Source organism: Lathyrus oleraceus, chromosome 2 (assembly GCF_024323335.1).
Source record: "Lathyrus oleraceus cultivar Zhongwan6 chromosome 2, CAAS_Psat_ZW6_1.0, whole genome shotgun sequence".
NCBI classification, from domain to species: domain Eukaryota; kingdom Viridiplantae; phylum Streptophyta; class Magnoliopsida; order Fabales; family Fabaceae; genus Lathyrus; species Lathyrus oleraceus.
The window spans coordinates 220,967,361-221,111,539 of NC_066580.1; the positions used below are offsets into that span (position 1 = coordinate 220,967,361).

General features: G+C 37.4%; 2 protein-coding genes, 1 long non-coding RNA gene and 2 other non-coding genes across 7 annotated transcripts; 3 read left to right on the forward strand and 2 right to left on the reverse strand.

Moving 5' to 3' along the window:
• Nucleotides 1–25,909: 25,909 nt before the first annotated feature.
• On the forward strand, nt 25,910–99,110 carry LOC127122661 (uncharacterized). The gene is made up of 2 exons (XM_051052961.1): nt 25,910–26,147; nt 98,929–99,110. Exons 1-2 carry the CDS (start codon nt 25,910–25,912, stop codon nt 99,108–99,110), a joined length of 420 nt encoding a protein of 139 aa, XP_050908918.1.
• On the reverse strand, nt 31,175–31,281 carry LOC127124171 (small nucleolar RNA R71). The gene has a single exon (XR_007803798.1). It is a non-coding gene; the product is annotated as a small nucleolar RNA R71 (small nucleolar RNA).
• LOC127125114 (small nucleolar RNA R71) lies at nt 40,156–40,262 on the forward strand. The gene has a single exon (XR_007804574.1). It is a non-coding gene; the product is annotated as a small nucleolar RNA R71 (small nucleolar RNA).
• An 18,745-nt stretch (nt 99,111–117,855) lies between the features above and the next one.
• LOC127118950 (uncharacterized) lies at nt 117,856–119,490 on the reverse strand (the record flags this gene model as incomplete). The annotated part of the gene is made up of 1 exon (XM_051049179.1): nt 117,856–119,490. A coding segment is annotated over exon 1 (1,635 nt), but the record flags the coding sequence as incomplete, so codon positions are not given.
• Nucleotides 119,491–138,222: 18,732 nt separating this feature from the next.
• Nucleotides 138,223–140,554, forward strand: LOC127118951 (uncharacterized). Of its 3 annotated transcripts, none has more exons than XR_007802461.1 (4): nt 138,223–138,694; nt 139,150–139,463; nt 139,740–139,855; nt 140,124–140,554. It is a non-coding gene; the product is annotated as an uncharacterized LOC127118951 (long non-coding RNA). The 3 variants fall into 3 exon arrangements; XR_007802462.1 differs by having other exon boundaries at nt 139,744–139,855; XR_007802463.1 differs by lacking the exon at nt 139,740–139,855 and having other exon boundaries at nt 138,224–138,694.
• The last annotated feature ends 3,625 nt before the right edge of the window (nt 140,555–144,179 follow it).

A 144,179-nucleotide genomic window follows, 5' to 3' on the forward strand; every position in this document is an offset into this window, starting at 1 on the left:
TCTTCCTCTCAAAGTTCTGTTGTTGTTGTTGATGATTATTATTGGTTTTGGTGTTGTTGGTGTTGTTTGTTCTTTGTTGCGGATGTTGTTGACGTGGTTGTTGAACTAGCATAGATTGATTGTTGGAAAATACTGGAATAACAGACGATACTTGATGATGGTGTTGACGGGGTTGCAGACTTCTTCAAACGTGAGGCCTCCTCTGCCTCCAACTGATACTGCATTGGCTTCAGCTTCCTTCTTCTTAGGGAAACTGTTACCACACTCTTGCTTTAAGATACCTCTTCTTTAGACAACCTTCCCTCACAGAAACCTTCTTCTAACCTCATCCCCATGTTTACCATTTCGGTAAAGTCACTGGGGGCACTAGCAATCATTCGCTCATAGTAAAATGAGCTCAGGGTTTTGAGAAAGATCTTGGTCATCTCCTTTTCTTCCAAAGGAGGGGTAATCTGAGCAGCTAGCTCTCTCTATCTATGGGCATACTTTTTGAACGTCTTCTTGTCCTTCTGAGACATTGTCCGAAGTTGGTTCCTATCAGGCGCCATATCCATATTATACTTGTATTGTTTCACAAATGCTTCACCCAAATCGTTGAACGTGCGGATACTCGCACTATCTAAACCCATGTACCACCTTAGAGAGGCACCAGTCACACTGTCCTAGAAATAATGAATCAATAACTGATCATTACTAGTTTGCGTCGACATCTTTCTAGCATACATGACGAGATGGCTGAGCGAGTAAGTATTCCCCTTATACTTTTCAAAGTCAGGGACTTTGAACTTCATCGGGATTTTAACGTTAGTAACCAAGCACAATTCCGCAGCACTTTTACCGAATAAATATTTTCCCCTCAAGGTCTTCAACTTCTTTCGCAACTTAAGGAATTGGTCTTTCATCTCGTCCATCTTCTCATAAACATTCAGACCCTCAGACGGCTCGGAATGGTAGATGGTGTCCTCAACACGAGGCAGAGTGTGAACAACTGTAGGTGGAACAGACATGATCGGGCTAGATGCCGACATGGAAGAAAAAGTGGGTGCAAACCCTTCTGGCACAAAGTAGGGTGGCATTCCCCATAGGAATCCGGAAGGCATGACAGACGCAAACTAAGTGGCAGGCACGGTTGAAGTAGCAACCTCTGATATGACAGTCCTCTAAGGAAGAGGAGTTGCAGGCGTTGGAGAAGATTGACTCTGAGCGGCTAGAACTGACTCCATCATGGCATTCAGGCAAGCAATCCCGTCCTTCAATTCTCGGTTCTCTTGTTTCAAGTGTTCTATGATTCTCAAATGATTGGTGCGGGTATCGTATCGATGAGCCAGCTTGGCCGAAGCACAGAAGAATAACCAATAAGGCATCTGGTGGAAGAAAAACCTGTTATGCAAATGATGCCTGAAATGCAATGCTTTGATTATTTTTATTTTCAAGGAACATACTATTTTGTTTCCAAATATATAATAATAACAATTGTAACAAATTGATTAACCATAAAAAATATCTTTTATTTATATAATTTGGAAGGATTACACTGAGTACAATTTCAGAAACCAAAATACAAATACAAGATAAACTAAAACTAGTCATCCTAAGGATCCCCTAACAACATTATCAGATGATTTGGTTGCAGGCGCGTACTTCCTTCGGATGCACCGAATCTCGGACACAAAAGATGTCTTCATCTGAGCCTTCTCGAGGAAAAGTTGATCTAAAATCTTCTTCCAAGCACCAGAAGGCTGAGGTATACTAGAGGAAGATGAAACCTCTGGCTCTCTCTGCCTCCTAATTACTCGACCTTCCAGAAGTTCGATAATTGCATCTTTGTCCTTAGGCTCAAGCTGCAACTCCTCATGCTTTCTACTCAAAGCATGGAACCGCTCTTCCCACATATCCTTCTCTTGCTTCATCTTGGCGAGTGCATCTTCCAACTCCTCTACATCTTGGTTAGGGAGAGTTAACGGCTCAACCACAACCATAGACATAGGTCTCTCACAAGCATAAGGAATCTTCAACTCCAAAGCTCTCTTCTTCACCCAAATAGTGTCGGCTTCCAAAGCTACACAGTTGCGTGGACCAAGCTCGGATCTACCTTTCCTATGCACGTTATGTCAAGCATGCACCAACTTCTGCTTCAAATGTTGGGGATCTTTACCCTTTTGATAGAAAAGACCTTCTAATTGAGTGTTATTAGGTTTGTCTCTCAAGGGGAACCCAAGTTATTGACGAGCCAAAGCAGGATTGTAGTTGATTCCTCCTTGTGTACCAATGAGAGACACATTAGAGAATTCACCACAACAATCAATAATCTCCAAGATACTCAATGAAGAATCATACCAAACTATATCATCATTAGTGAGAGACATAAGTCTCTGAGACCACCTTAGACATTGTTCTCTACAAAAGTAGGCGTCTGAGGCAAGTGTGAAATAAACCACTTGTACAGAAGAGGAACGCAGCATACAATAGTTCCACCACCTTTAGAATTCCTTAGATTCCAAGAGAAATACATAGCACCCAACAAAGTAGGCACATGATTTCCAATCAAGAAGATTATAATGGCGTTAACATCAATGAAACCATCAATGTTAGGGAACAAAGCCAACCCATAGGTGAGCAACATAAATATAGCTTCAAAAGCATCCACACTATCGGCTTGATCAAAGGCAGTAGCTTCCTTGATGAGGAACTCAGAAGTCAATCCAAACATTCGTCCTTTCTTCACCCAATGAGCCTCAATCTCAGACTTCTTCAAGTGAAGAGCTTCAGGTATGACATGAGATTTGGGAATCTCCTCCATTCCATTAAAGGGCACTTTGTCAGAAATAGGTATTCCCAAGAGATGGGCATACTCCTCCAACGTAGGCATAACCTGATAATCGGGAAAAGTGAAGCAACGATAGAGAGGGTCGTAGAACTGAACCAACACGCTCAAGAGTCCTTCAACCACATCAGAAGATAACACAGATAGAAGCTTCCCATGATGTTGTTTGAAATCCAAGGGATCTAATACAAAAGATGATATTTTCCTTAGCTATTTCAAATTGGGACATCTGAAACTGTACTTCTTAGTATTCCTTCGTCCACAATCCATGGTCTGAAAATATTTGCAAATAAAACCTCAGTTCCTTGAAGTTATTTTTTCATGTGATGAATGTTATGATGCGCATGAATGCAAGAATACAACAATCACAAGTAGGGGATCACACACAAGGCAAACAAAGGTAAAGGGATGAATCAAGTCATTATCAACATCAATCATCCATTTCGGTGGATTATGGTTTTCACCTTATCAACACCCAAGTTCCATTGATATTGACAAAACTTGATTGGATCAACCAAGAATCAAGGGTTTATTGTGAGTCACGAGCATGGAGTCAGGTTAAGAACCATCCCAAAGGAGTGTACTAAGGATAAAACTTGTAGATCATGTTCTAAAAAAGTTCCCAGAGTCTTAAATCCATCTATCAGATATTACAGGTTAGGATGACTGACTCATCAACCCATAATATTCTCAAGAGAAACTCGTCTGAGTATAGTATCGCGTAACAACTGTTATCAAGTCTACACTTGAACAGTCTCCGCACTACGTCCTAAATAGGCCAAGATGGGTTAAATGTTCTACGGTCTTCAGCTTCTCGGACCCCAAATCAGAGAAAGTAATGCCTAACCACAAATAACTTGTGTGACATCAAGATCTCCAAAAGGGTCTCCACTGAGTATTGATCCAAAAAATAATTTTAATTCAGAAAATGAAAGAGAAAAATATTTGAGAATTTTTGGTGAAAGTCCCATATTTTTTGGATCAATATTGAAATTAATATGAATTAATGAAAATAAGTCAAATAAAATGAAAATAAAAAAATGCAAAAATACATGGACCACTTGATCTCCCTCATTAGTTGAGGTGGCAGATCAAGTGGATCAGAGCGCGCGTTCCATGATGTTCCTTAGTCAATGTGCCACACGCGTGGTAATCAATTTGGACGCTCAAGATTAAAACAAAATGGAAGGATCATGTGGTCTAGAGACATGCCAACGCATCGCCGAAGCCAGAGCTCCGGTCTTCTTCTCCGGTGGACCTCACCGGGCTGTCCACCCTTAACCATCACCAAAATGAAAAAGTAGGACATGAATTTAAAGTAAAAATGCTCAGGAGCTCGAATCTGGCCACAATTTGGCCTAACTCCAAGTATATTGAAAGATACAGGGAGTTGAATTTTGAGGATCGTGATTTAAGTTACTTCGATTTGACCTCAAAGCAACTCAATCTTGTTGCCTACATTTGTAGGACTTCAGACAACCAAAAATTATCAAGAATAGTGGAGAATTGAGTGGGAATCAAAGAGATGAAAAATTCAGAAATTCACCTTCGCTGTAGGTTCAGATGGACACTATCTTGCTCTTAATTATGCTTGGCCTTGCTCTGGATGCTTGATAGAGTGAAACTCGATCAAGAAAGAAGTAGGACTCTTGGAGATTTGAATATCAAAACAGTGGGAGATTCAAACTCGGTTTTCAATGAAAGTCCTGAAGGTTATCCTTTGAATATGGAGGTTTAGGGTTGTAGCTTCAAAGATGGCGCGCAAGGGTCCTTAATTCTGAGCATAGACACTTCTATTTATAGCCAAAGCCTTTCATATTTGCACACTTCTTTCAAACTTTCAAAAATAAAAAAATTCCTTGCATGGATGCATGGGCGTGTGATAGGCCCATGTAATGATGTATTCAGGTCCAAAATCATGTGCAAGCAATTCTGAAGTCATGTTAACAAGCCATGCATTCGTGTGTGGAAAGTGGAAGTTCAAATATGCTAAATGGTCATTCAACTTTAAGCCATGCACAAGTCACTCATACTTTGTCCAAATGGGATGAATTTGGCCTTTTTGGAAAGGCTAGATCAAGGGGAACAACCTTCATGTTGGACACTTTTCCATTTGAAGCTTGGATCATGATGAATTTTTAGGTGGAATTTTGGAAAATCAAACATATCAAAAACAATTCTAAGTACCAAGCCATAGGTTCACTTCTTCCACCTTGAGTAAATTTTTTTATGGGCTTCAAATGAGAAACGTTCCTTCATAAAAATTGTAGCTCTCTAAAAGTCCTTCGATTTGGTCATAAATTTGACCTTATTTGGATTTAGCATGAAGGAGTTATGCATTTCAGAAGTTGAGGAAAATCACTTGTTCAATGGCATTGGTCCAAATGACCTATAATGTCTCCTCATATCACATGCATTTAAAAGTTGAATCTGCTCTTCCTCCAAACACCAAAGTTGAAGTGTATATATTGAATTTCTTCATTCAACTTGAATAGATTTCATCTCTTAAAAATTGAGAAAGTTATGGTCTTGGGAAGTTAACCTCCAAATTAGGGTTTAGACAAAATGACCTATAATCTTTCACCATAAAAAATGACTTTCCAAGCAAAACTAGATCTAGACTTAAACATGAAAGTTGTTTGTAATTTTATTTTGAGTAACTTTTCTTTTGGAATAATTTTCATATGACAAATATTGTAGGAGATAGAGTGTAGGGTACCCCAGTTTTGAATAGTTGAATTCCTCTGGTCAACCACCATGAACCAACTTACTAGCTTACTAATTTCTTGACTTTTGGGACTCATGGAGGATCATATATGCATAATATGATGAAATTTGAAGTATCCAATAAAATGTTTGATCAATTGGTGAAGAAGCTTGTTGAAGAAGTTACGCAAGATACCCAGATGAATTAGGGTTTCCAAGGCAAACCAACTCCAAACTCTTGATGATTTCTTTATCAAAATAAGATGTGAAGGTCATGGGGATTCATATATGATACTTAGAGACATAGTAAACCACTTCTTGATTGAGATTCTTGCAATGAGGGTCTTAAACCCTATATGTGAGTGTAGCACCTCAAATTTGCACCTCCCATTTTGTACATTCATTTTTATTTTAGGTCATAACATTAACATTGTCCACTGCATAGCATTGCATTGTCCTTTGCCCAAGTGCAAGTCATTAGGTCAAGACTGGTCAGGAGATCCAGTTAATCAAGCAAGCAAGTGCATTTCCTATTGAGGCAAAGCCCTAGGATTGGCTCATTGAGTTCATATAACTTAGGGATCATTTTGAAGTGGTTTGGCCAAAGATTGGATGTTCAGAAGTCATCAGTCAAGCTGAGATGCATCTGAAACCCTAGAAAGTCAATTGTGGTCAACTATGCATGAAATCATGGATTTGAAGGTGGGAGATGGTTAGAGAGGTCTCATTCATGTCCAAACAAGTCTCATTTGACATGTCAAAGATCAACATTGAAGGATTTGAGGTCATATGAAAAGTTTCCAAAAATAGTAAGTGACCTGTAATTTCAAACTGCCAAAAATGGAAAGGTCTTCTCCTCAAGTTTACATGTCCAAGAAGGCTTCAAATGAAATTTTGTCCAACATGAAAGTTGAAGATCTTGCTCTCACCTTTCCAAAAAGTCCAAGAACATGAATTTCTCATGTATGGTTGAGAAATTATGGATCAATCATTGTCAATGGACTTTGAACTTTAAACTTGGATAACTTCCACACCACAAAGCCAAATGAAGTGGGGTTTTTTGCTACATTCTCCTTTTAACATGAGCTATCATAATCATGCATCACATTTCACCAATTCTCATCACAAAAATATTGGATTTTTCACTTGATTGGAATTTGAAATTTGGAGGGAAAAGTTCATTTTGAGAATTAAGCATTTTCCACACTTCCATTCACTTGCATTTGGTCTTAAACAACATTTTGAGGTGAATTCAGCATGCACTCGTGTACTGTAGCATCATTTCCATGCATATGAGGGTGGATTACCAATTTGCACATACACTTGCATCTTCATTAATCATTCACATTTGGCTAATTGGGATTAAGAAAATGATTAGTGCATCATATATATAGACTAATCCTAACAGAAAACAGATTAACACTTCATTTCAAACCAAATCTAGATCAAAATTGCAAATCTCACAAACTTTTTCTCTCCATTTTTCTGCAAATTTCTTCACAAACCTTGCTTGATCTTTGTTTGTTCCATCATCCACAAGCATTTTGGAGTTGAATTGGAGCAGGATCAAGAGAATTTCGAGCAAATTCTTGAACTGTTGAAGCAAGCTTCATCCGTGGCAGCTGGAAATTTGAGCATCATCAAGGACAATTGAGCAACATTCCTTCATCCATTCATCTACCTGAGCATTAAAGAACTTCTGTTTCAACTTTACAAAGCCTGAAAAACACGATTCCAGTTCTGAAATCCTTTGAAGGTACATTAGTTGCTATAGTTCCTTTGTGAACTTGCTTTTGCTTTGCTTGATAGCTTGAGCATTGAGGTATAATGTCTCTAACTCCATGTAGTCTGGAAGACCTGGCCTGTTATTTGGTCAGGCACCTGTCTGAAGTCCTCCTTAAGAGGCAATGCTTGTGATTGTTTATTTTTGTCCCCAAGCAGGAAAAGACCTTTGATAAGGCAATTGGTAGATACAAGAGATGTGCAATCCATCTCCTGCTATTCAGTTGAGTCATCTCTTTGCTCACACACCTTGTGTTGATGTATTATGGATATTAACCCAAGATCCTTGTACAGTTGTGTCAGTCATATGTGTAGAAGGGTTCTCACTTTCTGAACCCACACATTCATTTGTCTAAAGCTCTCCCAGGCCTGGGATAAGAGCTGTGAGGCACACCCCTCACTTCCCATTTCATCTGCTTCACCTTAACTCTCAATGTTAAGGTTAAGAGCTAGCATCACCCCGATTCCAGTTGGCTTGTGTTTCATAGCCTAACCCTTGTGTGAGCCCACTTCGTTTGTATATAGTGTGTGCTATTTGTGATGGTTTGCCTTGCTTTGCCTGTGCTGATTAGGATAGCTTGCTCCCGGTGCAAGTTAGATAGCAACCTTAACTTAGGGATGATATGCATGATAACATCTAGGCTCGAGTCGTAGTCTCCCTAGTTGTGTCTCTCTTTATGTCTGGTTAGGCTAGTCCTTTGTCCCTGCGTAGGGGAACTACGTCGCCCTGATCCTCATACCAGATGAGGTACGTAGGCAGGAGATGAGCTGATCTCTCCGGGCGCCCTTTTTGTTTTGTCTCTCGTGTGTGTCAGGAGATGGATGTAAGCCCAGCGATTGGCATTCCGTATGCTCTTGTTGTGTGCTTGGAGTCCGATGTAAGTCCAGCGATTGGCGTTTGGTTTCCAGTGTGGGTGTGTTTGGTTCAGAGTCTGATGTAAGTCCAGCGATTGGCATTCGGTTTCCGGTGTTTGCTTGTTTGTGTGGAGTTTGACATAAGTCCAGCGATTGGCAGTCGATTTCCTGTGTGGTTTTGCTTTGCGTGCGTTAGCCGAGCTACGAGTGCTCTGATTCTTCTTAGTCCAAGAAGATACGTATGCATAGGATGCGACATCCTAGCGAGCACATTTTCCCCCGTCCGAACTACGTCGACTCTGATGTCTATGCCTGATAGACTACGTAGGCCCAGGATGCGATATCCTGCCGAGTTAGTTTCTTTGTTTTCTGTGTCTCTTTCAGCCAGTGTTTGATGTTTATTTGAGCAGTGTTTTAGCAACCATATTCCTTTCTTTTGTGTGTGGATCCCGTCGAGTACGACGGATGCGTAGGGGTGCTAATACCTTCCCTTCGCATAACCGACTCCCGATCCCATTCTCTTTGGTCGCGAGACCATGCCTTTTCCAGGTTTACTTCGAGCGTTTCCTTTCCCTCTTTTGGGATAAATAACGCACGGTGGCGGCTCTGTTGTTTTCGTTTTCCCGCCGGTTTTTCGCGTAATGCGACAGCTGGCGACTCTGCTGGGGATTAATAGAGAAGTTGACCTCTTGCTGGTCCATCTTCCCTAAGCGAGTCTTTCCTAGCGCTCTCTAGGTTAGGGTTTTGGTTGCTGTTTGCTGTTATTTATTGCATTCATTTATTTATTGTTTGCATTTATGTTTGCATTTATATTTGCATTCATTCATATTTATCTGTGCTGGCTGTGTTGTGTTCCTCTGTTTGGGGTGGGAGTTACTCGAGGTAAAAGGCCCAATACCCAGGCTATGAGTGAAATCTAGGAAACCTAGGAATAAAGTGATTCATGGGAAGCGGGTGGTATGCGCCACTTAGCGGAACATTGATATCACGAGCAGTTCAGACCCTGGTGGGATATTATCGTTACATACTTCGGGTGTGTATATGATGATATTCTGCGAAAGGTTATTTATGCTGCGTTTCTCTCGACCTTACCCTGGCCTAGATGACACCCATGAGTGGGGAGGGAATGATCATTATTACAGGTACAGTTGGTGACTTGTCGGTGACTTGTTGGTGACTTGTGATCCCGTTGGTGACTTGGTTCCTCAGATTGGGTTCAGATGACAGTTTATCAGATGACTTTGGGTTTCAGATCAGTTGACTTCGGGTTTCAGATGAATTGTGGTTCTGAGTTCGAGCCGAAGCTTCGATCCTGTGTTCCGAGATGCACAGCCTTCCAGTCTTGTCTGCATCATTTGCATCATAGCATGTTTATTTTCAAAAAAAAAATTGAAAAAAGAAGAAAAAAAAAACTAATCCCTGCATGCATATCATTTCTCAGGTACATTCCAGAGTCTATTCACTGATAGAGATGGCAACAGTCCCAGAGCTGAAGCGGAAGACTTGCTCCTATAGCTTTCACCGTGAGCCTTTGACAGCATTGATAGAGTTGAGCAACCTTGTGACCAGTGCTAATCAGAAGGGGTTCATTGATCAGTATGGGGATATTCTGACACTGTTGAAGATGGTAGTCGATCCGGTACCTTTGCAGACTCTTCTTCAGTTCTACGACCCGGAGCTTCGTTGCTTCACTTTTCAGGACTATCAGTTGGCGCCTACTCTTGAGGAGTACTCCATTCTGATGAATGTTCCTATCCAGCATCAGGTTCCTTTCTTAGACGTGCCTAAGGAGGTTGATTTCAGAGTCGTTGCCAGAGCTCTCCATTTGGGTATCAAGGAAGTCAGTGACAGTTGGAAGACCAGTGGGGATGTTGTGGGTTTACCTTTGAAGTTTCTGCTGAGGGTTGCTAGAGGAGAAGCAGAGAAGGGGAATTGGGAAGCTTTTCATGCCCAGATAGCTATTATGATCTATGGAATTGTTTTGTTTCCGAGTATGCCCAACTTTGTTGACTATGCTGCAGTCATCATTTTTCTCGGAGGAAACCCGGTTCCTACTCTGTTAGCTGACACTTATTATGCTATCCACAGTAGGCATGGTAAGGGTGGAGCTATCAGGTGTTGCCTTCCACTATTGCTCAGATGGTTCATGTCTCTCCTGCCAGTCAGTGGACCTTTTGTGGATGCTCAGAGCACTCATAGGTGGACTCAGAGGGTCATGTCTCTTACATCGTATGATATCAGGTGGCAGTCATACCGGATGGATGTGCGTGATGTTATTATGAGTTGCGGAGAGTTTTGGAACGTGCCACTTGTGGGGACTAAAGGTTACATCAATTACAATCCGGTTCTTTCTCTCCGTCAGTTGGGGTTTGTCATGAGTGGAAGACCACTTGAGGCTGAGATAGCTGAGAGTGTGTACTTTGAGAAGCGAAGTGACCCTGTTAGGTTGGAGCAGATTGGAAGAGCTTGGAAGTCTATTGGTGTCAAGGATGGATCTATTCTAGGGAAGAAGTTTGCCATTGCTATGCCTGACTACACTGAGTGGGTCATGAAGAGAGTGGAAACTTTGTTGTTGCCCTATGATAGGATGAATCCGTTGCAAGTGCAGCCACCTTTGATCCTTGCTGAGAGTGTACCTGCTGAGCAGTACAAGCAAGCCCTGATGGAGAATCGCCGTCTGAAGGAGAAAGAGCAAGATGCCCAGATGGAGTTGTATCAAGCCAAGGCTGATAGGTTGAACCTGACTCATCAGCTTAGAGATATGCAGAGTGTAGATGATGTGGGAGCAAGGAGCAAGAAGAGATCTTATGCAGAGATGGAGAACTTGCTGGATGCAGAACCCTGTGAGTGTTTGAGATTGCAGAGAGTTGAGGCTAGTTATCTGAAGAAGATCAGAGACTTGGAGAAGCAACTCAGAGACAAAGATATCCAGTTGAAGAAGGAAGTCGACCAGAGACTTGCATCAGAGAACCAACTTGGGGGAGAAGTTGTAGAGCTTAGAAGACAGTTGGAGGAGAAGATCACTCCTTTGCCAGAATGTTCGGAGTGTGAACTATTGGTAGACCAGTGTCACTACTTGAAGACGCTCATTCCTGGAAGTCGTTTGTCTTAGCTTGTATTTCTGATGTTATGTTGAGAATCACCCCCAGGCTTGTTGGGTGGGATTCATTGATGTACTTTGATTTTATGGATCTTTGTTGACTTTGTTGTATGATCCAGTGGCTCAATTATAGATGAGGTTGTTGGTTTCACTCTGTACTCTTCGCTCTTGTGTATGTTGTTCCTGTGCTGCTGTGTTGTTTTGCTGCAGGTTGCCATCTTTTGAAGATGAATCAGGATCTTTGAATGCCTGAGAAATGAGCATATCATGTGCATCATATGCATTAGTATCATACTCATACTCATATCATATTGCATAACAGGTGTTCTTGCGCACGACTTCTCACTCTGGTTCCTGTGTCAGGCAGGATAGCTGATCAGAGACCGCACCGGTATTCAACCAGACTCAATCAATAGAGAAGTATGGATCAGGTTCAGACTGAGTTGGCTGAGATGAGGGCGAACATGGCCCAGTTCATGACGATGATGCAAGGGGTTGCGCAAGGTCAGGAGGAGCTTCGAGCCCTGGTTCAGAGACAAGAGACCGTGATTCAAGCGTCCAACCGTGCTTCACCTGCTCATGAGAACATTAATGTCGCTACTCCCGCTAACGACTATGCCGTGGGGGATGAACTCAGAGGAATAAGGATTAATGGACAGCCTCTTGCTGCAGAGTCTTTGTCAAAAATCAGGTGAAAGCTTCAAGGAATACGCCCAGAGGTGGCGTGAATTGGCTGCGAGAGTTCAACCCCCTATGCTGGAAAGGGAATTAACTGATATGTTCATTGGTACTCTGCAGGGTGTTTTTATGGACCGGATGGGAAGCTGCCCATTCGGTAGTTTTTCGGATGTGGTTATCTGTGGGGAGAGGACATAGAGCTTGATCAAGGCTGGTAAGATTCAAGATGCTGGTTCCTCGTCTTCCAAGAAGTCTTTTGCTGGGGCACCTCGCCGGAGAGAGGGTGACACTAATGTTGTTCAGCACCGCAGAAATCAGAACAGAAGTCAGTATCGTCAGGTTGCTGCAGTGACCATTCCTGCACCTCAACAGCGTCAACCTCCGCAACAACAGAGGGTTCAACAACCACCTCAACAACAACAACAACAACGTCCGTATCAGCCAAGGCAGAGGATGCCTGATCGACGTTTCGACCCGCTGCCCATGACCTATGCCGAGTTACTGCCTGAGTTACTCAGACTAGGGTTTGTGGAACTCAGGACGATGGCGCCATTGACAAAAATACCACCTGGGTATGATGCCAATGTGCGTTGTGACTTTCACTCTGGTGCGCCGGGACACCACATAGAGAATTGCAAGGCTTTTCATCATAAAGTCCAGGACTTGATTGATGCTAAGACTATCAATTTCGCGCCTGTACCTAATGTTGTGAATAACCCTATGTCGCCGCATGGTGCTCACCGGGTGAACTGTGTTGAAGGGGTTGAAGCTGAGGATCTGATTGTTAGAGTTGATGATGTTCAAACTTCTCTGCTTGTTGTCAAAGACCGTTTGCTGGATGGGGGTGTCTACCCGGGCTGTTGTGAGAATTGTGTGGGTTGTGCGGAATCAGATAATGAGTGTGATCAGTTGTGGGTCGGTATTCAGAGTTTAATGGATGAAGGCAGTGTACAGTTTGTCCGGGCTGATAATAGAGATCGTGGGGCAGTGTCAACTGTCACTATATATTTTAAACCGTCTGAAGGACGTGGGCAAAGAGTTGGTAGTGCACCTACAACCAGTGGTAATCCTGTTACCATATCTGCACCAGTTACTGCCAGTACGCCAGCAACAATCGTCGCTCCGGTCAGAAGGTCTGTGGACAGTAAGGCTGTGCCGTGGAAATATGATAATGCCTACCGAAGCAACAGAAGGACTGAGAATCGGGTCAAGCCAACGAATCAAGCGCCTGTGACAATCGGTGTGCCAATTAGTAGAACTCCTGTGGTTGTGAGTCCCGTTGTGGACAATGTTGGTGGTCCAGGAGGATTTACTCGTAGTGGACGACTGTTTGCTCCTCGACCGTTGAGAGATGCTAATGCTGAGGCTTCTGCTAAGTCGAAGGGCCAACAAGCCTTGGTTGATGAAGAACCGGCTCAGAAGGATGTGCCTGAGGGTTCATTTGAAAAGGATGTGGAGGAATTTATGAGAATAATTAAGAAGAGTGACTACAAGATCGTAGATCAGCTCAACCAAACTCCGTCCAAGATTTCAATTCTCTCTTTGCTGCTGTGCTCTGAGGCTCATCGTAACGCCTTGTTGAAGATGCTGAATATGGCTTACGTGCCTCAAGAGATTTCCGTCAACCAACTGGAGGGTGTAATTGCCAACGTGAGCACCAGACATGGTTTGGGGTTCACGGACCTTGATCTGACGCCTGAAGGGCGAAATCATAATACGGCCTTGCATATCACCATGGAATGCAAGGGTGCTGTATTGTCTCATGTGTTGGTAGACACAGGCTCGTCGCTGAATGTCTTGCCCAAGCAAATTCTGAAGAAGATATCTGTTGAAGGGGTTATGCTTACTCCTAGTGACCTGATAGTTCGTGCATTCGACGGATCCAAACGTTCTGTGTTTGGTGAAGTTACCTTGCCGGTGAAGATAGGTCCATAGGTGTTTGATATCATCTTCTATGTTATGGACATCCAGCCCGCCTACAGTTGTTTGTTGGGGCGTCCATGGATCCATGCAGCAGGGGCAGTCTCGTCGACTCTCCATCAGAAGCTCAAGTATGTCTGGAACGGTCAGATTGTGACTGTGTGCGGTGAAGAAGATATCCTGGTAAGTCACCTATCCTCGTTCAAATATGTAGAGGTGGATGGCGAGATCCATGAAACCTTATGCCAGGCATTTGAGACTGTTGCTCTCGAGGGGGTGGCGTGTGCTGATCAGAGGAAGCCGGGTGCTTTGATTGCTTCGTACAAGCAGGCTAAGGAGGTTGTTGACTCTGGCAAGGCTGAAGGCTGGGGCAAGATGGTGGATTTGCCGGTCAAAGAGGATAAATTTAGTATTGGCTATCAACCTTTGCAATCGGAGCAGGGTGTCCAAGCAGGTCCGAGTACCTTTACCAGCGCTGGGCTAAAGAATCACGGTGACGTCTTTGCAGCCGATGTTGAAGATTGTGACAGTGATTGTGATCTCGACAACTGGGTTCGCCCGTGTGCGCCAGGGGAAGTGATCAACAATTGGACAGCAGAGGATGTAGTCCAAGTTACTCTTCAAACAGAGTAATTTTCTTTTGTTTTTTCATTCTGCATAAAACCCTACGTTCTGCCCAAGGCGTAGTGGTTCATTGTAGGGCCACATCATGTTTTCCAATGATTATCATTAATAAAGGGCGTTTTGCAAAAAAAATTGTGATCCCTGTCTTTCTATTTTTTGTTTTCACTTTTTTCAAAAAAAATAAAAATGGCAATGTTTTTGTTTTTGTGACTTCATTTAATTCTTTTTCTAAAATAAAGCATTAAACATGCAGAAGTGATCTTGCGGTACCCACTATGAACAATTCTGTTATGGCTCAGTATGATTTCAATAATCCCATCTACCAAGCTGAAGAGGAGAGTGAGGAAGACTGTGAACTCCCTAAAGAATTGGTTAGATTGCTGAAGCAAGAGGAAAGGGTCATCCAACCTCATCAGGAGGAGTTGGAGATTGTTAATCTTGGTACTGAGGACGCCAGAAGAGATATCAAGATCGGGGCTGCTTTGAAGACAGAGGTCAAGAGCAGGTTGATTGAGATGCTGAGAGAGTATGTTGAGATATTCGCCTGGTCCTATCAAGATATGCCTGGGCTGGATACTGATATTGTGGTGCATAGACTACCTCTCAGAGATGATTGTCCTTCGGTCAAGCAGAAGCTTCGTAGAACAAGCCCTGATATGGCTGTTAAGATCAAGGAAGAGGTTCAGAAGCAGTTTGATGCTGGTTTCTTGTCAGTAACGACGTACCCCCCGTGGGTGGCCAACATCGTTCCCGTGCCGAAGAAGGATGGCAAAGTTAGAATGTGTGTCGATTACCGGGATCTGAATAGAGCGAGTCCGAAAGATGATTTCCCATTACCTCACATTGATGTATTGGTGGATAACACGGCTCAATCCTCGGTATTCTCTTTCATGGATGGTTTCTCGGGCTATAATCAGATTAAGATGGTGCCAGAGGACATGGAAAAGACGACATTCATTACACCTTGGGGCACGTTCTGCTATAAGGTGATGCCATTTGGGCTGAAGAATGCCGGTGCTACCTATCAGAGGGCTATGACGACTCTCTTTCATGACATGATGCACAAAGAGATTGAAGTGTACGTAGATGATATGATTGCGATGTCGCAGACAGAAGAGGAGCACCTGGTTAACTTGCAGAAGTTGTTTGACAGATTGGTAAAGTTCAAACTGAGGCTGAATCCGAACAAGTGTACGTTTGGCGTGAGATCTGGGAAGCTGTTAGGCTTCATTGTCAGTGAGAAAGGGATTGAGGTTGATCCAGCAAAGGTCAAAGCTATTCAAGAAATGCCTGAACCGAAAACAGAAAAGCAGGTTCGTGGGTTTTTAGGGAGATTGAACTACATTGCAAGGTTTATATCTCACCTAACTGCCACGTGTGAACCGATATTCAAATTGCTAAGAAAGAATCAAGCAATCAGGTGGAATGATGATTGTCAGAAAGCTTTTGACAAGATAAAAGAGTATTTACAAAAACCTCCAATCCTGATTCCTCCAGTTCCTGGGAGACCGCTGATAATGTACCTGTCAGTGACTGAGAATTTGATGGGGTGTGTATTGGGACAGCATGACGAGTCTGGTCGAAAAGAGCATGCCATATACTACCTTAGCAAAAAGTTTACCGACTGTGAAATCAAATATTCACAGCTTGAGAAAACTTGTTATGCTTTGGCCTGGGCTGCTCGCCGACTGAGGCAATATATGTTGAACCATACTACCTTATTGATTTCTAAGATGGACCCAGTGAAGTACATCTTTGAGAAACTGGCTCTCACCGGACGTGTTGCCCGTTGGCAGATGATCTTAACAGAGTATGATATTCAGTACACGTCACAGAAGGCCATCAAAGGTAGTATTTTGTCGGACTACCTCGCCGAGCAACCAATTGAAGATTATCAGCCTATGATGTTTGAATTCCCGGATGAAGACATCATGTATCTAAAGATGAAAGATTGTGAAGAGCCTCTTGTCGAGGAAGGACCGGATCCTGATGACAAGTGGACGATGATGTTTGATGGGGTTGTGAATGTGAATGGTAATGGTGTTCGTGCAGTGCTTGTCAATCCAAAAGGTGCTCATATACCCTTTTCTGCTAGATTGACTTTTGACGTCACCAACAATGAAGCTGAGTGTGAGGCTTGTATCATGGGGATAGAAGAAGCCATCGATTTGAGAATCAAAACTCTTGACATCTATGGAGATTCCGCTCTAGTGATCAATCAAGTCAATGGAGATTTGAATACGAACCAGCCGCATTTGATTCCTTATAGAGATTACACCAGAAGAATACTGACATTCTTCAAGAAGGTGAAGTTGTATCATGTTCCCCGGGACGAGAATCAGATGGCTGATGCTTTGGCTACTTTGTCTTCTATGATCAAAGTTCATTGGTGGAATCATGTGCCACATGTTGTGGTAAATCGCCTCGAGAGGCCTGCGTATGTGTTTGCAGCCGAGTCTGTGGTTGATGAGAAGCCGTGGTACTATGATAACAAGAACTTCCTCAAGAGCCAGGAGTATCCTGAAGGTGTGTCGAAGAATGACAAGAAAACCCTGAGAAGGCTAGCTGGAAGCTTTTATTTGAATCAGGATGATGTGTTGTATAAGAGGAACTTTGACATGGTTCTGCTCAGATGCGTGGATAGACACGAAGCAGACATGTTGATACAAGAAGTGCACGAGGGTTTGTTTGGTACCCATGCTGGTGGTCATGCAATGTCTAAGAAATTTTTGAGAGCCGGTTATTACTGGATGACTATGGAATCCGATTGTTTCAAGTATGCTCGGAAGTGCCATAAGTGTCAAATCTATGCTGATAAGGTGCATGTACCGCCAAGCCCTCTGAATGTCATAAACTCGCCTTGGCCGTTTGCCATGTGGGGCATTGATATGATTGGGAAGATTGAGCCTACTGCTTCGAGTGGACATCGCTTCATCTTGGTTGCGATTGACTACTTCACCAAGTGGGTGGAAGCAGCTTCCTATGCTAATGTTACCAAGCAAGTGGTTGCTCGGTTCATCAAGAAAGACATCATCTGCCGTTATGGAGTTCCTGAGAGAATCATCACTGATAATGGTTCGAATCTCAATAACAAGATGATGAAAGAGCTGTGTAAAGATTTCAAGATTGAACATCACAATTCTTCTCCTTACAGACCGAAGATGAATGGTGTTGTAGAGGCGGCAAACAAGAATATCAAGAAGATTGTGCAGAAAATGGTCGTGACGTACAAGGATTGGCATGAGATGCTGCCTTTCGCTTTGCATGGGTACCGTACCTCAGTACGTACGTCGACCGGGGCAACCCCGTACTCCCTTGTGTATGGTATGGAAGCAGTCCTATCTGTTGAAGTGGAGATCCCTTCTCTGAGAGTTTTATTGGATGTCAAGCTTGACGAAGCCGAGTGGATTCGGACAAGGTTTAACGAGTTGAGCCTTATCGAAGAGAGACGGCTAGCAGCTGTGTGCCATGGGCAGTTGTATCAGAGAAGGATGAAGAGAGCCTTTGATCAGAAAGTGCATCCTCGGAGCTATCAAACTGGTGACCTAGTTTTGAAGAGGATCCTTCATCACGGTACAGATAACAGGGGCAAGTGGACTCCTAATTATGAAGGTCCATATGTTGTGAAGAAGGTCTTCTCCGGTGGAGCCTTGATGCTTACAACTATGGATGGTGAAGATTTCCCGTCCCCTGTTAACTCAGATGTAGTCAAAAAATACTTCGCATAAATTGACCCGATGGACAAAAAGAATAAGAGAGTCCAGGCAAAAAAAGGGCATCCCGGCGAACCAAAAAACAGAAAGAAAAGGTTCGGGCAAAAATTAGGGATAAAATGAAAAAAAATTGTGCACCCGGTAAGTCGAAAACCCGCAAGGGCGGCTTAGGCAAAAATGGGTATCCCGGTGGATTGAAAACCCGAAAGGGCGATCCAGCCAAAAGAGGGATTAAAGCGAAAACTACAGTCTGAGTTATCTGTACTTCATCTCGCTTCATTGTCTGCCATCTCCAAAGATGTGATCGGTCCAGTCATTCTTCTCAGAAAGCAAGTAAGTTGGGAGGAAAACTGATGATCTGTGAGTTATAACAGAATTGGGAAATAATGGATGTCGTGTTCACATTGCCATTAGGATAGATTTTTCCTTTTGTGCGCAATTACCTCTTTCTAGGAATTGCTTCCCAATGTATTCGCCTTTTCAGGCCCATTTTCAATCAATAAAAGTCGTTATTCAGATAAATAGCTCTCCCGTTTTTATTTTACCGTTTTGTTTGCAAAAAACGTCCGAATTTTTGATAAACATTGCATATAAAAACATGAAGGCTAAACAATAACTTGCAGAAAGATAAAACATTTGAAAATCATTTTGAATGTTGAGGACACTTGAGTGTATCTTGTCCATGTATCCCCTGGGGCATTTTGTTGTGCTGTTTTGCAAGTTGTCATCTGTAGGGATGTTTCCACAGCAGATATTTCCCAAGCAAGTACGGAAGCTGTCAAAGCTATGTTCCCCTGCAGAGACGTCTTTGGATATTGTCTTCTATCCCCAGCAGATCTAAGGATTGCCTATCCCCAGCAGGCCTGGAAGTGGGTGTATTCCCCAACAAATATTTCCCCAGTTGAGATCCCCACTGAGTATGAAGGATGTGGTATCCCCAGCGGAGGTGTCAGTGGAGTGTTGTTCCCCAGCAGTCGGGTTTGAAGTACTGTTATCCCCAGCGTGGTCATGAGCGCTCATCCCTAGCAGGGTTGTGTATGTCTCTCCCCAGCACAGAGTCTGGTATATTACTTTCCCCACCAGCGTTTTGCTCTTCCTCAGCAAAGTTGGTGTGTTCTCCCCGACAGAGTTGTTTTCCCTAGCAGATCTCCCGAGAAGAGGTTGGTGTTGATGATTTTCCTCAGCGAGTCCCCGAGTGGAGCGGGTTCAAAGAAATTTATCTCCAGCAGAGTTCATCCTACCTGTGGATTGGATGAGTTTTCCGTAGCGGAATGATATCTGCATCCCAAGTTGAGTCTATCCTACCTGTGGATTGGGTGGGTCGTCCCCAGCGGAGTAGCATTTATTTCCCAAAGCAGAGTTTATCCTACTTGTGGATTGACAGGTCTCCCCCAGTGAAGTCGCCTTATTACTCCCCAGTGGGTTGCCTTGTTTGTCCCCCAGTGGAGTTGTGTTGGTGGTTCCTCAGCGCAGTTGCTTTATTATTCCCTAGCAAGTCGCCTTGGGTGTTCCTCAGCAAAGTCGCTTTGATTGTTTCCCCAAGCGGAGTCCCCTAGTGGATTGGGTCTTTTGAAGGATGTCCCCAACGGTATCCTTTCCCCAGCAACAGTGTTATTTCTCCAGCATGAGTGAGAAGTCAGTGCTCTCCCCGCAGAGTATTCGTCAAGCAGAGTCTCCCCACAGAGTTGGAGTACTTGATTTTTTGGCTCCCCAGTCAGTTGCATCTGGCATATAGTAATCATTGCATCCTCAAATGCGTAGCATTTCCATTCAATATGGAGCATTACGCCATAGAAAAATTCAAACATATGCATTCATGTGTTAACCATCAGACCATATCCCCGGCAGAGGTGGATTTCGTTTACCATCTGTACAGCACGTTTGCTACAGTTGCTCCTAACAGCATTCAGGATTGATATTTCCCAGAGAGGTTTGTTTCCTCACCCATGTGTGAAAGAAAGCCTGTTCCTCCTCAGTGAGATCCCAGCAAGTGTTTAGCCTTGCCCCGACATGTGTAGATGTCATCATCTTGTGATACTGGTTAGTGTCATGTCAGCGCCCGCGTGTGTTCTTTCTTTGGTGTCGGTCAACACCATCTTTCGGTGTAAACGTCGAGTCTTTCCCAGTCGTTCATTAATGTCTGGTCTTCTTTTGATGTCGGTAAACATCATCTTCCGATGTTCGTAACGTCGAGTTTTTCCTATGCGTCCGTTGACGTATATTTGCTTGTTCCCCACAGATCATTTGGTAATGCCTGATGATTCCCCGCAGGGTCACCTCTCTGTTGGTGTCGGTAAACGTTGAGTTTTTCCCAATCGTCCGTTGACGTTTGGTTGTGTTCACTTCTCCCCTCAGAGTTCACCTCTCCGTTGGTTTTGGTAAACGTTGAGTTTTTCTCATTCGTCTGTAGACGTCTGATTGTATATCCTATCCCCCAGTCATTCGTTAATGTCTGGTTGATTCCCAGCCAGAATCCCCAGTAGAGTCGTCGGTGGACGTTCTATTCGGTTTCCGGTTGTTGTATCCCTTCCTTAGTGAAGTCTTCTCCTTCTCCGTTGGTGTCGATAAACGTCGAGCTTCTCCCGTTTGTCCGTTGACGTCTCGAGTTTTCTCCTTCTCCGTTGGTATCGATAAACGTTGAGCTTTCACCTTTCTCCGTTGGTGTCGATAAACGTCGAGCTACTCCCGTTCTTCCGTTGACGTCTGGTCGAGTTTTCTCCTTCTCCGTTGGTGTCGATAAACGTCGAGCTTCTCCCGATCGTCCGTTGACGTCTGGTCGAGTCTTTCCCATTCATCCGTTGATGTCTGGTCACCTTTCTCCGTTGGTGTCGATAAATGTCGAGCTTCTCCCGTTCGTCCGTTGACGTCTGGTCGAGTCTTTCCCATTCATCCGTTGATGTCTGGTCACCTTTCTCCGTTGGTGTCGATAAACGTCGAGCTTCTCCCGTTCGTCCGTTGACGTCTGGTCGAGTCTTTCCCATTCATCCGTTGATGTCTGGTCACTTTTCTCCGTTGGTGTCGATAAACGTCGAGTTTTTCCTGGTCATCCCTAGTAGAGTTACCTCTCCGTTGGTTTCGATAAACGTGGAGTTTTTCCCATTCGTCCGCTGACGTATGGTTGTACCTTTCTGTTGATGAAAATCAAAATTCCCAGGAGTCGTCGGTAAACGTCTTGTTTGGTTATGTGGTTTTTCTTTGTATCATCCCCCTGCGGAGTGCAAACATTTTAAGTCATTCCCCACAGTGTGCAAATTTCTACGGTTCTTCGGTATTTAATCCCTGTTTACCCCGAAAGTCTGACAGCCGTTGCTCTCATCCATTCGGGTTCCCAGTTGATTGAATAGGGGCAGCTGTAGCACCTCAAATTTGCACCTCCCATTTTGTACATTCATTTTTATTTTAGGTCATAACATTAACATTGTCCACTGCATAGCATTGCATTGTCCTTTGCCCAAGTGCAAGTCATTAGGTCAAGACTGGTCAGGAGATCCAGTTAATCAAGCAAGCAAGTGCATTTCCTATTGAGGCAAAGCCCTAGGATTGGCTCATTGAGTTCATATGACTTAGGGATCATTTTGAAGTGGTTTGGCCAAAGATTGGATGTTCAGAAGTCATCAGTCAAGCTGAGATGCATCTGAAACCCTAGAAAGTCAATTGTGGTCAACTATGCATGAAATCATGGATTTGAAGGTGGGAGATGGTTAGAGAGGTCTCATTCATGTCCAAAAAAGTCTCATTTGACATGTAAAAGATCAACATTGAAGGATTTGAGGTCAGATGAAAACTTTCCAAAAATAGTAAGTGACCTGTAATTTCAAACTGCCAAAAATGGAAAGGTCTTCTCCTCAAGTTTACATGTCCAAGAAGGCTTCAAATGAAATTTTGTCCAACATGAAAGTTGAAGATCGTGCTCTCACCTTTCCAAAAAGTCCAAGAACATGAATTTCTCATGTATGGTTGAGAAATTATGGATCAATCATTGTCAATGGACTTTGAACTTCAAACTTGGATAACTTCCACACCACAAAGCCAAATGAAGTGGGGTTTTTTGCTACATTCTCCTTTTAACATGAGCTATCATAATCATGCATCACATTTCACCAATTCTCATCATAAAAATATTGGATTTTTCACTTGATTGGAATTTGAAATTTGGAGGGAAAAGTTCATTTTGAGAATTAAGCATTTTCCACACTTCCATTCACTTGCATTTGGTCTTAAACAGCATTTTGAGGTGAATTCAGCATGCACTCGTGTACTGTAGCATCATTTCCATGCATATGAGGGTGGATTACCAATTTGCACATACACTTGCATCTTCATTAATCATTCACATTTGGCTAATTGGGATTAAGAAAATGATTAGTGCATCATATATATAGACTAATCCTAACAGAAAACAGATTAACACTTCATTTCAAACCAGATCTAGATCAAAATTGCAAATCTCACAAACGTTTTCTCTCCACTTTTCTGCAAATTTCTTCACAAACCTTGCTTGATCTTTGTTTGTTCCATCATCCACAAGCATTTTGGAGTTGAATTGGAGCAGGATCAAGAGAATTTCGAGCAAATTCTTGAACTGTTGAAGCAAGCTTCATCCATGGCAGCTGGAAATTTGAGCATCATCAAGGACAATTGAGCAACATTCCTTCATCCATTCATCTACCTGAGCATTAAAGAACTTCTGTTTCAACTTTACAAAGCCTGAAAAACACGATTCCAGTTCTGAAATCCTTTGAAGGTACATTAGTTGCTATAGTTCCTTTGTGAACTTGCTTTTGCTTTGCTTGATAGCTTGAGCATTGAGGTATAATGTCTCTAACTCCATGTAGTCTGGAAGACCTGGCCTGTTATTTGGTCAGGCACCTGTCTGAAGTCCTCCTTAAGAGGCAATGCTTGTGATTGTTTATTTTTGTCCCCAATCAGGAAAAGACCTTTGATAAGGCAATTGGTAGATACAAGAGATGTGCAATCCATCTCCTGCTATTCAGTTGAGTCATATCTTTGCTCACACACCTTGTGTTGATGCATTATGGATATTAACCCAAGATCCTTGTACAGTTGTGTCAGTCATATGTGTAGAAGGGTTCTCACTTTCTGAACCCACACATTCATTTGTCTAAAGCTCTCCCAGGCCAGGGATAAGAGCTGTGAGGCACACCCCTCACTTCCCATTTCATCTGCTTCACCCTAACTCTCAATGTTAAGGTTAAGAGCTAACTTCACCCCGATTCCAGTTGGCTTTTGTTTCATAGCATAACCCTTGTGTGAGCCCACTTTGTTTGTATATAGTGTGTGTTATTTGTGATGGTTTGCCTTGCTTTGCCTGTGCTGATTAGGATAGCTTGCTCCTGGTGCAAGTTAGATAGCAACCTTAACTTAGGGATGATATGCATGATAACATCTAGGCTCGAGTCGTAGTCTCCCTAGTTGTGTCTCCCTTTATATCTGGTTAGGCTAGTCCTTTGACCCTGCGTAGGGGAACTACGTCGCCCTGATCCTCATACCAGATGAGGTACGTAGGCAGGAGATGAGCTGATCTCTCCGGGCGCCCTTTTTGTTTTGTCTCTCGTGTGTGTCAGGAGATGGATGTAAGCCCAGCGATTGGCATTCCGTATCCTCTTGTTGTGTGCTTGGAGTCCGATGTAAGTCCAGCGATTGGCGTTTGGTTTCCAGTGTGGGTGTGTTTGGTTCAGAGTCTGATGTAAGTCCAGCGATTGGAATTCGGTTTCCGGTGTTTGCTTGTTTGTGTGGAGTTTGACATAAGTCCAGCGATTGGCAGTCGATTTCCTGTGTGGTTTTGCTTTGCGTGCGTTAGCCGAGCTACGAGTGCTCTGATTCTTCTTAGTCCAAGAAGATACGTATGCATAGGATGCGACATCCTAGCGAGCACATTTTCCCCCGTCCGAACTACGTCGACTCTGATGTCTATGCCTGATAGACTACGTAGGCCCAGGATGCGATATCCTGCCGAGTTAGTTTCTTTATTTTCTGTGTCTCTTTCAGCCAGTGTTTGATGTTTATTTGAGCAGTATTTTAGCAACCATATTCCTTCCTTTTGTGCGTGGATCCCGTCGAGTACGACGGATGCGTAGGGGTGCTAATACCTTCCCTTCGCATAACCGACTCCCGATCCCATTCTCTTTGGTCGCGAGACCTAGCCTTTTCCAGGTTTACTTCGAGCGTTTCCTTTCCCTCTTTTGGGATAAATAACGCACGGTGGCGGCTCTGTTGTTTTCGTTTTCCTGCCGGTTTTTCGCGTAATGCGACAGTGAGCTTGATAGAGCATAGGTGAGCATGTGCACTACCTACAAAAGAGTTAAACTATACAATGACATACTTTTGTATTTGTGTTAGTAAAATAAAGATAAATGAAGTATGATATAATAAAATATGCTTGGTGATATCTCCCAATGCAAACCCAATGAGTGAGGGGTAAGGAGGATGTCAAGGTGTGATCCCAATGCTAATGCATATGATGAGAATGGCATGAGGGATCTTAGGGTCGAAATTGGGGTCTTACACCCAGTCCATAGGAAGGACCCGAGCCTAGATCCCGATGGAGCTTCTAATGCTCACCAAAATGGCATCGGGGCAGTAATCACTTCTCCAACTAATTTCCACCTCCCTTTCACTGCAACGTTGTATTTTGAGTGTACAAACAATATGGCCTAATACGAGGCTTGTATCTTTTGTATTGAAGTTGCTATTGATCTTAGGATCAAAATCTTGGAAGTCTATGGAGATTCAATCTTGGTAATCATCCAAGTCAAAGGAGATTGGGATACTAAAGATTATAAGCTCATTCCTTACAAAGAGCATGTCTTGAAACTAGTCCCCTACTTCGATGAGATTACATTCCACCACATCCCTCGAGAAGAGATTCATCTAGTTGAATCCTTGGCAACTTTGGAGTCCATGTTTAAAGTTAAGTGGAAGACTGAAGCGCCATCCTTTCACCTCAACTACTTGGATGAGCCTGATTACTGTCTAGAAGCAGAAGACGAAGCTGACGGTCATCCTTGGTTCTACGACATCATGAAATTCTTATAGAACCAAGAGTACCATGTGGACGCATCCATCACCAACAAGAAGTATCTTCGGAAACTATCATCCAAATTCTTCTTAAGTGGGGGGGTATTATACAAGATAAATTATTATTAGGTTCTGCTTAGATGTGTGAACAAGCAAGAAGCAAACCAGATTATAATGGAAATTCACGAAGGATCCTTTGGGACACATTCCAATGGGAACACTATGGCAAATAATATCTTAAGGGTCGGATACTATTGGATAACTATAGAGGTTGATTGTCATCGCCACGTCCAAACATGCCACAAGTTCCAGATCTACGCCGACAAGATCCATGTGCCGCCAACGCCGCTCAATGTCGTAACATCACCTTGGCCTTTCGCCATGTGGGGTGTTGACGTGATCGGATTCATAAAGCCAACTACCTAGAATGGACACCGCTTCATCCTTGTAGCCATTGACTAATTCACAAAATGGGCAGAAGCAGCCTCGTACACCAACGTTACCAGACAAGTGGTGAATCAATTCCTCAAGAAAGAAATCATCTTCCATTATGGGGTCCCCAACAAGATCATTATTGATAATAGATCTAACCTCAATAATAAAATGATGAAAGAGATATGCCAAAATTTCAAGATCGACCACCATAACTCATTGCCTTATAGGCCTAAGATGAATGGAATTGTTGCGGAAGCTTGCAAAAACATTAAGAATATCGTGCAAAAGATGGTGGAAACCTACAAAGATTGGCATGAAATTCTCCCATTCGCATTACATGGTTATCATACTTCAGTACGCACTTCCAATGGGGAAACTTCTTTCTCCCTTGTGTATGGCATGGATGCAGTCTTGTCGGTCGAAGTAGAGATTCCTTCCTTAAGGATTTTGACCGATGTTAAGCTTGATGAAGGTGAGTGAGTACAAGCCTTATTTGACCAACTAAACCTTATTGATGAGAAACACTTGACAACCATCTGCCACGACCAACTTTATCAAAAACGCATCAAGAGGGTTGATGCGGTGTTTCTAAAGTATACGAACGCGTCAGAGTAATATAATAGATTGTTGAATCCACAGAGACCAAGTGGCAATCTATCGTTATCTATTGTTATGGTGTTTATCAAAGGCAATCAAAATAGGTGTTTTTGGAATGTGCAACGAAAAGTAAAATGTTGAATAAAGATTAATTAATAAAGACAGGGTCGAATGTAATTCACGTAATCAATTAATAATCCAAGTACTTGCTAATAGAATTACTTATGGGCAATGTTTCCTACTTTGAAAAGAACTAATTTAACAGGAACTGCCGCTTTCGCGTATTCAGACCTGAGTTGTACTCCCTAATCAAACCCTCTTATTGTCACTTATAAAAAGGCGTGCATTGCGTTAGAGTAGTAAACCTATTTTTAAGAAATATAGTATCTTGACTAAGTTGAAAAGTATTATAACCTGGATTTCTAACCAAAAGAGGTTCTCACGAACCAGACTCTAAACTTATAAACGCGTCCGAAAATAGTTTTAAGATCTCTTTTCTTCTTAAGTTAAAAACTCCTAATGAACTAAACAAAGCGCTTTCGCTGTTTTTGAAATAGTAAAAAACAATTAAGTTTAGATAAACGTTGGACGGCTTTCGATCTTACCCAACGGAATTGAAGTGCGGGAAAACTTAAGTTGAAAGTTAAAATAGCCTTTAAGTGTTTCTACTAACAATTGTACGGATTATCGATTCAATTACGATCCTTACATTCTAACCTTATAAATTTAGTTAGACATGGTAAAGTAAAAGTGCATTAATTTAAATAAAAGTACTGCGAGTGCGGAAAGTAAATAAAAGTAGTGCGAGTGCGAGAAATAAATAATTTAAAGCGAGTGCGGGAAATAAATAAAGTAAAGCGAGTGTGGGAAATAAATAAAGTAAAGCGAGTGCGAGGAAATAAATAAAGTAAACCGAGTGCGGGAAAATAAATAAGATAAAGACAAGTAATAAAAACCTGCTCCAATCGGAGGGTTGAGTAAATTGCAAAGCGGAAATGAAAATGGCGGTAGGATTAACTTCTTTCCAAAGTGCTCCAAACTCGATTACAGACTCTATCACAGACTCGATTACACAATTGTGGTAACACTCCAATGCGAAGCGATTACCACTTTATAATACTGAATATATGCCTAATTGAAACAAAGTTGCTCTGAGTTTGCCTCTGCTCTAAGTTTGGATGATTGTAAAAGTGATTTCGAGTTTCTATTTATAAGCAAGTAAAAAGATGGAAATGACAAGGATGCCCTTCAACTTGAAAATGGGAGGGAAAACTTTTCCTCTTGTGGCGCCCGCCACAAGGCCATGGCGCCTGCCACAAGGCCAATCTGAGGCGCCTTAGTGGAAGTAGTGGAGAACGTGGAAGTTGAGGGAAGTTGAGCTTGGACACCTCATGGCAGGGTCTATGGCGCCAGCCATGGGGTAGGCCACAAGTACAAAATGCTGAATTTTAGGGTTATTGGCTCTTTTTCGCTCCTTTTCTCGATCGCGGCTCCGATTAAAGTAAAAACCTGAAAACAAAGGAAAACATAGCAATAACACAACAAAATAACAATAAAACAACTAGAATGCATGTGAAATCGGAGTCGAAAATACGGTAAATTTCATTGTTATCAAACTCTCCCACACTTAAACCTTTGTTTGTCCTCAAGCAAAACATTAAAAAGCTCATAAAAGAAAATTTGTGTCAACGAGTGCTTCAGGTAAAAATTCTAAGTTCATGTCGGGATGCAGTGATAGGTACTAACTGAGTGAACTAAGGGTATCATGATGACACTGATCCGCAAATACGGACATAAACTTCATTCCTATATTAACCAACCCATATTATCCCACAATACCTAGGCCTGCCTCTTCAATTTCACATGCATTCTAGTTGTTTTATTGTTATTTTGTTGTGTTATTTCTAGACTCTATCGTCTTTTCTTTATTGTTTTTCTCGTTTTTCTTTGCTGTTTTTAGATAGTTTATTTATTTTTATTTCCTTTTAGTTGTTTATTTTGCTTTTTAGTATAATGCATGAGTCTGTTTTTAGATAGCAAAAAGGCAACTCCGGTATAGGTGACCCTCACAAAGTCATTTAAACCAAAGAATTGTAAAAAAATTCTACAAAAAGAAAAAGAAAAAGAAAAACTTACCCATTGTTAGTTGGTTTAGAGGTATCTGGCACTGAACTCGGTAGGGCGGATTACGATCCGATCCCCCACAACTACAGTTAGGTCCAATAAAAGGGTTTACACATATTTATGTGCCAGAAACCCCATGCTCAGATCATAATCACTAACAGTCCACTCTACTATGAAGCATGTACGGATAACGGGCTTAATGTGATTGCGCCTGAATGAAAAGGACACAAAAAGAGATGAAGAGGCAGGCCTAGGTATTGTGGGATAATATGGGTTGGTTAATATAGGAATGAAGTTTATGTCCGTATTTGCGGATCAGTGTCATCATGATACCCTTAGTTCACTCAGTTAGTACCTATCACTGCATCCCGACTTGAACTTAGAATTTTTACCTGAAGCACTCGTTGACACAAATTTTCTTTTATGAGCTTTTTAATGTTTTGCTTGAGGACAAGCAAAGGTTTAAGTGTGGGAGAGTTTGATAACACTGAAATTTACCGTATTTTCGACTCTGATTTCACATGCATTCTAGTTGTTTTATTGTTATTTTGTTGTGTTATTGCTATGCTTTCCTTTGTTTTCAGTTTTTTACTTTAATCGGAGCCCCGATCTAGAAAAGGAGCGAAAAAGAGCCAAAAACCCTAAAATTCAGCATTTTGTACTTGTGGCCTACCCCATGGCTGGCGCCATAGACCATGCCATGACGTGTCCAAGCTCAACTTCCCTCAACTTCCACGTTCCCCACTACTTCCACTAAGGCGCCTCAGATTGGCCTTGTGGCGGGCGCCATGGCCTTGTGGCGGGCGCCACAAGAGGAAAAGTTTTTCCTCCCATTTTCAAGTTGAAGGGCATCCTTGTCATTTCCATCTTTTTACTTGCTTATAAATAGAAACTCGAAATCACTTTTACAATCATCCAAACTTAGAGCAGAGGCAAACTCAGAGCAACTTTGTTTCACTTAGGCATATATTCAGTATTATAAAGTGGTAATCGCTTCGCATTGGAGTGTTACCACAATTGTGTAATCGAGTCTGTGATAGAGTCTGTAATCGATTTTGGAGCACTTTTGGAAGGAAGTTAATCCTGCCGCCATTTTCATTTCCGCTTTGCAATTTACTCAACCCTCCGATTGGAGCAGGTTTTTATTACTTGTCTTTATCTTATTTATTTTCCCGCACTTGCTTTACTTTATTTATTTCCCGCACTCGCTTTACTTTATTTATTTCCTCGCACTCGCTTTACTTTATTTATTTCCCGCACTCGCTTTACTTTATTTATTTCCCGCACTCGCTTTACTTTATTTATTTCCTCGCACTCGCTTTAAATTATTTATTTCTCGCACTCGCACTACTTTTATTTACTTTCCGCACTCGCACTACTTTTATTTAAATTAATGCACTTTTACTTTACCATGTCTAACTAAATTTATAAGGTTAGAATGTAAGGATCGTAATTGAACCGATAATCCGTACAATTGTTCGTAGAAACACTTAAAGGCTATTTTAACTTTCAACTTAAGTTTTCCCGCACTTCAATTCTGTTGGGTAAGATTGAAAGTCGTCCAACATTTATCTAAACTTAATTGTTTTTAACTATTTCAAAAATAGCGAAAGCGCTTTGTTTAGTTCATTAGGAGTTTTTAACTTAAGAAGAAAAGAGATTTTAAAACTATTTTCGGACGCGTCTATAAGTTTAGAGTCTGGTTCGTGAGAACCTCTTTTGGTTAAGAAATCCAGGTTATAATACTTTTCAACTTAGTCAAGATACTATATTTCTTAAAAATAGGTTTACTACTCTAACACAATGCGCGCCTTTTTATAAGTGACAATAAGAGGGTTTGATTAGGGAGTACAACTCGGTTCTGAATACGTGAAAGCGACAGTTCCTGTTAAATTTGTTCTTTTCAAAGTAGGAAACATTGCCCATAAGTAATTCTATTAGCAAGTACTTGGATTATTAATTGATTACGTGAATTACATTCGACCCTATCTTTATTAATTAATCTTTATTCAACACTTTACTTTTCGACCCTGTCTTTATTAATTAATCTTTATTCAACACTCCAAAAACACCTATTTTGATTGCCTTTGATAAACACCATAACAATAGATAACGATAGATTGACACTTGGTCTCTGTGGATTCGACAATCTTTTATATTACTATGACGCGTTCGTATACTTGCGAAACACCGCATCATGTTTTTGGCGCCGTTGTTGGGGACCAATTTCGTCAAATTTCATTTTCCTGTTGTTATATCATTTAGACATAGTCTATTTCCCGCCGGTCATTGCGAAGAACTCGCAGCACCGGAAGTTTAAGCTTAGTATACCCTCTGGCGGAACCTGAACGTTACGCTCGCGCATGTTTATTCTTTCATAGAATTAAGAGAGCTATGGCCGAAGATCAAAACCAAAGACCTCTTAGAGATTTCGCTCAACCATAAAATGAAGAACCTAGTTCTAGTATAGTAAACCCAACCATCCCAACTAATAATTTTGAACTTAAACCAGCCCTGTTGCAACTAGTGCAACAGAGACAATTCGCAGGTCTCGCTACTGAAAACCCAAACCAACATTTAAAAATATTTCTTCAATTAGCAGACACTTTTAAAACCAATGGAGCTTCTCCTGAGGCAATACGTTTAAGATTATTTCCTTTTTCCCTCAGAGATAAAGCTCTATCTTGGTTATATTCCCTTCCACCCAATTCCATTACGACTTGGGATAATCTTAGAAGAGTTTTTCTTGCTAGATACTTTCCCCCGAGTAAGACCGCCGTTCTTCGAAACCATATAACTAGATTTACCCAAAACCAAGGAGAATCTTTGTTCGAAGCTTGGGAGAGATATAAAGAGTTATTACGAGCATGCCCACATCATGGTTTAGAAAATTGGTTAATCATTCAAACCTTCTATAATGGGCTTCACTATAACACAAAGATGACCATCGACGCTGCCGCAGGCGGTACGCTGATGAACAAACCTTATCCTGAAGCTAGTGCCCTCATCGAAGATATGGCTCAAAACCATCAATCATGGGGAGTCGAACGAGCGACAGTTAAGAAGAAGGAAGCCCAAGGAGGAGTGCATGAACTAAGATCTATAGACATGATGCAAGCTAACATGGACGCATTAGCCCTCAAAGTCGAGCATATGTGCATAAACCCGAATACTGTAGCCGCAGTTTCGTCGGGTTGTGAGATATGTGGAACCAAAGGACACCAATCTGCAGAATGCAGTCTATTAAACGAAACCCACTCTGAGCAAGTGAACTACACCCAAGGGAACCCATATTCGAATACCTATAAACCTGGATGGAGGAATCACCCGAACTTCTCCTATAAAAACAATAACCCTATTCAAAATAATGCACCTCCGAGACCTAGTTATCAAGCCCCAAGATCAAATCAACCTATGCAACCCGTACCACTAAAGCCGAGCCTTGAGAAAATTATGGAAAATTTTATCACCGCTCAAACCCAACAAAACAAGGAGTTCATGAACTAGAACATTCATGTCAACGAATTGATTACTCAGTTAGGAACCAAGGTTGACCAAATAATTACTCATACCAGGATGCTTGAAACCCAGATCTCTCAGGTAGCTTTAAACCAAGCCCCTCAGACTACACCTGGAGGACAATTCCCTGGACAACCTCAACAAAATCCGAGAGGACAAGCCAATGCCATCACCCTACAAAGTGGGAACGCTTACGATGAGCCACCAAACCCTAGATTGAGTGAACCCGAAACTTCTAAGGAAAGTACCAAACCCACGGACGAAGTAAAGGAACCACAGGAATCTGAAAACCAGGAAGGTCGAGAAAAAGAAGAAGAACCTAAAGATAAAACTTATGTACCACCCCCGCCATATAAACCACCTATACCATATCCGTAAAGACTCAAACAAACCCAGATTAATAAACAGTATCAAAAATTTATTAAAGTTATAGAAAAACTTCATGTAGAAATCCCTTTCACATAAGCCATCACCCAAATACCTTTCTATGCAAAGTTTCTCAAAGACATCCTTACCAATAAACGTAGACTTGACGATCCGAAGCCTTTGGAATGTAATGCTATTTCCGAGGACAAATTATCAAAGAAAGATAAAGATCCTGGAAATTTCTCCATTCCTTGCCTTTTGGGTAATCATGTCATCGAAAAAGCTTTTCTAGACTTAGGAGCTAGTGTGAGCCTAATGCCTTTAGCAGTTTGTGAGAGGTTAAACTTAGGAGAATTACAGCCCACTAAGATGTCACTTCAGTTAGCCGATAGATCTGTTAAGTATCCGATAGGCATTTTAGAAGATGTTCCTGTTAGGATAGGTCAGTTATTTATCCCTATTGATTTTGTTGTCATGGACATCAAAGAGGACAATGATATACCAATCCTTCTAGGTAGACCATTCTTATCGACTGCAGGAGCCATAATAGATGTCAAGAAAGGAAAGTTGACATTTGAGGTAGGTGACGAGAAAATAGAATTTATACTTTCGAAATTTCTTATGGCACCTGTGATGGGAGACTCGTGTTATGCCTTAGATATCATTGATGAATGTGTTAGAGAATTAGAACAAAGAGAAATTATAAAAACAATTAAGTTACCATCAACTCTCATAAGGGAAGATGATGACTTTAAGAAACCCTACATCGATGATAACCTTTACGAATGTTTATCCCTTATTCCAGATCCTATGCCATGCCCTAAGAAACCAATCTTAGAACTTAAGGAACTGCCTAAGAACCTGAGATATGAGTTCCTCGATGAAGAGATGAACCGTCCAGTTATAGTTAGTGCTACCTTGAGCCAAGAGGAAATGAACCAACTTTTAGACGTTTTACAAAGAAGATATAAGCCCATCCGTATGCATGCATCGGATTTCGCTCGAAGAAGATTCAAAACCCTCCAGAGAACATCAGAGAAGAATAAACCCTATAATGAGTTATGTTATTAAAAAAGAAGTTCTTAAGTTACTTAAGGCAGGTATCATCTACCAGATCTCTGATAGTAAGTGGGTGAGCCCTGTGCATGTAGTACCTAAAAAGGAGGGCATCACAGTCGTGCAAAACGATAAAGGCGAACATGTAGCAAAACGTTTAGAAGGAGGATGGCGGATGTGTATAGATTATAGAAGATTAAATAAAGCAACTAGGAAGGATCATTTCCCTTTACCATTTATAGACCAAATATTGGAGCGTCTAGCCAGACACTCTTACTTCTGTTATCTAGATGGATACTCTAGATTCTTCCAAATACCTATCCACCCCGAAGATCAAGAAAAAACTACCTTTACATGCCCTTATGGAACTTTTGCCTACAGACGAATGCCATTCGGCCTCTGTAATGCCCCAGCTACTTTCCAACGCTGCATGATGTCAATCTTCACAGATTACCTAGATGGTATCATGGAAGTGTTTATGGATGATTTCTCGGTTTGCGGACTTGATTTCCATAATTGTCTCGCTAACCTTGAGAAAATCCTGGAGAGATGCGTGGAGGGGAACCTCGTGCTAAACTGGGAAAAATGTCATTTCATGGTAACCGAAGGAATAGTTTTAGGACTTATAGTTTCCGAAAAAGGTATATAGGTAGATAAAGCTAAAATAGAAGTTATAGAAAACCTAAAACCACCAAAAACCATCAGAGAAGTCCGAAGCTTTCTTGGACACGCTGGATTCTACCGGCGTTTTATTAAGGACTTCTCCAAAATAACCAAACCTTTAACTGGACTTTTAATGAAAGATGCTGAATTCATTTTCGATGAAAAATGTAATGACGCATTTAATCTTTTAAAGCAAGCGTTAATCTCAGCACCCATTATGAAACCACCCGATTGGTAGGAACCTTTTGAGATAATGTGCGATGCTAGTGATTATGCAGTTGAAGCCGTTCTAGGACAAAGGAAAGATAAAAAATTACATGCCATTTATTATGCCAGTAGAACCCTAGATGCTGCCCAACTTAACTACGCAACAACTGAAAAAGAATTACTCGTTGTAGTTTTCGCTATAGACAAATTTAGATCTTATCTTGTAGGAGCAAAAATTATAGTTTACACCGATCATGTTGCCATTCGTTACCTATTAAGTAAAAAAGATGCCAAGCCCAGGTTACTCCGATGGATTCTATTACTACAAGAGTTTGATTTAGATATAAGAGATAAAAAAGGCACTGAAAATGTAGTAGCTGATCACCTTTCTAGGCTAGAACATCTAAAACTTGAACTAGTACCCATAAATGATGACTTCGCCTATGATAGATTGATAGCTAGAGTAGAAACCATTGAAGATAATAACCTAGATCCTTATGAGCACCTCAAAATTCCTTAGCAATAAGTAACGTACCCTGGTATGCAGACTTCGTTAATTACCTAGCTGCTGATATAGTCCCCCCTGATCTTGACTACCACCGAAAAAAGAAATTCTTCCACGATGTGAGAAACTTCTATTGGGACGAACCGCTCCTTTTCAAAAGAGGTAAAGGTGGCATTTTTCGCTGTTGTGTTCCAGAAGAAGAGGTAAATAGTATTATCGAGCATTGTCATTCTGCACCGTATGGTGGACATGCGAGCACCTCTAAGACATACGCCAAGATTCTTCAAGCTGGCCTATTCTGGCCTACCATGTGGCGTGATGTCTATGCTTGCATTGTCAAATGTGATAGATGCCAACGCACTGGAAACATTTCAAGGCGTGATGAAATGCCTCTAAGAAACATTCAGGAAGTAGAACACTTCGACGTATGGGGTATAGATTTCATGGGACCTTTCCCACCATCCTTAGGGAACAGGTATATCTTAGTAGTTGTAGACTATGTGTCTAAGTGGATTGAAGCTATAGCTGCACCCACAAACGACACTAGGGTAGTAATCAAACTATTTAAAAACTATATATTCCCTAGATTTGGAACACCACGTTTAGTCATAAGCGATGGAGGATCACACTTCATATCGAGAATATTTGACAAACTTTTAAGAAAATATGGAGTTAGGCATAGAGTAGAAACACCATACCACCCACAGACTAGTGGCCAAGTAGAAGTATCTAATAGGGAGATAAAACAAATCCTAGAGAAAACTGTTTCTATTTCTAGGAGAGACTGGTCTCAGAAGCTTCAAGAAGCATTATGGGCCTATAAAACCGCTTTCAAAACCCTTATAGGAACTACTCCTTATCAACTAGTTTATGGAAAATCCTGTCACTTACCGTTCGAATTAGAGCATAAGGCCTATTAGGCCATTAAGACTTTGAATTTAGACTACCTAGCCGCTGGAGGAAAGCGTACCCTAGACATTCATAAATTAGAAGAACTTACGCAATCTGCCTACGAGAATGCAAAAATATATAAAGAGAGGACAAAAGCCTATCATGACAAAAGAATAGTAAAGAAAAACTTCAATATAGGCGATTTTGTTCTCCTTTTCAACTCTAGGTTACGAATCTTCCTTGGAAAGCTACGCTCAAGATGGACTGGCCCATTCGAAGTATCCAAGATTCTGAGATCCGGAGCCGTGGAAATCAAGAACGAAACCTGTAGTCCATTCATTGTAAATGGACAAAGACTGAAGCTCTACAAAGGAGGAGACATTCCAACATACTACTCAAGCCACACGCTGATTGATCCACCAATTCCTACTACTACAGGTGTATAGATTCTAATCGTCAAGCTAATGACGTTAAACAAGCGCTACGTGGGAGGCAACCCATGGTTTTTCTTTCATTTTACTTTTTCGCATTTATTTAATTTTATTTTTATTTTATTTTATCATATTTTGCATTGAGACTAAAATTTGAATGGTCTGCACTTTCAGGATCACTTTCTTAACTTTTACAGGATGCAGGATTTCGATGACATGCACGTGGCCTATAGAGATAATGCTCAGAGAGAGCGCTACATCGCTCTGTATCAGTGCCCTATGGCACCCACACGTTATCCTGATCAGCACTGTATGGAGGCACTGAGTATCGAGCCGAGTATCCGATTCCTTAGCCACCAGTTTCACTGGGACGAGTTTGCTGATGACTTGAGTAACACCTACAGGAACCTGACGCTGGAGTTCCTGAGTTCATTGGAGTTGAGTACTCTTTCATCCAGAAAGAGTTCGGCGACCTTTTGGGCTTCCAGACCACTCCTGATGCTATCCCGGAGGCACCTATGAGATATTTTCTAGGTAAGGAGGTTGAGAAGTTTTGGAGTGATATATCAGGTGGCGGAAGCCAGGATCCATCTACACAGTTGTCTCATGTTATACATAACCCTGCCTTCAGATACTTTCAGATGATATTAGCACATTCTTTCCTGGGAAGGCCGGATGCAGAGACACTACTGAGTGAAGAGGAGATCTTCCTATTATTTTGTGCATCCTAGTCTCGCCCAGTAGAATGTGGGAACTTTTTATTATACAGTCTCAGCGGTATCTCCAGATCTACCGAAGGAGTCATCCATGTTGGCGGAATCATCACACAGATTGCTGTCGCTTTAAGTCTGTCTCGCAAGTTGTTACATCTTCGGACCTACTGTGGGTACACCACCATGGACATCGACTTCTGTTTGACCAGAGGGTTGATGAGGAGAGCCTCTTTCCACCCATGTCAGTTCTGATTGCTAGTCGACAGCGAGGCTATCCACTATTTCACACTGCCAGATCCTATGATGACCAGTGTGCATGATCCAGCGAATTGGAGTTATGCTCTAGAGGGCCAGGGAGAGACCGTTGAGGAGCCGAGATCACCCCCCATTGCTGAATAAACGCCTACACCACCATCTCCCAGAATCACTGTTTTCTCTAATAATCTTTCATTGCAGACCCCCGACATCCGCACCCAGATTGCTGAGTGTCGTAGAGAGATCGCAGAGCTTAGACAGGAGGTGGTTGACCTCACTTTACAGATGGGAGTGTCTGATCTCACCCATGCTACAGAAGCCGACTGTCTATATCAGGAGATCGCAGAGCTCAGGCAGGAAGTAGCCACGCTCCGTGGATCCACTCAGGAAGATGACATCCCCACTATATGATCTCACCATTCCATCTTATTTTATCTTTCTTTTATTTTTCTCGTATTTACATAACCCATCTTATATTATCGCATTTGGAATATTATATAAACTACATCTATACATCGATATTTCTACTTTTATCTATATATGTCTTATGTTTGTTTTATTTGCATTTTTTATTTTAGTTGTTTATTTATTTATTAGTCTAATATTTAATTTTTGTTTCATTTTTATTTTATTTTTACTTCTACAAAAATTATGCAAGCCAATGATGCTAGGAAAATCACAAAACAAATGTTATCCAGACCCCCGGCCACGGCGCCAAAAACATGATCTTCGGGGTGGATAGGTATTTGGAAGAATCCAGAGTATCCATCTAGATAACAGAAGTAAGAGTGTCTGGCTAGACGCTCCAACATTTGGTCTATAAATGGTAAAGGGAAATGATCCTTCCTAGTTGCTTTATTTAATTTTCTATAATCTATACACATCCGCCATCCTCCTTCTAAACGTTTTGCTACATGTTCGTCTTTATCGTTTTGCACGACTGTGATGCCTCCCTTTTTAGGTACTACATGCACAGGGCTCACCCACTTAATATCAGAGATCTGGTAGATGATACCTGCCTCAAGTAACTTAAGAACATCCTTCTTAACGACATCACTCATTATAGGGTTTATTCTTCTCTGATGTTCTCTGGAGGGTTTTGAATCTTCTTCTAGCGAAATCCGATGCATGCATACGGATGGGCTGATACCTTTCAGGTCAGAGATATTATATCCTAAGGTTGAGGGATATCTTCGTAAAACGTATAAAAGTTGGTTCGTTTCCTCTTGGCTCAAGGTAGCACTAACTATAATTGGACGGTTCATCTCTTCATCGAGGAACTCATATCTCAGGTTCTTAGGCAATTCCTTAAGTTCTAAGGTTGGTTTCTTAGGGCATGGCATAGGATCTGGAGTAAGGGATAAACATTCGTAAAGGTTATCATCGATGTAGGGTTTCTTAAAGTTATCATCTTCCCTTATGAGAGTTGATGGTAACTTAATTGTTTTTATAATTTCTTTTTGTTCTAATTCTCTAACACATTCATCAATGATATCTAAGGCATAACACGAGTCTCCCATCACAGGTGCCATAAGAAATTTCGAAAGTATAAATTCTATTTTCTCATCACCTACCTCAAATGTCAACTTTCCTTTCTTGACATCTATTATGACTCCTGCAGTCGATAAGAATGGTCTACCTTGAAGGATTGGTATATCATTGTCCTCTTTGATGTCCATGACAACAAAATCAGTAGGGATAAATAACTGACCTATCCTAACAGGAACATCTTCTAAAATGCCTATCGGATACTTAACAGATCTATTGGCTAACTGAAGTGACATCTTAGTGGGCTGTAATTCTCCTAAGTTTAACCTCTCACAAACTGCTAAAGGCATTAGGCTCACACTAGCTCCTAATTCTAGAAAAGCTTTTTCGATGACATGATTACCCAAAAGGCAAGGAATGGAGAAATTTCCAGGATCTTTATCTTTCTTTGCTAATTTGTCCTCGGAAATAGCATTACATTCCAAAGGCTTCGGATCGTCAAGTCTACGTTTGTTGGTAAGGATGTCTTTGAGAAACTTTGCATAAGAAGGTATTTGGGTGATGGCTTCTGTGAAAGGGATTTCTACATGAAGTTTTTCTATAACTTTAATAAATTTTTGATACTGTTTTTTGATCTGGGTTTGTTTGAGTCTTTGCGGATATGGTATAGGTGGTTTATATGGTGGGGGTGGTACATAAGTTTTATCTTTAGGTTCTTCTCCTTTTTCTCGACCTTCCTGGTTTTCAGATTCCTCTGGTTCCTTTACTTCGTCCGTGGGTTTGGTATATTCCTTAGAAGTTTCGGGTTCACTCAATCTAGGGTTTGGTGGCTTATCATAAGCGTTCCCACTTCGTAGGGTGATGGCATTGGCTTGTCCTCTCGGATTTTGTTGAGGTTGTCCAGGGAATTGTCCTCCAGGTGTAGTCTGAGGTGCTTGGTTTAAAGCTACCTGAGAGATCTGGGTTTCAAGCATCTTGGTATGAGTAACTATATGGTCAACCTTGGTTCCTAACTGAGTAATCAATTCGTTAACATGAATGTTCTGGTTCATGAACTCCTTGTTGTGTTGGGTTTGAGCGGTGATAAAATTTTCCATAATTTTCTCAAGGCTCGGCTTTAGTGGTACGTGTTGCATAGGTTGATTTGATCTTGGGGCTTGATAACTAGGTCTCGGAGGTGCATTATTTTGAATAGGGTTATTGTTTTTATAGGAGAAGTTCGGGTGATTCCTCCATACAGTGTTATAGGTATTCGAATATGGGTTCCCTTGGGTGTAGTTCACTTGCTCAGAATGGGTTTCGTTTAATAGACTGCATTCTGCAGATTGGTGTCATTTGGTTCCACATATCTCTCAATCCGACGAAACTGCAGCTACAGTATTCGGGTTTATGCACATATGCTCGACTTTGAGGGCTAATGCGTCCATTTTAGCTTGCATCATGTCTGTAGAGCTTAGTTCATGCACTCCTCCTTGGGCTTCCTTCTTCTTAACTGTCGCTCGTTCGACTCCCCATGATTGATGGTTTTGAGCCATATCTTCGATGAGGGCACTAGCTTCAGGATAACGTTTGTTCATCAGCGTACCCCCTGCGACAGCGTCGATGGTCATCTTTGTGTTATAGTGAAGTCCATTATAGAAGGTTTGAATGATTAACCAATTTTCTAAACCATGATGTGGGCATGCTCGTAACAACTCTTTACATCTCTCCCAAGCTTCGAACAACGATTCTCCTTGGTTTTGGGTAAATCTAGTTATATGGTTTCGAAGAACGGCGGTCTTACTCGGGGGAAAGTATCTAGCAAGAAAAACTCTTCTAAGGTTATCCCAAGTTGTAATGGAATTGGGTGGAAGGGAATCTAACCATGATAGGGCTTTATCTCTGCGGGAAAAAGGAAATAATCTTAAACGTATTGCCTCAGGAGAAGCTCCATTGGTTTTAAAAGTGTCTGCTAATTGAAGAAATATTTTTAAATGTTGGTTTGGATTTTCAGTAGCGATACCTGCGAATTGTCTCTGTTGCACTAGTTCAACAGGGCTGGTTTAAGTTCAAAATTATTAGCTGGGATGGTTGGGTTTACTATACTAGAACTAGGTTCTTCATTTGATGGTTGAGCGAAATCTTTAAGAGGTCTTTGGTTTTGATCTTCGGCCATAGCTCTCTTAATTCTATGAAAGAATAAACGTGCGCGAGTGTAACGTTCAGGTTCCGCCAGAGGGTGTACTAAGCTTAAACTTCCGGTGCTGCGAGTTATTCGCATTGACCGGCGGGAAATAGACTAAGTCTAAACGATACAACAACAGGAAAAGGAAATTTGACGAAATTGGTCCCCGGCAACGGCGCCAAAAACTTGATGCGGTGTTTCGCAAGTATACGAACGCGTCAGAGTAATATAAAAGATTATCGAATCCACAAAGACCAAGTGTCAATCTATCGTTATCTATTGTTATGGTGTTTATCAAAGGCAATCAAAATAGGTGTTTTTGGAGTGTGCAACGAAAAGTAAAGTGTTGAATAAAGATTAATTAATAAAGACAGGGTCGAATGTAATTCACGTAATCAATTAATAATCCAAGTACTAGCTAATAGAATTACTTATGGGCAATGTTTCCTACTTTGAAAAGAACTAATTTAACAGGAACTGTCACTTTCGCGTATTCAGAACCGAGTTGTACTCCCTAATCAAACCCTCTTATTGTCACTTATAAAAAGGCGCGCATTGCGTTAGAGTAGTAAACCTATTTTTAAGAAATATAGTATCTTGACTAAGTTGAAAAGTATTATAACTTAGATTTCTTAACCAAAAGAGGTTCTCACGAACCAGACTCTAAACTTATAAACGCGTCCGAAAATAGTTTTAAAATCTCTTTTCTTCTTAAGTTAAAAACTCCAAATGAACTAAATAAAGCGCTTTCGCTGTTTTTGAAATAGTTAAAAACAATTAAGTTTAGATAAACGTTGGACGACTTTCGATCTTACCCAACGGAATTGAAGTGCGAGAAAACTTAAGTTGAAAGTTAAAATAGCCTTTAAGTGTTTCTACGAACAATTGTACGGATTATCGGTTCAATTACGATCCTTACATTCTAACCTTATAAATTTAGTTAGACATGGTAAAGTAAAAGTGCATTAATTTAAATAAAAGTAGTGTGAGTGCGGAAAGTAAATAAAAGTAGTGTGAGTGCAAAAAGTAAATAAAAGTAGTGTGAGTGCGAGAAATAAATAATTTAAAGCGAGTGCGAGGAAATAAATAAAGTAAAGCGAGTGTGGGAAATAAATAAAGTAAAGCGAGTGCGGGAAATAAATAAAGTAAAGCGAGTGCGAGGAAATAAATAAAGTAAAGCGAGTGCGGGAAATAAATAAAGTAAAGCGAGTGCGGGAAAATAAATAAGATAAAGACAAGTAATAAAAACCTGCTCCAATCGGAGGGTTGAGTAAATTGCAAAGCGGAAATGAAAATGGCAGCAGGATTAACTTCTTTCCAAAGTGCTCCAAACTCGATTACAGACTCTATCACAGACTCGATTACACAATTGTGGTAACACTCCAATGCGAAGCGATTACCAGTTTATAATACTGAATATATGCCTAAGTGAAACAAAGTTGCTCTGAGTTTGCCTCTGCTCTAAGTTTGGATGATTGTAAAAGTGATTTCGAGTTTCTATTTATAAGCAAGTAAAAAGATGGAAATGACAAGGATGCCCTTCAACTTGAAAATGGGAGGGAAAACTTTTCCTCTTGTGGCGCCCGCCACAAGGCCAATCTGAGGCGCCTTAGTGGAAGTAGTGGGGAACGTGGAAGTTGAGAGAAATTGAGCTTGGACACCTCATGGCAGGGTCTATGGCGCCAGCCATGGGGTAGGCCACAAGTACAAAATGCTGAATTTTAGGGTTTTTGGCTCTTTTTCGCTTCTTTTCTCGATCGGGGCTCTGATTAAAGTAAAAACCTGAAAACAAAGGAAAACATAGCAATAACACAACAAAATAACAATAAAACAACTAGAATGCATGTGAAATCGGAGTCGAAAATACGGTAAATTTCAGTGTTATCAAGGGCACATGACAAGAAGGTTTTCTCCCATAGCCTAAAGGCCGGAGACCTAGTATTGAAAAATATTCTTCCAATCCACACTGACCCATGGGGTAAATGGACGCCAAACAATGAAGGCCCATATGTTGTAAGAAAGGTTTTCTTTGGAGAAGCCTTAATCTTTGCAACTATGGATAGTGAGGATCTTCCATCCCCAGTGAATGTAGATATAGTAAAAAAGATACTATGCTTGAAAAAAAAGAGAGAAAAAAAGAAAGTCCGATAAGTTGAAAACCCGAAAGGGTGACTTATGCAAAAAATGGGTATCTTGGTAGACTGAAAACCCGAAAGGGAGGTCTAGGAAAAAATTAGGGATTTAATAAGAGCAAGAGGTTGCATCCCACAAGAAATCCTTCTTCATTACCTGACAAGTCAATTTTGTGGGTCCCCCAGCAAGTCAATCCTATCACCCTCCTTCTGAAAGCAATTTCAAAGGACGACCAATGGCATAGAGGCTATAGCAGAGTTGGAATTTGATGGAAACCCGAGATGTTTCATTGCCATTACAATTATCATTTTGTGTTTGCAATCACCTCTTTTAGGAATTGCTTCCTTTATACAAAATCACCCATTTTTTGGGGACCACTTATCAATAAAATCAGTTCCCTCACATGTGCTCCATGTTTTTACTTTTCCTGCTTTATCTATGAAATATGACTTTTTCTAAATAATATTACATTGGAAATTTTTGTTAAAAGACCATTTTAAAAAAAACAAAACGGAGACAACATCAAATTACATTTCTTTCATAAATTTTCTAAAGGTAACCAAAACGCATTTGGAATTTCATACCTGAGGGTGCCACACAGTCCTTTGGACTTGGCCAATCATTTCTCCCCCCAGAAGGAACTCCCAACCATTACATTCAGCGCTTGCATGGACGTCGAGATCCAATTTCTCAAGTACCGGAAAGTCAGTACACTTTCCCCAATCACCCATTTTAAGCCCAATAATCATTGGCATTCCCCAAATACACTCCCCTGCAAAGCCCAATCATACTTGGCATAACTTGCAAACCCTGCATTTCATACATTCCCCCGTGAAAGACTAAACATGTATTGACATACATAACATCACATCATAAGTATCTCCTTAACTTACTCAAATTAACTCATCAGAGTTCGGAATTTCCCAACCGTTGTTAGGAATTTTCCCTAATAAAATCAACGTTCATCCTCAAAAGATTTCCCAAGCAGAGTCGTGCGTTCCATCCGTTGCTAGGAATCATCGCTAAATTGTTTCGTTTCATTTCAAGTTTCCTCATAAAAGTCAGGTATTCTAGCCGTTGCTAAGAATTGTCACTGTACTTCTTCTATCCATAGAAATTCAACACCACATTTTCCCCTTTCCCCGCAGAGTCAGGTATTCTTAACCGTTGTTGAAAATCATCATTGAACTCTCCTTTTTTAGACTAGAGACATTTTGGGCTCATTCCCTAAGCCGAGTCAGATATTCATAGCCGAGAATCATCCTTGAATTTATGTATTCTCACTTGACTTATGTATTCTCCTCAGCAGAGTCAGGTATTCTAGTCGTTGCTAAGAATCGTCACTGAACTGTTTGATTTTCCCGGTGGATTTCAGGTATTCTAGCCATCGCTAAGAATCCTCATTGTACCTTCATGAAAAGTAGTATCTCCAGTCGAGTTAGGTATTCTAGCCGTCTCTAAGAATCGTCATTGTACCTTCGTGAAAAATTGTATCTCCAGTCGAGTCAGGTATTCTATCTGTTGCTAAGAATCGTCACTAAACAACCTTTTTTCCCCCTCAAGAGTCGGGTATTCTAGCTGTCGCTAGGAATCATCACCGTACCTTCTCTTTTCTCTCCAACTGGTTCAAATGTTACTGTCGTCGCTAGGCATCATCATTTGGAATCATTTATCATCCCCACTAAGTCAGGTATTCTAGCCATTGCTAAGAATCATCACTGAATTCGTTTGTTTGGCCCCTAATAGATGTTAGGTGTTCCAGCCGTTGCTAAGAAACACCGTATTGTTTTTCCTCAGCCGTTCCTATGAGTGGTCACCCTTGTTTTCATTCCCTAGTGGAGTTTTCTTCCCTCAATTTTCTTGGGGTTTTGACATCAAACTTTTCTCATTAAGAAGATGCTTAGGATGCATACATCACATTGCATGCATAATCATCATAATCATGCATAATCCCTAACAAATCCTAACATTGTCATCCTCCGGCAGGGCAAATTTCTAGTTACTCCCATTAGTATTTAATCCTCTCTTACCTTGAACACATTGGAAGTTGTCGCTATCCATATATTCAGGTCCGAGAAAATTAAATAGGGGCAATTATCATACCCCAAAATTCACCCTACCCTCATACAACTTTCATCTGATCCATGACCCTATTACACTTATATATATTCATTGTTCCATCACCATAATTGCATTAACATTCATAACCAAATGCATATTGCATGGACTCAAGGCATGGTGTTTACACCTGAGAGAAAACTTGAGTTTTCCGGTAAAGCTATAGAGAGAATACCTGCAAAAAAAAAGTGTAATCGATTACCCTAATAATGGTAATCAATTACACTTGCGAAAACAATAGCAGTAAGTCTGTTTTTTACATAAAATGACTTTTGTTTCACCCACTTACCCACTTGCTTTCCCTATAAATAGGGACATTATTTCCCCTCATTTTCCATGTTTTCTAGGCCCCAAAAGTTATATCCAAACATCATTAACCCTCTTCTCCAAACATAAATCAAAACAAAAAAAATATTTCTCTCCCAAAAGTAACCCCCCACCAACTTTTTTCCACTTCACCATTTTTTCCTTAAAACTTCCCACTCTCTAACACTCATAACTCATCCGTTTCACTAAGCCTCTATCATAAACACTTTCATCATAAACCCCTTGCTTCACATTCAAGCTCAACATTATTTCAACCTAGTTTTTTCACATTTTCGGGGTAATGATTTTATCTTTAACTTTTTAACTTTTTGATTATGTTTTTGATTGAAAAGTGATTGTTTGTTCTTGGTTGATCTTTTGAGAGGGTTTGGATTCAAGCTTGCAAAAAATGATTAACTTTGGTTTACACATTTTGTTTTGAGATTCTTGCTCTTACTACCTTTTTGTTCACCTTTTTGTGGTTGCTTTATGTTTGTTATCATTTACTTTTATTATTGACTTATTAAATTTGTTTAGTTAATGAGGTCTATTAGATCATGATCATGGTTATTTAGGGTTGATTAAATCTTCAATGTTTTAAACCTATTAATGATTGATCATTAGATAATTCATGATTCTTTGAAGCATTGATAGATTCCCTCTATTTAAACCATATTTGAGTCATTTGATGCATAGATGAAACCATGTTCTCTACATTAACTTGCTAATCCATTTTCTTATTGTTATTCTACTAACTACTAACCACTAACCACTAACTACTAACTTCTAGCATTTATATTATTGCACTTTATTTCCTTGCAATTTATTTTATTGTTCATTTTATTTCATTTACTTTATGTTTATGTTCATTATTTACCTATTCCTAACATTTACATTATTGCATTTTACTTCCTTACAATTTATTTTATTATTCACTTTATTTCAAATACTTTATGTTTATGTTTATTGTTATCTAACCACATAATTTACATTATGCTAATTTATTTACTCTTTTACTATCTTGCTAAATAAAAAAGGGGAGTAAAAACAAAAGAAAGAGAACAAATCATAATTGTTTAAAATATTGATAGATGAATTTAGTGTTGTATAACTTTCTTTATTACAAGTCTATTGTAAGGTGATTATTAATCATTTTCAATACTTTGCATCAATGATATGTTATCCCTTAATGTGTCATTTTTTGAGTTTTTGACCTATGAAAAAAGAGTCCTCAAAATGTTCATTTTGCACAATAACAAACCATTAATTATACTTCACTAAATTTGTTTATCATTAACCTTTTTTATTATAATTTTGATACTACTAACTTGTTATTTATTTTAATTTCATTTATATCCACAAACCATTATTATTGTGATATTGTCATTCTTTATCTTGTAATTTGCTTTTATGTCATTATCTTGTAATTTACATTCAAGTATTCATTATCATCATCATTGTACAAACTCATCATGCATGTTTATTTACTTGTTATTTATTTTATTGTCATCAAACATTAAAAACAACAAAAACATGATAAAAATTATGAGACCAAAAATATTCATTTCACTCTTAATCAACTTAGACTTAGAGAATTTCATTTTAGGACCTTTGCTTGAAGGTCTTTTCCTTATCTTTGTGATACTTTGTAAATGTTGGATTTTATTCGTAACTTACATGCATGTTATAAGAATGACATCATGGCACCACCTAAGGGGGATATGTTTGTAAGATCATTATCCTTTGTTTAGCATAGGTCACTTTTTGCACACACAAGGCTTCCTCTTGGGCTACCTTACAATGAGACCCTTTATTTTCTTGTTGGTTACTTTGCCTTTATATTACATAAGCCAAATTTCATAATCAAATAAAACAAACTCTTGATTCAACATCAAGTGGCATTTTCATAATCAAATTCAAAATACAATAGAATTACGATAATTATTGTGCACCACGAGCCTTAAGTGGTGGAGAATGACTAAGAATGGAGCATTCCTACCCTTACTCTGATTATTTTGGACACAAGACGCCTGGCTTTTTGTCTAGAATAGTCACCTCCGCCCATAGACTTTAGTATAATATAATCACAAACATTCTTTTCATAAAACCCTTATTCAAGGTAAAAACAATACAACTCATCAAACTCATTTTTGTGTCTTAGGGAATCTACCTGAAAACCCTTTTCTCAAAGGTAAAATCAACCAATACACAAACATTTTCTACTCTGAACTATGGAGCTCTGATTCCTCATCCCCGAATGAGTGATACGTAGGCATAAGGGCCTCAATCCTTGTCGAGCACTATGATAATAAAAACACCCCCTTTTTTCACACATATTCTTTTGAAAATAAAACAATGATAGATAAATCCCCATGTATGTAAAACAACCCAAATGATTCCCATGGAGTACCATGGACATGAGGGGTGTTAATACCTTCCCCTTGTGTAATCGACTTCCGAACTCAAATCTAGGTTGCGATACCGATTTCCTTATCCCTTTTAGCACTTCCCGTGCACGTCTCTGTTCGGAGGGTTTTATCGACTATTTTCCCTTGCCTCTCTGATAAAGGTACATAAATAAAATTCGATGGCGACTCTTCTGATTTTACCTCTCTTTGGCATCTCTTTAGTCCCGGTTTCATTATCGTGAAATCCCGGTAGCGACACACACTACAATACACCACACCACAAGACTCTGAAACTTGAAAGTCATAGAGAAGTTACTCTATCAAAATTATTAGACTTAGAATATCTTAACACTTGTATATTTTAGAAGTTCTTAAGTCTTAGAGTCTTTCTAAATTGTATTCTTTCTACACCTCTGATTGTATATCAAGTGTAGTATTTAACCAAATATCTTAACAATTTTTTATATAGTCATAAGTCTCTTGCTTTAATACTTGAGAATATGAAGTCTTTAGCTTGTGTGTTAGAGCAAGAAAGTCTCAAACTTGTGTGTTTGAGAAAGGAAGTCTTGAGCTTGTGTGCTTGAGCAAGAAAGTCTCAAACTTGTGTGTTTGAGGAAGGAAGTCTTATACTTGTGTGCGTAAGCAAAGAAGTATCTTGCTTGTGCGCTTGAGAATTTGTAATCGGTTTGTTTATAATGAAAATCCCGTGGAATTACAAGGGGACTATACTACTCTTAAGTTGTAAGAGGAACCATGATAATTGCATGTGTCTCTTTATTTACTTTACTTGCTTCTAAACTATATGTCATTGTTATCATCTATTTACATATGAGTCAGATTTATTTGCAGATATTGATATTGGTATTTAGAGTTTAGACTTTGAGTGGCTCTAATTCAAACTCTGAACTGAGTATTCGGAATCTGATTAAGATCAATCACAAGTAAGAGAAGAAAAAGTGTTATAAAACCCAACACAATTCAACCCCTCTTCTTGTGTTTTTCTCACCTTCACATACTATGTATTCTCTCCCAAAAGAGAAATTACATGGTCACACATAAGGACAAATTAAGGTGAGACAATAAATATGTGAGGCTTAATCGATTGTGCGTAAGTTAGAATTTACCTAAGTACAATATGTAACACCATAAGGTACGATGTACTTAAGTGAAATAAGGAACATTATAAGATACGATGTATTTAAATAAAATACAAAACACCATAATATGTGATGCACTTAAGTGAAATACAATAAAATGTAAGGTATGACGTGCTTAGTGATGTATTTAAATAAAATACAGAACACCATAGTATGTGATGCCAACCCAAACAAGAGGTTCAATAAATAAAACCCATGTGTTAAAGTATTTGTTGCTTGACCAAATTCGGTTTGTGAAATCCTAATCTCTCTCTCTCTCCTCTCTCTCGCTCTCTCTCTCTCTCTCTCGCTCTCTCTCTCTCTCTCTCTCTCTCTCTCTCTCTCTCTCTCTCTCTCGCTCTCTCTCTCTCTCTCTCTCTCTCTCTCTCTCTCTCTCTATATATATATATATATATATATATATTATATATATATATATATATATATATAATATATTATATATATATATATATATATATATATATATATAATATATATATATATATATATATATATATTAATATATATATATATATATATATATATATATATATATATATTATATATATATATATATATATATAATATATATATATATATATATATATATATATATATATATCAAAGTACTCATTCCTAGGATTTAACACTAATATTAAAAGCACTCTGTGTGGACTAAGTAGAGGTGTTATCATTCGTCTAATGCTCGTGATAGTTATCTGGATTCTACATCAACAGTTAGCTGCCATAAAGAGGTTAATATTCTATCACTGATCATTTCCATGCGTATGGATCAATTAAGGATTTTTTTTTTGTTTTCTGTTGTACTTTATATCATGATTTCCCTTAAGAAATTCCACGAAAACTCATTGGTATAATGTTTTTTTATTCCTTGTCTCCTCCAAAACTCATTAAAGTGCTCTGAAATAACCTCCAAGTTTCTATCATACCTTGACCTCAAATCTCATAGTTGTTTCTAGTCATGAAAGTCTTCACTATCTAATAATGAATGACACAATAATATTAGAACCTTTTAAAGTATATATACCATATATTACATACCTTTAAGCCATGATCACTCCACAATGCGAAATCTTCTACACCTCAAGTTCAACTCTAGTCCAATAACCTAGATTATCAAACATGATAATGGATATAAGAATATTTATAAGATCTGGAACATACCACATGTTATGTAGAAGGAACTCACGATCATCGAACATTTTAAATTTGGTCGTACCTACACCATGAACCTTGCAATCCTTATTGTCACCAAGGCAAACTACTCCACCTTACTTCAACTTCAAAGTCTGAATGTATTATTTTCTTGAACACATGTGATAAGAGTAACAAGAGTCCATTAACTAAATCTCAATGGCCACCTAACTCAACACCACTAATGCACCATGACTATTATAGCTATTCTCATCTAAGGCAACAAAAATGTAAACATAATTTTCATTTTCTTCCTTTTTAGGACAATCCTTAATGAAGTGACCAAGTTTCTGACTTAGCAAGAGAGAGAGAGAGAAATTTCTAAACACAGTGAAAGAAAAATTTGGACGGACTTCTCAATAGAGAAACGACCTCCTCGTGTGACAGGTAGCAACGACTCCATAGCAAGAGGGAGAGAAATTTCTAAAGACTTCACAACGGAGAAACGACCTTTAGGTAGTAACGGCTCCTAATCAAGAGGGATAGAAATTTCAAAAGACTTCTCAACGGAGAAACGTCATCTAGGTAGCAACTGCTGCTAATCAAGAGGGATAGAAATTTCTAAAGACTTCTCAACGGAGAAACGACCTATAGGTAGCAACGACTCCTTAGCAAGAGGGATGGAAATTCCAAAGACTTATCAACGGAGAAACGACCTCTAGGTAGCAACGACTCCTAATCAAGAGGGATAGAAATTTTCAAAGACTTCTCAATAGAGAAACAACCTCTAGGAAGCAACGGCTCCTAATCAAGAGGGGTTGAAATTTCCTAAGACTTCTCAACGCAAAAACGACCTCTAGGTAGCAATGACTCCTAGTCAAGAGGGATAGAAATTTCCAAAGACTTCTCAATGGAGAAACAACCTCTGGGCAGCAACGACTCCTGATCAACAGGGATATAAATTTCCAAAGACTTCTCAACAGAGATACGACCTCTAGGTAGCAACGGCTCCTAATCAAGAGGTATAGAAATTTCCAAAGGCTTCTCAACGGAGAAACAACCTGCAGGCAGCAACGGCTCCTAATCAAGAGGGATAGAAATTTCCAAGGAATTCTTAACAGAGAAACGACCTCTAGGTAGCAACGGCTCCTAATCAAGAGGGATAGAAATTTCCAAAGACTTCTCAATGGAGAAACAACCTCTAGGTAGCAACAGCTCCTAATCAAGCATTTTAACCTTGACTTGTCTAACATATTAGACTTGGACATCCCTCTATATTCACTTCCTCCTTTTGATATACTCAAGTTATCAACACTATCGTCAATCTTCAAATTTTTCACCTTCGAAAAATTTCTTGAATCTTACAATCGTCTGCACTTCATTAAAATTAATAATAATTTATTTACCATATGTTATGGGTCGACTAAAAGGCCTAAAAAAGCACAAAGGCCTAACATAGAGGAAAGGAAAAGCATGACAAGGATAAACAAATTTTGTGTCACACGCCCCTAGATCACTACATCTGAAAAGCATGTTTCCATTGTCCATATCCATCTAGTGGTCATTCTCACATCACACTTGTTTTCACATTTCGGTTGTTAACAAAGTCTCCTATTTAAAGGGGTTGGCGCACCATTTTCACATAGGTCTTTCACTCCTATCTATACTACATTTCTCACCTTCTTACTGACTTGGGCGTTAGAGTGCTAACTTTCTAGGTCGACCCTACTCCACCACATGGATCTTGCACCAACATAAAAAATCATTTACTCAACCTTTCTGATAACCACTGTGCTCATGAACCGAACCTTAGCATCGTCTATGGGAAGTAATTTTTTATTCTTAAAATTATCATATTTTACTAATCTCATATCCAAATCTCCTACAATTTAGGCGTAGATCTCCATTTCCAAATTATTTTCATCTAAGGTTGAAATCAAACTCCTCTCACCAAAATTATCAAGTTATGGTACCATCAAAATCCATTTGTTTCGTCGCCCGATGACAAGCTGATGTAGCCGCTGAAGTAACATGAAATCTTCCTTCGTCCCTACAGAGGACGAATGACCAAACCTCAACACTATTCCTTATGTTCTTCTGCAACTAAATCACATGCAGTCAGGGAATATTTAGGGAGTTCCTCAACTCCCCTTTTTCTCCGTGTCTGCTTCATAATTCTAATTAGGGAATGTTCCACTGGACCAACGTTACCTCCTACAATCATTGGGCAGGAAAATCTCCCTGATTTATAGCTCTTACAAGACATTGTCAGCCCATATGGGGATCACAAACTTTTGAACCACATGTTAATGTTGATTCAACATGAAATTTTTCAACTTCTCGTAAACAGACTTACTCGAGTTCAAGAGAGCATACTATAGGTTTTCCCAAATAACAACATTGTCCATGAAGCAGCCTTGCAGAAGTTCGTAGAACCTTGAAAAGACCTTAAATAAGTCCATAAATCCCTAGACTACCAAAGACACAGGAGTCACACCCCTTTACCAGGCTCTAAAAGGGGAAGTGGCAAACATACTCCTCCCGAATCCCTTCAGAGGGCAAGAAGAGAAAAAATGAAGAAGTTACCTCTACTCAACCAAGGAAAAATAATGCTCTTACTTATTATATACTAGAAGTTTGAATTCCCCAATATTTGGAGAAACCCACGAAAATCCAAGATTATAATGGAAACACACACCTTGAGGATTACTTCGGGAACATGGATGGTAGGTTAGACTACTACCACGCGAAAGGGGGTGTAAAATAAAAACTCTTTGCACTTACTTTACCTGAGTACATTAAAGTTTGGTTTAAGCCTCTTGCAAGATGGAGCATATATTTTTGTCTCAAGCTATGTGAAACTTTCATTGACCACTTTACTGTTAGGAAGAAGCAACCAACTATTATTGCCAACCTCAGTGGAGTCACTCATGGAAAAAACAAAATTCTACATGCGTACATCAAATGGTTCTCCAAGGTAGAAGTGGTTCTCAAAGGAATAAACGAAAGCATAAATGGGGACTACGGAACTGCAGATCCAGTCGAACATCGGAGAAAAATTTCTGGAAAACTAGAGAAGAACATGAGCGAAGGCTCAGTTCAAACTTTCTCCTATACTCTTTTAAACACCTCTCGAGAGTGGATTCTTATGAAGTACGCCAACATAAAATTCAAGGAGGTAGTTATAGGAAGCCCATATCCAGTTAGACAATCCACCTAGAGTGGTTTATCAAAATATTATCATTTCCACAAAAGTTGCGACCATAATACCAACAACTAAGTCCAGATTAATGACACGATTAAAGGGATTATGAAAAAGGGAGGCTATCTAAGTATTACATGGATGTGGTGAGAGGGGAAGAAGAATCCCCTAAGAAGATATAGTCTCCCAAGAAGACGGATGAGGTTATGGCTAGGGGAAAAGACAATGAATCATGCAACGAGAATGATGAATCCAGTCGTCCAAAGGCACGATGAAGATGAATATTATAGATCTTATGAATTTCAACAAAAAGGAGGTAAATACATCAATCACCTACCCATAAATATTGATCCTCTAATTTCGAGACAGCGAGAAATTCAAAGGAGTCTAGAACGAGATATTCCCTTTAGTAATAACGACTATTATATCCAATTTGGATGTATCCCGAGTTTTGGTTGGTGGTGATAGTTCTTGCTTTATCATGTATACCAACCTTTTAGAAAATATGAGATTGAAGAAGTATAAGTTGTTACTATGCAAAGTATTTTATTTGCAAAGATTTAATGGTACGGTGACCCATCATTGGGTTTACTCCTAAGTGATGGTCACCCTAGGACAAGGATGGGATATCATAATTGTCGATTTGAAATTCCTAGTTGTCCCATGTTGAAGGGTATACAATATGTCTTAGGTCGGCCCTTTGCAGCAACATTAGACGCAATAGCCTCCCTTATTCATATTAACCTTAAATACCATAATGAACATAACAAACCAGTCACTATCAATCTCGAATATTCAGGAAAAAAGAAGATTTAGCATGCTTTATAGCAAGATCCGAAGGAAGGTGAAGCTACATCCATGTAAATAAATGTAACCTCATTGATTAAGCAGATAAAAGGTATGGCCATTAGTTTCCGACTAGAGAAGAACGACAATCCGAGTTGATAAAAAAATGGCTAACCCAAAGGAAACTATACAACACCAGTCTCGTAACAAACAGGTAGTGGCAAGACCATCTGGTTATGTTAAATTTCATAGTTCCTTTTATTATAAAAGAAAAAGCATGGAACATATATTGTACTACAACCATTGGAGTACATAAATATTTTCCACTAAATTATATTCTCCCTTTTTAGCATGAAAGGTAGCGATGAGTCTGGGGTACTACTAGAAGGATCGAAATCCCACCGCACAGACTCAAGGGGTTTGAAGTGGGTTTCTAGATTTAAAAATTTTTTGTAACCCGATATATCAAACAACAAAGATAATGATAAAGATAAGAACACAAGTATTTTTATCCTGGTTCACTATTAACTAAGCTACGTCCAGTCCACACGCCTGAGTGATTTTTCCTTCTCAATAAGGACATAATCCAATAATCAATATGATTATAACAAACTCAAAGGCATATAGTCTAAGACTTCTTGAGAAATTATGAATGTACCCTGGTCTCTCAAGGAAAACAACTTAAAGGCTAATTGCCAATGACTTCATGAGAATTCTGACTAAACTTAGTCTCTAAAGGAAATTAACCAAGGGTTAAGATAAAAAGTTTTGTTTTACAAGATGCTTCAAAAAGATTATACACAAGTTTAAACCAAATGTTACACTTAACAAAGATATTCAAAGAAAAGTTTCTAACTGAATGAGTGTGAGAAACATTTCTTTCACTTTTCCCTTTTTACGTATGCTCTTTGAGTGTATGCGTTGATAAGTAATAAACTCTTCTTCTTTTTAAAATCTTCAAATACCTGTTTATATAAGGATAAATATATTTGTTGGAGGGTGAAGTTGGAATATCCTCAATATAGTCCCTGTATGAAGGTAACTTCATATACAACAATAGAGTGGGGCTTGCAGTAGAGAGTTAGTGAGGATGATGGGATGTAAGAAACTTCTTTTGTTACAAAGTATAGTACTTTACATAGAAAGTAGATTTTATTTTGTACTTTTGTTACATCAATCAGTCGCTGACCTTTGGTTTTATCCTTCTAGTCAGATGCTTTTTATTCTAGTTGTTGAAGCTTAAATAGAGTTTAGAGTCTGTCTTTAGAGCTTGGTGAGACTTCAGAGTCTTTGGAGATCCGTGTTTTGATACTTTCAAAGCTTGAAGTCATAAAATTTACCAGATTATATCTGGATGGTTTTTGTTCAGAAACATTGACTTGACAAATCAAAGTTAACTTTACACGTCGGAGTTGAATTATTTGTGAATACACTTTTAACCTTTGGTTCAAAGTCTGGACGTCTTTAGAGTCATAAACTGTTTTCTATTTTCTTCACACTCAACAAAATAGTTAGAGTACAAAATTGTTCTCTACACTTTGTTATCATCAAAACTCAACGATAGTTGTATAACCAAACTTGTTCCAACAATCTCCCCCTTTTTATGATGACAAATCCATGTATTTTGATGAACAATTTTTACTTGGATAACCATATTTATAAAACTTCAGAGATAGGCTTGTAAGCTCCCCCTGAGTACTTATCATATTTTTCTTAGTTTCTTCATAGTGATGTTCGTAAGCTCTCCCTGAGTTGAGACTTAGAAAAATAATATTGTTGTTCAGCTTGATTTAAGCAATATTTGGGTTTTATTAGGGTTACAAGATATATCAAAGTCATATTCATCTTCTCCCCTTTATCATTAATCAAAAAGATAAAAATAAAAAGCATAACTGAAAGTAAAATGCAGAACAAAGAGTAAAAACGAGAGAAAATAAAAACAATTTTTCATTTATAAGAAGAACAATACAAAAGAAGATAAAAAAGAAGACAAGAACAAAAGAAAATAGGGAAAGGAGAAACTAGAGGGGAGAGAGAAGGAGTTAAAACATTTTAGGAGGAAGTAGGCATAAGCCAAAACGAAGCAGACTCAACAGTTACCAATGCATACTGCAATAATAACATTTAAACCAAGATACGCAACAAGGCATGCTTCTAATAAGCTATTATTATAAAACATTGAAAAATACCAAAAGCAATACATTTGAAAATACTAGCAGTAAAACTATTTTGAAAAAGGAAATACACGTTTTGAAAACACACGCAATATGATAAGGGGAGGTAAGTGAAGAGATTTTCTCTTGAACCAAGAAATATTATCCCAATGGGTCACATTAAATGTTCAGATGAATTTTATGTAAGACACTTGTATTACTTTAAATCCATGCAAAAAATATTGATTTACCACCATTAGTATGAATAACTTAGAGTCCAGAAGACAGAAAATCCCATAAGGGTTCTGACTTTGGACCTTCTGGCCCAGAGAGCCTCATTACTTCAGAGGGATAACTGGTTCAAAGCCAATATATCTCAGAGTCATATTTTACTCTTTAGAGTCTACACATATTGAAAATATTTTGTTTTATTTTGGACAAAGTTCAATTTTCAAATTTCTCAGAATAAAAAAAAATATTTCTTTAGCAAGGGGTTTTGTAAAGATGTCAGCCCATTGATGGTCTATATCTATAAATTTTAAATTGATCACATCCTTCTTAACATAATCTATTATAAAATGATGTCTGATTTCAATGCGTTTAGCCCTAAAGTGCAAAATAGGATTCTTAGATAAACAAATTGCAGAAGTATTATCATAAAGAATCGGAATATTACTCTCATGTAGTTGATAATCTTCTAGCCGACTTTTCATCCAGAGAATCTAAGTGTTTCAACTAGATGTTTCAATGTATTCAACCTCTTCTACTGATAATACTATTTTTGATTACCACTTGCTGAACCAAGAAATGAGATTGTCACTTAGAAACTGATAACTTCCACTGGTTCTCTTCCTTTCTAGTTTATCTCCAACATAGTCAGTATCACAATAACCTACTATTTTCTAATCTTTGTATTTTCTATAAAACAAGCCAAGATTAGTAGTACCTTTCAGATATCTAAAGACCCTCTTAATTGTTGTTAAGTGAGATTCTCTGTGATCCTATTGGAATCTAGAACAAAGAAACATGTTGAATAAAATATCAGGCCTAAAAGTGGTCAAGTATAAGAGAGATCCAATCATACCTCTATATATGATGGTAGTCTGCCATTTCATATATTTAGTCGAAGAATCAAAGCAAAACAAATGGAAGTCAAGCAAATATGAGAAGGAATGACCAAAGAATGAAGGAAAAATATATAAGGAGCAAAAAAGAGTGAAGCTTCGAAAATAATCACAAACCACGTTTTTGGGCCTTTTTCTTATGCGTCCTGGTCTATTCTAACACCTTTAAAAGGTAAAATTATGCACTTTCACAAGGGTTACGGAATTTGGCATTGGGAGCACGATTTTACAGCATCAAAGGGTGATTTTGAGAGCATTGGAAACCATTGGAGGCCAATCCTTAAAGGGAATCCATATGATATTCTACTTTATTCAATTGGTATTATAATTTTAACTATGAGTAGTTATGCTTCTCTAGGTTAGGTTGTGTGATGATGAACCTTATTCAATCTTGTTGGCATTATATGTTGGTTTAAATTTGTATGAATCCTTTGAATTATAATTTTATTCAGTTGTATGAATTCTTTTTATTAGAGATACTCTATTAATCTGATTTTGGACACATAGGGATTTGTTACCCTTATCCTTACGTTGGACCTAGGGAAATCTTTCTACTTACCTTGGTTGAATAGGGATAGGAGACCCTGAGTAGTGGCATAGGGAATTAATGTTATGTACGTCGCCTAACCCTACTTACGCTGGAAGACTAGGGATAGAAAGCTCCGAGTAGTGGTTAGTGAGTTATTTCGTGAGGGATCGAATATAACGATTTTGTTAATTCATTGTGATATTATAAGGATAAGACCATTCATACAAGGCATCATACGTCAATAAGAGGGGATAAGGGGATTTTAATACACAACCTAATTGTCTTAACTACTTCTGTTTCAAACTCGTAATTTGTTTTCCGTCTAAAAACCTAAACCCACCCCCTCATATAATGTTTTTCTTTTACATTTCATAATTGTTGGCTTGTTCAAACACACCCTATTGATTCGATCTTTTATTACTACGACATTATTGGTAAACTTGTCGAGAAGTCATCAAGTTTTTGGTGTCGTTGTTGGGGACTGTTGATTGCCACAGGGCACCGCTTTGTGCAACGTATTTTATTTTTCTTAGTTTTAGTTGTTTATTTTTGTTTTATTTTCTTGTTTATCATAGTGCTACTGAGGTATTTTTTGTTTGTGTATGTGCAGTTCAGGGTCATCATTACTACCATTTGATTCGGAAATTGAAAGAACTGCACGTGCTCTAAGAAAAGACCCTAGAGAAGTGAGTCTGCTTGAAGGAGATTCACCAATATTTTCTTTGGATTTTGAAGAGGAAGATTACAGGGCAGCACCACAACCCTTCACCATAGAGGACTATTACAAATGAACTAATGAAGGACATGTTTCTAGAGGGTTTGTACCAGTAGACCCTGCTAAATTTGATATTAAGAATTTTGTGCTTTCAGGTCTAAGAGACAATCCGTTTGACAAGAACACTATCTAAGATCCATTGGATGATCTTGCATGCTTCTATGAAACAACTTCGACGTGCAAACCTGACGGTGTCTCGGACGACCATGTAAAGTTACGGTTATTTGGTTTCTCACTCATTGGAAAGGAAAAAGATTGATTACTATGCCTTCCAAATGGAACGATTCGAACATGGAAAGAGCTAAAGGATAAGTTCTTGGAAAGGTTTTTCACCACTATCCATTTTTCGCCCCAATCATAATCTGAACAATATGGAACAAATGCAAAATTCCATTAAAGGCCTCAAGAGTTAAACACGTGTGTTGCTAGATGCTTATGCGAGAGGTACGATTAGACAAATGATTAAACCACGGGAAAAGGACCTCATTAAAGAGATGTGCATGAATGAGTACTGTTCTAAAAGTAAAAGGTCAATTAAGCTCGAAACTAGTGGCACGCCCAAAGGTATGTTAACTGTTGATACTCATACTACATTATTAGCTCAAATTGAATTGTTAAATATCTAGCTAGCTAAAGGCTGCTTAAATAAAGCTAACGTGAGTTAGGTGTCGCTACCGGGGTAATGAAACCAAGAACTAACTAACTCAGAATCAGAAGAGTCGCCACCGAATTTTATTTGTTCCTAAGGAAGGAAAGGGGAAATAGTCGATAAAACCCTTAAGGAAACAGTGAATACACATACGGATATACCTATATGGATATGGATTGTTCTCACAACCAATATTGGGTTCGGAAGTCGATTACGCAAGGGGAAGATGTTAGCACCCCTCACGTCCATGGTACTCGATGGGAACCATTTAGATTAGCTACATGTGTGGGTATTTATCTTTAAAAATTTGTCTTTATTATTTATTAGGAAAAGGAGTGAAAGAATGAGATTTTGGGTTTTTTATTATTGTGCTCGCCAAGGATTAGGGCCTTTGTGCCTACGTATCATTCATCAAATGATGAAGAATTAGAGCTCCGTAGTTCAGAGTAAAAATTATTTATGGTTTAGTTGATTTTACCTTTGAGAAAAGGGTTTTTAGTGTGATGCCCTAAGGCACAAAAATGAGTTTGATGGATTATGTTATTTTTACCTTAAAAAAGGATTTATGAAGAGAATGTTTGTGATTAGATTACACTAAAGTCTATGGGCGAAGGTGAATATTCTAGACAAACAAGGTAAGCGTCTTGTGTCCAAAATAATAAGATTAAGGGTATGAGAGCTTCAACCTTACTCAAACCCCACCACTTAAGGCTCATGGCGCACAATATAAATCATATTTTTATTTTATTTTAAATTTGATTATGAAAATGCCACTTGACATTGGATCAAAGGTTTATTGCTTTTGATTTTTAAGTGGTGACGTACATGAATATTTACATGGTAACCAATCAAGAAAGTAAATGGTCTCACTATAAGGTAGCCCAAGAGAAAGCCTTGTGTGTGAAAATAGTTTACCTAAGCTAACAAAGATAATGGTCTTACAGTCGTTTCTCCCTAGGGTAGTGCCATGATGTCGTTCTTACAACGAAAATGTAAGTTACAGATGAAATCCAAGGTTAAGGCATAGTGTCAAAAGATAAGGGCAAGGTCTCCAAGGAAGGGTCATAAATGAAATCCTCTAAGTCCAATGGTTGATTACAAGTGAAATGCGTCTTGTTGGTCTTATAATTTTATCATGTTTTTGTGTTGTTTTTTATTGTATTATGAGAATAAGGAGATGACAATAATAAATATGCATGAGGAATATATAACGATGATGATAATGGGTACATAAAAGTAAATTACAATTTAATATAATTGACATAAAGTAAACCACAAGATAATAACAAGATCACAATAACCAAGGTTAACAATATCAAAGCTAGTGATGTATAGTTAGTGGTTAGTTAAACGTACAAAGTAAACATTTGAGGATTATTTATTCATAGGTCAAAGGACTCAAAATATGGCGTATCAAGGGATAAGTTATCACTGATGCAAAGTATTGAAGATGATCCTTGATCATCTATCAATAGATTTAAAACAATGAAAGTTATACAACCTCAAGTCCATCTATCAATGATTTTACAAATGGAAGATTGTATCACTCAATGATTACAAGTTAACAAGTGAGTAATGTACAAGTTAAACATTGGAACATAAGCTAGAGGATTAGTAAACAATGGAAGCAAAACAAGTAAAATGGATCCACAAGTTAGAACACAAAGTATGGCTTCATCTATGCGTCAAATGACTTGAGTATAGTTAAATAGAGGCAAACTATTAATTCCTCAAAGTATCATGAATGATCCATTGATCATTCATTGATATATCTGAAACATTGAAGGTTTTATCAACCCTAAATAACCAAGGTCATGACCTAATAGATTTCATTAACCATCATCAAACAAGACGAAAAAAATCCACAAAATAAGTCCAAATAAAATAAACCAAGGGTAAAATAAAATAGAAGGGAGAAAAATAAGTCAAGTATGTGTTGAAAATATTTTGATCAGAATAAAAGTAAGAGGTGAAAAAAATATAATCAAATGAAAAGAAAATGGTTTAAAAATAGAAAACATGGTAAAAAAGAAAGAAAAGGGAATAAAAATAACATAGGGCACTAGGGGTTGAACCCCTGACCTTGGGGTCATGGGGTCAACCCCAATCTACTTGGCCATGTGCCTTGTGGTGTTAGTCAGCGTATAAAAATAATAAAATAATAAAATACAACACTAAATGAACACACACGCTAATGAACCAATCAGATGTTGCCACATTATTTTTTTGAATTCAAACGCGCAAAGGAAACTTCATCTTTAACCTTCAACCATCAAAATCAAATCTCCGAAACTCGTGTTTTTGAAGGGAATCAAGCATGGATTCAACCTCCCCCCACTTCATCGCCATCTCCACACTCATGAGCCATTGATTGGCTCTGAGTGTGGAGAATTTATCAAGAAAACATAAATTAACTTTGACCTAAAAATAAAATTAAATGGTGGATAAGGAGTAATCAAGATTTAGATAATGGGGTTAAGAATCAGTTATGAATTTCGAGAAAGAGGGTAACTTGTTTGAGTGAAAAAGATGAGTAGAACTACCTGGTCGGAATCAATCTCAGATGGTGACTTCAATGACCATGGATAGCTCAGGGAAGGTGGTTGCGAGGTGTGTTCATGTTTCAGAAAGCTTAAGTGATATGGTGTGAAGGTTTATGGGTGGTTATTTTTGATTGAAAGGACTTATAACTTCAAAACCAAATATTTGTTTTTGATGAAAAAGTGTTGTTTCAAGGTAGAGTTTTTCTGGATTGAAAAGCTTGTCTAATGTATGGAATACCTTCCCCTATTTATAGGGAAGGTGATGGAAATGTTTGGTGAGAGAAAGAGGGAGGTTTGCTCAGAAATAGGGTGAGGGTAGAAGCATGCTCAAGGGTGGAATTTCTTGGACGAGTGTTGTCTGCTTCTGAACTTGTTTTCACTCCAACTCAGTTAGTTTTGCTCCTTATCATTAGATAGGTGAAGAAAGGGGCTTTGATCAGAGTTGCTATGGTTTTTACTTTTAACCATTTTGGGAAAATTTTCACTTTTTGACCTTGACTCAAAATGTTCACATGTGCTCTTGTTGCAACCAAGTTGACTTCTTAACATGTCACACAATGTTATGCAATGGATCTTGGGCCAAAAGGGATTAGAACTCGGGAGTTTGGTGGCTTGGTGCATCAAAATGCAAATTCTTGTTAAGTGTGACTGGCTTGGTGCATCATGGCAAGTCAGTAACTTTGAACTTGGGCCAAATGAAATTGGCTCATTCATTTTAGATGAAACTTATGCCAAATGTTCTTTTCCCTGCCCTTGATCGAATGCAAAAAGAACCAGGTTAAAAGGAGTTGTGGTTTGCAAATGGAAATGAGGGAAATTAATGGTCATGGACATGATTCTAGGTCTGGCTAGGCATCTTGACCAGCTAGACCAATCCAAATATTGAGGTCCCTTACCAATGAGTTAGGTCTTGTGTTAGAACAAGATTTTGGTTCTGCAATATATCTCTAAGTTTTGATGATAACAAAGAATGAAACAATATGGTACCCTAATAAAATTCTCTAAGTGTGCAGGATTCTAAGGTAAACTGAATGTGATGAAACAATATCTGACATCAAACAAAGTCCAGAACAGCTAATCTAGAAATGAAGATATCATATCTGACGCTAAACACAAGCATTTCCAAGAGAATCACATGTATAATCTGAAGACTCTGAAGACTGTAAAACCAAAGACTTTGAAGGATGTACATTTGTAGACTCTGAAGACACTCTATCTGAAGATCATTCAGGCCGACACTGAAGACTGCTCAATAAACAACTATCTGAAGAATACAAGATTTGCTTAAAGACTCTAAACTCCGTTCACTCTGATTCACATCCAACGAATCATCTGACTCATCAAAATCAGAAACTTAATCAAGAAGTATTCTAAGTATGGTATGAATATATATATATATATATATATATATATATATATATATATATATATATAATATATATATATATATATATATATATATATATATATAGACAGTATTGACTACACTCCAAGACTGCTATGGAAAGGACAAGAAGATTAATGTCATTAAGTCCCATTATTGGCAAGATATCACCATCAATATTCTCTCCAAAGGTATCATCTCCAATCACTATAAAAAGGTCTCACAATCATCATACTAGAACACGAAGCTATTACACAAAAATTATATAATACATCTTGAACCATATACTAATACTTGCTATTGTATAATTCAGTGATCACACACGAGTTGTTTCTCTTAGTGTGATTATTGATCATCTACTTTTAATTTTGTTCATATTGCTTATCTAGAAGCACCAAACATACTCTTGTAATTCTTAATAGTTGTTGTGATTCCTCAAGTGACTTGTAAAGTCTATAGACTTGAGCGGGCTAAGAGATTGTTGAACTTTTAGACCATTATTGTAATATTTCAAGATTATTGGATTAAGTCCTTATTGAAGGAAAAATCACCTTGGCCGGGGGGACTGGTGTATCTTTGACTTTCAACCGAACTAGGATAAACTTATGTGTTATTTGCTTTTACCTTTGTGTGTGTGGTGCCGCAAAAGTTTTGTGTTTCCAATGAAAACAATTCAAACCCCCCTTTCTTGTTTTTCTCTACCTTCATCTTGGACCTTGAAACAAATTTTAATAGGGATTTAATTAGGACATTTTGCTCAAAGAAGATCTTAAAAATCTTGAAAGGTGAAAAAGTTATGGGGTTTGGACCAAATTGTGGGTCAAACTTGCCAAAATGTGACCAACCAACATGACCTAGAAATGCCATTTTGAGGTTTCTTGATTTTTAAGGCACCATGATGGATGTTTGAAGCTCATATGATGATATCTTGATGGAAAATGAGGCTTGGTGTTTGGTGGGATGGTTTTAGGTCAAGTCCATGGGTGAATCAATGCATTAAAAGTTCAAAGTTCATGATCAAACCAAGGACTTGTTGTTGGTGTAAGCCCTAGAGGCCAATACTTTTGGTACTTGTATTGAATTACTTATTAGTAATTAAAAGGCTTTTTCTTTATTAAGTTTGTTTAATAAAGTCCCTAGAATAGCTAGTCCGTTTAATGTATCAAGTATGACTTAATCATGAGATCACATTAAACATAAGGACACTATTCTTAAAGTATTCGTAGTCGAGCTTTATTGTGAAGTGGGATAACATTAAAGCATTAAGACTATTATGTATATAGACTGATGATCACATCCCTTGGATAATGGATAGGGAGTTATCAAGTCTTAAACATAGGTATGAATATTAAGAGTAATATTTATACTGGATTGACCCGCTATGAGAATGCTATATAGAATGTTATGCAAAGTGTCATAAGTTATTCTCATGGTTATAATGGTGCATACCACCCTTCGACCTGAAACCACTATGGACCCTAGATGTAGAGTCGAGTGCCTTGTTGCTGATCAAACGTTGTCCGTAACTGGATGACCATAAAGACAGTTGATGGGTACTCCACGAAGCATGCTAAGGGACATGAGTGACCTAGATGGAATTTTCCCATCATGCGTAACAGGATAAATGTCTATGGGCCCAATATTGAACTGGACAAGGATGACACGGTTTATGCCTTGTGTTTAATATAGACATAAAGGAAAAAGGGTAATTGTACACATAAGTATTGTCACAAAAGGATTTGTTAGATCACATGACATTTTCGTGTCTTGGGTAGCAGTGATGTGTTGCTAGATACCGCTTACTGTTTATTATGTTAAATGCGTGATTTAATATAATTGTCAATGTCGCAAAAACCTACGGGGTCACACACAAAAGGACGATTGATGAGAGATAGAGTAACTAAGGAACATTGTAAGGTACGATGCACTTAAGTGAATTATAGAGCATCGTAAGGTACGGTGTACTTAAGTAGAATACAAAATATGGTAAGGTACCACGCGCTTAAGTGATTTTGGCATATTATAAGATATGGGCCACATACACTTAAGTGGGCTTTTTAGGTTATAGCCCACACAAGTGGTTCTATAAATAGAACCCTTGTGCGGAAGCATTAAGTTAGTTGCAATTTAGTTTTCTCTCTCTCTCTCACTCAAAGCCTTCATTTGTAGCAGCTAGCACTGAGATTGAAGGAATCCGTCCGTGTGAACTGAGTAGAGGCGTTGTCATCGTTCAACGTTCGTGATCGCTCCCTAGATCTGCATCAAAGGTTTCAATCGTCACAAGAGGTAACGATTCTATCACTGATCATGCCCATTCGTAAGGATCACTATAGGAGAAAAAATTTAATTTCCGCTGCATTTTGGATCGCCCTTCTCCTTCAGTGGTATCAAAGCCACTTACAAAACCATGCATCGGATAGCCGTTTATTTTCTGTATTAATATGATTAAAAGACAGAATGAATCAAAGGATAAACGAGTAATTAAATTTGGCATCATGTGTGTACGATTTGGATGATTGATGTTGACTATGCTTCGGAATCTGACATTAGTATGGTGAAGCAGCGATACATCGATCGTCCATAGGTTACGCAATTGAGACCGATCAAGTTATATATATGATATAAGTAATCCTAATGCAAAATACGGTATATATGATATACTGTTTTTGTCTCGTTCATTCAAACACTTAATGGTTGTTTTCCTTTGAGCGATCAATGGTCATTTTCTTCGGAATCCGACATTAGTATGGTGAAGCAATGACATGTTGATCAATCATACTGAATCAACAATCGAGGTGTGTTTGACGGTCTGAAATTGGTGCATTAGGGTTAGTGACGGCACAAGGGTTGTGCTGTCAAAGAGTTGTGAATTGAGGGCTTATTGGATCACGTTGATTGACTATTTCAAAAACGCTGATTTTGGCCGCATGACGTTCGTCATGGGCCTGTGACGATCGTAACAAGCTGGCTGTGACGGTCGTAACAAGCTGGACGTGACGGTCGTAACATGCCTTGTGACGATCGTCACATTCACATAGTCAAAATTCTTGGCGTTTCTGTTTTGTGACTGCGCAAGAGTTGTGTTGATGCAAAAATGACGTCAATTTTAAATGAATTATTCCCGCTGACCGGGCAGCGGAAACCCCGTTCCCGTTGACCGGGCAGCGGACCCCCAGCTAACTCTGCATAGCGTGATCGGTCACCGAAATTTAATTTGGTTTTAATTAATTAAAAGAATTAAAATTAATAATAATGTGTTTATTATTATTGTCTTGTGGTGATCGGTTATGGCCTTAGTTTTCCTTTATTTTGTTTTGGGATTTTAAAATACGTCCTGTGTGTCGTGCCTCTCTTTTAATCTCTTAATGTAACTTCTTTTCTCGTCTCACTCCCTCGTTTGTAAAACGAGTTTCTTTCTTCTGTAATGTAATATTATGAAGAAAGAGAAAAACTCAATATCAAAGGAGGACAACCTTGAAGATATTGCTTGGAAAAGCTTAGATTGTTATTAGGTTAGCTTAGGTTCTCTCATTGGCTTGGGAGAACAATTGCGCTAGGGGCCATAACTGTTTCATTATGTATGTTGATGCATGTGAATGTATGTTGATGCATGTGAATGTATGTTGATGCTGTGAGAGACGATTTATATGATAAATAAGCCGGTGAGATCAAAACCCTCAAATTAAATATTAAGTTTATGCTTTCCAAGTTTTAGCACTCATCAAGACTAGTATCGGATAATGTAGGTTTTGCCTACGCGACGTGCATGTTCTATATTAGTAAGGTGCGATGGGATAATTGTAATATCCAATTGCTAAAACAATGGGTCAAACTTAACTAAACAAATTATAAAAAAGATTATATGTGTTTAGAAACAAGAGTTGGAAATGATTCATGTGATGGATTGGAATAAGAAGTTATTCACCCAACTAAAATATTCGAGACTTGTATTAGATACAATTGGAAGGAGTTCCTACCTAAATAACCTAGTTTTGTGTAATCTGCCTACGCGGACTTAAAATAAAGTGAAATGTGGATCTCGACACACTAGAAAATCTCCCAACGGGATTTTCCGAATCAAATGACGAGGGTCATTTGTTTTGAGTAAAATAGTGGGAGCATATTTAATTAAAGGACTAATTAAATATGTTATTGATACTTATATTTTCATTAATTTCATGTAGATTACCATGACAACAAACACCTCTAACAACATTTTGCGATCAATCCTTGACAAGGAAATATTGTCTGAGACAAATTTTCTGGATTGGCACCGAAATCTGAGGATTGTCCTCAAACATGATAGAAAGTTGTATGTCTTGGAGAAACCTGTTCCTGAAGAGGAACCTCCTAGTTCTGCACCTAAGGCAGAAAGAGATGCTTATAAGAAGCATGTTGATGGTGCCAATGAAACTGCTTGTCTCATGTTGGCTACCATGAACTCAGAGTTGTAAAAGCAACATGAGAACATGGCAGCGTTTGATATGATCGAACACGTGAAGATGCTCTATCAAGAGCAAGCAAGGCATGAAAGGTTTGAAGTTTCAAAAGCCCTTTCTCAATGAAAGTTAGCTGAGGGAGCCCCTATAGGTCCCCATGTGCTCAAGATGATTGGGTATATGGAAAACCTTGAAAGGTTGGGTTTTTCCTCAGAAAGGAACTTGCGATTGATTTGATCTTGCAATCGTTGCCAGATAGTTTCAGTCAATTTCTCCTAAATTTCAATATGAATGATATGGACAAATCTCTTCCTGAACTGCTAGCCATGTTGAGAACTGCTGAGTAGAATCTGAAGTCAAAAGGGAAGTCCATTCTAATGATCGGAAATGGAAAGAGACAGAACAAAAGACCCCCCAAGCAGGGTGATAAAGGGAAAAGCAAGGAAGTTGCCAAACCCATACCCATTGTTGCTGCTTTGAAGCCTAGTGGAGGCATAGCAAAGGCAGGCACCTGCTTCCATTACGGTAAGACCGGACACTGGAAGAGAAACTGCCCAAAGTACTTGGAAGATGACAAAGTCTCCATTCACAGGAAAAGCTGAAATAGCTAATGATCTTTTGGCCCTCATACATACTGATGTATGTGGACCACTGAGCATACCAGCCAGAGGAGGTTTTCAGTACTTTATCACATTTACTGATGATTTCAGTAGATATGGTTATGTGTATTTAATGAAACACAAATCAGAGTCCTTTGAAAAGTTCAAGGAATTCAAGAATGAAATATAAAACCAACTAGGTAAGAATATTAAAACTCTTCGATCAGATCGAGGTGGTGAGTATTTAAGTCTAGAGTTTGATAACCATCTGAAAGAGAGTGGGATCCTATCCCAACTTACTCCTCCTGGAACACCCCAATGGAATGGTGCATCTGAGAGAAGAAATCGAACCTTGTTAGACATGGTCCAATCCATGATGATTCACGCCGACCTTCCAAACTCCTTTTGGGGACATGCACTATTGACAGCAGCTTACACACTTAACTGTGTTCCATCCAAAAAGGTTGAGAAGACACCATATGAGATATGGAGTGGTAAGAAACCACATATGTCTTACATGAAGGTCTGGGGTTGCGAGGTTTATGTGAAACGACAAATTTCAACTAAGCTTGAGCCCAAATCTGACAAATGCTTATTTGTGGGGTATCCTAAAGAAACAAGAGGGTACTACTTCTACACTCCTTTTGAGGGCAAAGTGTTTGTCGCTCGAATTGAAGTTTTCCTAGAAAAGGATTTTATTTCCAAAGGAATCAGTGGGAGGAAAGTAGAGCTTGAAGAAATTCAAGAATCACAAAGCATTCATACACCTATGGAGGAATTAGAGCAGGAAACACAAGTAGTTGTGGAAGAGCAACCTGCTCAAGTAGAACAAGACCGGCGTAGGTCTAGCATGATACGTCACTTAACTAAGAGATATGGATATCTCATAACTGATCAAGGTGATGTATTACTCATGGATCAAGATGAGCCTGTGACCAACCAAGAGGCCATAACTGGTCCCGAGTCTGAGAAGTGGCTAGAAGCCATGAAATATGAAATGGATTCCATGTACATAAACCAAGTTTTAACCTTGGCAGAGCCTCCTGTTGGAGTTAACCCTATAGGATGCAAGTGGGTCTTCAAGAAGAAGACTAACATGGATGGTAAAGTACATACCTATATGGCAAGACTGGTTGCAAAAGGATATAAACAAATTCATGGGGTTGACTATGATGTAACCTTTTCATCAGTTGCAATGCTTAAATCTGTTCGGATTTTACTTGCTATCGCTGCATATCATGATTATGAAATATGGTAGATGGATGTCAAAACTGCTTTCCTTAATAGAAATCTTCTTGAGGATGTGTACATGACATAGCCTGGAGGATTTGACATACCAGGAGAAGCCCAAAAGATATGTAAGTTACAAAGATCAATCTATGGATTGAAGCAAGCTTCCAGAAGCTGGAATCTTCGTTTTGATGAAACAGTAAAACAATATGGATTCATCAAGAACGAAGATGAGCCTTGTGTCTACAAGAAGGTTAGTGGGAGCATGATCGTTTTCCTGGTATTATATGTAGATGACTTATTACATATTAGAAATGATGTCCCTAACCTAAAACAAGTAAAGTCTTGGTTGGGGAAATTCTTTACTATGAAGGACCTTGGTGAAGCAGCCTATATATTAGGAATTAGAATCTATAGAGATAGATCACAAAAACTGCTTGGCTTAAGTCAGAGTACATACATATATAAAGTGTTGACACGCTTTAATATGCATGATTCCAAGAAAGGATTCATACCTATGCAACATGGCATGTGTCTATCTAAAACACAATCCCCTTCAACTAAGGAAGAAAGGGATCGCATGAATAAGATTCCATATGGATCTGCAATAGGATCCATCATGTATGCCATGTTATGTACTCGACCAGATGTCTCGTATGCTTTAAGTGCAACGAGTAGGTATCAATCTGATCCTGGTGATGCTCATTGGGTAGCTGTCAAGAATATCCTTAAGGATTTAAGAAGGACTAAGGACTCATTCTTGATATATGGAGGTCAGGAAGAGCTGGCAGTAATTGGATACGCCCATGCTAGCTTCCAGACTGATAAGGATGAATTTAGATCGCAATCTGGTTATGTGTTTTGCTTAAATAGTGGCGCTATGAGCTTGAAAAGTTCAAAGCAAGATACAGTTGCTGATTCTACAACCGAGGCCGAGTATATTGCTTCCTCAAGTGCAGCAAAGGAAGTTGTTTGGATCAAAAAGTTCATTAGTGAACTTGGTATGGTTCCTAGCATTGTGGATCCCATTGGTCTCTATTGTGATAACAATGGTGCTATCACACAAGCTAAGGAACCTAGATCTCACCAACGATCCAAACACATACTTAGGCGTTATACCCTCATTCAAGAGATAATAAATAGAGGAGATGTCAAAATATGCAGAGTACCTACACTTGACAATATTGCTAACCCACTGACAAAAGCCTCTTGCGCAGTAGAAGCATGATGGCCATACAAGATCTATGGGCATTAGGGGTATGCTTGATTGGCTCTAGTGCTAGTGGGAGATTGTTGGTGTAAGCCCTAGAGGCCAATACTTTTGGTACTTGTATTGAATTACTTATTAGTAATTAAAAGGCTTTTTCTTTATTAAGTTTGTTTAATAAAGTCCCTAGAATAGCTAGTCCGTTTAATGTATCAAGTATGACTTAATCATGAGATCACATTAAACATAAGGACACTATTCTTAAAGTCTCCGTAGTCGAGCTTTATTGTGAAGTGGGATAACATTAAAGCATTAAGACTATTATATATATAGACTGATGATCACATCTCTTGGATCATGGATAGGGAGTTATCAAGTCTTAAACATAGGTATGAATATTAAGAGTAATATTTATACTAGATTGACCCGCTATGAGAATGCTATATAGAATGTTATGCAAAGTGTCATGAGTTATTCTCATGGTGATAATGGTGCATACCACCCTTTGACCTGAAACCACTATGGACCCTAGATGTAGAGTCGAGTGCCTTGTTGCTGATCAAACGTTGTCCGTAACTGGATGACCATAAAGACAGTTGATGGGTAATCCACGAAGCATGCTAAGGGACATGAGTGACCTAGATGGAATTTGCCCATCATGCGTAACAGGATAAATGTCTATGGGCCCGATATTGAACTGGACATGGATGACACGGTCTATGCCTTGTGTTCAATATAGACATAAGGGAAAAAGGGTAATTGTACACATAAGTATTGTCACAAAAGGATTTGTCAGATCACATGACATTTTCGTGTCTTGGGTAGCAGTGATGTGTTGCTAGATACCGCTCACTGTTTATTATGTTAAATGCGTGATTTAATATAATTGTCAATGTCGCGAAAACCTAAGGGGTCACACACAAAAGGACGATTGATGAGAGATAGAGTAACTAAGGAACACCGTAAGGTACGATGCACTTAAGTGAATTATAGAGCATCGTAAGGTACGGTGTACTTAAGTAGAATACAAAATATGGTAACGTACCACGCGCTTAAGTGATTTTGGCATATTATAAGATATGGGCCACATACACTTAAGTGAGCTTTTTAGCTTATAGCCCACACAAGTGGTTCTATAAATAGAACCCTTGTGCAGAAGCATTAAGTTAGTTGCAATTTAGTTTTCTCTCTCTCTCTCTCTCTCTCTCTCTCACTCAAAGCCTTCATTCGTAGCAGCTAGCACTGAGATTGAAGGAATCCGTTCGTGTGAACTGAGTAGAGGCGTTGTCGTCGTTCAACGTTCGTGATCGCTCCGTAGATCTGCATCAAAGGTTTCAATCGTCACAAGAGGTTACGATTCAATCACTGATCATGCCCATTCGTAAGGATCACTAAAGGAGAAAAACTTTTATTTTCCGCTGCATTTTGGATCGCCCTTCTCCTTCAGTAGTATCAGAGCCACTTACGAAACCATGCATCGGATAGCCGTTTATTTTCTGTATTAATATGATTAAAAGACAGAATGAATCAAAGGATAAACGAGTAATTAAATTTGGCATCATGTGTGTACGATTTGGATGATTGATGTTGACTATGCTTCGGAATCCGACATTAGTATGGTGAAGCAGCGATACATCGATCGTCCATAGGTTACGCTATTGAGACCGATCAAGTTATATATATGATATAAGTAATCCTAATGTAAAATACGGTATATATGATATATTGTTTCTGTTTCGTTCATTGTAACACTTAATGGTTGTTTTTCTTTGAGCGATCAATGGTCATTTTCTTCGGAATCCGACATTAGTATGGTGAAGCAATGACATGTTGATCAATCATACTGAATCAACAACCGAGGTGTGTTTGACGGTCTGAAATTGGTGCATTAGGGTTAGTGACGGCACAAGGGTTGTGCTGTCAAAGAGTTGTGAATTGAGGGCTTGTTGGATCACGTCGGTTGACTGTTTCAAAAGTGCTGATTTTGGCCGCGTGACGTTCGTCATGGGCATGTGACGATCGTAACAAGCTGGCTGTGACGGTCGTAACAAGCTGGACGTGACGGTCGTAACATGCCTTGTGACGGTCGTCACATTCACATAGTCAAAATTCTTGGTGTTTCTGTTTTGTGACTGCGCAAGAGTTGTGTTGATGCAAAAACAACGTCGATTTTAAATGAATTGTTCCCGCTGACCGGGCAGCGGAAACCCCGTTCCCGCTGACCGGGCAGCGGACCCCCGGCTAACTCTGTGTAGTGTGATCGGTCGCCGAAATTTAATTTGGTTTTCATTAATTAAAAGAATTAAAATTAATAATAATGTGTTTATTATTATTGTCTTGTGGTGATCGGTTATGGCCTTAGTATTCCTTTATTTCTTTTGGGATTTTAAAATACGACCTGTGTGTCGTGCCTCTCTTTTAATCTCTTAATGTAACTTCTTTTCTCGTCTCACTCCCTCGTATGTAAAACGAGTTTCTTTCTTCTATAATGTAATGTTATAAAGAAAGAGAAGAATTCAATATCAAAGGAGGACAACCTTGAAGATCTTGCTTGGAGAAGCTTAGATTGTTATTAGGTTAGCTTAGCTTCTCTCATTGGCTTGGGAGAACAATTGCGCTAGGGGCCATAATTGTTTCATTATGTATGTTGATGCATGTGAATGTATGTTGATGCATGTGAATGTATGTTGATGCTGTGAGAGACGATTTATATGATAAATAAGCCGGTGAGATCAGAATAATTGCAATTCCCTCAAATTAAATATTAATTTTAAGCTTTCCAAGTTTTAGCACTCATCAAGACTAGTATCGGATAATGAAGGTTTCGCCTACGCGACGTGCATGTTCTATATTAGTAAGGTGCGATGGGATAATTGTAATATCCAATTGCTAAAACAATGGGTCAAACTTAACTAAACAAATTATAATAAGATTATATGTGTTTAGAAGCAAGAGTTGGAAATGATTCATGTGATGGATTGGAATAAGAAGTTATTCACCCAACTAAAATATTCGAGACTTGTAATAGATACAATTGGAAGGAGTTCCTACCTAAATAACCTAGTTTTGTGTAATCTGCCTACGCGGACTTAAAACAAAGTGAAATGTGGATCTCGACACACTAGAAAATCTTCCAACGGGATTTTCCGAATCAAATGATGAGGGTCATTTGTTTTGAGTAAAATAGTGGGAGCATATTTAATTAAAGGCCTAATTAAATATGTTATTGATACTTATATTTTCATTAATTTCATGTAGATTACCATGACAACAAACACCTCTAACAACATTTTGCGATCAATCCTTGACAAGGAAAAATTGTTTGGGACAAATTTTTTGGATTGGCACCGAAATCTGAGTATTGTCCTCAAACATGATAGAAAGTTGTATGTCTTGGAGAAACCTGTTCCTGAAGAGGAACCTCCTAGTTCTGCACCTAAGGCAGAAAGAGATGCTTATAAGAAGCATGTCGATGGTGCCAATGAAACTGCTTGTCTCATACTGGCTACCATGAACTCAGAGTTGCAAAAGCAACATGAGAACATGGCAGCGTTTGATATGATCGAACACGTGAAGATGCTCTATCAAGAGCAAGCAAGGCATGAAAGGTTTAAAGTTTCAAAAGCCCTTTCTCAACGAAAGTTAGCTGAGGGAGCCCCTATAGGTCCCCATGTGCTCAAGATGATTGGGTATATGGAAAACCTTGAAAGGTTGGGTTTTTCCTCAGAAAGGAACTTGCGACTGATTTGATCTTGCAATCGTTGCCAGATAGTTTCAGTCAATTTCTCCTAAATTTCAATATGAATGATATGGACAAATCTCTTCCTGAACTGCTAGCCATGTTGAGAACTACTGAGTAGAATCTGAAGTCAAAAGGGAAGTCCATTCTAATGATCGGAAATGGAAAGAGACAGAACAAAAGACCCCCCAAGCAGGGTGATAAAGGGAAAAGCAAGAAAGTTGCCAAACCCAGACCCATTGTTGCTGCTTTGAAGCCTAGTGGAGGCATAGCAAAGGCAGGCACCTGCTTCCATTACGGTAAGACCGCACACTGGAAGAGAAACTGCCCAAAGTACTTGGAAGATGACAAAGTCTCCATTCAAAGGAAAAGGTGAAATAGCTAATGATCTTTTGGCCCTCATACATACTGATGTATGTGGACCACTGAGCATACCAGCCAGAGGAGGTTTTCAAAACTTTATCACATTTACTGATGATTTCAGTAGATATGGTTATGTGTATTTAATGAAACACAAATCAGAGTCCTTTGAAAAGTTCAAGGAATTCAAGAATGAAATACAAAACCAACTAGGTAAGAATATTAAAACTCTTCGATCAGATCGAGGTGGTGAGTATTTAAGTCTAGAGTTTGATAACCATCTGAAAGAGTGTGGGATCCTATCCCAACTTACTCCTCCTGGAACACCCCAATGGAATGGTGTATCTGAGAGAAGAAATCGAACCCTGTTAGACATGGTCCGATCCATGATGATTCACGCCGATCTTCCAAACTCCTTTTGGGGACATGCACTATTGACAGCAGCTTACACACTTAACTGTGTTCCATCCAAAAAGGTTGAGAAGACACCATATGAGATATGGAGTGGTAAGAAACCACATATGTCTTACATGAATGTTTGGGGTTGCGAGGTTTATGTGAAACGACAAATTTCAACTAAGCTTGAGCCCAAATCTGACAAATGCTTATTTGTGGGGTATCCTAAAGAAACAAGAGGGTATTACTTCTACAATCCTTCTGAGGGCAAAGTGTTTGTCGCTCGAATTGGAGTTTTCCTAGAAAAGGATTTTATTTCCAAAGGAATCAGTGGGAGGAAAGTAGAGCTTGAAGAAATTCAAGAATCACAAAGCATTGATACACCTATGGAGGAATTAGAGCAGGAAACACAAGTAGTTGTGGAAGAGCAACCTGCTCAAGTAGAACAAGACCGGTGTAGGTCTAGCAGGATACGTCACCTAACTGAGAGATATGGATATCTCATAACTGATCAAGGTGATGTATTACTCATGGATCAAGATGAGCCTGTGACCAACCAAGAGGCCATAACTGGTCCCGAGTCTGAGAAGTGGCTAGAAGCCATGAAATATGAAATGGATTCCATGTACATAAACCAAGTTTGGACCTTGGCAGAGCCTCCTGTAGGAGTTAACCCTATAAGATGCAAGTGGGTCTTCAAGAAGAAGACTGACATGGATGGTAAAGTACATACCTATATGGCAAGACTGGTTGCAAAAGGATATAAACAAAATCATGGGGTTGACTATGATGTAACCTTTTCATCAGTTGCAATGCTTAAATCTGTTCGGATTTTACTTGCTATCGCTGTATATCATGATTATGAAATATGGTAGATGGATGTCAAAACTGCTTTCCTTAATGGAAATCTTCTTGAGGATGTGTACATGACATAGCCTGGAGGATTTGACATACCAGGAGAAGCCCAAAAGATATGTAAGTTACAAAGATCAATCTATGGATTGAAGCAAGCTTCCAGAAGCTGGAATCTTCGTTTTGATGAAACAGTAAAACAATATGGATTCATCAAGAATGAAGATGAGCCTTGTGTCTACAAGAAGGTTAGAGGGAGCATGATCGTTTTCCTGGTATTATATGTAGATGACATATTACTCATTGGAAACGATGTCCCTACCCTAAAACAAGTAAAGTCTTGGTTGGGGAAATTCTTTTCTATGAAAGACCTAGGTGAAGCAGCCTATATATTAGGAATCAGAATCTATAGAGATAGATCACAAAAACTGCTTGGCCTAAGTCAGAGTACATACATATACAAAGTACTGAGACGCTTTAATATGCATGATTCCAAGAAAGGATTCATACATATGCAACATGGAATGTGTCTATCTAAAACACAATCCCCTTCAACTAAGGAAGAAAGGGATCGCATGAATAAGATTCCATATGCATCTGCAATAGGATCCATCATGTATGCCATGTTATGTACTCGACCATATGTCTCGTATGCTTTAAGTGCAACGAGTAGGTACCTATCTGATCCTGGTGATGCTCATTGGATAGCTGTCAAGAATATCCTTAAATATTTGAGAAGGACTAAGGACTCATTCTTGATATATGAAGGTCAGGAAGAGCTGGCTGTAATTGGATACGCCCATGCTAGCTTCCAGACAGATAAGGATGACTTTAGATCGCAATCTGGTTATGTGTTTTGCTTAAATGGTGGCGCTGTGAGCTGGAAATGTTCAAAGCAAGATACAGTTGCTGATTCTACAACCAAGGCCGAGTATATTGCTACCTCAAGTGCAGCAAAGGAAGTTGTTCAGATCAAAAAGTTCATTAGTGAACTTGGTATGGTTCTTAGCATTGTGGATCCCATTGGTCTCTATTGTGATAACAATGGTGCTATCACACAAGCTAAGGAACCTAGATCTCACCAACGATCCAAACACATACTTAGGTGTTATCACCTCATTCAAGAGATAATAGATAGAGGAGATGTCAAAATATGCAGAGTACCTACACTTGACAATATTGCTGACCCACTGACAAAAGCCTCTTGCGCAGCAGAAGCATGATGGCCATACTAGATCTATGGCCATTAGGGGTATGCCTGATTGGCTCTAGTGCTAGTGGGAGATTGTTGGTGTAAGCCCTAAAGGCCAATACTTTTGGTACTTGTATCGAATTACTTATTAGTAATTAAAAGGCTTTTTCTTTATTATTTTTGTTTAATAAAGTCCCTAGAATAGCTAGTCTGTTTAATGTATCAAGTATGACTTAATCATGAGATCACATTAAATATAAAGACATTATTCTTAAAGTATCTGTAGTCGAGCTTTATTGTGAAGTGGGATAACATTAAAGCATTAAGACTATTATGTATATAGACTAATGATCACATCTCATGGATCATGGATAAGGAGTTATCAAGTCTTAAACATAAGTATGAATATTAAGAGTAATATTTATACTGGATTGACCCGCTATGAGAATGCTATATAGGATGTTATGCAAAGTGTCATAAGTTATTCTCATGGTGATAATGGTGTATACATCCCTTCTACCTGAAACCACTATGGACCCTAGAAGTAGAGTCGAGTGCCTTGTTGCTGATTAAACATTGTCCGTAACTGGATGACCATAAAGACAGTTGATGGGTACTCCACGAAGCATGCTAAGGGACATGAGTGACCTAGATGGAATTTGCCTATCCTGCGTAACAGGATAAATTTCTATGGACCCAATATTGAACTGGACAAGGATGACACGGTCTATGCCTTGTGTTCAATATAGACATAATGGCAAAAGGGTAATTGTACACATAAGTATTGTCACAAAAGGATTTGTCAGATCACATGACATTTTCGTGTCTTGTGACGATTGAAACCTTTGATGCATGACATTTTCTGCATCAAAGGTTTCAATCGTCACAAGAGGTAATGATTCTATCACTGATCATGCCCATTCGTAAGGATCACTAAAGGAGAAAAAATTTAATTTCCGCTGCATTTTGGATCGCCCTTCTCCTTCACTTGTACCATGAATGAAATGGGTGTTTGCTTGATGAAATGTGGTTGAAAATGACTTGAATTGAAAGTTAATGAAGAGTAGGATGATGGTGTGATCAAGTGAGGTAAGGCATACAATCAAAGGGTTGTGCAAATTAGGGTTTCTTGGACCACAAGTTTCATCAAGAGCCCTAACCAGACAAATTAGGGTTTTAGGGTGTAAGAGGTATATTGGGGTGATTCAAGAGATTATTGTATGAAAAAAATTTGGATATTAGATCTCCTCAAAGGTATGGTCAAGGCAGAAATTGTATGTGGAATTGTGCTAGTCGTTGAGGATCAAGAACTAGGGTTGAGATTCTTGGGTGACCAGATGAATCTTCACATGCCTTCAAGAGGGACTCGCCATCCGATTAGGGTCTTGGAGAGTGGGTGAGATGTATTGAATGATCCTCCAAAGTTATGGGATACTTAAGGATAAGGATTAGGGTTGAGGTGGCTTGGGCACATCTCAACATGATCATATGGATCTTGAAGCTTCATAGATGAACCTCGTGGCTTGAGTTTGAGCTTGTTATGGGTGTGGATGCACATGAAATGATGTATAAGGGATGTATGCTTATGGATTAGGGTTATGGAGGGTGATATGGAGGTAAGGTGAATTTGAGGGTATGACACCAGGTACAATCACTTAAGTGTGATTTTTATGGAGGAGGACATGAAAACATAAGGTGTTCGTTGGATGGGGTAAGTGAAGAGGCCAAAATTTCAGAAAAATAACCCTTATTCCAATACCTTCAATCTGGGAAGGAAGGATCATCCGAATTTTTGTGGAGAAAGAACCAAAACCAAAGTGGTAACAAAGTTATGCAACAAAACCAACAAGCTTCGAACTTCCAGAAGAAGCCTTCACAATTAGAAGAGACTTTACAAAAATTTATCAAGGCCACTCAGATTAGTTTGGAGCAGGTAAATAGGAACCATGAAATTTTGGTAAGAAACCATGATGCGTCAATCAAGAATTTGGAGGCTTAGATTGGTAAATTATCTAGACAAATAGCAGATTTTCCTAACTTAAGTGGAGGATTCACCGAGAACACCGTTGATAATCCCAAGAATGAGACTTGCAAAGTTGTGGAAGCGAATTCTGGGTTGGTTACTAGGAAGAAGGAAATATAAAAATTTCAAGAGGACGAAATTGAGGGAAAGAACGGTGAAAGTGGAAAGGAGGAGAATGGAAATCAAGGTGACGAAGAAGAAAGAGGAGTCACCCTTGATTACTTCATTGATAAAAATTCTCCTTGGAAGAGGACAAAGGATCAAATTCTGAATGAACGACATCCACCTTTACCAGATTATATAAAACTTCCATATCCCATCATTAAGAAGAAACGGGTACAAGAGGATGAGGCAGGAATGTTTGAGAAATTTAAAGATATGTTGAAACAATTTTAGGTAAGTCTTTCTTTTCATGAAATTTTAGAATTAATTCCCAAGTTTTCTAAGTTTATGCAGGCACTACTTAAAGGAGGAAAGCAGAGGTTGACTAAAGAACAGATCAACATGACTAAAAAATGAAGATGTGGGAGAACCTTCGGAAGCTCCACCAAAGATGAATGATCCAGAAGAGTTCAACATTACTTGCACCATTAGGGGGATGAAAATCCCACATGCTTTATGTCACTTAGGATCGAGCATCAATGTTATTCCGCTGAGAAAATTCAAGGCATTGGAGATAGGCAAGATTGTACCAAGCAACATGGCACTAAATTTGGATGACTCATCTGTATCTCGTTCGCTTGGTGTTATACAAAATGTTATAGTTCATGTCAATGGGTTGACCTTCGTGTAAGACCCAAATTTTGACCCTAAGATCCCTCATGTTATCTCATCATATGCATTGGCTTTGGGATCATACATTGGCGTGCTCCATACCTCTCATTCATTGGGTTTTCATTGGGAGAGATAACCAAGCACATTTGATTGTATCATACTTTGTTTTTCATTATTTACTAACCAAAATACCAAAAATATGTCTATGTATAGCTTTATTTCTTTTGTAGGTAGTGTGTATGCTCACCTATGCTTCATCAAGTTTATAGCTAGGGTTTGAGACCCTCAATGCAAGGAGACTAATCAAGAGATGGTTCTAATTGACTTTAGACATCATATATGGGTTCCCATGATCTTCACATATCATTTTTATCAAGAAATCATCAAACGTTTGAAGCTTGTTTGCCTTGGAAGCCCTAATTCATCTGGGTATCTTGTGTGACTTCCTCGGCAAGTTTCTTCATCATTTGATCAAATATTTTAAGGGATACTTCATATTACATCATATTACAAATATATGATCCTCCATGAGTCCCAAAAATCAATAGAATGTCAAGCTAGCAAGATGGTTCATGGTGGTTGACGAGAGAAAGTCAACTCGTCAAAACTGGGGTTCCTTAGACCCTAGTTCCTACAATTTTTGTCATATGAAAATTATTCTAAGATAAACATTACTCATAATGACATTCGAAAAAACTTTCATGTTGAAGTCTAGAGCTATTTTTGCTTGGAAAGTCATTTTTCATGGTAAAAGATTATAGGTTATTTTGTTTGAGCCCTAGTTAGGAGGTCAACTTCCCAAGACCATAACTTTCTCAATTTTTATGATCTGAAATACATTCAAGTTTCATGATCGAATTAAACATGTCCTCGTCAACTTTTATGTTTGGGGGAAGTTCAAATTCAACTTCAAAATGCATGTGCCAAGAGTAAACATTATAGGTCATTTTGGGCCATTACCATTGAACAAGTGATTCTCCTCAACTTCTAAAATGCATAACTCCTTCATGCTAAATCCAAATGAGTTCAATTTTGTGACTAAATTTAAGAGGTTTGAAAGAGCTACAACTTTAATAAAGGAATTGTTTCCATTTGAAGTCCATAACAAAAGTTATTCAAAGTGAAAGAAGTAAACATTTTACTGGGTACTTTGAAAACTTTCATTTATGTTTGATTTTCCAAACTTCCACCTCAAAATTCATTTGGATCAATATTGAAGGACTTGTGCATGGGTGTAATGCATTTTACCATTTGGAAGTTTCTCATGTTCAATTTCATTTCAACATTGCATGGCTTAATGCATTGCTTCTAGCATCACATGTGCACGATTTTGAACCTTTTCCAATCATTTTATAGGCTTTGTAAACGCCCACGCAAGCTTATAATGCAATTTCTATTTTTGGATTTCAAATGAAAGTGTGTAGAAAGCATTTGAATTGGCTATAAATACAAGTGCAATGAGCTCAGAACTTCATCAATACCTTGCCCAAGCTTTGCCAATACGATTCAAACCCTTCACTGCATAGAAATTCTTAAAGATTTCATTGAAATCGAGTTTGAATTTCACCTTCTGTTTTGAAATTCAAACTCCAAGAATTCATTGCCCTTTCCATCTCAATTGATCACTGCAAGCAAGAGGAAGAGGAATCAAGCAAATTTGAAGCAACTCGAAGGTGAAAATTCAGAAACTTCATCTCTTTGATTCTCTTTTAATTATTCACTATTCTTTGTGATTTTTGGTTTTCTGAAGTCTTACCATTGTAGGCAACAAGATTGAGTTGCTTTGAGGTCAAATCGAAGCAACTCAGATCATGAACCTCAAATTTCAAATCCATGTATCTTTCAATATACTTGGAATTGAAAGAAATGGAGGTCAGATTCGTGCTCCTGGGCATTTTCTCTTCAAATTAGTGTACTCATTTTTCATTTTTCATGAAGTTTTGGTTGGACCAGTCCGGTGGTCCTCACCGGAGAAGATGACCGGAGCTAGGGCTCCGGTGGTATGTTGGCAGCTTCCCAACCATCTGATCTTGATTCCACATTTTAATTATGCCATTTGTTTTATTTGAATCATGTGTTTGGTGCACCTTAACGTGTGGTCATCAGATCTGCAACCTCAATTAATAAGGGAGATCTGATGGCCCTTGTTTTTTTTAATTTCTTTTTATTTTCTGATTTTTCATTTAATCCATTTATTTTGTTTAATTCATATTAATTTCATTTTTAATCCAAAAAATATGGGACTTTCACCAAAAATCTTTAAATATTTTTCTCTTTAATTTTCTAAATTAAAATTATTTTTTGGATTAATTTTGATATTTTTCATGAAATAAATGTTTTTGAGCACATTTTTAATCGCTTAAAAATACTTCCAACCTTTTAAAAATAATGAAATTTTTTGTCTAAGGTCATTTGACCTTGTTTGCCCAAGGATAAATCTCTTGGTCATTTATTTGGTGTTTTGAAGAGGTTTTAGGTTTTGACCAAACTAATTTGTATTTAATGCATTTTTAATTTGATTTTTAATTGATTGATTGTGTAAAAATTGTGTTGAGACATTTTTATGGCCTTGTGATGTTTGACTATTTGTTTGGGCCTTGGTCGAGGTTGACTTGACTTTTATTGGATTAAAATCATTGGATTTAGGGGATTGATGAAATGTACATTTCATCACCCAAAATGAATGAATGATTTTAATTTGATAAAATTCCTCCCATGACCAATTTGTGTTTCTATCATTCCCCTCCCCACTTCATCTTCATTATCATTCTTTCTCATCCCTTTCATTGGCCAATGAAATCTCAATATCCTAAGGCTAATTGGTTCATCAATGACCTTGTGTCAGATGAACCAATACAAGTATGGATGAGATAGGTCCATCTCTTTTGATCTTTTCCTTTAAGTGTGTGGTATGTTTTAGGAGTTTGGTACATTATACCAAATATCTAACATGCATTAGCACCTAAATTTTCATTGTCCAGCCTCAGATAGTTGTGACTTCTATATAAGTCCAATTACGATTGCTTAACATAGAGTTAAATTTGACCCTAAAGGCATAGCATTCTAGTAAGTGAGATTGTGAGTCTCCCATCTTTCATGGTATTATGTGGAAACTTGGCCTTTTTTCCTTTCTTTGGAAGATGTCTTGGTTCAAGGATCCATGCTTGTGAATAGATGGTTGAGTGTTCTCCAAAGATTGACTTAATCAATTGAAAAGAAAAACACCACTAACATATAATTAACCTTGACTAACATTTGACTAACTTTTATTAATATTGATCTACTTTCAATTCATTTACTTTATGCAATTTAATTTCTAGTCATTTACCATTCATTGTCATTTACATATCATTTAACTTGTTTATGTTTATGCCATTTTCACTTTGCTCATTTGAGCCATATATTGTGATTGTATATATTTGTTTGTGTATTTTGTTTGTGCTTGTGATCTTAGGACCTTAAAATACCTAATGAACAACAAAAACCCTAAAAAATGTTTGAGTGGACTGTTGAGCTTGATCTGAACTTTTGGACTTTGGATTAGGCAACATTCCCTATGCAAAAAGGACTTGGCCAATGCCAACATTTTGAGATCAAGTTATTGTGAACTGAGCTTTCACCTGATGCAAGTCTTGGGATTTATTTGAGCTCATCTGCTACATTGTCTTGATGCGAACTTTTATTTTGATCTTGTGTCTGATGCATTATTCTGAGTCAATCAAGGAGTATTTCATCTGATACATGAGAAGACAAAGAAGATTGTTAGCTATGGGATTTGCTTACTTGGATGTGGCCATCTTTATTTGATGCCTTGATCTTCATGTTGTCTAATATTTATAATTGCTTGTTGATTATTGCTTGATTCAAAGTCCAAAGGGAAAGTGGGTTTTCTATATGACATTCTTGTCTGTTGGACTGCATCCCATTGGTCATATCTTTTCAACTCTTAACTTTTAATTTTATGCTTAGGATAGTCTCTTCATCTTCTCCCACTTTTCAAATTTCAAAATCTCTTCCCCTTTTCAAAAACCTTCTTTGCTTGTGATTTCAAACTTAGACCTTATTTCAAAATAGAAACTTTGGCCTTATGCCATCGAATTTTCAAATTTTTTTCTTAAATCAAACTTGTAAATAAATTTAATCATATTGACTTAAAATTTCAAAAGACAAAAAGAATTAACACCCATTAAAACTTTTAGGCCCCTTTTTGCCTCTTTTAACTTAAGTTTTGATTAAAAGCAATCCACTCATATTGAAATTGATACCACAAACTACGAGGTTTTGATCCCTCATTTTTTATGTTGGTGCGTAGGCACAAGACAAAAGGTCTTGTAAAACACAAAAATATAATCAATGAGTTGTTTTCTCATCCCCACACTCTATTTTTCTCAAACATGATTTTATACCAAACACACATACACACATAAAAAAGGGCTTCGTAGGAGTACCTAGGACACTTTGGGTGCTAACACCTTCCCTCTGTGTAACCAACTCCCTTACCTGTAATCTCTGGCATTTTATTAGTTTTGATTTGAAAACTTCTTATCTTTGGGCTTTGTTCATACTTTTCCCTTTTCCTTTGGAAACAATAAAAGTGCGGTGGCGACTCTGGTTTTATTGATGTTAAGCTTATCCATAGCTTGATGGTCATGAATTTATCGCTACACTTCGCTGTAGATTTTATGGTGATCGACATGAAAAATGATTCAGAAGGGTCGGTGATTCTCGGGTGCCCATTTTTGGCAACCGGAAAGGCTAAAATAGATGTGGAGACAGATGAGTTAATTTTGAAGTTTAATAAGGAGAAGGTGGTATTTCATGCATATCAATGGACACCATTTGTGGAGGATCTTGAGACATGCTATAAATTGAAAGAGAAAGGTAGTGAAGTTCACAAGAGGATGAAAAAAGGAGTTTTCACCGGCGTGAGGGTATCCCTTACGCTTGATGTGTTTTGAGCATTGAGCGTCAAGCTATTGACGTAAAAGAAGTGTTGGATGGGAGGAAACCCATCAATTTTTAATCAGTTTTTATTTTGTAGAATTTATTTTATTTCCATTAAAGAACCATATCAAGAGGAAGTATCTACTCTAGCATAAGTTTCCAGGAACTAGCAGAATTTATTTTATTTCCATTGAAGAACCATTGCAGAATTTATTTTATTTTATTTCCAACAAGTGTGTAGTTGTTTATGTTTTTTCAGATTTACAAGTTCTAACTTTAGCATTGAGAAGATGATCCAAAAGAGACTTGATCATCAAAATAGAAACTAGCAACTTGAAGGTGAAGGATGAGAAAAGAATAAATGGACTTGTAATCAACCTACAAATACCTCATATGGTAACATTTGAGCCAAATATTTCCATTGTTGACTTTTCTTTTTTTTTGAGTGTATCCATGAATTATTCTTTTGTCTAGTTTGATTTATTTCTGATTAAGTTATCAAGTTTGATCAACACAGACTGAGGTAATTTTTTTGTTAATAATAGAGCGTAAGCCTTTCTTTCAGTGACGTAGCCTTAAATTCTTAGCCATTTACTTGAAAGATATTTTCTTTCCATCCTCTCTTTGGAGTTAGATAGAAAGTTTGTTCGTAAGTACATGAAAATGATTAAGTTTGGGGTTTCTCTTGAAGTGAGCAACGTTTTAAGTTTGGGGTTGGGGTACTAGAAGATATGATCCATAATTTCAAATTTTGTTGTGAAAAATAAGCGGAAAAAGACGTTTTTTCAAAAAAAAATGAATGAAATTGTTAGAATGATCACAAATCTCGAGTACTAACAAAAAGGTATGATGAATGGAGGAGAACTAGGAACCTAATGCCAAAGGTTTAACCCTACTTTCCTAAATATATCCTACCCTAACATAAGCCAACTTACAAGCTAGAAAGCCCTATAATGTGTGTGTTATGATTTCTTTGATGAACTTTATTAGAACATGATCAAGTTAAGTTTAATTAATTTTGCATGTTGATTGAGTGATCATCCTATCCAGTGAGTGAGTTATAGAGAGTTGAGAGACAGGTTGAGTATTCGTCAATGTTGAGGACATTTTCTGAATTCTCCGAATAGAAGTTGGAAGTTAGAACATGGTCAGGTAAAAGAAAATTTTAATTTGGTGATGCTCGATTGTTATTGTCCGACTTGTTGTCTGTTGAAATATGCAGTTACAGGTCAGTTACTAGAGGACAAGAAATGATTCAAGTTTGGGGATGTGCTGACAGTCCGTCATTCAAGAGATAATAGATAGAGGAGATGTCAAAATATGCAGAGTACCTACACTTGACAATATTGCTGACCCACTGACAAAAGCCTCTTGCGCAGCAGAAGCATGATGGCCATACTAGATCTATCGCCATTAGGGGTATGCCTGATTGGCTCTAGTGCTAGTGGGAGATTGTTGGTGTAAGCCCTAAAGGCCAATACTTTTGGTACTTGTATCGAATTACTTATTAGTAATTAAAAGGCTTTTTCTTTATTATTTTTGTTTAATAAAGTCCCTAGAATAGCTAGTCTGTTTAATGTATCAAGTATGACTTAATCATGAGATCACATTAAATATAAAGACATTATTCTTAAAGTATCTGTAGTCGAGCTTTATTGTGAAGTGGGATAACATTAAAGCATTAAGACTATTATGTATATAGACTAATGATCACATCTCACGGATCATGGATAAGGAGTTATCAAGTCTTAAACATAAGTATGAATATTAAGAGTAATATTTATACTGGATTGACCCGCTATGAGAATGCTATATAGAATGTTATGCAAAGTGTCATAAGTTATTCTCATGGTGATAATGGTGTATACATCCCTTCTACCTGAAACCACTATGGACCCTAGAAGTAGAGTCGAGTGCCTTGTTGCTGATTAAACATTGTCCGTAACTGGATGACCATAAAGACAGTTGATGGGTACTCCACGAAGCATGCTAAGGGACATGAGTGACCTAGATGGAATTTGCCCATCCTGCGTAACAGGATAAATTTCTATGGACCCAATATTGAACTGGACAAGGATGACACGGTCTATGCCTTGTGTTCAATATAGACATAATGGCAAAAGGGTAATTGTACACATAAGTATTGTCACAAAAGGATTTGTCAGATCACATGACATTTTCGTGTCTTGTGACGATTGAAACCTTTGATGCATGACATTTTCTGCATCAAAGGTTTCAATCGTCACAAGAGGTAATGATTCTATCACTGATCATGCCCATTCGTAAGGATCACTAAAGGAGAAAAAATTTAATTTCCGCTGCATTTTGGATCGCCCTTCTCCTTCACTTGTACCATGAATGAAATGGGTGTTTGCTTGATGAAATGTGGTTGAAAATGACTTGAATTGAAAGTTAATGAAGAGTAGGATGATGGTGTGATCAAGTGAGGTAAGGCATACAATCAAAGGGTTGTGCAAATTAGGGTTTCTTGGACCACAAGTTTCATCAAGAGCCCTAACCAGACAAATTAGGGTTTTAGGGTGTAAGAGGTATATTGGGGTGATTCAAGAGATTATTGTATGAAAAAAATTTGGATATTAGATCTCCTCAAAGGTATGGTCAAGGCAGAAATTGTATGTGGAATTGTGCTAGTCGTTGAGGATCAAGAACTAGGGTTGAGATTCTTGGGTGACCAGATGAATCTTCACATGCCTTCAAGAGGGACTCGCCATCCGATTAGGGTCTTGGAGAGTGGGTGAGATGTATTGAATGATCCTCCAAAGTTATGGGATACTTAAGGATAAGGATTAGGGTTGAGGTGGCTTGGGCACATCTCAACATGATCATATGGATCTTGAAGCTTCATAGATGAACCTCGTGGCTTGAGTTTGAGCTTGTTATGGGTGTGGATGCACATGAAATGATGTATAAGGGATGTATGCTTATGGATTAGGGTTATGGAGGGTGATATGGAGGTAAGGTGAATTTGAGGGTATGACACCAGGTACAATCACTTAAGTGTGATTTTTATGGAGGAGGACATGAAAACATAAGGTGTTCGTTGGATGGGGTAAGTGAAGAGGCCAAAATTTCAGAAAAATAACCCTTATTCCAATACCTTCAATCTGGGAAGGAAGGATCATCCGAATTTTTGTGGAGAAAGAACCAAAACCAAAGTGGTAACAAAGTTATGCAACAAAACCAACAAGCTTCGAACTTCCAGAAGAAGCCTTCACAATTAGAAGAGACTTTACAAAAATTTATCAAGGCCACTCAGATTAGTTTGGAGCAGGTAAATAGGAACCATGAAATTTTGGTAAGAAACCATGATGCGTCAATCAAGAATTTGGAGGCTTAGATTGGTAAATTATCTAGACAAATAGCAGATTTTCCTAACTTAAGTGGAGGATTCACCGGGAACACCGTTGATAATCCCAAGAATGAGACTTGCAAAGTTGTGGAAGCGAATTCTGGGTTGGTTACTAGGAAGAAGGAAATATAAAAATTTCAAGAGGACGAAATTGAGGGAAAGAACGGTGAAAGTGGAAAGGAGGAGAATGGAAATCAAGGTGACGAAGAAGAAAGAGGAGTCACCCTTGATTACTTCATTGATAAAAATTCTCCTTGGAAGAGGACAAAGGATCAAATTCTGAATGAACGACATCCACCTTTACCAGATTATATAAAACTTCCATATCCCATCATTAAGAAGAAACGGGTACAAGAGGATGAGGCAGGAATGTTTGAGAAATTTAAAGATATGTTGAAACAATTTTAGGTAAGTCTTTCTTTTCATGAAATTTTAGAATTAATTCCCAAGTTTTCTAAGTTTATGCAGGCACTACTTAAAGGAGGAAAGCAGAGGTTGACTAAAGAACAGATCAACATGACTAAAAAATGAAGAGGTGGGAGAACCTTCGGAAGCTCCACCAAAGATGAATGATCCAGAAGAGTTCAACATTACTTGCACCATTAGGGGGATGAAAATCCCACATGCTTTATGTCACTTAGGATCGAGCATCAATGTTATTCCGCTGAGAAAATTCAAGGCATTGGAGATAGGCAAGATTGTACCAAGCAACATGGCACTAAATTTGGATGACTCATCTGTATCTCGTTCGCTTGGTGTTATACAAAATGTTATAGTTCATGTCAATGGGTTGACCTTCGTGTAAGACCCAAATTTTGACCCTAAGATCCCTCATGTTATCTCATCATATGCATTGGCTTTGGGATCATACCTTGGCGTGCTCCATACCTCTCATTCATTGGGTTTTCATTGGGAGAGATAACCAAGCACATTTGATTGTATCATACTTTGTTTTTCATTATTTACTAACCAAAATACCAAAAATATGTCTATGTATAGCTTTATTTCTTTTGTAGGTAGTGTGTATGCTCACCTATGCTTCATCAAGTTTATAGCTAGGGTTTGAGACCCTCAATGCAAGGAGACTAATCAAGAGATGGTTCTAATTGACTTTAGACATCATATATGGGTTCCCATGATCTTCACATATCATTTTTATCAAGAAATCATCAAACGTTTGAAGCTTGTTTGCCTTGGAAGCCCTAATTCATCTGGGTATCTTGTGTGACTTCCTCGGCAAGTTTCTTCATCATTTGATCAAATATTTTAAGGGATACTTCATATTACATCATATTACAAATATATGATCCTCCATGAGTCCCAAAAATCAATAGAATGTCAAGCTAGCAAGATGGTTCATGGTGGTTGACGAGAGAAAGTCAACTCGTCAAAACTGGGGTTCCTTAGACCCTAGTTCCTACAATTTTTGTCATATGAAAATTATTCTAAGATAAACATTACTCATAATGACATTCGAAAAAACTTTCATGTTGAAGTCTAGAGCTATTTTTGCTTGGAAAGTCATTTTTCATGGTAAAAGATTATAGGTTATTTTGTTTGAGCCCTAGTTAGGAGGTCAACTTCCCAAGACCATAACTTTCTCAATTTTTATGATCTGAAATACATTCAAGTTTCATGATCGAATTAAACATGTCCTCGTCAACTTTTATGTTTGGGGGAAGTTCAAATTCAACTTCAAAATGCATGTGCCAAGAGTAAACATTATAGGTCATTTTGGGCCATTACCATTGAACAAGTGATTCTCCTCAACTTCTAAAATGCATAACTCCTTCATGCTAAATCCAAATGAGTTCAATTTTGTGACTAAATTTAAGAGGTTTGAAAGAGCTACAACTTTAATAAAGGAATTGTTTCCATTTGAAGTCCATAACAAAAGTTATTCAAAGTGAAAGAAGTAAACATTTTACTGGGTACTTTGAAAACTTTCATTTATGTTTGATTTTCCAAACTTCCACCTCAAAATTCATTTGGATCAATATTGAAGGACTTGTGCATGGGTGTAATGCATTTTACCATTTGGAAGTTTCTCATGTTCAATTTCATTTCAACATTGCATGGCTTAATGCATTGCTTCTAGCATCACATGTGCACGATTTTGAACCTTTTCCAATCATTTTATAGGCTTTGTAAACGCCCACGCAAGCTTATAATGCAATTTCTATTTTTGGATTTCAAATGAAAGTGTGTAGAAAGCATTTGAATTGGCTATAAATACAAGTGCAATGAGCTCAGAACTTCATCAATACCTTGCCCAAGCTTTGCCAATACGATTCAAACCCTTCACTGCATAGAAATTCTTAAAGATTTCATTGAAATCGAGTTTGAATTTCACCTTCTGTTTTGAAATTCAAACTCCAAGAATTCATTGCCCTTTCCATCTCAATTGATCACTGCAAGCAAGAGGAAGAGGAATCAAGCAAATTTGAAGCAACTCGAAGGTGAAAATTCAGAAACTTCATCTCTTTGATTCTCTTTTAATTATTCACTATTCTTTGTGATTTTTGGTTTTCTGAAGTCTTACCATTGTAGGCAACAAGATTGAGTTGCTTTGAGGTCAAATCGAAGCAACTCAGATCATGAACCTCAAATTTCAAATCCATGTATCTTTCAATATACTTGGAATTGAAAGAAATGGAGGTCAGATTCGTGCTCCTGGGCATTTTCTCTTCAAATTAGTGTACTCATTTTTCATTTTTCATGAAGTTTTGGTTGGACCAGTCCGGTGGTCCTCACCGGAGAAGATGACCGGAGCTAGGGCTCCGGTGGTATGTTGGCAGCTTCCCAACCATCTGATCTTGATTCCACATTTTAATTATGCCATTTGTTTTATTTGAATCATGTGTTTGGTGCACCTTAACGTGTGGTCATCAGATCTGCAACCTCAATTAATAAGGGAGATCTGATGGCCCTTGTTTTTTTAATTTCTTTTTATTTTCTGATTTTTCATTTAATCCATTTATTTTGTTTAATTCATATTAATTTCATTTTTAATCCAAAAAATATGGGACTTTCACCAAAAATCTTTAAATATTTTTCTCTTTAATTTTCTAAATTAAAATTATTTTTTGGATTAATTTTGATATTTTTCATGAAATAAATGTTTTTGAGCACATTTTTAATCGCTTAAAAATACTTCCAACCTTTTAAAAATAATGAAATTTTTTGTCTAAGGTCATTTGACCTTGTTTGCCCAAGGATAAATCTCTTGGTCATTTATTTGGTGTTTTGAAGAGGTTTTAGGTTTTGACCAAACTAATTTGTATTTTAATGCATTTTTAATTTGATTTTTAATTGATTGATTGTGTAAAAATTGTGTTGAGACATTTTTATGGCCTTGTGATGTTTGACTATTTGTTTGGGCCTTGGTCGAGGTTGACTTGACTTTTATTGGATTAAAATCATTGGATTTAGGGGATTGATGAAATGTACATTTCATCACCCAAAATGAATGAATGATTTTAATTTGATAAAATTCCTCCCATGACCAATTTGTGTTTCTATCATTCCCCTCCCCACTTCATCTTCATTATCATTCTTTCTCATCCCTTTCATTGGCCAATGAAATCTCAATATCCTAAGGCTAATTGGTTCATCAATGACCTTGTGTCAGATGAACCAATACAAGTATGGATGAGATAGGTCCATCTCTTTTGATCTTTTCCTTTAAGTGTGTGGTATGTTTTAGGAGTTTGGTACATTATACCAAATATCTAACATGCATTAGCACCTAAATTTTCATTGTCCAGCCTCAGATAGTTGTGACTTCTATATAAGTCCAATTACGATTGCTTAACATAGAGTTAAATTTGACCCTAAAGGCATAGCATTCTAGTAAGTGAGATTGTGAGTCTCCCATCTTTCATGGTATTATGTGGAAACTTGGCCTTTTTTCCTTTCTTTGGAAGATGTCTTGGTTCAAGGATCCATGCTTGTGAATAGATGGTTGAGTGTTCTCCAAAGATTGACTTAATCAATTGAAAAGAAAAACACCACTAACATATAATTAACCTTGACTAACATTTGACTAACTTTTATTAATATTGATCTACTTTCAATTCATTTACTTTATGCAATTTAATTTCTAGTCATTTACCATTCATTGTCATTTACATATCATTTAACTTGTTTATGTTTATGCCATTTTCACTTTGCTCATTTGAGCCATATATTGTGATTGTATATATTTGTTTGTGTATTTTGTTTGTGCTTGTGATCTTAGGACCTTAAAATACCTAATGAACAACAAAAACCCTAAAAAATGTTTGAGTGGACTGTTGAGCTTGATCTGAACTTTTGGACTTTGGATTAGGCAACATTCCCTATGCAAAAAGGACTTGGCCAATGCCAACATTTTGAGATCAAGTTATTGTGAACTGAGCTTTCACCTGATGCAAGTCTTGGGATTTATTTGAGCTCATCTGCTACATTGTCTTGATGCGAACTTTTATTTTGATCTTGTGTCTGATGCATTATTCTGAGTCAATCAAGGAGTATTTCATCTGATACATGAGAAGACAAAGAAGATTGTTAGCTATGGGATTTGCTTACTTGGATGTGGCCATCTTTATTTGATGCCTTGATCTTCATGTTGTCTAATATTTATAATTGCTTGTTGATTATTGCTTGATTCAAAGTCCAAGGGAAAGTGGGTTTTCTATATGACATTCTTGTCTGTTGGACTGCATCCCATTGGTCATATCTTTTCAACTCTTAACTTTTAATTTTATGCTTAGGATAGTCTCTTCATCTTCTCCCACTTTTCAAATTTCAAAATCTCTTCCCCTTTTCAAAAACCTTCTTTGCTTGTGATTTCAAACTTAGACCTTATTTCAAAATAGAAACTTTGGCCTTATGCCATCGAATTTTCAAATTTTTTTCTTAAATCAAACTTGTAAATAAATTTAATCATATTGACTTAAAATTTCAAAAGACAAAAAGAATTAACACCCATTAAAACTTTTAGGCCCCTTTTTGCCTCTTTTAACTTAAGTTTTGATTAAAAGCAATCCACTCATATTGAAATTGATACCACAAACTACGAGGTTTTGATCCCTCATTTTTTATGTTGGTGCGTAGGCACAAGACAAAAGGTCTTGTAAAACACAAAAATATAATCAATGAGTTGTTTTCTCATCCCCACACTCTATTTTTCTCAAACATGATTTTATACCAAACACACATACACACATAAAAAAGGGCTTCGTAGGAGTACCTAGGACACTTTGGGTGCTAACACCTTCCCTCTGTGTAACCAACTCCCTTACCTGTAATCTCTGGCATTTTATTAGTTTTGATTTGAAAACTTCTTATCTTTGGGCTTTGTTCATACTTTTCCCTTTTCCTTTGGAAACAATAAAAGTGCGGTGGCGACTCTGGTTTTATTGATGTTAAGCTTATCCATAGCTTGATGGTCATGAATTTATCGCTACACTTCGCTGTAGATTTTATGGTGATCGACATGAAAAATGATTCAGAAGGGTCGGTGATTCTCGGGTGCCCATTTTTGGCAACCGGAAAGGCTAAAATAGATGTGGAGACAGATGAGTTAATTTTGAAGTTTAATAAGGAGAAGGTGGTATTTCATGCATATCAATGGACACCATTTGTGGAGGATCTTGAGACATGCTATAAATTGAAAGAGAAAGGTAGTGAAGTTCACAAGAGGATGAAAAAAGGAGTTTTCACCGGCGTGAGGGTATCCCTTACGCTTGATGTGTTTTGAGCATTGAGCGTCAAGCTATTGACGTAAAAGAAGTGTTGGATGGGAGGAAACCCATCAATTTTTAATCAGTTTTTATTTTGTAGAATTTATTTTATTTCCATTGAAGAACCATATCAAGAGGAAGTATCTACTCTAGCATAAGTTTCCAGGAACTAGCAGAATTTATTTTATTTCCATTGAAGAACCATTGCAGAATTTATTTTATTTTATTTCCAACAAGTGTGTAGTTGTTTATGTTTTTTCAGATTTACAAGTTCTAACTTTAGCATTGAGAAGATGATCCAAAAGAGACTTGATCATCAAAATAGAAACTAGCAACTTGAAGGTGAAGGATGAGAAAAGAATAAATGGACTTGTAATCAACCTACAAATACCTCATATGGTAACATTTGAGCCAAATATTTCCATTGTTGACTTTTCTTTTTTTTTGAGTGTATCCATGAATTATTCTTTTGTCTAGTTTGATTTATTTCTGATTAAGTTATCAAGTTTGATCAACACAGACTGAGGTAATTTTTTTGTTAATAATAGAGCGTAAGCCTTTCTTTCAGTGACGTAGCCTTAAATTCTTAGCCATTTACTTGAAAGATATTTTCTTTCCATCCTCTCTTTGGAGTTAGATAGAAAGTTTGTTCGTAAGTACATGAAAATGATTAAGTTTGGGGTTTCTCTTGAAGTGAGCAACGTTTTAAGTTTGGGGTTGGGGTACTAGAAGATATGATCCATAATTTCAAATTTTGTTGTGAAAAATAAGCGGAAAAAGACGTTTTTTCAAAAAAAAATGAATGAAATTGTTAGAATGATCACAAATCTCGAGTACTAACAAAAAGGTATGATGAATGGAGGAGAACTAGGAACCTAATGCCAAAGGTTTAACCCTACTTTCCTAAATATATCCTACCCTAACATAAGCCAACTTACAAGCTAGAAAGCCCTATAATGTGTGTGTTATGATTTCTTTGATGAACTTTATTAGAACATGATCAAGTTAAGTTTAATTAATTTTGCATGTTGATTGAGTGATCATCCTATCCAGTGAGTGAGTTATAGAGAGTTGAGAGACAGGTTGAGTATTCGTCAATGTTGAGGACATTTTCTGAATTCTCCGAATAGAAGTTGGAAGTTAGAACATGGTCAGGTAAAAGAAAATTTTAATTTGGTGATGCTCGATTGTTATTGTCCGACTTGTTGTCTGTTGAAATATGCAGTTACAGGTCAGTTACTAGAGGACAAGAAATGATTCAAGTTTGGGGATGTGCTGACAGTTCGTCATTGCATGTATTTAGTTGAAGAATCGTAGCAAAACAAGTGAAAGTCGAGAAAATATGAGAAGGAATGACCAAAGAATGAAGAAAAAAATCCAAGTGGGCAAATTGTAGACTTAATGAAATTTTGAGTGAAAAAGGAGTAAAAAAGAGTGAAGCTTCGGAAATAATCACATCCACCATTACGCAGCATCACGCACACGATATGACATTAAAAAAATTCCTAGCTATAGGTCGACACATGCATTTTATAGGCCAGCATATATGTTGCAATATTAAAGTCCATAGCTTATGTCTAATGTGGCGAGTCTTCGGGTCAACACATAGGAAGCGCTTAACAGTCATAGTTACACACATGTTTTTAGATAGGTCGACTTACGCATCAAACAGGTCGACACATAAATTTTAAAGGTCGGCCTATCTGATGTGATTTTTCAAAAATTCATATTTTTGTCAAGTCCTTTGCATTCCTTTTTGCCCTAAATCACCCATGCATAAATAATTCATACATACACCATGTTCTAGTAAGGTTTCTAAAGTGAGTAAAACTTACATGAATCCAGGATTTTAAAGCATCTCATCATCTTCAATTCAATTTATGCATACACATAATCAAACTACACATAATCATTTTTTGATTGACTGCAATCTAGATTAGGATTAATGACATCCAATTAGGTTTGTTGTACCGAGAATATTGGGTTGAGATCTTTGAGGGATTCAAATCAGAAAACCGAAGTGGGGTTTTCTTTCAGGATCTTTAGGGTTTGAAGGTTTTGGACAATATTGTGCAATTCGAATCCGATCAAGTGAAACCCTTGGGACTAGGTGTGTCGTGCAAGGGAGTAGCACAAAATGGTGGATCGTGTTGATAAATCTTGGGTTCAACAAATGTATGTTGGGGATTAATTCAGACTGGTGAAAGCCATGAGAAAGGGAGTTCGTGCAAGGAATTAACAACAACAAATGAATTGAAGCGGCATTTTTGGTGTCTTGATCAATCTTTGATCCAGGTTGTTGGAGGTGCTAGAGTCAAGAACAAACTTAGGGTTTGTGGGATTTGATATTGTTTCTCTTGTATACATACATTTCCAAAGTTAGATTTATTATAATAATATCTCAATTCGAATTTGAATTAAGGGAAGACTTACCCATAGCGAGGTCGATTAGGGAATTGCCTAAACAAATCCTTGCATACTCTCTCTATCTATCTATCAATCTATCTATCTATCTCCTTTATTTTTTGAATCCCAAATTGTTGACAGGGGGTTACATATATTTAACCCCAAATTTAATCTTTTTCTAGGCTCATCCTCCTCAAGTTCAATATCATGACTCCTCAGAGAAATTATAAGTTTCTCTAGAGTAGTTTTGTTCAGATCTTTTGACACCTTCAATGTTGTCACTATTGGTCTCCATTTCTTAGGCAGACTTCTGATGATTTTCTTAACATGATCTGAAGTGGTATAGCCTTTGTTTAGGACTTTAAATCCAACTAAAAGAGTTTGAAAACTTGAGAACATTTCCTCAATCGTTTCATCCTCTTCCATTTTGAAAGATTCATATTTCTGGATCAAAGTCAAAGCTTTAGTCTCTTTAACTTGATGATTTCCTTCATGAATCATTTTCAAAGAATCAATTATATACTTACCAGAGTCTCTAGTTTTTATATTTTCATACTCATAGTAGGAAATGGTATTCAATAATATAGTTATGGATCTATGATGATTCTTGTGATCCTTGTTTTGCTAATCATCCATTTTTCTTCTTTCAAGCTTAGTGACATCTACATCTATAGGATATGTGTAACCATCTAACACCATATCCCATTGGTCAGTATCACAACCTATGAAGAAATTTTTTATTCTATAGTTGAACTTTCCTCCATATAAGATTAGAGGTTTTGCAGAATAATGATATTTATGATTGTTTGCATGTGTGATGACAGTGCATCATTGCATATATTTAGTCAAAGAATCGGAGAAAAACAAGTAAAAGTCAAGCAAATATGAAGAAGAATAGCCAAATAATGAGGTAAAAATAGATAAGTGTGCAAATTGTGGACTTAGTGAAAATTTGAGTGAAAAGGGAGCAAAAGCGTGTAGCCACTAGAATAATCACGCGCACTATCGTGTGCACGATGTACCATTTAAAGTAGCATCGCGCGTGTGATACAAGGTATCACGCACACGATGGAAATTTATCTGACGCATTCTGGTCCATTTTGACACCTTTAAAAGGGGATTTTTTGCACTTACACAAGGGTTACAAAATTTGGAGATTGAAGCACGATTTTGAGCGCAAAATGGGAGAATTTTAGAGTATTTAAAGCCATTGGAGGCCGTCACTTGAAGAGACTTATCATGTTACTTTATCTATCAATTATGGTATTTTTAATTTCACTATGAGTAGCTAAACTCCTCTAGGTTAGGTTGTGTTATGGTAAACCTATTGTGAGTGCAACTTTTGTTAGATATGTTTTGTATGATGTCAAAACTAGGATACTTTAGCGTTAATGTATAATGGACGATATCCTCTGATTCTCTATGTGCATCTTAGCATTATGAAGCATAAAAATAATTGGAAATAACTTGAAAAAGGTCTCATGCATCAAACATGCATGAAAAATCATTTTTTGTGAAAAATAGCATTATAGGTCGACAAGTGCAATTACGGGTCAACCTATGGAAAACATTTCCTAGATATAGGTTGACACATGCATTCTATAGGTCGACACGTATGTTGCAATATTAAAGCTCGTAGCTTTTGTCTCATGTGTCGAGTCTTCAAGTTGACACATAGGAAGCGCATAACAATCATAGGTTGACACATGACTTTCGACAGGTCGACCTATCCCTTGATCAACATTGTTTGGATAATAACCAAATGGATGTTTTCTAAGCCAAATTTTCGGATAAATTTTTAACATTGGGATCTATTCACCATCCCCCTATAAATCTAGGCCTATCGTCTAACACCTATTTCTATATTATTATATTCTATATTGATTTTACCATTGTATGAACCTATTGATTTATAATCTTATTCAATTGCTTCATGTCCGTAATGTTTTTATGTGAGATACTCTTTTAATCTGATTTTGGGCACATAGGTAATACCGACCATTAGTCTATTTGTTGGACCTAGATACATTGTTGTACTTATGTTGGTTGAATAGGGATATGAGACCCCGATTAGTAGCATAGAGAATTAATATTCTATTCATTGCTTAACCTTGCTTACGTTGGCGGACTAGGGGATAGAAAACTCATAGTAGTGGTTAGGGAGTTATTTTATGAGGGATCGGCTATAATGGTTTTGTTAATTTGTTGTGGGGTTATAGTAATTAAATCATTCATGCAGGGTATCAAACATCAACAATAGAGGAATAGGGGATTCTAGAACACAGCTTGGTCGCTTTCATGATATTGTTAACTCGTTTATTTACTTTTTGCATCGAAACTCAAAATCCCCCTTTTTACTGGTTTTTATAAATTGCACACATTTTATCTTGCTTGGAGGCATTCAATGTGGATACGATCTTTTTTATTACATTGACAATATCGGTACACTTGCTGAGAAGTCATCAAGTTTTTGGTGTCGTTGTCGAGGACTGTTGATTTTTGAACAAGGCGACGTTTGTGCAATTGTTTTTATTTTTAGTATTTTTAATTTTTGTTTTAATTTATTGTTTATCATAGTGCTACTGAGGTATTTTTGTTTGTGTATGTGAAGTTCAGGATCACCATCAATTCCATTGGATCAAGAAATTGAAAGAACCATGCGTGCTCTTAGAAAGGCAGTTAGAGAAGAAGCTTTGGATGGAGGAATACGAGAAGAAGATAAATTATCAAGTTTTTATGACTCTGAAGAAGAAGTAATGGAAGTTTCACAACCCCTCGCTACGGGGGGACTACTATAAACAAACTAATGAAGGACAAGTTTCTATGGGGTTTGTACCGGAAGACCTTGCTAACTTTTATATTCAAAAATTTATGCTTTTAGTTTTAAGAGAAAATTCGTTCAACAGGAATGCGATTAGAGACTCATGGGCGCATCTTGCACGCTTCTATGAAACAACTTCAATGTGCAAACCAATTGATGTGACTGAAGATCAGGTTAAATTGAGGTTGGTTGGGTTCTCACTGATTGGAACAATGAAATATTAGTTGATTTGCCTTCCAAATGGAACAATCCAGACTTGGAAGGAATTGGAGGATAAATTCCTTGAAATATTTTTTACTACTACTCAATTTACCGAGCACCGAGCATAAATTATTAATTGTGAGCAGTAGGAAATTGAGTCACTTTATGACGCTTGAGAAAGATTCAAACTTTTGTTACGCAGATGCCTGAATGCCAACATGAATAATATAGAGTAGATGCAAAACTTCATCAAAGGTCTCAGGAGTCAAACTCGCATGTTATTGGATGCTTATGCGGGAGGTACTATCCGCCAAATGACCAAACCACAAGTAAAAGACCTCATTGAGAAGATGTGTATGAATGAATACCGTTCTAAAAGTGAAAGGTCGGTCAAGCTTGAAACTATGGGAATGCCTAAAGGCATGTTACCTCTTGATACTCATAATTATATTTTAGTTCAAATTGTTGAGAAGATGTGTATGAATGAATACCCTTCTAAAAGTGAAAGGTCGGTCAAGCTTGAAATTGTGGGCATGCCTAAAGGTATGTTACCTCTTGATACTCATAATTCTATTTTAGTTCAAATTGAATTGTTGAATAAAAATATAGATAAAAGCAGCTTAGGTAGAGCTAACTTGAGCCAGATACAAGCACCTAGGTGTGGTTTATGTGGAGGAGAACATGCAAATGGAATGTGTTCGTTGGAAGGGACAAGTGGTAGAGCTAACTTGAGCCAGGTACAAGTACCTAGGTGTGATTTATGTGGAGGAGAACATGCAAATGGAATGTGTTCGTTGGAGGTCCAATTTTCTAATCTTCAAAAGAACAACCCGTATTCCAACACATACAATATGGGTTTGAAAGATCACCCAAATTTTGTTGGAATAATAATCATAATTCAAATGCAAATCAAGGGATGCAACAAAGCCAACAAGCTTTATTCCAAAGGAAGTCATCACAGTTGGAAGAGACCTTATAAAATTTCATTAAAGTTTTTCAAAGTAGCTTTGATCAGGTAACTCGGAACCATGAAATTTTGAGCAGAAATCATGATGCATCAATCAAGAATTTGGAGACTCGGATTGGTCAATTATCCCGAAAAAATAGTTGCTTTGCCAAGCTCAAGTGGAGGATTAACCGGTAACACTGTTGATAATCCTAATAATGAAACATGCAAGGTTGTGGATACATATTTTGGGTAGTTACTAAAAATAATAATGCTGAAAGAGGTCAAGAGTATGAGATCAAGAAAAAGGAAGGTGATATTGAAAAGGAGAAGGGTGTAAATTAAGGTGACAAAGAGGAAAAAGAAGTCACAATTGATCAAGTCATAGACAAAAACTCTCCTTGAAAGAGAATAAAGGAGAAAATCTAAATGAACTGAACCCACCTTTACCATATTACATAACCATCATATCCCATCATTAAGAAAAAACGGGTACATGAGGATGAGGCTGGAATGTTTGAAAATTTTTAAAAATGTTGAGATAATTTCATGTAAGTATATCTTTTCATGAAATTCTATAGTTAATTCCCAAGTTTTCTAAGTTTATACAGGTATTGCAGAAAGGTGGAAAGCAGAAGTTGGCTAAAGAATAGGTCAACATGATATAGAAAGAGGAGACGATAGCACCGTCGGAAGTTCCACTAAAGATGAAGGATCTAGGGGAGTTCAGCATCACTTGCACCATTGTGGGTTAAAAATATCACATGCTTTATGTGACTTAAGATCGAGCATCAATGTCATGCAGCTGAGCAAATTTAAGGAATTGGAGATCGGAGAGATCATACCGAGCAACATGACACTCACTTTGGTTGATGCACCTTTGACTCGTCCGCTTGGTATTGTTCAAGATGTTCTAGTTCATGCCGATGTTTTGACCTTCCCTACAGACTTTATGGTGATTGGCAGTAAAAATGATTCGGAAGGAACATTAATTCTCGGGCGCCCATTCTTGGCAACTGGGAAGGCAAAAATAGATGTGGAGACAGGTGAATTGCTTTTGAAGTTTAATAAGGAGAAGATAATGTTTAATGCATATCAATAGAAACCATATGTGGAAGATCTATAGAGAAGCTATCAATTAGAAGAGAAATGGTTAAGGAAGTCGGTTATGTAAGGGAAAGGTATTAGCACCCCCTCACATTCGTTGTACTCAACGAGAACTATTTGGATTGTTCTTTGCTCGAATGGGTGTTACTATCTAAAGATTACTTGTAAAAGAGAAAAAAGAATGGAATAATCAGTGTGCTCGGTGAGGATTAGGGCCCACATGCCTACGTATCCTTATAGTGCAATAAGGAATTCAGAGCTTCGTAGTTCATAGAACTAATGGTGGGAGATGAAAGATAAAGTGATTGAAGTATGATTTTAACCAAATGATAATGTTGTTTGAACCCATAAGGTAGGTATATCTAAACCAATGACAAAATCTAGAATATGGTCAAAAATAAAGGGTTTGGCTATATAACGACGTTCAAGGTAACAAAAGGAAATGTTTGTCTAAACAACGAGAGAACTAACAGGACAACCACAAGGCTCTTGGTTCAGTGGCAGGCATTGGTTATTGGCCCAAAAGTATGTATGGAATCCAAAAAAAAGTGTATTTGGTTCAAAGAGAAAGTATATCACTGATGAATGATTTGATGATTGAAGGTATTGAATGATGAATGATGATAGGTCTAGATGGAAGGATAAAGGAGAATGAATAAATAAATATGATGGCCAAGGACTCGAATCCTCATGCCTACGTATTCTCATTATGAAATGAGAAACTCGGAGCTTCGTAGTTCATAGAACTAAGACATAAAAGAAATAAATATTTGACAGAAGTGATGAAAGGTATAGTTTAAAACCAAAAGATAATGGTATTGTTTGAATCCACAGGGTAATTAAATCTGAACCAAAGAGTAAAAGTGGCATATTATCCAAAAAGAAAACAAAAGTAAATGTTTGTTTATACAAGACAAACAACTATTGTTTCATAGGTGATCATTGGTTATTGGCCCAAGGGTATATACTGAATCCAAAGAATTATTGGTATTTCGTCCAAAGAAATAGTATATCACAGAAGTTAATGATGATGATATTGAAGATATTGAAGAATAAATGATGAAAGACATGGATGGTGCCCTAAGGTAGAAGAATATATTTGATTGATTATGATAATTATGAAATGGTTTAATGAGTTTAATCGTTGGTACTCAGAGGGAAATGGGCATCTAACCACTAGCTAAGTACGACCGAAAATCAGAATACTCGAGAGTTGAGAGGACAGTTCCATCCTAACCATTGTTTTTCACTCTCAGAGCATCATATTATACTCGTTTTATTTGTTAATCATTTTGAAAGTATGTCAAGCATCGGGATACAAGCTAGGTACGGCCAAAAACCCAAGTACTTGAAATGGTATTCACAAGTACGTACACCCCATCTTTTTCATCCAATTTATTATGAAAATGATTTGATAAATAAAAATGGATCAAGATATGAAGTTGAATAGGATGATATGTAGAATTGGATGAGATAGAAGTGAAATGGAAATGGATATGGACGAAGTACTTGACATTGGATCAAGCACTCACGTTGCTTTTAGTTTTATTTGATTTTGAAAAGCATTTGACATTGAATCAAGTGTGTTTGTATTCTCTTGGAAAATGTTCTTTTTATCATTTTGTTTTTATCTTATCAACTAACATGTGAAGTAAACAATAAAGGAAATAAAACGTTAAGCATTTACATGATCATGGAAATAGGGGACATATTACCCACAATAAGGGGATGAATCATCAACCATAAATGAATGGGAATTAATGAATCCATACAAACATATGATGGTACCATGTCCTAAAATCAATAAAGTGGAAATGGTACCCTAATAAGTCCATAACTCAGATCATGTACCATGCATCAATATACAATTGATTGAACACAAATGGTATACTAATCTAGAGAATGCAAATCAAAGATTAAAGACTAAATTCAAACATGCATCAAAATGGATAACAAGATCTAACAAGAACATATTAAAATCATGAATTCTAATCAACAAAAATGACTAAAACAATTATGTATCACATTCGACTATTAACCAAATTTAGCTAGAATAATCAAAATAGAATGACGGATTAAAAATATGATGAATCACTATCTTCAAAAATGACCTAAGGATCTAGACTAATTAGAATCAAATCATGTTTTAAAGCATTAATCCATTGATTTAGCAAAAAAAAACAAAATAATTAATAAAACCTAATTTAAAAAATTTTACACATTTAATCATGTATTTTGCTAAGAATTTATGTAAAAAATATGATTAATCGTCATGCATTAAAATATGGTAAAAAATGATAGAAACAAAATGAAATAAAGCCAGGAATAAAACAATAAAGAGAAAAAATAAGAAATGGAGACAGGGGGTACAAACTGATTTGGGGTCCAAATAGGAAATGGGTGCAGGGCCCATGGGAAAATAGGCCCATATTGCATTGCTTCTGACCATGGGGGTACAAGGTCAATTCCTTGTGCAAAAAGAAAATAATGGGCCTTAAGGGGGTTTTAAGCCTATTACGAAAATGTGAGGGAAAGTAAATCTCAACTTTAACTATAGAGCACGTGGTTCACATGTGACATGCTTTCCACATGTTCAGTTTAAACTAAAACCTATTCATCACTTATCCCTCCCACCTAAGTATCTCTACTGCGTCATAGCTCACCACCGGTGGCAGCAGAGCGCCAAATACCATAACCAATTATACCATTTCAATCCAAAATATGAGCTCTGACCGAATCTCATGTCAATTTCCAGTAAAACCTCATAAATTCTCTAAATCGAGCCAATTCATCTCATGAACCCAAACTAATCAAACAAAAAGTAAACTCTTATATGGAGGAATCAAATTCCCTAAGGTTAGGGATTTGATTCCTAGGAATCTCCCTTACATGGTGGTAACTAGAAAAATGCCTAAAGATGAAGAAATGTTACTTACCTGCCGGGGATATGAAGTCTGAGCTCGAAGGTCTTGATGGAGAAGCTTTCAGGTACAAATATTTCCTTGTTGAACGTCTTCTTCTTCTAATATATTTCTTTCTTCTTCTTCCTTATATTATTCTTTGAGTCTTGTTCTACGCGTGTGCTGTGATAGTGAAGGAGTGAATTGAGATATGGACAATGAATGAAGTGTTTCAGAGATGTGTAATTGAGAGATAATTATATTTTTCGATTTTTTTCTGGGCAAAATGAAAGGTGAATGCAAATTGAAGAGTGAAGAATTATTTATAGGTGAGGGAGAGAGTTAACAGAGTTAACTCTATTAACTAAACCAAGGTAGAAGTTGGTTAGAAGTGAATTCACTCAGTTGGTTATAGGGAATCTTAATTTTCAGTTAGGAATTGTTTCAGTTAATTCAATTTCTGAAGTTAGTTAGTTAGTTAGTTAGGTTTTAAAATCAGTTAGTGTTAGTGATCAAATGTGATTGGTTAATACAGGTGATGGTTGAATGAATCGTGTGAAGTGTTATGGATTAAAAATGGTGATGACCTGCTAAACAGGTTTTGCTACAGGGGTCAGTTGCTTGACAAATGTAGGTCGTCTTTAATTTGCAGGTTGCAGGTTGATGACCTGCAGGAGCATGTAATGTTTCAATGATTTTTGGTTAGTTGATTGGAAAATGTAGGTTTATTAGGCTGATGATGACTTGTTGATGCAGGTTTAGTTGTAACTCTGATGCATGGCAAGGTAATGCAAAAACTAGTTGAATGGTTAGGTGTTAGGAGCAACTTGATGGGTGAGCAATGTTGTTACATTCATGTTGTAGGTCAAGGTATTGTGATGCATACTTTCTTCTCTGATTCAATTTCTGTTGAACTCATAGTTGAACATGTTGAGATTCTTATGAAATTTGGTTAACTGTTAGTATCTAGGTTAAGTCAGGTAGCAGTAGGACTTGTAAACTTGGTTGTTATATGGTTTCATGTGATTGATCCATGTTGATAAGTTGCATAACTCTGCTAAAGTGAAATGTGTTTATTTCTTCCTAAATGATTTACATTGTTATGTCGTATACATTGATACTTGTTTGGATGAACATGGCAGCTGCCAAATGCATTGAATGAAGGGTGGGATAAGCATGTAGCTAAGTTTAGTGCAGCATGGCTTAGATGCAACAGGGCAAGCTGCATCAATTTATACTATGGAACCAAAGTAGGTTTATTTTATAGTTGTTCATTGAATTGAAATGTCACATGATGTGTGTTTTCATATGCCTTAAGTAATGTGTGAATGTTGGTTACAAACATTGATTAATTTATCTTGTCATGTGTGTATGGAAACAAGGGCTGCAATGAATGCATTGTCAGGTATGTATGCTTGATATTTGATAAAATGAATTCTTACATTAAGTATGCTTGTTAGAATATGTTTCCATATGATATGAATCATGATGAGTAATGTATGGTGTTTGATTGAATGGATGCAGGGCTAGGACTTGACATTCTCTCATGGTTTCAAAACATGGAAATTTAAATGGCAAAAACAAGGCTTGGTGCAAAAATGTGGTTTTCTTGTTCATGAAGAAACTTGGTCATGGAATCACATTGAAATATTGGAAATGATATGGAATTCAATTAGGCATTAGGGTTAGGTCATTAGAATAGGTAAGTTGACTTTGGTCAACCGGTTGGCCAAAAACTCAATAGTTTACCAAAAGTCAATAGTAGGTCAAACTTAATTTTTTTTTAATTTTCTTGTATGAACCATGTAAATGAAAATTCTAGGATTGAATGAACAATATTTTGAATGGAAATGGTCTTTTGTATTTTAAGAAACAATGCCTCATTTCTCAAGTTATCATTTTTCCTTCCAGATTCCAAGTTTGTAACAACTTTGAAATGAATCATGATCACTTGAACAAATGGTTATGAATGAATGATGACATATGAACCAATGGAATAGAACAAGTGGTCTATGAATGCACCTTGAATCAAATATTAATGGACTGAGGATGCATAATGAGCCATGAGAACAATGGATCAAGAATGCACTATGAAATAATGAAATTAATGGACTAATAGATCATGAGAGAATGAACTATGAAGCATGGATCCATGGACTTTGAATGAAGCATATACCTAGGATCAATGGACTTGAATGGAAAAATAGAATTCAACATGACTTGGATGAAAGCTTGAACAAGGCTTTCGATCATATGGATCATCAAGCATGTAGGCATGTAAATCCAATGGTCAACCTATTGAATGATTCCTAAGAATAATAGCATACTTGATGATCAAGAACCACCCTCCAATGGACTAGGGTCCCACAGCTAATCACAATATCAATAGACAATCCACATTACCCACAAATTCCAAATATCCATGATTAGGGTTTTAAGACGAAAACCACCTAATCAAAGACCTCAAACTAAGCACAAGACTCCACGATCAATCCCCAATCAAATGCACCCAAGATTAGGGTTTCAAGATCAAGTCCAAGCTCATAAGGAAAACGCATGATCCAAGAGTACCAAAAGACCAAGAATTAGGGTTTTGTGCATAGGTGAATACCATGATTGCAATCTTTATGAATCAAAGTCCCAAGTATCAAGAATTAGGGTTTCACCCCTTGATTGAAAACCATGATGAAACCTCCATAAATTAAGGTCCCAAGCAATCAATAAATTAGGGTTTTACCCCCTTGATTCCATATGATGGGCTTTCTACATTTCCTAGGGCTTGATCCTCAAGAAAACCCTAATTTTTGTTACGTATAAATAACCATAAACTTTGAATCTATGTTGTATGTTTCACATTGCTAACATGAATGAAGGATGCACATGTATTTGATTTGAATGAGAGAAGATGAATCATAAGCCAAAGGTTGGATGAAAAGTGAAAGGGGGAAAATGATAGTTGCCCCTATTTAATCATCTTAAACCTGAATGCGTGAATTGCGACAGCTTTTTGGATATTCAAGGTAGAAGAGGATTAAATACCAAAATATCAACACAAAAATCCCATTGAGAATAATTTTAATATGAGAAAGGTAAGTTTATTGGGAATATGGAATGGAAGGTAAACTTTTTTATAGGTTCATCTGCTGGGGAATGACTGAAATACTTTGTTGGGGAAATATAGCAGTCACAAAGGAAAGGCATGATATGCATGTTATATGCAATGTATGTTTAATTTTTTATGATGCATGAAGTTATGTATGATATTTAGCAATTTCGTTATTTGTTGATACATGAATGGTATTCACAAGGGTAAGATACTTCTGGTGTATAGTACACTTCGACTCGCCGATATCAGCACCCAAGAACTTGTAATGAAGAAATGCTTCATGTTACCGCCACTGCTGGAGATTTCCACTGGGTCCGACTGGGGAGGAAAGGATATGTGGCCTGATTGGGAAGTCATTGAGATGCTTCCATATACCAAGCATTTACTATTGACTGTTGATCGCTCTTTAGAACTTTCCAAGTAATCAAAGTAATGCACAAAGTTTCCCTTTAAGCCTTCATGCTATGAACGAAGCGACATGATTACCTTATGGTGATGTTTTATGAAATGGTTAACCAAATGCTCATGTGGCGGGAGGTGGGAGCTTTTGGGTTAGGATAAGGGTCGTAAACATGTGATTCTTCGGAACCAACTTCAAGATCAACAATTTTTTTTACACTTTTGCACTTGATTTGAAACATGGAGAGAGCTTGTACCTTAGTGGCCTACCTCTACCCCAGTCTGTAGGGTATCTACATGAATTTCCCCAATCACAAAATATGAAGCAGTCTTGTCATGGGAAAATATTGATCTAACTTGCCATGCTGTCTTGAAACTGTATCTCCTTGATCAACCATTCCCTGAAGTGGTTGAATTTGTAAGTTTAAGGAGTGTCTTAGAGGGGGGTGAATGAGTCACTTAGACTATTTTCCGGATTTTTGAATGTTTATGACTTTTACTTTCTGAGTTGCTTAAGTGATGAAAAGCGGTAAAGACCGGAAAGTAAAGAACACAGCGATGTATAGTGGTTCCCCTCACAGATTGAGAGTACTCCACTCCCCTTTCAACAAGAAAGAGAATTTCACTATAATGTTAGATTCCTAGACAAGACACCTTAAGGTCTTTCTATATATTCTAACACACCAAGAACAATCTTGTTGGATTTATAATGTTTAAAGTCCAATCGAGACTCAATTTCTCACAAATGGACCTCTTGTATCCACACACCGGATAACAAGGATAACACCTTAAAAACTTATTCTTAACAATCCTAAGAATAAGTTGTAATCAAAGAATATAATTCTAAATATTTATAGAAGATGAGATAGTTGAAATTTGAAGTATATCAATTAATCAATTGATCTTCTCCTTTGTAACACTCAATTCTCACAATAATTATACAAGTGTTCTTCAAATGAAAATGAAACTATGATGCTGAAAATGAAGGTTTATGCAAGGTTTCACTCTTAAGGAAATTTGGATGAACACTTAGAAAGTTTGAGAGAATGTGTGTAAATGATTTAAAATTTTGCAAGGAGGTGATTTTGAAATCTGAAAAATGATGTTTATATAATGTCTAAAACACCTCTTCAAATGAATGCAATAATCCAAAGGTTGTCATGTTTCATGATGAAGAAAACATAAGAGTTTCCATGAAGAGATGCATATATTTTTTATTCTGGATCAGTGGTAATCGGCTACCTTAAATTGGGTAACCGGTTACATGCATTCAACATTTAAAAATTATTTGAAAATTACTCAAGGTAATCGGTTACCTTAAATTGGATAACTGGTTACATGGTTCCAACATTACAAAAATATTTGAAACTAACACAGAGTAATCGGTTACTCTAAAGTTGATAATCGGTTACTCTTTCACAATTTTGAAAAATAATTTAAAGAGTGAAGTGTGGTGATTTGTTTGATGCATAAACATGTTTTTAATGATTATGGTATGAATGCAACATGTTATGAACACTTGTATAACTATCTAGAGTTCAAGTGTTACCTTATCCATTTACAAGACGATTCTTCATGTGATTCATCAAGACTTGATCATATGTTGGAAACTTCATTCACGAGCTTGAATCTTGATCAATCTTTTTGTTAATCCATCTTTAGCTTTGTAGCGAGGTTTGTCGTCATCAAAATATCTAAGTCATGTCTTCACAATCTCCCCCTTTTTGATGATGACAACCCAAAATCATGAAAGTTTAATCCCGTGGTGTTTCTCTATCAAAAGCTCCCCCTTAGCTGATGCTCCCCCTTAATTTATGAATTAAGGAGTCTTTGAATTCTGCATATTTGTTAGATAGACACAACCAACATGGAAATAACATAGTAATAATTTATTTTCTTCTCCCCCTTTGTCATTAACAAAAAGGGTGAAAAAGAGAGATAAATAACAAGCATGCAAACAGAATAGACTAAGCATCACATACCACACAAGAAAACTCAAACATAACATAAATCAACATTTGTAACATAGTCTGAAAATAAAACTAGAATTGAACTATAAAAAAAACATAAGCTAGTGAAAAAACAAAAAAACAACAACATGATCAAGCTTAATCACTTTCAGACATGTCGTCTCCTTCATCCTCTTCATCTTCATCAACACTTTCCTCAGCACCTTCTTCACTACGGGTAGGTTGACGGTTTAAGGAAAGGAAGAGTTTTCTAAGAGACTTGATGCCACGTTGAGTTACCCGATGATTGTGGTGCATTGTTGTCTCAATTGAACACATATTATTATATAACATTGCATTGGAAATTTCACCTTCTGGAATGGTTGGAGGAGCGGAAGGGGCGACCGAATCTTTGTATCGATACACTCCATTAGGTATGATACCAATCCCGGTATTCTTTGTTGCAGTCACCTCCTTGATTTCACCGTTCCTTACAGTCATGGGGGTCTTTGGTTCCCTTTGAAGCGGAACACCAGAAGATTCAAGAATTCTTGAGACAATTCGACCATAGGGAAGTCCACCACTCAGAGAAAGTTGATGCATCATGTGTTGGTAGATAACATATGCCCAATTAATCTTCAAATTCAGTTTCATGGCTCTAATCAGCTGCAATTCAAGTTCACTTACTTGAGAATGGTTAGAGTGCTTTGGTACCAACACATAGGCAAGGACGTAGTGGAGCATCCTATCGCTCACAGACAGCATGTTAGCATACTTCACAACCCTTGAAGATTCTGTTCTTTGTCGGCTCATGAGGTTAGCTTGAGTTCCTCTAGAGATGGAAATAGAGTATTCTAGACTATTATAGTTACTCCAAGCATCATTGTCAGGTTCGGTACCATGACAGAATGCTTCTCCTTCCGAAGGGATTTCAAGACATTGTCCCAGTTGACTAAGATCCATAGAAATTTCCACATTCTTGACCTTTGAAATAAAAGCCAAATCTCCAAATTCATATGTTCCAAACTTAATAAAGGAATAGAACTCTCTTATAATGTCTAGGTAATAATCTCCAATATCTGAAACTAGTTTATCTACGCTAGAGTTTCGCAGCAAGGTTTCAAAATTAAAGCTGTGAGACGGAACAACTTGAAAATTAACGTACTTTACCGACATTAGAGTCCGAGTCCGGACAGCATAGCTTAACCGTCTGGATTTTACACTGCCAGCTTGTTGCTCTTATTGAGAAGTCTCTTCACCCATTTTCTTCTTTCCCTTATCTTGTATAGGAGGAGCCATGGAATTTGTGAAAGTTAGGGTTTTGGAAGAGTTTTCTGGATTTAAGTTGGATAGGGAGTATGGTGAGCTGATAGTGAGAGTGTTGTAATAGCTTTGAATGATGAATGGTGATAATGGAGATAGTTAGGGTTTTGGAAAGGGAGAAGGAGGGTTTTGAAAAGGAAGGTGAATGAAGGTTGGAGAGAGAGAACTTAATGCAGAAGTGATTAATTTTTAGAATGAAAGGAAATAAGCATTTATCAAACATACTGCAATAAGTCACGTGTAATTTTTTAAAATAAAATAAATTTTTGGAATAAACAGTGTTAATCGATTACTCAATGGGGAGTAATCGGTTACACAGTGTGAAAAATGCGTGAGAAAACTGAAAAAGTGCAGGGTAATCAGTTATCCATAAGGGAGTAATCGGTTACACAGAATGGAAAAATGTGATTTCAGGCAAAAAATTATAGGGTAACCGATTATCCAAAAGGGAGTAACCGGTTACACAGAGTGAAAATTCGTGAATTTAGGCAAAAATGTACAGGGTAACCGATTATCCAAATGGAAGTAACCGATTACACAGAGGCAAAAAGCACATATACAAATTTTCAAAAGAGAAATTTCACAAAATTAAGAAGGATTAAGAACTTGTGTACCTTGGCCTCATGAATAGTGAATAATTGTGAGATAGTTATATGTCACCTTCATCCAGAATGCCAAGTTCTCTTCGAATCTTATAGAATGGTTCTTTTGCGAGCGGTTTTGTGAAGATATCCGCCAGTTCATTATGAGTATCGACAAAGGTAACTTCGACATCGCCTTTAAGCACATGATCACGAAGGAAATGGTGTCGAATGTCTATGTGTTTGGTCCTTGAGTGCATGACCGGATTCTTTGTGATATTAATCGCACTTGTGTTGTCGCAATGGAGGGGTATGCATCCAAGATCGATTCCATAGTCACTTAATTGTTGCTTTAGCCAAAGATTCTGTGCGCAGCAACTGCCCGCTGCTATGTATTCTGCTTCAGCTGTACTAAGAGCAACACATGCTTGTTTCTTACAGGACCATGAGACTAGAGCATTACCAAGGATGTGACACGTTTCACTAGTACTTTTTCTATCTATTTTACAACCTGCATAATCCGCGTCAGAATAACCAATTAACTTACAAACACTACCTTTAGGATACCATAATCTAACGTTGGTTGTTCCCTTGAGGTACTTCATGATTCTTTTGACCGCCGTGAGATGTGACTCCTTTGGATTTTCTTGGAAGCGAGCACATAAACACACGTTAAACATTATATCAGGACGGCTTGCCGTCAAATATAATAAATAACCAATCATACCTCAATACTTCGTGATATCAATTGACACACCCGATTCGTCTTGATCAACATAAGTTCCGGAGCCCATTGGTGTTGACATTGCTTTGCAACCATCCATTTCAAATCTCTTTAGCAGCTCTTTGCAATATTTTGATTGGCTGATAAAGATTTCGTCTTCTAGTTGCTTGATTTGCAATCCAAGGAAGTAGTTCATCTTTCCCATCATAGACATTTCAAATTCACCTTGCATTATCAATGCAAATTCTTCATATAGTTCTTTGTTGGATGAACCGAAGATTATGTCGTCTACGTAGACTTGAACATGTAAGGTATTCCCTTTTATCTTCTTGATAAATAAAGTCTTGTCTACTTTGCCTTTTTCAAAACCTTTTTCACATAGAAAATTGCTTAGACGATCATACCACGCCCTTGGTGCTTGTTTTAATCCATAGAGCGCTTTCTTCAATTTGTATACATGTGAAGGATGCTTGAAGTCTTCAAAGCCTCGGGGTTGTTTGACATAGACTTCTTCGTTGATGTAGCCGTTTAAGAAGGCGCTTTTGACGTCCATTTGAAAAAGCTGAAAATTCATTGAACATGCGTAAGCAAGTAATAAACGAATAGCTTCTAACCTTGCAACCGGAGCGAAAGTTTCTTCAAAGTCGATTCCTTCTTCTTGATTGTACCCTTGAGAGACCAATCTTGCTTTGTTTCGAACAATTATTCCATTCTCATCAAGCTTGTTCTTAAACACCCATCTTGTTCCAATGATGTGCTTACCACTTGGTCTAGGAACAAGTTCCCAAACTTGATTTCTCTCGAATTGGTTTAATTCTTCTTGCATAGCAACAATCCATTGATCATCTTCTAGAGCTTCATGAATTTTAGAGGGTTCTATTTACGAAACGTGTAACACCCTTCTAAAATACCCCGAATATATAATTAAAATAACAACATATCAATCAGAGTAAATATGCAATCAAGGGTGTCACACAACTACTTCACACCATAATAACTGTCATGCTCTTTATTTAATCAAAATAACATTTTTGCATAATTCGCAGCGGATAGAAATCAACCAACCATTCAAAACATATAACATATTACATGTAAAATGGTTCAACAACCAACAATAAAACAATTAAAACATCCCGTCCCGATGTTACATCTATCAGAGCATGACCCACTAAGGCGACTACACTAGACTCCAAGCATTAGCTTCTACTCAATCACTGCTCGTTACCTGAAAAATAGTTGTAAGGGTGAGTTCCTCAATCGATATAATAAGCATTATAAATCATCATGTAATGCTAAGTAAATTCACACGTTAATCACCCTAATCTTATCATGCATTCAGTAACGGCACATCAACTCAAATATCATACTCAATACCAACAAAATGCAACTCAAATGGGACTCGACTCGTCATGCATATGGTACCATTCGGAGTAAAACTCCCAACTTAAAATCATTGCCATTTTATTGGGCATCAAGGCATAAGCCTTCAACTTTCAACTTAAAATTTGCCAATCCAGGCCAACGTGGTGTGAGCAAAGCTCCGACTTAATGCATATGAATGTATATGGCATACACGACTTTAAAATTTCGACAACATAATAATAATAGCAACACAACAATGTTTTCAACATAATCAACTTATAATCAACTTTGGCTCACCAAGCCTACAACTCAGTATTTTCAACAACTTTCCGTACACGGGACAACTTAACAACTCAGTCATACTTGTAACGACACTTCATAACATAAACCCAACAAATTACTCATTAACTTAACTATAATATTACTTCATAACATACCCCAATCCCTACTATGTCACACACCGCTATCGGCCAATCACCAATTATGTTCACAACATTAAAATACCAATTTTTCCAATTTCCAACAGTGTTAACCGGTTAACGCCCTGGGTTAACCGGTTAACACAGGACAGAACACGCTTTCTGGCCATTTACAACAGTGTTAACCGGTTAACGCCCTGGGTTAACCGGTTAACGCAGACAGGACAGCAATTTCTCAGACATCATAACAGTGTTAACCGGTTAACACCCTGGGTTAACCGGTTAACGCAGACAAAACAGCAATTATTTCACAATTCAACACAGTGTTAACCGGTTAACACCCTGGGTTAACCGGTTAACGCAAGATAGAAAGCTGTTCCTGCGCTAACGCGAAGCAGAATGCAGAATTCTCCGCATTTTTCCGCCGTTGGAGGACTTCCGGACCTCCGATTCCAATTCCGTAAGAAGCGATACGTTCGGGGAATCACGACTCACACAATTACCGATTCAATTACAGTTTTAACACAACTTATCCAACACAATTTCTCAGCATTCAACATCCCAATTAGGGTCAAATCAACGGTTTATCACTACCCATTACATGTTAACCCATAATACCCATTAAACGACGATAAACCCCCCTTACCTGAATTAATCCGGCAAATCTTTAGCTTCAAGCTCTTCTATTCTCCAACCTTTGCTCTCTTGCTCTTCCTCTTTTCCCTTTCTCCACCTTTCAGCCACTTCTCTGCTTTTCACGTAAAAACCCTCTTTACCAAAAAATGAACTCTTTTCTTATTTCCCACTTATATACTTTCCAATAATTATTATTCCAATAATAATAATAATAATAATAATCCAATAATTCCAATTACTTAATTAAATTAATAATTATAATATTAACTTAAATTAAATAATTATCTTATTTTTATTGGGGTGTTACAACTCTCCCCTACTAAAAGAGTTTTCGTCCTCGAAAACATACCTCAAGCGAATAACTCCGGATAAGACTCCTTCATTTGACTCTCAAGTTCCCAAGTCACGTTGCCACCTGCTGGTCCTTCCCAAGCTACCTTCACCAAGGCAATCTCTTTACCCCGCAACTGCTTCAACTCTCGATCCTCGATCCTCATAGGTGATGTTTCAACAGTCAGGTTATCTCTCACCTGTACATCATCCACTTGGACTACATGCGACGGATCAGGAATGTACCTTCTCAACTGAGACACATGAAAAACTTCATGCAAATTCGCAAGTGACGGTGGTAAAGCGATACGATAGGCTACCTCTCCTATCCTCTCTAGAATCTGATAAGGACCAATAAATCGAGGTGTCAACTTCTTCGACTTCAAAGCTCGACCAACACCCGTTATCGGAGTAACACGAAGAAACACATGGTCTCCCTCTTGAAACTCAAGTGACTTCCTCCTCTTGTCATGATAACTCTTCTGACGACTCTGAGCAATTCTCATCTTCTCCTGAATCATCTTAATCTTTTCCGTAGTTTGTTGAACAATCTCCGGTCCAACCACAGCACTCTCACCGGACTCATACCAACATAACGGTGTCCGACATCTCCTACCATACAAAGCTTCAAACGGTGCCATACCAATGCTCGAATGAAAACTATTGTTGTAGGTAAACTCAATCAAAGGTAAATAACAATCCCAAGTACCTCCCTTTTCCAAAACACAAGCTCTCAGAAGATCCTCTAATGATTGAATCGTCCTCTCAGTTTGACCATCAGTCTGCGGATGATATGCAGAACTCAATCTCAGCTTAGTTCCCAAAGCCCTCTGCAAACCTTCCCAGAACTTCGATGTAAATCTAGGATCTCTGTCCGAAACAATACTCGATGGAATACCATGCAAACTTACAATCTTCTCAATATACAACTCAGCTAATCTCTCTAACGGATAATCCATTCTGATCGGAATGAAATGAGCCGATTTCGTCAATCTATCAACAATCACCCAAATAGCTTCAAAATTCTTACTTGTCCTCGGTAAACCAGAAACAAAATCCATACTGATACTATCCCACTTCCACTCTGGAATAGCCAACGGTTGCATTAGCCCAGACGGCTTCTGATGCTCAATCTTTGACTTCTGACAAGTTAAGCACACATACACAAAACGAGCCACATCTTCTTTCATTCCGGGCCACCAAAATATTTTCTTTAAATCCTGATACATTTTAGTAGCTCCTGGATGAATACTCAAACTGCTTCTATGACCCTCTTCTAGAATGCTTCTTTTCAAAATCGCGTCATCAGGAATACAAATTCTTTCCCCTAATTTCAACACACCTCTCGCATCAATCTTAAAGTCACTCTTCTCTGATTGGCCACAACGATTAAGGATATCTACTAATTTCACATCCAATTTCTGTGCTTCTCAGATACTATCCATAAAATCATTATTAATCTTTAGCATTCCTAGCATTACACTCTGCGGGTTTACTTCGCAAACCAAACTCATATCACGAAATTGCTCAATCAATTCCAACTCCTTAATCATCATTGCTGACACATGCAAGGTCTTTCTGCTTAAAGCATCGGCCACAACATTTGCTTTTCCTGGATTATAATTCAAACCGAAATCATAATCCTTAAGCAATTCTAACCACCTACGTTGTCTCATGTTCAGCTCTTTCTGATCAAATAGATACTTTAAACTTTTATGATCGCTGAAAACTTCAAATCTGGAACCATAAAGGTAATGCCTCCAGATTTTTAGCACAAACACCACAGCAGCAAGTTCAAGATCATGCGTAGGATAGTTCTTTTCATGAATTCTTAACTGTCGAGACGCATAAGCAATTACTTTATTATTTTGCATGAGCACACCTCCCAAACCCATCAATGAAGCATCACAGTAAATTATAAACGGTTCCTCCGGATTTGGCAAAGTCAAAACCGGCGCCGACGTCAATCTCCTTTTTAATTCATTAAAACTCTCTTCGCACTGAACATCCCACACGAAAGCTTTACCTTTACCAGTTAGTTTAGTTAACGGAAGTGCTAACTTAGAAAATCCTTCAATAAACCTTCTATAATATCCAGCTAATCCCAAAAAGCTTCTAATCTCGGTAGCCGACTTAGGAGTCTCCCATTGCAACACAGCTTCTACCTTGGAAGGATCTACAGCAATACCTTTTCCTGAAATTACATGGCCGAGAAAACTGACTTCTCTTAACCAAAACTCACACTTGGACAGCTTCGCATACAATTTCTTATCTTTCAAAACATCCAACACTAATCTCAAATGTTCCTTGTGCTCTTCTTCGGACTTAGAGTAAATCAAAATATCATCAATAAATACTACCACAAAATGGTCCAGATAAGTATGGAAAATACGATTCATGTATTCCATAAATACTCCCGGCGCATTAGTCACACCGAAAGGCATCACAGAATATGCATAATGTCCATACCGAGTTCTGAACGCTGTCTTCTGGATGTCTTCATCTTTTACTTTGATCTGATGATAGCCCGATCTCAAATCAATTTTTACTGAACACACAAGCACCCACTAATTGATCCATCAAATCATCTATTCTCGGTAGTGGATACTTATTCTTGATCGTTACTTTATTCAATTGTTTATAATCAATACAAAGCCTCATACTACCATCTTTCTTCTTTACTAGCAACACTGGGGCTCCCCACGGCGACACACTTGGTCTTATAAACTTCTTCTCAAGTAAGTCTTCCAATTGCTTCTTTAATTCATACAATTCAGATGCCGACATTCTATATGGTGCCATCGAAATAGGCCTAGTACCAGGTACCAGATCAATAGTAAATTTAACTTCCCTCTCTGGCGGCACACTAGGAATTTCATCAGGAAAAACTTCAGGGAATTCTTTCACCACTAACAGTTCCTCAATCTTAGCTTTACTCTCAACCGACAACGTCGCCATCAAAGAAAACATCTGAGCTCCCTCTTTCATCAATTTTCGCAATTCTCTGAAAGGTAATAAGTCAACTCCTTCCTCTTCAGGAGTGGAAAACCTCACCGACTTATGATGACAATTTATATGAACATAATTATACTCTAACCAGTTCATACCAAGAATCACATCCATCCCATCCAACGGCAAACATACTAAATCAACATAGAAATCTTTATCGAAGATCGACAACGGACATTTTAAACATACCAACGAAGTAGTTATTGATCCCTTAGCTGGGGTCTCAACAATCAATTCACCATCCAAAGCGGACAATTTTAAACCCAGTCTTCGAGCACAGTTAGCAGAAATAAAACAGTGTGTAGCACCGGTATCAATAATAGTAATTAAAGGAGTACCATTTATGAAACATGTACCTCGGATAAGTCTGTCCTCACTGGAGGTTTGAGTTCCGGTCAAAGCGAACACCTTTCCAGTTTGAGATTTCTTTGGCTTCTGACACTGACTTCCAATATGCCCTTCTTCGCCACAATTAAAACAAATCATTTCCTTGTGCTTGCAATCAGCTATTGCATGGCCAGTCTTACCACAGCGAAAACACCTCTTTACTTCAGCAGTGCATACATTACTCTTATGACCAGCCTGACCACATTTGAAGCAAACTATACCAGCAGGAGCACCTCCCCTACTAGTCCTCTGAGCCGGAGCAACTCCTTGTTTCCCTTTTCCCACTGGGGCATCATACGGCTTGCCACGGTTTTGATGCTGCTTTCCCTTGCGGTCACTGACAATCTTGTAATGAGCATTATTGTCCTCTTCAAATATCCTGCAGCTATCAACCAATTCAGTAAAAATGCGTATCTTCTGATACCCAACAGCCTTCTTAATTTCAGAGCGCAGTCCGTTTTCAAACTTGATGCACTTTGAAAATTCAGCACCAGCACCAGTGTAATGAGGATAAAATTTGGACAGCTCCATAAATTTTGCAGCATAATCAGTGACAGACATGTTTCCTTGCTTCAGCTCAAGGAACTCGATTTCCTTCTTACCACGGACATCTTCCGGATAATACTTTCTCAGGAATTCCCTACGGAATACATCCCAAGTAATGACTTCACCTGCCACGGTCAACCTCTCGTGAGTCTCTAGCCACCAGTCATCAGCTTCGACTGCTAGCATGTGAGTACCATACCGAACCTTCTGAGCTGGAGTGCAATCCATAACACGGAAGATTCTCTCAATCTCTTTCAACCATCCCAAGGCTGCATCTGGATCATGCTTCCCTTTAAACACCGGCGGATTCTCTCTTTGAAAAGTCGCCAAGCTACGTGATCCAGCATCTCCACCAGCATTTGGCAAGTTCTGCACAGCTTGTGCCATTGCTTGCATTGCGGCAGCCATTGCAGCGTCATTCCTTCCAGCCATTTCAACTTATCATTACAACACAACTTAAAGTTAGATTAGTAACAATACACAATTGTTAGACAGTAACGACACGACAACTGGCCGGACAGACCGACCTGCTCTGATACCACTAATGTAACACCCTTCTAAAATACCCCGAATATATAATTAAAATAACAACATATCAATCAGAGTAAATATGCAATCAAGGGTGTCACACAACTACTTCACACCATAATAACTGTCATGCTCTTTATTTAATCAAAATAACATTTTTGCATAATTCGCAGCGGATAGAAATCAACCAACCATTCAAAACATATAACATATTACATGTAAAATGGTTCAACAACCAACAATAAAACAATTAAAACATCCCGTCCCGATGTTACATCTATCAGAGCATGACCCACTAAGGCGACTACACTAGACTCCAAGCATTAGCTTCTACTCAATCACTGCTCGTTACCTGAAAAATAGTTGTAAGGGTGAGTTCCTCAATCGATATAATAAGCATTATAAATCATCATGTAATGCTAAGTAAATTCACACGTTAATCACCCTAATCTTATCACGCATTCAGTAACGGCACATCAACTCAAATATCATACTCAATACCAACAAAATGCAACTCAAATGGGACTCGACTCGTCATGCATGTGGTACCATTCGGAGTAAAACTCCCAACTTAAAATCATTGCCATTTTATTGGGCATCAAGGCATAAGCCTTCAACTTTCAACTTAAAATTTGCCAATCCAAGCCAACGTGGTGTGAGCAAAGCTCCGACTTAATGCATTTGAATGTATATGGCATACACGACTTTAAAATTCCGACAACATAATAATAATAGCAACACAACAATGTTTTCAACATAATCAACTTATAATCAACTTTGGCTCACCAAGCCTACAACTCAGTATTTTCAACAACTTTCCGTACACGGGACAACTTAACAACTCAGTCATACTTGTAACGACACTTCATAACATAAACCCAACAAATTACTCATTAACTTAACTATAATATTACTTCATAACATACCCCAATCCCTACTATGTCACACACCGCTATCGGCCAATCACCAATTATGTTCACAACATTAAAATACCAATTTTTCCAATTTCCAACACTGTTAACCGGTTAACGCCCTGGGTTAACCGGTTAACACAGGACAGAACACGCTTTTTGGCCATTTACAACAGTGTTAACCGGTTAACGCCCTGGGTTAACCGGTTAACGCAGACAGAACAGCAATTTCTCAGACATCATAACAGTGTTAACCGGTTAACACCCTGGGTTAACCGGTTAACGCAGACAAAACATCAATTATTTCACAATTCAACACAGTGTTAACCGGTTAACACCCTGGGTTAACCGGTTAACGCAAGACAGAAAGCTGTTCCTGCGCTAACGCGAAGCAGAATGCAGAATTCTCCGCATTTTTCCGCCGTTGGAGGACTTCCGGACCTCCGATTCCAATTCCGTAAGAAGCGATACGTTCGGGGAATCACGACTCACACAATTACCGATTCAATTACAGTTTTAACACAACTTATCCAACACAATTTCTCAGCATTCAACATCCCAATTAGGGTCAAATCAACGATTTATCACTACCCATTACATGTTAACCCATAATACCCATTAAACGACGATAAACCCCCCTTACCTGAATTAATCCGGCAAATCTTTAGCTTCAAGCTCTTCTATTCTCCAACCTTTGCTCTCTTGCTCTTCCTCTTTGCCCTTTCTCCACCTTTCAGCCGCTTCTCTGCTTTTCACGTAAAAACCCTCTTTATCAAAAAATGAACTCTTTTCTTATTTCCCACTTATATACTTTCCAATAATTATTATTCCAATAATAATAATAATAATAATCCAATAATTCCAATTACTTAATTAAATTAATAATTATAATATTAACTTAAATTAAATAATTATCTTATTTTTATTGGGGTGTTACAAAACGAATGCCATGTTTAAGCATGCATCCTTGAGATTCAATCTTATAGCAACACCTTGACTAATGTCACCAATTACTTTGTCAATGGGATGATATCTATGAGTCCTCCATTCCTTAGGTAGATCATTTTCATTTGACTCTTGTTGAATCGGTGCTTCTTGATTCTTGTTTGAAGTATTTTCTTTAGGAATTTCTACAAAATCATCATCATCATCACAAACAACAATTTCCTCTTTTGAGGGGTTAGATTCGTCAAATTTAACATGCATAGATTCTTCTACATTTAAAATTCTTTTATTATAAATTTTGTATGCCTTACTTGTAAGAGAATAACCAAGAAAAATACCTTCATCCGATTTTTCGTCGAACTTACCAAGGTTGTCTTTGTCATTATTTAGGACAAAGCACTTGCATCCAAAGATATGAAAGAAATAAATGTTGGGTTTCCTTCCCTTGAAGAGTTCATATGGAGTCTTCTTTAGGATAGGTCTTATGTTAACTCTATTGCTTACAAAACATGCCGTGCTAACCGCATCCGCCCAAAAGTATTTAGGAAGATTTGAGTCGCTAAGCATTGTTCTTGCAAGTTCCACCAATGACCTATTCTTTCTTTCAACTACTCCATTTTGTTGTGGAGTCCTTGGAGCCGAAAAGTTGTGAAATATTCCTTGATCTTCACAAAAATCTTCAAAAGAGGTATTCTGGAATTCTCCACCATGATCGCTTCTTATGGAGGCAATTGTTAATGATTTCTCATTTTGAATCTGTTTTGCATACTTCTTGAATGCTTTGAATGCATCCCTTTTCTGCACTAAAAAGAAAGTCCAAGTATATCTACAATAATCATCAACAATAACTAAAGCATATAAGTTACCTCCGAAGCTTCTTGTTCTTGATGGACCAAATAAGTCCATGTGTAACAGTTGTAGTGGCCTAGAAGTGGACACCACATTTTTGGATGTGAAAGATGACTTAGTTTGCTTCCCCTTTTGACATGCATCGCAAAGCCTATCTTTGATGAATTTTATCTTTGGCAATTCAATGACAAGGTCATGTTTTACTAGCTTATTCAAGTGCTCCATGTGAATGTGAGCTGATCTCTTATGCCATAACCATGAGTCGTTGTTATTTGCCACAAGACACTTAACCTTCAAAGAAACATCGTCAAGGGAAATCATGAAAATATTATTAATTCGCTTACCTATAAGCATTACCTCTTGTGTGACTTCGTCTTCAATTAAACATTCATCTTTTGTGAACCTTATTTTGAATCCTTTGTCACAAAGTTGGCTTATGCTTAAGAGATTGTGCTTTAGTCCTTCGACATATAGCACATCTTCGATGGATATGAAATTTGGTGCAGCTACTTTGCCTATGCCAAGAATTCTTCCTTTGTTGTTATCTCCATAAGTAACATAACCCTTGGCCTTAAGCTTTAGATATGAAAATTTGTGCATATCACCGGTCATATGCTTGGAGCACCCATTATCCAAATACCAAAGATTTGTTGTGGCCTTCAAGCATACCTACAAAACAAAGTTAAGTTTTGTTAGGTACCCAAATTTCTTTGGGTCCTTTATAATTAGTACCTTTTTCAACCCATACATAATTCCCTTTTGCTACACAAAAGTTTCTAATGTAGCAAGCATTAGGTGTATGGCCAATAATACCACAATAAAAACATGTTGGTTCAAAATTGCTTTTATATCTAGGAACAAAGGACTTTTTCTTTGTAAACTTTTTCTTTTTAGTATGTTGATGCACAATTTTTGGTGTGTTGACTCTTTCTTTTGGAGGTTGATCTGTAGGCCTTACAAAGATAGTTTTACTTGTACTTGGTTTAGAAAATTTGGAGTAACCAAGTCCACTTTTGTCATTTGAGTACCTTTTTGGCTAAGAACCCCTTCCAAACCAATTTGCCCTTTTTCGTACCTTTCAAGGACTCTTTTAAGTTGGACAATTTAGAACGAGAGAGACTCACACTCTAGACATATAAAATTCTTCTTTTCACTAATCATCTTTTGTTTCTCATTTTCAAAACTTTCAATCTTTTCTTCTAAGGAAGAAATTTGTTTCTTTTGAGATGATATAGCTTTATAAAGAATTTTGCATTCATTTAACAATTCATTAATTGCATCTTGTGCATCATCATCAAAAAGAGAAAAGTTATTACTTCTTCTTCATCATCAGAGTGATGTGAAGCCATTAGCGCCAAGTTTGCATATTCCTCGCTGTCTGATCCGGATGAAGAACTAATTTCATTGTCCTCCCATACAAGATATGCCTTTTTATTCTTGAAGTCCTTCTTGCTCTTGAATCCTCCTTTCTTTGAAAGTTTAGGACATTCCAGCTTTATGTGGCCTTCCTTTCCACATTCGTAGCATGTTACATCTTGCGTAGATATGGTGGCCTCCTTTTTCCTAAAATGTCTATTCTTTTTAGCGTTAAAGGATTTATCATTTTTGTTAAAGAACTTACCGAGCCTTTTAACAAGGAGCATGAAATTATCATCTTCCTCCAATGCGTCATCATCTTTATCTTCTTTTGAGTCTACCTTCAAGGCAATCCCTTTAGATTTCTTTTCTTGGCTTTCATGTTTCTCAAGCCTACCAAGTTCTAACTCATGTTCTTGAAGTTTTCCAAAGAATGATGCGGACGTCATTGTTGAAAGACTTTTCTTTTCGGAGATAGCTGTCACCTTCGGTTGCCATTCTCGAGTCAATGATCTTAGTACTTTAAGATTGAGATCGTCATTTGTAAATGTTTTTCCAAGAGCAATCAAGTGGTTTGTCAAGTGAACAAATCTCTTTTGTATCGCCACGATGGATTCTCCGGGCAGCATTCTAAACATCTCATATTCTTGACTTAATGTATTCAACCTTGATCTCTTTACTTCGGCGGTGCCTTCATGTGTCTCCACTAAGGTGTCCCATATTTCTTTTGCCGACTTGCATTGAGATATGCGGAAGAACTCATCCATGCTTAAAGCACTTTGAAGAATGTTTATTGCTTTCTTTTCATTAAAGATTTTTTTCTTATCATCTTCATCGTACGAACTCTTTATCTTTGGAGTACCAACGCCATTGACCACACTCGTAGGATTATGTGGACCATTTTCAACGGCTTCCCATATGCCTTCTCCTTGGGCTTCTAGATGTGCCTTCATACGGATCTTCCAAAAATCAAAATATTCTCCAGAGAATAGTGGTGGTTTGTTACTATTTCCACCATCTTTAAAAACCGGATTCGTGCTTGCGGAAGCCATGTGGATCTTTTAGGAACAGGTTACCGATAACCTGATCTGATGCCAATTGTAAGTTTAAGGAGTGCCTTAGAGGGGGGTGAATGAGGCACTTAGAGTATTTTCCAGATTTTTGACGGTTTATGACTTTTCCTTTCTGAGTTGCTTAAGTGATGAAAAGCGGTAAAGACCGAAAAGTAAAGAACACAGCGAAGTATAGTGGTTCCCCTCACAGATTGAGAGTACTCCACTCCCCTTTCAACACGAAAGAGAATTTCATTATAATGTTTGATTCCTAGACAAGACACCTTAAGGTCTTTCTATCTATTCTAACACGCCAAGAACAATCCTCTTGAATTTACAATGTTTAAAGTCCAATCGAGACTCAATTTCTCACAAATGGACCTCTTGTATCCACACACCGGATAACAAGGATAGCACCTTACAAACTTATTCTTAACAATCCTAAGAATAAGTTGTAATCAAAGAATATAATTCTGAATATTTATAGAAGATGAGATAGTTGAAATTTGAAGTATATCAATTAATCAATTGATCTTCTCCTTTGTAACACTCAATTCTCACAATAATTATACAAGTGTTCTTCAAATGAAAATGAAACTATGATGCTGAAAATGAAGGTTTATGCAAGGTTTCACTCTTAAGGAAATTTGGATGAACACTTAGAAAGTTTGAGAGAATGTGTGTAAATGATTTAAAATTTTGCAAGGAGGTGATTTTGAAATCTGAAAAATGATGTTTATATAATGTCTAAAACACCTCTTCAAATGAATGCAATAATCCAAAGGTTGCCATGTTTCATGATGAAGAAAACATAAGAGTTTCCATGAAGAGATGCATATATTTTTTATTTTGGATCAGTGGTAATCGGTTACCTTAAATTGGGTAACTGGTTACATGCATTCAACGTTTAAAAATTATTTGAAAATTACTCAAGGTAATCGGTTACCTTAAATTGGATAATCGGTTACATGGTTCCAACGTTACAAAAATATTTGAAACTAACACAGAGTAATCGGTTACTCTAAAGTTGATAACCGGTTACTCTTTCACAATTTTGAAAAATAATTTAAAGAGTGAAGTGTGGTGATTTGTTTGATGGATAAACATATTTTTAATGATTATGGCATGAATGCAACATGTTATGAACACTTGTATAACTATCTAGATTTCAAGTGTTACCTTATCCATTTGCAAGACGATTCTTCATGTGATTCATCAAGACTTGATCATATGTTGGAAACTTCATTCACGAGCTTGAATCTTGATCAATCTTTTTGTTAATCCGTCTTTAGGTTTGTAGCGAGGTTTGTCGTCATCAAAATATCTGAGAAGTCATGTCTTCATAGAATTCTCATGCTCTTGATGTGGCCTACCCCAAATGAGCCTTGAAGTAATTTTGCCCATGGTTGGCTGATCTTGGAGAGGTTTGTCAGATCTTGACGTAATTTCCCCAAATTGACTAAATTTTGAAGAGATTTGTGCTTCAGAGTGATCAGTCTTCCCATTGTGTAAGCTTTCTTGATTTCAAATGCTTGTTCACAAGTAAAAAATGCTCATATAAAAAACGACAATTATAATGTTATGTTTTTGTCAGTTTTGAAATTCAAGCATGTTCACTAAGATTGTGACATATAGTGAATGAATCACTAGTTAGAATGCCACATCATCATCAATAGAAATGATAAGCAAATCTTTAGGAGTCAGTTTTAACAAGATCCTACTGCAGTATGCTTTTCGAAATAAACCTTGCTTCAATTAGGTATTTTGAGGGTTGTAATATGGTATGGTTCACGGTTTCAGAAAGAAAGGATATAAGGTGATCGGAAAAATAGCAAGTGTACTATTGTTACCGATGTAGTAATAAGGAGTTTTATTTCCAAGTATCGATTTCAGGGATTGCGTAGGAAATACTTATTTTACTTTGATTCTATCAGAACAAAAAGATAATGGTTTGGTTGTTTTGTAATTTTAACAATAAACACAACAGACAGTAAAATATAATTGATTAATATAAAATATGCTAGGGGAAGTGGTTGATTTAACCAGTTATGAATTCAGTCAAGATTTCCTTAATACATATGAAACATTCAATTACCTTACCTCAGAATGTTCTTCCTTAAGTCCTTAAGGAAGAAACTATTAAACTACCAATTCTTACTCAAATGTTCATTCAATTAATCATTGGTTTTAATCATAAACAATATCAAGGTTTGCGGTGGTTTATGAAAGTTACTAGTCCTAGATGATGCAATCATAAACCCAATTGTGTGAAAACCCTAACAATCACAATCTTGTTATTGATAGTCATAGATCAATTTGTATTTGTCTGATACAAAAGCATACGAACATCACACAATTGAATTGAAATAAGTAACATAGTAATAAAGAAATCATTTGCTCAAATTCATAACATACGATCAAATCAGGACCACCCCTCTAACATAGGGGGGTTTAGCCTCTCATAGTGTTCAAAGAAAGCATAATATGAGAATTAGACATTACAAAGAACTAGAAGCTTTTGATCTTCAATGGTCGAAACCCTTGAATCTCTCCGTCTTCGAATCCTCCGCAGTAGCAATCTTCTCAATGCAGTGTTTTTTTCTTCGTACGTCAAAAAGTGTCTTCCCCTTTCTCTCCCAAGCTTTCTAATAGTTTCAGATGGATTTTCCCAAAGCAAAAAGTCCAAACTACCCTTAATGAGCAGAATAGATTCACATGGCAAAAATTGAAGTTTCTAAGCCGCGCCCATCAACACGGGCCGTGTGTGTACACACGGGTGCCCGTGTGTGCTTTCCAACATGATTATTTTCAGATTAAGTTACAGGGGCATCAACACGGACCGTGTTCCTACACACGGGTGCCCGTGTTGACTCTCTATTTTTTTTCCTCTCCAAGCTTGCTTTGCCTGACCAACAACACGGGCAGTGTTGTGGCACACGGGTGCCCGTGTTGAACTGTTGTATTTTCATATTTTTGCCTTTCTGAGTATCCCCAACTCCACTATTAGTGCTTTTAAACCTGTGCAACGGCCTGTAACAATAACACTACCAAAATGAAGCGTAAAAGAGACCTTTTTGACATAAACATGTAATAAAATGAAATGCGATACCAAACTAACAAAACATGATAAATGACTCTGAAATAACTATAAACAAACATAAATCTTACCAAAGTGATGAAAATACATCGGATTAATGGTGGGAATTCAATGGAAATGGTGACCGATCATAAGGCTCAAAATTTATTGTAACCCACCCATTCTCCTTGATGTTCTCTAGTCCTACGTCCAGTTTAGTTCAACACAAGCGTTCACTTTTCAAAAAGGATTTTCAATGGTATAAATGATGGTTAAGGAACCAACGAGGATTTTTGGAGTGACAGTAACCCACCTTTTTCTTTGTTTATTTGTAACCATACAAATTTATCCGTGTTGAGGATTTTTTTTATCCTTTTTTTCTTTGTTTTTTCTTTCCCTGACTTTTGCCTAGACTGGTCTATTGAGCTTGCAGTCCACCGGGATGCCGTAACTTTTGCCTAAGTCACTTGTTTTCATATTTTCGACTTGGCGGACTTTTCCTTTTTGATTTTTAGTTTTTCATTTTGCTGGAAAAAATCGTATGAAATTTGATTTGATTTGTCGAATGGGTCGTGACTGCCTCGTTCCTTTTATTGGTGAGAGACAACCATTATGAATTTGTGATTCAATCCTCACATGCGGGATAAGATATGGTTGATCCTTTAGTGTGATGCTTCCTTTTTGAAATTCGAACGCAGGGTCAAACTAACCAAAGACTACCCTGCCTCTAGTTAAGATTGAGGGTTTTATGCATAAAAATAAACTTCTACTTCAAGACCCAAAGGGGTTGACTAGGGATTACCTTCCTTATACATATGATGTTTAGGGATTTTAAACAATACCTTACATCATCAACAAGTTTTTATTCAAAATCATACAGACATTGATCTTGTGTATTTTGATTTCATCATTCTCTTTTGATTTTGCTTAAACAAAAGTTTGATATTGATAATTAATATATGAGTTGTCATACCCCCAAATTCACCTTATCTTCATATCATCTTCATAAACCTAATGCATAAGCACGCATTCATCATCTCATTTGCATTAACACCCCTAACAAAAGGAAGCATAAACTCAAAACATGGTGTTCATATCTGAGAACCACAAGATCCCTTGATCTTGTTGAGGTGCGCCCAAGCCAACCTAAATCCTAATTGCTTCTTCAAGCATTCCCTTGACCTTGTAAGGTTAAACAAGTCATCCCATTCATCTCTAAAACCCTACTTGGGGTGATGATCCTTGATTAGGAGCCTTGCTTGTTCATATGGTCATCTATGGACCTCAACCTTCATCCTTTGATTCCTTATGGCTTGTACAAGTCATCATTTGACTTTGTGCCTTGGATTTGCTCTTAGAAACCCTAATATCCAAACTTTGATCATGCCTCAATATTTTCAAGTACTCCAAGACACCTCTTGTACCCTAAACCCTAACTTGTTTGATCTTTGCCTCTGAGAAACCTTGTGACCCAAGAAACCCTAATTAGTACCCCTTTTCTACTAGGCTTTTCCTTACTTGACCACCTCATCATTAATCAATCCATTCACATTCAATTCAATCTATTTTCAACCATCATCCATCAAATCTACATCCATTTCATCCATGGTACAAGTGAAGGTTTGGTTTTGAACTTTAAACTTGTAAACCATTGGTTTCATCCATGAGCATGACATATAATCATCCCCCCAAGCATCAAGGCTTGTTTTCTATCAAGATATAATCATTTGAGCTTCAAAAATTCATCATGGTGCCTTGGAATTCAATAAAACTCAAAATTGAATTTTTAGGGCATGTTGGTGGTCATCTTTTGGCAAGTTTCGCCTACCATTTGGTCCAAACCCCGTAACTTTTTCATCTTCCAACCTTTTAAGGATATTCTTTAAGCCATATTTCCTAATTGAATCCCTCTTCAACTTTTTTTCAAGGCCCAATACCTAATTCATTAAGTAAGGACCTCAATTTTTGGATTGGACAAGTTGGTCAAGTTGCTTAGTGGGGCCTAGAAACATGTCCATGACCTCCACTTTACATCAATGCCATTTCCACACCACAACTCCTTTTTACCTAGTTCTTTTTGCAACTTGGTTAGGGTATGGAAAAGATCAGTTGGCCTAGGTTTCATGCAAAATGCACGAGCCAATTTTAATTGACCCAAGTGCAAAGATAGGATTTCATCATGTTACACACATCATGTCCGTTTCAACCAGATTATGCAATATCATGTTTCAAGTCCTCAATCTTGTTTGTTTCAATCCCATTTGACCTAAAACAAATTTTGTAACATATCAAGACATGGAAATGCAATCTAATTGAAAAAACAAGGTCACATGAAGCCAAACTGATCCATTGTCAAAAAGTAATTTTCCCCAATTTGGCAAAAAGCCAAAACCACCTCAGCTCATGTTGGGACCACCTTTGTCTCACCAAAAGCATGCAAATTTCAAAACCAACTAAGGTAGGCGCATTTTAGGCCAAAGCATAGACCACCCTTGTCCAACAAGCTTCTCATTTTGTCAATTTTCGGGCTCCACCCTTTTTTGAAAAATCAACACCATTTCTCCCTCCAAACTACTCCACACCTTCCCTATAAATAAGGGATGGTGTTCCTCTCTTTTCCCAATCTTGAAATCCAAAGAACTATTGCTGCAAACTCACCTTTCCTTCCTCTAAAAAAAATTATCGGGTTTGAATTTTCAAGCAACCTCAACACCACTTAAGCATCCAAACACCTTCACCCAACATCCTTAAAGTTATCTAAAACCTTAGAACCGTCTGAAAATACCTCACTTGAGCTGCTCGAACTCATTGAAACCTCTATTAGAAACTGATTCTAATATGGTAGTTAACTTTATCATTTCCATCCAAACAAGTTACCATTCCTTTCCATTTGATTCTATGATGCTAAGCCGCGTGGTTTGAGCTTCGATTACTCAACATCCATCATTTAATTGTATTTTTAGGTTTACATTTTCGTCTGAGTTCTTGAGAAATACTCCATGCTCATATCCAATCAATGGCTCATGAGTATGGAGAATGCAAAAATAACATGAGTGTGAGTGGAATCCATGTTTGATTCCTTCAAAAAACTCGAGTTGCAGAGGTTGGATTTCTGAAAATATCAATGTTGAAGATGACACATACTCGTTGCTTCACGTGTGTTTTCTGGTTTCAAATTCAAAAAATATTGTTGTCATGATTTCATTGGTTGTTGTATGTTGATGTGTTCCACGTGTGTGTGTGTGTGTGTCTCCTGGTCAACGTGTTTCCCATGTGTCCCCTTGATCTGACCATCCATTGTGTTTACTAATCATATGTGACTTAATCTTGTGGCCTTGGTTGATCTGTGTTTAACTTTGAATTAATGTTTATTATTTTATTTTGTGAAGTGAGTTGGTTATCACCAAAGGGCAGTTGGCCTAGTGGAAGTGGGGGTTGACCCATGACCCCAAGGTCAGGGGTTCAACCCCCAGCGCCCCCATTTGTTTATTTTTCTCATTTTTCCTCTTTTATTTTGTTTACTTCTTCTTTTTTACTTATTTTATTTCATTTTTTCACCACTTATTTATTTTTAATCTCACATGTTAGCAAATACACTTAAATATTTTCCATTCACCTATTTTATTTTCACATTATTTATTTTATTTTGACCATTTTTATTGACATTTATACCTTTGTTGTTGATGATGGTTGATGACATTTATTGATCATGGTAATGGATTTTTAGGGTTGATAAAATCTTTAATACTTCAAACATGTCAATGAATGATCAATGGATCATTCATGACACTTTGGGTTATTGATAGATCGCCTCTATTTAACAATGTTTAGACCATTTGATGCATATATGAGACCTCACTTATTGATCATATCTTGTTGATTCTATTTGGTTGTATTTGTTTCCATTAACCACTAACCATCTAATACGTGTGTTTGAATGTTTAACTTGTACATTAATTAACCATTTAATTTATGATTATTTGGGTGATATAATCTTCCACTTGTCAAATCATTGATAGATGGACTTGGGGTTGTATAACTTTCTTTGGTTCAAATATATTGTTACATGATCGTGGATCATATTCAATACTTTGCATCAATGATAAGTCATCTCTTGATGCGTCATATTTTGAGACCTTGTACATTTGTTTACTAACCACTAACTATTCATCACTAACCATTGTTATTGCTCATCTTGTGATTTATTATCTTGTTAACTTTATTGTATTGTAATTTAATTTCAAGCACCCATCATCATACATACTATCATTGTACAATATATCTCATGCATATTTATCATTTGTCATTTATTTATTATCATTACAAAACCAAAAAAACCAAAAAAATGATAAAATTAAAAGACCAAAAAGATGTATTCATTTGTAATCAACTTTTGGACTTAGAGGATTTCATTAGGACCCTTGCAAGGAGACCTTGCCCTAATCTCTTGACATTTTTCCCTAACTTGGATTTTCATATGTAACTTGCAATCTTACATTGTAAGAATGGCATCATGGCAATACCCTAAGGAGGCATGCTCTGTAAGCCCATTATCCACTTGTTAGCATAGGTCACTTTGCACATACAAGGCTTTCTCTTGGGCTACCTTACAATGATACCCTTTATATCTTGATTTGTTATCTTTATAAATATTCATTATACATCACCATTCAAAAACAATAAGCAATAAACCTTTGATCCAACGTCAAGCAGTATTTTCTTAATCAAACACAAAACACTATAAAAATATCATTAGAATTGTGCGCTACGAGCCTTAAGTGGTAGAGAATGAGTAAGAATGGAGCTTTCCAACCCTTACTCTAAATATTTTGGATGCAAGACGCTTGGCTTGTTTGTTTTAAATATTCACCTTTATCCATAGACTTTAGTGCAATTCTAATCAAAAACATTTCTTTTCAAAAAACTTAAAATCAACATCAACTCATCAAACCTTTTTTTTTTTTGCACCTTAGGGCATCACGTCAAAAACCCTTTTTCAAGGTAAAATCAACCAACCACAACTATTTTCTACTCTGAACTATGGAGCTCTGATTCTTCATCCCCTGATGAGTGATACATAGGCACAAGGGCCCCAATCCTTGGCGTGCACAAAACTAAAAAAAAAAAATCTCATTCTTTTCCTACTTTCTCAATAATAATATAAAACAATAAGAAATAAATACACATGCACATAGACAACTTAAATGGTTCCCATGGAGTACCATGGACGTGAGGAGTGTTAATACCTTTCCCTTGCATAATCAAATTTTGAACCCATATTTGGTTGCGAGACTAATCCTTATCCCATATCCGTAGATATTCTTTTATTCTTTTAAGAAGGGTTTTATCAACTATTTTCCCTTTCCTCCATATAGGAACAAATAAAATCCAGTGGAGACTCTGTGTCATTTCAGTCGGTCGATTTTTCGCGGTAACGACATGAGTGAACATGAATGGATTTATTCAAAACATGCATGTTTATTTCATTATTATTATCATCTGAAAACATACAAGTTTTACAAATGAAAAACATTTAACAAACAAGAAAATGATTACAAATGAAAAATACTGAACATTATAATGATGATGGCGTGACTAGCCTTGACCTTCATCCACAGATGCAACCCCTCTAGTCATTTGTGTGCATTCCTTATTAGTAACTACATTTACCACTAGCCACCAAATTAGTCCTCACACTAGGCCATTCCTTGGTGAAAGCCAAAATACTTTGGTCTATAAGCTCTTGTACCCTGGATTTGAAGACCATACAATCCTCCGTAAAGTTTCATATGTATCCCGCATGGAATGCACATGACACTTTAGGGTTATGCCTGTGATGGTAGGGGAACATGGTAGGCAGAATCTCCCTCGGCATAATTATTGCCATATGGACAAGGTATGGTAGCAGCTTAGCATATGGTACTGAGATCTCGTCATGCTGAGGGCGATTTCCATTCTGATTATCATTCCTACACATGTTCTACCCTTGACTTTGGTTACGTTGCACAATTTTTTGACTTTGTGGAAACTGAGCATGTGGAGGTTATTGATATTGGGTTGCAACAACGTATGGGAATGAGCAATACGACATGGGAGCTAGGGGTACTTAGAACTGAGAATAAATTTGAGGAGTATTGGGAACATCTTAGCAGAGTGCCTCAGGCCAGGGTTGCCCATTTTATTAGAAATATGACCATATTGAACCCCAAATGGAACATAGGGTGCCCCAGGGTAAGTATGTTGAGGTGCAACAGCAGTGGAAGACAATGCCTTGGGATAGGCAAAAGGCATTCCAGGTTGACGTCCTTGATACTGATACTGCACCCCAGGCTGGACCACTGAAAGAGGAATTCGTATATGAATCAGAGGACCCTTATATTCAGGCTTATTCTCCTTAGGTGCCACAGCAAAAATAGGTGTGAAGCATAGCAACTTCTGGTCGATGATCTCCTGAACTTTGGTTTTGAAAAGCCCAAAATCCTCTGTTGAATTCTCTATGTATCATGTACGATATCTACATGTGGCATTAGGATCATACTTACGGTGATAGAGAAACCGGACAAGCTTAATCTCTTTGGGCATAATTTCCCAAGCATTAACCAGTATAGATAGCAGATACGCATAAGACATTGTAGTTGGATCATGGCGAGGATGTTTCCTTTCTTGATCGTTATTCCCTTTGCTGATTTGTTTTTACTTCTGTTTCTGATTTCCTTGGGTGGGCTTCTGATGCGGTAAGAGAGACTGTTCTTGGGGAGGAAGTAGCAGAATGCATGTAATTACATTTTGTATGTCATCCACCTTAAGTCTATTCTCATTTCGTTTACCAATTGCAACTCGATCTGAGAAGTTCATTGTCAAACTGTCCAGGAAGAGTCCAAAGGTTATGTCAGTTATGCCTTTGATGTAATCTAAACTCTTCTTGCACATGGTGTCCTCATGATAACCATGTTCCATGATTCTCTGGCAATCGGCATCGGGGAAATATTGTCTTTCTATTTGAGGAATGGAAATGGTGTAAGCATTTGTTTTTTCTATATGAAAGGTTATGAATGCATGGATGAATGAGATGCATGCAAAAAGAAAAAACACTTCCAAATTTCCAAAGAATCCCAAGATTTTGAATGTTCGTCACAAACTAAATCTTTTTAGATTCCCTAGGAGTGCACATGCTAAAATTGGTTTTGATATGATGTCATAAATGCAACATAGTAGATTCAAAGGTATGGAACATCTAAATATTTTTTCCATAGTCCTCAAAGTAAGTTCAAAGGTATGACGTATCAGGGTATGAAGAGGAATGGTTTCCTGCATAAACCCATATCCCCTCACAAGGTTGGTTCTAAGACTTATGAAGGTTCATAGAGTCACGGATCTTGAGGCGAAAATACTATTGTCCATAACTTGTGATCCAACGATGCTCTCGGGAGAATCTAGCCTAAGTGAGGCCAATCCTCAACTTCAAAAGCCACAAGTTAACTAAAGGTCCCTAGATTCATTGACCCCCTTTGAAAGAATGGTTGTCAACGCAAAATGACTTATGTGCCAATGAAACTTAAAAAGGAATCTACTCTAGGCAGGGTCTTCGTGCCTTCCCATCAAGACAACTATGTCCGACAAGTCAGTACAAAGCTCTCAATTTAGGTTAGGTGTACTCTCAAAGCCTGGGTATTGGGTTTCTCACTCAATAGCATTATGAAACTCATCCCACAAGAGAAATACAACAGATATATCCAAGATATAATATATGAAAGCAATAAAACATGTTATAATAATAGTAAAGCAAGTAAAAACATTAAAAACAAACACCCACACAAACTAGGAACAAATAAAACTAGGCTCAACACCTACTTGCAAAAGCAAGGAACCCCCAGCTGAGTTGGCAGCTGAGGCTACTTGAAAAATATCTGAGTGCATCGCACGCTCGAAGATACAACAGAGTCGTCGTCGAAATTTATTTATTCCCGAAGGAAAGGAAAAACATCAATAAAACTTAGGGGAAGAGAAATGGGTAAGGAAGTCGGTTATGCAATGGGAAGGTATTAGCACCCCTCACATATGTTGTACTCAACGGGAACCATTTTGATTGTTCTTTGCTCGGATGGGTGTTACTATCTAAAGATCACTTGCGAAAGAGAAAAAAGAATGGAATAATTATAGTGCTCGGTAAGGATTAGGGACCTCATGTCTATGTATCCTTATAGTGCAAAAAGCAATTCAGAGCTCCCTAGTTCATAGAACTAATGGTGGGATATGAAAGAGAAAGTGATTGAAGTATGATTTGAACCAAAGGATAATGTTGTTTGAACCCATAAGGTAGGCATATTTAAACCAATGAGAAAAGTTGGCATATGGCAAAAATAAAGGGTTTGCCTATATAACGACTTTCAAGGTAACAAAAGCAAATGTTTGTCTAAACAACGAGAGGACTAGCAAGACAAACACAAAGGTTCTTGGTTCAGAGGCATGCATTGGTTATTGGCCCAAAATTATGTATGGAATCCAAATAAATAGTGTATTTGGTTCAAAGATAAAATATATCACTGATGAATAATTTGCTGATTGAAGGTATTGAATGATAAATGATGACAAGTCTGGATGGAAGGATAAAGGAGAATGAATGAATAAATATGCTCACAAGGTTCGAATTCGTGTGCCTACGTATTCTTATTGTGCAATGAGAAATTCAGAGCTCTGTAGTTCATAGAACTAAGACAGAAAAGAAAGAAAGATTTGACAGAAGTGATGAAAGGTATAGTTCAAATTCAAAAGATAATGGTATTATTTGAATCCACAGGGTAATTAAATATGAACCAAAGATTAAAGGTAGCATATTGTCCAAAAAGAAAACAAAAGGAAATGCATGTCTATACAAGACAAACAACTCTTGGTTCAGAGGTGCGCATTGGTTATTGGTTATTGGTATTTGGTCCAAAGAAACAGTATATCACTGAAGTGAATGATGATGATATTGAAGATATTGTAATGGATGATGAAAGACATGGATGGTGCCCTAAGGCAGAAGAATATATTTGATTGATTATTATAATTATGAAATGGTTTAATGAGTTTAATCGTTGGTACTTAGAGGGAGACGAGCGTCTAACCACCGCCTAAGTACGGCCGATAATCAGAATACTCGGGAGTTGAGAGGACAACTACATCCTAACCATTCTTTTTCTCTCTCAGATCATCAGATTGGACTCGTTTTATTTGTTAAGTATTTTGAAAGGATGTCAAGCATCGGGCCACAAGCTAGGTACGATCGACAATCCAAGTACTGAAATGTTGTGCACAAGTACGTACACCTCATCTTTTTCATCCAATTTATTATGAAAATGATTTGATGAATAGAAATGGATCAAGATATGAAGTTGAATAGGATGAGAAGTAGAATTGGATGAGATAGAAGTGAAATGGAAATGGATATGGATGAAATACTTGACATTGGATCAAGCACTCGCGTTGCTTTTGATTTGATTTGATTTTGAAAAGCACTTGACATTGAATCAAGTGAATTTTTATTCTTTTGTAAAATGTTCTTTTTATCATTTTATTGTTATCTTATCAATTAACATGTGAAGTAAACAATAAAGGAAATAAAATGCTAACTTATTACATGATCATGGGAATGGGGGAAATATTACCCATAATGGGGGGATGAATCATCAACCATACAAGAATGAGAATTAATGAATCCATACAAACATATGATGGTACCATTCCCTAAAATCAATCAAGTGGAAATGGTACCCTAATAAGTCCATAACTATGATCATGTACCATGAATCAATATACAATTGATTGAACACAAATGATATACTAATCTAAAGAATACAAATCAAAGGTTAAAGACTAAATTCAAACATGCATTAAAATGGATAACAAGATCTAACAAGAAAAAATTAAAATCATGAATTCCAATCAACAACAATGACTAAAACAATTATGTATCACATTGAGCTATTAACCACATTTAGATAGAATAATAAAAATACAATGAGGGGTTAAAAATATGATGAATAACTATCTTCAAAAATGACCTAAGGATCTAAACCAATTAGAATCAAATTAAGTTTTAAAGCATTATTCCATTGATCTAGAAAAACAATTCAAAATTATTAACAAAACCTAATTTAAAAAATTCAAACCATTTAATCATGTATTTTGCTAAGCATTTGTGTAAAAAATATGATCAATCATCATGCATTAAAATATGGTAAAAAATGATAGAAACAAAATTAAATAAAGCAAGAATAAAACAATCAAGAGAAAAAAACAATAAATGGAGACAGGGGGTACAAATTGAATTGGGGTCCAAATAGGAAATGGGCGCAGGGCCCATTGGAAAATATGCCCATATTGCATTGCTTCTGACCGGGGGGTACAAGGTCAATACCTGGTGCAAAAACGAAATAATGGACCTTAAGAGGGTTTTGAGCCCATTACAGAAATGGGAGGGAAAGGAAAGCTTAGCTTCAACTATAGAGCATGTGGTTCACATGTAACACTCTTTCCACATGTTCAGTTTAAACTAAAACATATTCATCACTTATCCCTCCCATCCGAGTATCTCCGCCGCGCCGGAGCTCGTCACCGGTAGCGGTGGAGCACCAAATACCGTAACCAATTATACCATTTCAATCCAAAATTTGAGCTCTAACTAAATCTCATGTTAATTTCCACTAAAACCTCCTAAATTATCTAGATCGATCCAATTTATCTCATGAACCCTAACTACTCAAACAAAAATTAACCTTTTATATGGAGGAATCCAAGACCCTAAGGTTAGGGATTTTATTCCTCAGTCTCTCCCCTACATGGTGGTAACTATAAAAATTCCTAAAGATGAAGAAATGTCACTTACCTTCCGAAGATATGAAGTTTGAGCTTGAAGGTCTTGATGGAGAAGATTTCAGGTACGAATATTTCCTTCTTGAGATTCTTCTTATTCTACTCTCTTTATTTCTTCTTCTTCCTTCTGTTATGCTTTGAGTCTTCTTCTTCTTCTACGTGTGATGTGAGAGTGAAGGAGTGAATTGAGATATGTGCGATGAGTGGAGTGTTTCAGAGATGTGTGATTGAGAGAGAATGAGAGTGTTCCATTTTTTTATGGGAAAAATGAAAGGTGAATGCAAATTGAAGAGTGAAGAATTATTTATAGGTGAGGGAGAGAGTTAATAGAGTTAACTATGTTAACTTGATCAAGGTGAAAGTTGGTTAGAAGTGAATTCACTCTGTTAGTTATAGGGAATTGTAATTTTTAGTTAGGAATTGTTTCAATTAATTCGATTTCTGAAGTTAATTAGTCAGTTAGTTAGTTAGGTTTTAAATGCAGTTTGTGTTAGTGATCAAATGTGACTGGTTAATGCAGGTGATGGTTGAATGAATCATGTGAAGTGTTATGGATTACAAATGGTGATAATTTACTAAACAGGTTTTACTGCATGGGTCATTTGCTTGACAAATGCAGGTCGTGTTTAATTTACAGGTTTCAGGTTAATGATTTGCAAGAGCAGGTAATGTTTCAACAGGTTTTGGTTAATTGATTGGCAAATGCAGGTTTGTTAGGCTGATGATGACCTGTTGATGAAGGTTTAGTTGTAACTCACAAACTAGTTAAATGGTTAGGTGTTAGGAGCAACTTGATGGGTGAGCAATGTTATTGCATTCTTGTTGCATGTCAAGGTATTGTGATGCATACTTTCCTCTTCGATTCAATTTCTGTTGAACTCATAGCTGCATATGTTGAGATTGTTATGAAATATGGTTAAATGTTGTTAGTAACTAGGTTAAGTTAGGTAGTAGTAGGACATCTAAACTTGGCTACTATATGGTTTCATGTGATTGATTCATGTTGATCTGTTGCATAATTTTGCTGAAGTGAAATGTGTTTGTTGTTGCCTGCTCAAATGAATTTGCATTGTTATGTCTTATTCATTGATACTTGTTTGGATGAATAAGGCAGCTTCCAAATGCATTGAATGAAGGGTGGGATAAGCATGTAGCAAAGTTAAGTGCAGCAGGGCCTAGATGCAACAGGACAAGTTGCATCAGGGTATACCATGGCACCAAATCAGGTCTATTTTGCACTTGTTCATTGAATTTCAATGTCACATGATGTTTCTTCGTATGCCTTGAGTAATGTATGTATGTTGGTTGCAAACATTGATTGATTTAGCTAGTCATGTGTGTATGGAAACAAGGGTTGTAATGAATACATTGTCATGTATGTATGCTTGTTATTGGATGAAATGCATTCTTACATGAAGTATGCTTGTTATGACATGTTTGTATATGGTGTGAATCATGATGAGTAATGTATGGTGTTTGATTTAATGGGTGAAGGGCTAGGACTTGGTATTTGGTCATGGTTTCAAGACATGGCAAATTAAATGGCAAAAACAAGGCTTGGTGCAAAAATGTGGTTTTCTTGTTCATGAAGAAACTTGGTCATGGAATCACATGGAAAGATTAGAAAGGATATGGAATTCAAGTAGGCATTAGGGTTAGGTCATCGCATGCAACCACTGCCTCTATGATTTCGGCTTTGGGGTCATGCATTAACTTGTTTATTGCTTTTTGGATTTATACAACTTCGATTTCGGATTGTATCGAAATACATTTTTTTCTCTTCACCACCTAAGATTTTAAGTCATACTTCTACAAGTCTCAAGCTAAATTCACTATTTATGATGGAGCGTGATAGTTCTTATGAATTATGATTGTCGGTGAAGGCAATATCAAAATTAATAGATTAATGTAGCTTAAAGTGATTATACTATACATGGGTAATTATGATAGCTCTTTTGAACTATGTTTGTCATTGGCAACAATGGAAATCGATGTATCAATTTAATCAAGGTAAAAATTGTTGGTGTTAGATTGAAAATATACATGTTGAAAATATCCCGCATCATCTAGTATTTTAAAGGAATAAGGAAACCAAGAATATATGTATGTATTTTATTATTTTGTTATAAAACGAACCATTCAAAAGCACTTCAATTTTGTATTTAATTTTTTTATTTTCTCTTATACTTTTTTGTTAGATATGTAATTAGATTTTTCTTTTTTGAGAGTGTGGGTGTATTAGGGTCGTGGGGTGGTATACGGTGGTTTATGTGTTGTAACAACTTTCATATAGTACTATTCTATGGTTTTTATTTGTCAACGACCTTGTGATTTTGTTTCTTGCTTTGTAATTTTCAAGTTAGGTCTTTTTCTGTTGAGACTGTCTTTATATTTCTGTATGGTGATTTTCTCCAACACTTTGACATGCCCCTGACTTGTGCGATTTTATAAGCGAGCTTAACGGGACAGGACAACTAGTGGGGTTGAATTGAAAACTTTAACTCCCCTCACTTAAAATAACAAGTTATATGGATCGGTATGATAAATGTGACCCATTTTACCCTCCCTAATTTGTATATAGCATAAAATTACATGTATTCTAATATTTAATATGTTTCGACCAGAGGTGTATGTGGTTTATAAATTGAAAGTGAACCAACCCATATAAGTGGTTTAGTTCGTTTTTTTAAAACTACTTTAATATTTAAAAAATATAATTAATTTAAAAATTGATTGTAATTCAATTTAAAATCAATTCAAACTCAATTTTTATTTATAAACTAATTTATAATTATTTTTCATTTATAAATTAATTTAAAACTGATATTTTTTAATTGGTTAAAATTTACACCTAGGGATGTAAATGGATATCCATGGGATTGGATAGTATGATATTCGTGTCCGTTATGTTGGATAAAAATGATATAGGTAATCGTCTCATATCTATGTCGGTATCCACTAAGTGGATAATCTACAAATTTTAAGGTACCTACGAATATATACATATATCCATGGACAATATTTTTTTTTAATTTTTTAGCTTTTTAAAGACATAAAGAACTATTATCACATAATTTCCATATAATTCACTTTCAATTTAACAACAAAATTTCATACATTAATTTTTCTTTTTCACAAAAACATAACAACATTCAAACATAATATCCATCCATTTAATTTTTAACAAAAACAAATTAAAGATATAGTGATTGTGAGTTATGGTGGAAGAGCGGACAACGAAGGAGTAGGAAGGAAAGCATGGGTTGGATGGATGAAGGGCATTATTGATTGGTTAGATTTTGAAATTGTTTATACGAGATCTAAAGTATAGAAGAAGTTTAAATATAAAATAACTAAATATAATTTGTATGGGATGTGAAAGGTTTTCCTTAAAGAAAACTTTAAAAAAAATGAAAAGATTAATTTTTTTCAAGATGAAAAGACTGAGTATAATAAAGTAATGATATTTAAATAATTTTTATGATTTATTATTCCATTTGTCTCATAAAATGTGTCTCATTTGAACAATTCACGATTCTTAAAAAAATGATTAAATGTGTTAGTTTTGATGATAAAACTAATATCACTTACTAGAATATCCTAATTAATTGTAGTTAAAAGAGTGGTTGAATAAATAAATAGGGATATACCGGTGGAAATATAATAATAAATATTCATTGGTACTGTAAAAAGATAATTATTTTGATACACACAAAAAATACAAATACAAATGAAATATTATTTATGAGATATAGATATCCACAAAAACGGTATCATCAAACTCGTATTTATATCCATTAAAAACTAGATATTTAAATATCTATTTATTTTATACTTGGATATTCATTCAACGGTCGTATTCATGGCAGATTTTATCCGTAAATGTTTGTGTAGTATGCGTTGAATATTCATTATTCTTTTTCTAATTTTTTTAGAGATTAATTATTATACATCGTGAGTGTAAAAAGTTTTACACTATCGATTCATCACCATCACCCGTTTGCATTACTTTATAGATTTTTAAAATAAAAGTCAAACTTTTTCAACATTCAACGTCTATGATTAACTGACAGTGTAAAATCCTTTTACATTTACAGTGTATTTCAATTAAATTATTTTTTTATTATTGTCAAAGAATTGTAGATATAGAATTTTAGTGACACTGTTTAAAAAGTTAAAATTGATTTTAAAATTTTAATTTGGTTTATTGAATAGTTTAAATAATTAATTCAATTCATTAATCATGGTTTAGATTTTTTTTAAAGCAATACAGTTTCGATTCACTTAAATAATTGAGTTAATTATATTTTTTACATTTCTACGACAGATTAAAATTGAACCATTCAAAGTTTAACATATATATTTATTTTTAATCAAATACAAAAAGAATATAATCCTGCTGACTTTAATCGGACAACCAAGAATAAAAAATCGCCGGTAATCCATAGTTTAGTTAAGTTTATCTAAAAGATATTGTTAGGGTTGAAATTCAAGTATTTCTATGGATTCAATCTTAATTCAAACTCATTAATTAGATAATTTGGACAACTTGATTACACACTTTTTTTCACTAACCTTTCTTGCTGCTTATGTGTTGCTATAGTCATATGTCTGTTGAGAATTCAAATGAGTCACATGAGTCACGCAAGAGAAGAAGAAATAGAGTGACCTACGAAACGAAGAACATGAAGGTGTGTGATTAACGTGAACTGGAGAGAGAAACTTTTAAAAAATTGTTGGATTGTTGTGTGTGGAGACAGTCATTTCACAATTTCCATGTAGTACAAGAAGCTCATGACATATACTAGTACGAGAAGAAAACTAAATTCTATACTTCTTATAATTCCTCTTTTTTATCCTAAATCTCAAGACTTTGGGTCCCACATGCTTTAATCAATCGACATAATTTCTTCCGCTAACCATATACATGTGTGGCCAAAAAATTAAAGGAGCATGCCACATATACACATATACAAAGAGTAACTATAACTATATTGTTCAAGTTCGTCTTAATTGTTTTGAAAATTGTGTACTGATTAGTCATCGAGAGAACTAATATCCTCCTCCCAAAGTTTAATTCATTATTCAATGAATGTTTTTTTTATAAATATTTTTAATATTATTTGTGACAAATTACACGAGTTTCACTACAATCATAATATTCAAATAATGTTAAAAATATTAAAAATTCCTATTTAAATCTCTTGATTCGTACACAATATTCGAACTGAATTCTTCGCGAAATCTTCGGACGAAATCCGTTAAAAGTATTTTGAGTAATTCAACATGGGGTGTAACAACTTACATCAAGACTAAAAGCATTTCAAAATTGCAGAAAAGTAAAAATTTTGAGGTTGTGACCCGTTAACATCTAAGGTTAACCGGTTATCACTGAAAGTGTTATTATTTTCATCTCAGTTGTAATCGATTACAGGTTTGTGTAACCGATTATAGGCATGAGTTTTTGCATTTTTCAATTATGAATGTGTATGTTTTATGTCTCAATCATTTTGTAACACTTGTATAAATGCATTGGAGGCATTCTCATCT

Excerpts from the sequence above, each read along its gene's own strand:
- LOC127122661 (XM_051052961.1), top strand. The coding sequence starts at position 25,910 with ATGAATGGAATTGTTGCGGAAGCTTGCAAAAACATTAAGAATATCGTG. Across the intron at positions 26,148-98,928 it reads CGATGTTAAGCTTGATGAAG|GATCACCATCAATTCCATTG; the intron begins GTGAGTGAGTAC and ends TGTGAAGTTCAG.